The sequence below is a fragment of the Crocodylus siamensis genome, chromosome 3 (genome assembly GCF_052110815.1).
Source record: "Crocodylus siamensis isolate JL-2025a chromosome 3, ASM5211081v1, whole genome shotgun sequence".
In the NCBI taxonomy this organism is placed as follows: domain Eukaryota; kingdom Metazoa; phylum Chordata; order Crocodylia; family Crocodylidae; genus Crocodylus; species Crocodylus siamensis.
This window is the reverse complement of record NC_143397.1, coordinates 201,328,869-201,473,047: the sequence shown is the minus strand read 5'-3', so window position 1 is coordinate 201,473,047 and position 144,179 is coordinate 201,328,869. Positions and strand designations below refer to the sequence as shown.

General features: G+C 43.3%; 1 protein-coding gene and 1 pseudogene across 1 annotated transcript; both read left to right on the top strand.

Moving 5' to 3' along the window:
- Positions 1-56,896: 56,896 nt before the first annotated feature.
- On the top strand, positions 56,897-123,980 carry TRPA1 (transient receptor potential cation channel subfamily A member 1). The gene is made up of 27 exons (XM_090037339.1): positions 56,897-57,016; positions 63,008-63,170; positions 65,555-65,730; positions 66,768-66,875; positions 67,762-67,870; positions 68,194-68,339; positions 71,016-71,152; positions 71,706-71,754; positions 84,495-84,594; positions 85,711-85,811; positions 89,639-89,808; positions 89,898-90,062; positions 94,752-94,866; positions 97,161-97,327; positions 98,341-98,434; positions 99,439-99,498; positions 106,171-106,266; positions 107,560-107,630; positions 108,510-108,651; positions 110,716-110,805; positions 111,028-111,197; positions 112,649-112,778; positions 114,333-114,515; positions 115,649-115,717; positions 119,541-119,651; positions 120,281-120,378; positions 122,666-123,980. The coding sequence occupies exons 1-27, from the start codon at positions 56,897-56,899 to the stop codon at positions 122,862-122,864; spliced, it is 3,339 nt and encodes a 1,112-aa protein (XP_089893465.1). The 3' UTR covers positions 122,865-123,980.
- On the top strand, positions 92,456-92,581 carry LOC149869340 (U2 spliceosomal RNA; annotated as a pseudogene).
- Positions 123,981-144,179: the final 20,199 nt, after the last annotated feature.

The following is a 144,179-nucleotide window of genomic DNA, read 5'->3' as shown; positions in this document are numbered from 1 at the left end:
ACACTCTGGCTACCAGAGCATCTCTATGGTTGGCCCTTGCCCTGGTGCTGAAACATGGCCAGCCAGGCTGCATGTTTCAGCACCAGGGTTCTGGTGCTGGTGAGTAAGGGATCGGGGGGAATGAAGGAGGGGGAAAGGGACTGTGGGGGGGGGACCCCCGATGGCTCCGCCCACTCCCCCAGCCCCCACAAACCCTGCCAACCCCCCTTGAGGGCACCAACCCCTTCCCCTGCCAGCCCCCCAGAGGCCCCTTCCCCCTGCTGGGTCTTGTCCTTCCCCCCACCAGCCCCCTGAGTCTCCTTCCCCCTGCCCTGGCTGGCCCCTCCCGCCACCAGCTCCCCCGAGGCCCCCTCCCTCTGCAGGGTCTGGCCCCTCCTCTCACCAGCCCCCACAAAGCCCTTGACCTGCCATGGCCAGCTCCTCCCCCTGAGGCCCCTGCCCCCTGCCCCCTGTCCTGGTTGGCTCCTCCCCCCATCAGGCCTGCCGAGGCCCTGACCCATGCCCTGGCTGGCCCCATCCCTCCAAGCCCCCCATATCCCTACCCCCTCACCCCATAGTTTAAAAAAACCAAAAAAATAAAACCCTGGCACTTACCTGCTGTCTAGCTGCACCTGGCTGACTGGGGCCCCGCCCGCACAGTGCAGGGCAGGATGACAGCCCCAGCAGCCCCAGCCCAGGCCCTGCATCCCCCCCCCGCTGCCCTGTGCTGCCTGGGGGGTTCTGCCAAGAGGCCCTGGAGCAACCCCCCCCTTGCTTCTAAGGTAAGCAGAGGCTTTTTTTCCTCATTTTTTTCCTGTTTTCTTCTGTGTTTTTTTTTAATGCTGGTGCCTGGGGTTGTGGTGGTAGTCAGGAGGGCCTGGGGGTGCAAGTTTGGGGGAGTGAGGCTGGGTGAAACAGCCATTGCGGGTCTGCGGGGAGTGGGGGGTGAGGCAGCCATGGTGGGGCTGCAGAAACTGGTGGGGGATGGGGCCAGGTAGGGCAGCAATTAGGGGGCCGGGGTGGGGCATGTGGGCCTTGCAAGAGGGGTTGAGCACCCTGTTGGGGGGCCAAACCCACTGTTGGGGGGCCTACCCCTTGTGTTGGAGCTGAACCTCCTGTTGGGGACCCATACCCCTTGTGTGGTGGCTGATCCCCCTGTTGGGGGGCATACCCCTTTTTTCAGGGCCCATAACCCTTGTGTGGTGGCTGAATCCCCTGTTAGGGGGCTGAACCCCTTGTGTGGGGGTTGGTGCCCTGTGGGAGTGCAGCAAAACATGTATTCATGAATCCATGAAACACGTATTTAGAATTCACTTTATTATTATGATAAGAGACTTGCTTTAACACTGTAAGATACATCAATAAAACATTGTCCAACTGATCGCTGTCTCTGTCTTGCTCTCTGTCTTTATAGTGATCTTTTGTTTTATTTGTGGAGGAACATGGATTTGGGGGTATTTTACAGAGTGACTCTGGGATTTTTTTTATCAGGGATTTTTCAGTTTTCCAGTAGGGAACACTGGAATTCCTGCTAGGGAGGCCAGTCATAGGACACTGCTTGCTCAGAGCTGGCACCTTGGACCCATCTGGTTGTGGCTGACCTCCTGGACAAATGGGGCCAGGAGGACATGCTTTGACAGTTCAAAGCAGGCCACCACACCTGGAACATCTTCCGGGTGATAGCTGCTTAGATGGCCAGGCAGGGGACACAAATGGCAGTAGTGCTGCACAAAGGCCAACCCTGCACCTGCAGTCCACTGGCAGCTGGCCCAGAGGGGCACAAATGCCTCTACGGGCTCTGCAGTCCCCATCTAAGTCTGGGAGGTGCACAGCAGGTCACAGCCAGCCAACGGCCCTCACTGCCAGGCTGCTGCAGTGGGTAGGGAATTCTCAGGGCTGCTTCAGCAGTCCAGCTGGCATAAGGAGTAGTGTCCCCAGGTACCAGTTGGCTGTGCCCCAGAAGCTCCTGAGAGATAGCAGCCCTGAGCTACTTGCCAGGGTGGCTTTTGATACTGCTGGAGCCAGGACAGGGCAGCTTTTTATACTGCTGGGGATAGCACAGGTGCTGGCCCCAGGCTCTAACTGAAGATCTGGGAGGAGCCAGGCAGGATTATTTTGCCCCAGCTGGCACAATTTGCTCCACAACTGGCACAATTTGCACTGCTTCTATTTGAGCTGCTCCAAGCGCACATGCTTACATATGTGAATGCACCCAAAGATAGTTAAGGCACAGAATACTTTATCCATGTAGAAACAGTATAGGCTTCATTGAAATCAACAAGTTGTGCCACTTTTCAGATGCAGTTAACTTTACCTATTGGCACAACAATTTGCTAGGCATATAATATTTTTTGGTATGATATAGGGATCACTGAACATACAAACAAACAGGCCATATCTGGCAATCTTGTCCCTAATGTTATTTTGATTTTTTTTTCCAAATTAAAACCTATTTTAAGGAAAATCTAGTGAAGGGATAGCATACTTTCAACTGCTGAGTTATCTGGACTGAATTTAGATTCAGATCTAAGTAGTGAATGTAAATCATAACTTCATGGTATTCAGTAGAATGTGTGAAAAAGTTACTGCTCTTGTTTTTCTGTTCCTACTGGACAGATATCTGCATATAAAAACCACCAGTATTCACTGGCAACCTAGTTCACAGAGGAGCAAAATATTGAATGGAGACATTATGGATCAACATGAAGGCATGTTGACCGAGAAGTTTGTTACGGCTGATTTCACTTTGTCCAGTAGGCAGATAAATATGTCATTCTCCAAGGTAAAATATACTGATATTAAGAATATTTTTCAAATTCCAGGGTTAATATGAGTATTATTAACAAAAAAGTTGTCCAGTTAATATTTGACCTTGGTCTCCACTGATGTTGATAGCCAAACAACTATTTTCCAGCCCAGGAAAGGACATAATCATTAGAGAGCAAAATGATTTAAACATGTACTTAATAAGGCTTCTGTTAATTGTTCTTCAAAGTTTTATTAGCAGCATATATATTCTGCTGCTTATGAGAAATGATGAATTTCCTGTGGGAAATATTGACATTAATGAGGCAGAAAACATAGGAAAATATTTCAGAAGAGATTAAATGGATCCAGACACAGGGCATGATACAAAAACAGAGCTCCAGAATATCATTAATGTTTAGAAAAAGTGATAAGCATACTGCTAGGACTTGAGAAGGGCTGATGTGGTTTAAAGACATTAGGCTACTTGTAAGTATTGGAATGACAGAATCATTATGAGGTATTTTTCTGGACAAGCACCAACTGCTAACACTACTGAGCACAAAATAAGCACAAACCACTTACAAATCACTTACAAATATGAATATATTGAATGGCTTTGTCAATTCAAACTCATTCTACAACCACCTTATATATTGATCCCTTATTAATTAATGAATAATGCAGCACATCTAGAGAAAGACCTAGTTCTGGTTCACCTTGACTGAATGTTATGGTATCTATACTTACTGAGGAAAATTTTCAAAGGCACAGAAGAAGATGTTAGACCCCGACTCCATGCAGCACCCAATGATTAGGGAGACAACAATCCAATTGCCCATGGAACCAGTTGCTCAGGGAGCAATCAGGGAGCAAACACCAGCACACATTGCTCACAACAGCTTTATTCAAAATGAAGACCACTTTGGGCAAGCTCCCAAAAAAGATAAACCAGGGAGCAGCAGTGAACATGAGTTCTTTCTACATTTATACATCTTGATTTATGCTTATTAACATTTACTCCACATTGGCTCCTCCTTTGTTCCACCCATATTTCCTCCTGTCTCAAGCTCTGCCGCTGTTTACTCCATTAGTATGGACTTGCCTATGCATTTAATTCATTTACATGACTTTTTGCGAAGTGTGCATGCCCAAGGCCGTGAACCCAGCTTCTCCCAGTCAATTGTGGTTTCTTACTGATTTCAGCACCGTCTCCAAGGTCTTGCTTTTGCTTTAGCTCTTGACGATAGCTGGTGAGCCACATCTTGTTCTCCTTGCACAATTAATTATATATCTTTACAACACTACTCCATTGTTAGGAAAATGCTTGCTTAAGTGTCTTGCAATGTTATTTTAATATATCATTTTGCCTTGTGATCAGCAGCTTTGCTGAGACACAGAGTAAAGCCTTTATTCAGCTGCAAATTCAATGTTCCCTAAGATCCAAATACTGTCACCCTAGCTGTTTAGGTACCTAATCTTCTGCTAACTCCCACTGACATTCAATAGGGCTTAAGTCCCATTTATGTCTTGATGTTCATTCCCCATTTTAGGGTATTTCAGAAATTCCAGTATAAGCATGTTTCAACAGCACACTAAAGCATCAGGCATACTTATTTTCTTTATAATTTGAATGTTCTGAAGAATTTACAGGCCTAGAAACCACTTACGCCTTATAAAGAAGCAAAAACTCTATTCTGCTATTATGAGTTTAAATTAGAAGACAAGTATTTTGCCACATGAATATTATTGTTGCTTGTGGTAAGAGTTACATTTCTAAGTGGTCAGTAATGTTTCTTTGCTAAACTTGTAATATAAAAATTTCAGCCATTTTCAAAACTTTTCCTTTAAAACATGTTTTAAAGTGAAGCTAGGTTTTATAATATAGCTGGCATTCTGCTTTTTGAGTCTGCTAGCAATAAAGGCCTCAAAAAAGACATCTCGATCTCACCAGCTAACATGAACTGTTATCTCAAAGGACTGAGGTTTTGTTTAATGGCACTGTTCCAGGGCTTCAGCCGTAATTGGAAGTGTCTTTTGACTTCTATGACAATCAAAAACTACTTCAGGAAACAATTTGCTTTGAGTGGGATACAAAAAGTTGTTAGAGACAAACTCTATTTTATTGGTTCATACAGTATCAGTAGAACATAGTTGATCAGCAAAACTAAAAGAGATGTTACACAGGAAAGCAGATGTGGACAAGTGTGTCAAAATATACTTTTATCATAACTTACAAATTAGAGCCAGTCATTTTTTTTTCCCCAATGTCAGAATTATATTTTTGTCAACCTTTTTTAAATTTCAGTAAGAAAAAAACAATTTATTTCAAAATGTTTTGTATTCCCTCTCCAACGTTTTTCATATGTTAGTGAAATATATATATATAGTCATGTAAATAATTGGCTTAGTGCTCAGTAACTCTGAATATTTATTTCTCATTAGAGATAATGGGAATTGTTAGTGTTCAGTAGTTTTTTAAAATAGCCATTTGTTTAGATGCCTCACAATAGATTTCAGCTTTTATCTTTAAACATGCTTATTTGACCTGCTGGCTTACTGTGACTATGAAAACAGATGTGGGCTGCAGTGAGATGGAGGTCTCCTGTTATCTTGGACATCCTTACTACTGGGTTCAGGGCTTCTCCCTCCTGTCAAGCTCATGTGGTTGTTGCTTGTGCACCAGCTTCCCCATTTTAAAGATGTCATGCGCAGGCCTGATGTTAACATCTCCCACAAACTAAGATCTGTGGCAATGGATGAGTGGCAGTGGGGACAGGAACAATGATTACTGGGAGTCCCTAGTCACAAATCTGCACATAGGTGGTGGTCGTGTGATGGTTGTTCTGCACTTACCAAGGCAGAAGTACAATTCAGCAGCTGCAGCCATGACTAAGCAGTCCTCTTTAGGATCCCCTCCACTCATCCTGAATGGGAAGGGGCTAGAAAAGGTGCCCTAAACATAGGCTATTTCAAACCCCCATGACTGGATTGCTGCATCCAGTGGGATCACTCTACTTGTAGCCAAAACCAACAAAATAAAGTACTGAAGTTCACCATATGGAATGTCCGCACTCTCATGGATTCCCCAAACAGTGAGTGTTCTGAAAGAAAAACTGCCATACTAGCTCAAGAATTTGCAAGATCTGACAGTGATATTGCTGCCCTAAGTAAGACCCTCTGGGCAGATGAAGGCCAGCTAAAAGAAGAAGGTGGCTACACCTTTTTTTGGAAAGGAAAGTCTCTTGAGAGGTGCATTTACAGGGTTGAATTTGCCATCAAGAACAAGATTGTCAGCCAGCTTTCAGAAATCCATGTGGGCATTAATGATTGCCTGGTGATTCTCCTCTTCAAGCTCAGTAACAACCAGTATGCTACAGTCATCAGTGTGTATGCCCCCACACTTGGTGATGAAAAAGTCAACAAGGAACAGTTCTACTGTGCTCTTGACACAGTCCTGAGTGCCACTACCAAGGAAGACAAGCTTATCCTCATGGGTGACTTCAGTGGAAGATTTGGGCAACACTCTGAACTCTGGAGTGGCACCACTGGGAAAGAGGGGGTGGGGAAAGTCTAGGAAACATCTATGCTCCAATTACTGGCACCTTCTTGCCTATATTATTGTCAGAGTCTGTGATCATACTGATGTCCATATCACCTGAGTCCTGAGAGGTGTAGATGACTGCTGGATGGATTACCATTTGGTCAGATCAATCATGGACATGCAGCTTGTATCACAACACCATAAACAACTGAAAGGTATGTGGAAGAGATTTACCATCAAGGCACCCCAAGACCTGGATAGATGCGAGGCTCTTAAGCAATGCTTTACTGAGAGGCTCTTTGACTTACCTGATGGCATCAAGGACATCCAGGCACACTTGAAGGAGGTTAAGAATGCTATTCACAAGGCATGTGCTGAATCAATCGGATACTCTACTCACTGTTACCAAGACTGGTTTGATGAGAACAATGAGGAAATCCTAGAAGTTATCCACCAGAAGAGATCCCTGTTCTGTAGTTGGCAAAATGAACCCTCCAACAAGCAAAAATGAGAAGATTACCACCGACTCAAAGCTGTAGTTCAGAGGAGACTATAGGACCAATAGTGGCAAGTGAAGGCCATGGAGATCCCCAGAATTTCACTGACCAATATGACATGAGAAGCTTCTTTCAAACAACAAAAGCCATCCATGGGCCACATTCCAATTTTCTAACCCCTTGTGATCCCAGGATGGCTCCACTATTCTCACGGACAATGTATCCACCAAGCAATACTGGAAGGATCACTTCAAGACTCTACTCAATCATGGCCTTAGCTGCCACCATTGAGTCCATCCCTCAACACCCAGTAATAGAACCTCTTGCTGATCCTCCATCCTTAAAGGAAGTTTAGTGGACAATTACTCAGACAATAAGGTGCCAGGCCCAGATGGCATCCCTGAAGTCTTCAAAACTGGTGGAACAGCACTAGCACAAAAAAATCACTAACTTCTCATCAAAATTTGGGTTAATGAGGAAATTCCACCTGACTTAAAGAATGCTGACATTGTGGCCATCTTCAAGAAAGGGGACAAGTCAATGAGGTGTATATAACATTCACTGACCTAACCAAGGCCAATCATGTTGGTGGTAACCCAAGATAGTCTAAATCAGGGTGGCCAACTTGTGGAGAAACCCCGGAAAACATTGAGCATTTCCCATACTTAGGCAGTCATCACTCCCAGTCAGTCAGTCTTGATGTAGAAATTGAACATAGGATTCTTTGTGCCAGTGTATCCCTTGGAAAGCTGCTTCACTGTGGCTTTGCTGACTGAGATCTGCAGGTGAAACTAAGATCCTGGTCTACAATGCAGTGGTTATCCCCATGCTTCCCTATACGTGTGAGATGTGGGTGACACGGCGAAGCCGTCTTAAGCACTTGGAATGGTTCCAGAACCAATGCCAGCATCCTTTCTGCAGCTGACATAACCAGCATTGAGTCAAAGATCATGAAATATCAACTCTGGTGGGCTGGCCACTGTTTGTGAGTGGCTGATACTCATCTCCTGATGGATGCCGTCTTTTCTCAACTTAGTCATGATAAGAGGACTCACGGAGGATGGACAAAATGCTACAAGGACACCCTGAAAGTATACCTTAAGAGTTGCATCAACCCTACAAATGGGGAAGTACTGGCTGGTAACAAGTCTCAGAGGCGCTGCGCCATACATCAAACTACATCCCACTTCAAAGAGAACCATCTTGCTTAGGAATCCAAGAAATGGCAGAGGCAGAAGGAAAGTGCACAACATCTCAGCCAACAGTTGTGACCCCCACCCCAAGGCACCACTTCTTATATCTGTGGAAGAACTTGCAGAGCATGGATTGGACTCCTCAGACACCTTAAAACACACCAGTAATCCCCCCTGCAGACATCATCCTCATATTGAGAGATAGCCGATGACCACATTCTGTGGCTGTGGAGGTTGTTTTTTTTTAAAGCAACTGCAGCTGCAAGTGTTAGATTGTTGTTTTTTTTTGAGAGAGAGAGATTTGACCCTGTCAGTATGTGTTATGCATTCCTGGAACATATCAACTAGCTTCTTAGTGAGCTGCACCTAGTTTCTGGATCTCCGGTCAAGTTTAGACTGCATCTAGCTTTTCAGAGCAAGCCAGGGCAGTTGTGCTTGGACAGAAGCAGAGTGGCAGGTTACCAAAGAACTTTCAGACTAAACAGAGACAAATTTAAATTGTTAGGTAGCCATTAAGAGGAAGTTTTTTGAGTCTCATTTTAGACTTGGACACCTATGTCCACTTATGTACTTTCTTTGGTTTGGCCAATAATTTCCTCCTCAAGATGCCTGAAAATCTGTAGGTGCCCAAGTTTTCCCTGTAGTAGATTTCACTGGGCACTAAGTACTTGAGCTTTTCCACATGTGTTATCATCTTGCAAGATGCTCTAAATGGGGGTGCTCTAAGACACTTAAAATCACTGGAAAGGCTTTTATTGACTTTAGTGGGCGTTGTAATAATAGGGAATGAGTTCCAAATGTAGCATTGTTATTAATGATAAACAAATAGCCCAGCTTGTCTTTCTGAAGCCAATATACAGGGATAGCAGCTAGGAAAACAATTTAAAACTTTTAACAAAACAAATTTGAATGGAACACCACAGTATCATTTCTACAGCCTCCATAATGAGAGTAGTGCAATTTGACATGGGAAGTGGTATAATCCAAAAAAATCTTGCAAAGTAAAATTGGCCCATTGACACAGGTTCTTAATGCCAGCTCAAATAAAGTTTCAGCAGGACTGGAGTGTAGCATAGACCTTGTGCTGGTATTCAGCTAGACTTAAGTTTCATTGACTGGGCAGAACCCCCATTGACTTCAGGTAAACCTCTGAACTCAGAAGGTTTCCAAATCAGACACTATTGGTTATATCAAAAACAGTACTTAGACACAAAATTTCCACTTCGGGTGCCTAAGTCCAAAATTTTAGATTGTCAGTACTTGTTAACTCTAGGGGTGTCTAAAATTTCATAGGTACCTACATGCCCTTTAGTAAACCTTTTGTTTTTGACAATACTGAGCAGCTAAACTCCTATCACATGCAGAAGTCCTGTCAGGTTCCAAAGACAGACATTACCTAGTTTGTCTTGTCATCAGGGCTTAAGGCGGTAAGTGGATTGGGACCAACACAAAACACTGGAAGAGGTGCTTATAACACCCTTTCTTCCAAGGGCTCAATAGCTAGTCCATTTGACCACAATATGGGAGCCCCAAATTCAGTTTCCTCCTCTGCCTGGGGGGATTTGAATCCATTTCCCACAACAAGAAGCCCTAACCAGCAGGCTATAACTCACCCTCTACCATTGAAGTTGTTCCATTTTATATTCAAAAATAAATTGTATTCATTACATTAAGAACTGAGCCATGAATCTGCTTTTTTCTAGGTGAATGCTCCGACCACTAGGTTACAAAATCACATTCACTATTGGGCTCTCTCTGGACCAAAAACATTTTAATTATTTCCTGAAAAGTTCAACCACTTTAGCAGGATGGGTTAAGGGTCCACCCCAGAATGTCCTAAAGCCTGATGGGTAGGGCCCTTATCTGGGAAGTATGAGACAAAGGTTCAAATACCTCAAGGCATAAAAAGGAGATAAATCCTGGAGCTTCTATATTCTTGGAGAGTCGTCAGTGTCCCCTCAGCTACTGGGTAGAAGGGGGACACTGGTATTCACTTCTCCGAGTTAGATGCTTAACTCCAAGAAAGAGTTCATGGTTATGAATCATGGGTGCCTGTAGACATGTGGGGACTATAATTACAGTGCATTGGAGCAGACTTGATTAATCACTTCTAATTAACACATTCCAACAGCCTCTGTGTATCATGTATTCAGTGTCCTCACACTTCAAAATGATGGTGGAGGCACTTTAACTAAAACGCGTTGAACAAGCTTTAAAGTGCCCCTGCTGCCGTTTTGAAGTGAAGGATCCTGAATACACAAAATGCTGTAGGTGCTTTAATTAGAGAAGAACTTGAGGCTGCTTTAATTAAAGCACTCGCCTTACCCCTGGAGCACATGTGAGGGTGCGCCATGATGCAGTTCTCCCAAACCTGAAAGCATCTCCCTGCAACTCAGAGTGAGGCATCTAACCTTTTGAGAAGGGCAGATATTGAGATTATAATTGTGGCATCTCCTACTGGCTAACCTAGATAACTCTGTGCCTAAGTTTTCTTTTGAAATCCATTAGATCTCTAGATCTAGAGATCTCCATATAGTACACCGGGAGCATACGGTGTCTAACTCAGAACTGTGGATACCAGTAAGCAGCTAAGCTAAATACTTAAAAGTTAGGAATTTCAATCTTGAACCAACTCTCCCCTTGTGGGTGATTTCTTTCCTCTCATTTCCCCCATTGTTAATCAAAAGAAAACAACATTGAAGCAAACAGAGCTATAATCTAATGGAGAATCAGTCCCCATGGCCCCAAAAATTTAAATGATGCATACTTCTAAAGAGCTCAGCATGTCTTATGGATAAGTGTTGTAATGGGAGCTCTTAAGGCTGAGCGCTATCAAATTCTGGCCCCTCATTTCTAAAATGGCTCCGAAAGAGGATGAAATGCTCTCTGTAACTGTAAAAAAAATCTAAATGAACAAAGGCCAACTCTGAGGGCACAGATTAGGAGCCAAAAAAGAAAGGGTAGTAGGAAGGAATATTTTTTTTCATTCCCTTGGGAGGCACCTGAGTTACTCTGCTAATGTATTTTCATTTAAGTACTTCAGTTCATCTACTGGTTTTCAATTATGGTATCTGCTAACCCTTTCTTTGTACTTTTTAAACCATCCTGTTATAATTCAACGAGGGTAATTCATACATATAGAACTACAGATAATCATTTTATCTCAGCACTTTAGAAGTCATGAGTGTTTAAAGAGCCAAATTTCATAAATACATAGCAGAATTTTATTATCCACTTTTCTCAAACATTACAAAGCTAGAGAAGCTGAAAACTTCAGGAATCCTGCAATAATTTAAGGCGCATGTAAACTAAAATCATAGTTTAAAACACACTTAATTCCCAAACATCTTCTAAAATTAGATTGTGTGTCAGGTCAGATATATACAAATATATATAGTCTGACAGCTAGATACTTGTGATTTAACCTGGGTTTTGGAGGATTTGTCTTCTTTACTTCTCTAGAAGTAAAGAGGACAATATTAGGTGTATTCAGTTCTATAAATAGGAGAAAATGAAACAGATATAGCAGAATTTGGACTCTTTTTGTATCTGGGTAGTTTGTAACCTGCTTCATATACAGCAGATTTCTGAGTGAAATACAATCTACTTAGCTGTTTCCTGTGGCTTTTACTTAAAATGTTGTCACTTCTCTCCTTATGTGGACTTCATCAACGTCCTGCACAGCTGACTGGAAAAACAGTGTCCTTTAAAATAAAACCTGCAGTAAATAAGTGGAGCACCTCAGTGGTCCCATGCAACTGTTTGCTGCTGCTATATATACCTCTGACTAGTTTGCAAACCCTCACTTTTACATGCAATCTATGCTCTACTATAATGCATACAACTCAAGCATTTATACTTTCATATATTTGTTTTTATTTCTGCTTTTATGTTCTTTCTTAAGACTGTTTTCTGCTTTCTTTCCCTCCAGACTTTGGTAGCACATTAGTCCTGAATTCACTAATATCTGTCCTATGTTTTTTTTTCCTGTAACCTCTGCTTTCAGTGTGGAACTCACAGGTCAGACTGTTGCATATTAGGTTAAAATTATTTTTAAGAACACAGTGCCTGAAATTTTCCTTTAAGGTTATCAGCGTAAATCAAGGGTAAGTTATTTCTGCTGTCAACAAAATGTAACATGAGAGTAAATTCAGGTCTTATGCTGTACAGAGGCATGCCATTCCTAAACAAATGTAAAAACTTATATTGCATATACAGATGCAAGTTTTGTTGTGCTAAACATGCAACATACATATACAGGGTATTGAAGAGATGGAGAGAGACCCTAATTTATTTTTGCAGCTTGCTTTGTGTAAGATCTTTGTAGAAGGGACCCAGCCCTTCACTTACTGGGGCCATAACCACTGGGGTGCCCCACAGTCTGTGGGATCCTGGGCCATCCTGATGATAGGTGGTTGTCCTACAGACAAACAGCATGCCCCCCTCCCCCCCTGTATGCTCACCCCTTCAACAGGGCAGGCAAGTGGTGGGTGATGCATTTCCCATATGCCTGCCCTTTGGGAAAGCTGAGAGCCAGAAACTGGGTTCCATCAAGGCCCAGAGCCCTGTCATGGACAAGAGACCAGTGTGTCTGGTGCTGCCTAGAGCTTAGAGGCTGCAGCTTCAGGCAATGATGAGCTCCACAGGGGTTCTCAGCATCTGGTGGCAGCTGTAGGGCATATAGGAGCCTGCAGGGGTCCAGGTTGGCTCAGGTCAACCTGGAACTTCCCCTATAGGGCAGTGCTAGCCCTAGAGAAGGTGAGGCACTGGTGTAGGCACTAGACCATGCTGTCTTCCTTCACCAGTGTTAAGGATGTCTGACTGGAGACCAGCCTGACCCTGGCTCCCATGGCAGGAACCTGACCATCCTGTGGATGCTGGATGCCAGGTACCTGTAAGGACCTCAAAGGAATTCATAGTGCCCATGGACCCAAACTACCCACCGGGTTGGCCCAATTGAGGCTTGCCCTGTGAATTAGGCTTGTGACTGGGAAGGAAACCTGAAAAGCCTCAGCCACCTGAGATGCAAGTGGATGCACACTACAAGATGAAAGCTAGGCCCATGAGTAAATGAAAGACATGACTATTTGCATTATATTGTGTTATTGATTTCTATGCAGTATGGATGTCATTGGTGGTAGACCCTTACTAGATCCTTACTAAACAGTAATGATTACAATCTCATAAGGATAATGGAGACCTGGTGGGACTCCCTGTGTGACTGGACCACAGGTATAGATGTTCCTTGTACAGGAGAGATCATGTTGCAAGAAAGGACAGGGGTGTAGCTCTCTATGTAAAAGAACAATACACCTCCCTGCAGATGGAGACTGGCAAAAAGGAGGGTGACCTGAGACCCTCTAGGTAAGAATAAGGGAGTAATGTGGTAAAGGGGGGATATAATGGTAGGAGTCTACTACTTAAGTACCTGGACATCTCATGGGAAAATCACTTAGCCAAATCCGATCAGTCACAATGCTTCCTCACAAGCATTGACAAGCTTTATTTGTTTCAAGAAGTCTATGGACTGACAAGGGGCAAGATGCTGCTGGATCTGGTACTGGCCAAAGGGGATGATCTAGTCAGTGACCTGAGAATTGACGGGAAGCTGGGTGACACTGACCATGAGTTGATCACTTTCTCTATTCACTGCAAAGCTAGCAAGTCAGTGAGCAATGCAGAAGTCCTCGACTTTAGAAAGGCCGGCTTCCACAAGCTTAGGAGGCTAGTTGTTCAGGCCCTGAGAAACCACAATCTGGCAGGGAGGAATGTCCATGATTAATGGTTGCTCCTCAAGGAATCAATCCTTGAAGCACAAGGGAAGTCCATTCCAACCTGCAGAAAAAGTAGCAAAAGGACTGGATGCCCCCCTTGGCTCAATAGGGAACACAAGGACCTCTTGCACCTAAAGAAAGAAACATATAAAGGATGGAAGATGGGAAATGTCACTAAAGAGGAATACTCAGCACTAGCCTACACCTGTAGGGAGCAGAGAGTGATAGTAGATGGAACCAAGTCAACTTGATGCACTGTAAGCAGTACAGTCCCCCACGGCTCTTTCTTGGACCTTTACTCTTCGATGTGTTTATAAATGATCCAGAATTGGGTGTTACAAGTGGACTGGCTAAGTTTGCTGATGACACCAAATTATGGGCAAGTGCAGCCACCCCAGAGGACAGGCTGGCAATCCAGGCTGACCTCAGCTGGTTTACAAGGTAAACAGATCAAAACCCAATGGCATTCAGTGATGAGAAATGCAAGCCACTCCACCTTGGGAGAAAGAACCGACACCACACTTACAGGCTCAGCAGTGCTATGCTAGCTAGCACTGCATCCAAAAAAGACTCAGGGGTCATGGTTTGACCACATGATGAACATGAGCCACCAATGGAATGCTGCAGCTGGCAAAGCTAACAAAACTCTGGCCTGCATCTTCTGATGCATCTCAAACAAGACCTAGTAAGTCATCCTCCCACTTTACTTGGCCTTGCTGAGACCACAGTTGGAATACTGTGTCCAGTTCTGGGCTCTGCAATTCAGAAAGGATGTGGAGAAGCTTGAGAAAGTCCAGAGGAGAGCTACATGAATGATTAGAGGACAAGAGCCTTATGAAAAGAGGCTGAGAGACATGGGACTCTTCAGCCTGGAAAAGCGTAGGCTCAGGGGTGACTTGGTGGCAGCCTATAAGTATATAAGGGGTGTGCACTGGGAACTGGGAGAATGACTGTTCACCATAGCACCCCATTGGGAAGACTAACTTAAATAGTCACAAACTCTTGGAAGACCATTTTAGGTTTGACATAAGGAAAAACTTTTTTACTGTCTGAGTCCCCATGGTCTGGAATAAACTCCCTTCAGAGGTGATGCAGGCACCTACTCTGGATTCCGTTAAGAAACACATGGCTACCTATCTTCCTGCAATCACTTGACCCCTGCTGATGGCCTGCCCATTGGGCAGGGGTCTGGACCCAATGATCTTGCGAAGTCCCTTCCAGCCCTAATGTCTATGAAATCTATGAGTCACAGGGCTCGGCCAGCTCGCATGAGTCCCAGACTGCTTTGTTTTTCCTTTCATATCAGACCTTTTTTCCTGTCAAATGAACAAAGGCACCAGGGGGGACCAGGCACCTATCCCAATCATCACAGGAACCCCTGAGTGGAAAGGGGCGGGGTGTAGAGGAGGTGGAGCCCCATAAAAGATGCTCAGGTACTGAGACTTGTGCCCATCTCAACATACCCCATTACAGCCAGGTACCACCTCCTGATATCCTTTTCAATAACATCAAGTCACGCAAGCAGGATATAGAGATAAGGGGAAGAAACACTTGTTGAGAGTGCAGCATCTGGGCCCTATCCAGACTACAGTCTCCAATCCCTTTCTTAATACAAGGGCAAACTAGTACAAAAATTATTAATCCTCATGTCCCTCACTACTTTCTTCATGATGGATTCTTAGTTGCCTTTTCTCCTCTTCTCAGACCTTTTTGTCTTCCTGTTCACTCCTGTTTTGTCTTTTCCCCTGTTCTCTGCTTTGTATTTGAAAGAGGCAAGGATTTATTTGGGTTTTCTTGGGTTATCTGCATCATTGGGACAGAGTTAGACAGCTTTCTAATAGTGACATTTTTGCTGAGGGCTGCAACACATTTCATCTTTGAAATACTTTTTCATGCATATATCATGTAATCATCAGCTGGGCTCAAGTATCACTTTGTGAAGTCAGTCTCAGATCTTGGAAGGAGTTAGACCTATCCAAAGTAGCACCAAGGGCAAGTGTCTGGTAGTTTAAAACAGCAAAGTGTAAAACAAAATTTTCATGAGTGAAACAAAGCAAGACGAAAGGGCAAAATCAGCCATGTAATTGTATCTGCAGTTTTTCTGCTTGCTTTTTACATCATTCACTCTACTTATGCTTTCCACTTAAATGACTTAAATAACATTTTTCAAAAACATTTTGCCAGCAACCATAGACAAGTGAACTATGTCAAACAATACATAAAAGGAGGTTAGGAACATGTAATGCCTTTTTCCCTACTGTAATCCATTAGTGTACCACACCTGGTACTTATGTAAATATTTTAGTCTTGTAAATTAAACTGAGACTGTAAATATATATATTTGAAAGGACAGAATATGCACACCAAATACAAGTGGAAACAACTAGTTATTTTCACTTACTGGGGAGGACTCTTCAAAGGAAGTCTATCCAGTCATTTTTTTCCATAGTCATTTTTCAAAAGCAAAATTAATTTGACAAAAAGAATGTATGGTTATCTTAACACCACAGTGGGAGCTCCACAGTTCTAATATCTGATGTGAAACTATCCCTCCCTGTGGTCATGTGAAAGTCACTTAATCTTGTTCTGTCTCAGGTACACAATGGGCATGTTTACATATGCATTTATGCTGGTTTAAATTTACTGTGCAGTAAGCGGAAACAGGTCAGTGTCTACATGTGCAGGCATCAAAGTGCATTAACGTGTATGGACTGACTTGGGACTAAAGTTAGTCTCAAGTCAGTCCCCACACAGTGTTAATTTGCTTTAGTGCCTGCACACGTGGACTCCAGCCCACTTACTTCTACTTAAAGTTAATCCCAAGTCAGTGCACACACACAGCATTACTGTGCAGTAAGGTATCTATATGCGCAGTAATTAATTTGGGGTAAATGTGGTACCTGCATCTGACAGGTATCAAATTTACACTCAAGTCGGCATAAGTTACCTTATTTACTGTGCAGTATGGGAATGCCCCTGCAGATGTGTGTCCATACTGCAGAGCTAACGTGCACATGTAGATACACCCAGTCTGTAACACAGGGTTTACACTTACACTCCACACATCTGTATGAGGACTGCTGATTGCTTTGCAAAGCGCTTTGAAGTATGAGTTAAATATTATTATACCTTTTTGCAAAACATACTGAACAAATGCATTGGTAGAAGTTAAATTCCTTGTTCTGCTGTCAAGGTTCTTTGAGTAGATGTGATATATTTTATTAGACCAACTAGTAGTTGGAAAAAAGCTCTTAGCAAGTTTTTAGGTGCAGTCACCCTTCTTCAGGCATAGGAAGTATCTGCTATTATGAAACTCCAAGGAATGAGAGAAGCTAAGGTTACCATATTTCCAACTTCAAAAAAAAGGACACCTGTTGGGGGGAGGGGAGAAGGGGTATGTCATTGTCAGGGGGTGCAGTTATATGCCCTCTGTCCCCTCAGCCCTGCCAGTGCCCCTCACTCCCAACCTTAAGCCCCTTTCCCACCACCTAGTCCCGCTGCCTGCTGCTCCTCACTCCCAACCTACAGCTCCCTGCCCTCCAGCCCTGCCGGTGCCCCTCACTCCCATCCTGCAGCCCATTTCCCACCCTGCAGCCTTGCTGGTTGCTCCTCATTCCTGACCCATAGCTCCTTGCTTCCCTGGGTGCTACTCATCCTAAGTTGTAGCTCCCTGCCCGCACTCCCCCCCCCAGCACTGTCGGTGCCCTGCACTTCTGAACCACAGCTCCTGCTCCTTCTCAGACCTGCTGTCTAACCAGCTTGCTTGCACACACACATATACATATTCCAGCAGCTGTCTGGGCCCACATGGAGAGCACGTTGTCTCCCAACAGTCAGACAGCTTCTCCATTGCCCCCACCCCTGAGCAAAAGCAGAGGGAAAACAAAAACCTGGACATTTGCTTGTATTTTAAAAAACCTGCCCAGATGGAGGACAAGGAGCCAAAAAAGAGGACATGTCTGGGAAACCCTGGATGTATGGTAACCCTAAGAGATACTAAAAGTGTGACAGGATGTCAGTGAGACTGTAAATAGGTAGAAATTAGGAAAACAAAAGGCAAAGCAGGGAAGGGTGGGGGCAAAAAAGCAGAGGGAACAAAAGCCAAAGGTGTATGAGGGAGACTATAGTAGTTGAAATTCAAGGTAGAAAAGAGGCTGTTTGTGAAAAGGAAATAGCTGGAAATTAGGAAGAAAAAGGGCAGAAAAGTAGGGGAGAGGGGAGAAAGTGGGATTGAAAAGAAAAGTGTAAAAGGTCAGGTCTGGCAGGTACCTGGTGAATCACATCGGGCAGGTGGTAATGTGCCATAAATCCAATGACTATAGTAAGTCCATGAGTTTTTGTATTCAGTAGATTTACAAAGAGAAGTTGATAGGCTTATCTATGAAAGGCATTTTGTAAGTTTCCTTTGAGGATTAGAACTGAGAGAGCGGAGAGGGAGTGATTGTCTTGAGAGAAGTGTGCACCCACAGGTAGCTGGGTATTCTTGTCTTTGATGGATTTTTGGTGTGCGTTCATTCTGGTGCGCAGTTGTTTGGTTTCTCCTACATATTTTCCATCAGGATATTTGGTGCACTGGATGAGATATATAACAGTTCTGGAGGTGCAGGTGTAAGATCCAGGAATGGGGGTGGTTCTGTTGTGGGGTGCAGTTATTGTGGGGGCAGTAGAGATGTCTTGGTAGGTTTTGCATTTCTTGTCCTAGCATGGTCTGGATCCATTAGGTGTGCCTTGGATCATAGGCAGTTTGCTTCTGGTGATGACATTTGTGAAGTCTGGTGCTTGTTTAAAGGCTAGGATGGGTAGTTCTGGAAAGATCTCTTTAAGAACTGGATATTCTTCTAGTATGAGTTGCAATTGTTTGAGGATTTTCCATGTAGATTCCAGGGAAGGGTGATATGTCATAACTAATGGTGTGTGATTTGTGGGCATTTTCTTTTGTACTGCAGTAAATCTTCATGTGGTATCTGGGTGGCTCTTTCAAAAGCATTATCTATCTCTCTGGAGCAGTGTCCTTTTTGGCTGAAGCCCTTTTGAGATTTGTGAAGTGGCAATTGTGCATATTTTCCTTGGTGCAAATTTGGCGGTTTCTTATATATGGTCATTTTAATTTTACCATTTTGGTGGTGTCCATTGCTCGTGGTGTCCAAAAAGGAAATGCTGGTGTTAGAGTATTCAAGTGATAGTCTGATGGAGGGGTGATGACTGTTGAATTTTTTATAGAAATCAAAGACTGCAGGGTTTTGGTCCAAATGATGAAGATGTACCTCAGGTACAGTAAGAGCTTGATGGTGCAGTTCTTGAGGAATTCTTCTAGGTGGGCCATAAAAAGGTTGGCATATTGTGGGGCCATGTTGGTGCCCATAGCTGTGCCCATGGTCTAGAGGAAGTGTTGGTTGTTGAAACTGAAGTTGTTGTGTGTGAGGATGAGGTATATGAGTTCAGTGATATCCTGAGGTCTGTATTCTGAGTTGTAATCTCATTCTTTTAGATATGTGAAGCAGGCTTGGATGCCATCCTGGTGTGGGATGTTGGTGTATAAGCTAGTGAGCTAGTGAGCATAATGGCTAGGAGGGTATTGCTGGGAAGGTGGCCTATGTTTCTGAGTTTTTGCAGGAAGTCTGTTGTGTCTTGGATTAAACTTGGTCTATGGGTGACAAATAGTTTGAAGATGGCTTCGATGAAACCTAATATTTCTTCCATTAGGCTTCTGTGGTTTGAAATGATAGATCTGCCAAGGCTTCCCTGTTTGTGGATTTTAGGGAGCAGGTAAAAAGTCCCTGGATTGGGTAGTGGAGGGATCAGGGTCTGAAGTAATTCTGCTGTAATTCTTTCCTTCCACTATTTATAGCACTTTTCCATTAGTATTATGAATTCTGTATCTAATTTGTACTCTTTTCTGGGAATTGATTAACTCCTTCCTTATTTCAAGTAGCTGGCTTTTGGTCTCTTCAGTTTTTGCAGCTGTGGTGATTCCCTTCTTATATCTATCATGGTAATTATGTTAAAATCTGTCTGGAGGAGATACAGTTTTGCTGACCAGAAAGTGTTTAAGATTTCTAAAGTAATGTAAATTTCTATATTATTTTCTTATCCTGATTTGAGGCAAAAGCCCACATCTCTTTTCTTATTTTTGTGAACAGATTAAGGATATGGAGTAATTACTAAAATTACAAAGAAATCCCAAACCTGTAGTCAGTCAAATCAACAAAGCTTGACTCAGTCCTCACTCCAGTCTGCTACTTTATGAACCCTGGGACAAGGACAACAAGAGTCTCTCTGGTGGTCACCTATAGCTCCCATCTTGAACACCTAAGAAACATCATTAATGACCTCCAGCCCCTCCTGGAAAAGGCTGACTTAAGGTAGCCATGAGGGATGAGCCTGTCCTGATTTACAGACTAGGCCTATGTGAAGTGGTTAGTATTTGCTTTGGATTTGGCCGATTCGGAGGATAGTGATTTGATTTGGTGATTTGAATCACTGTTCCAAATTGATTCAGCCAAATCTCCAAATTGAACAGCCCCCATCCCGCACCCACTCTTCCAGCCCTATCAATGGCTGCCCTGCCTGGCCCCAGTGTCTAGGCACTTAACACAAACAAACAAACAATAAAAGCCCTGCACCCACCAGCTCATGCCACGTGGGAGGGTGATTCCTGCTGCCCCCCACTGCCCTGCACTGCATGGTGGGGCTCTTTCATGAGCCCCAGAGGCCCCAACAGCCACTACAGCAGCTGGTCAGTATGCTTTTTTTTTTTTTTTCAGCACCAGGATGCTGGGGCTGGGCAGGGCAGCCATTGACAGGGCTGGGAGAGAGAGCAAGGTTGGGGGGTGTTCAGGGGACTGGGGGAGCAGGCAGGGAATGGGGCCTGGTGGGGGTCCCCCCATGGTCTCCTCTCCCCTCCTCTAGCCCCCCACTGCCACCCCCTACTTACTGGCATGGGGTCTGGATCCAGCTCCTTGTAGCGGTGAGTGGGGACTGCCTGGATCTCCTCTGAATCTTTTCTGAATTGATTTGGAAGTTTCACATCAATATGGACCTTTTTATTGGTCTCCCAATTCAATTCAGATTTGAAGATTTGGCTGCCGAATTGGGCCGCATCTCCTCTGAATCAAATCAGCAACCGAAGCTTCACACAGCCGTAACCCAGCAGGGTGCAGCAGCAGCAGCATGTGGTGTTTGTTGGGGGAGAGGGGGCAATGGACACCCTCATGGACCAAAAAGCCCTGATAGAGAGCTCCTTGCAGGGTGCCAAGTCGTGCTTCTGCTCAGACACAAGGTGGCACTGCTTTGCTTTGTCTGTCTATCAACACTTGCATCCAGCCTCATTTCGGTGGAGGATCTTCAATCAAGTTCATGGTTTCTTATTTTTTTCATGGATAGTTCAATTTTTATGGACTTTATAGACAAGTGTTTTTAGCAGTTTTTATGACCGTTTTGTAGCCCTGTTGCTCAGACCTCTCCCTCCATTTCAACTGTCTGTGTGAGTATTTATCATTCTAGCATTAACCTATGTCTCTCCTGTCAGATTTGAGAGTACTGGATAAAGATATTCACTTCTATTTTACAGAACAGGTACAATGGGTGATAGCCATAGTGCCCTGACTAATATTTTCCCTTCCAGTAAAACAGGCTTTCAAAGAGACTCTTTAGCTATTGATGAAGGTATTATAAATGCTGCATTTCACTTCATAAATGCTACAGTACCAGCTTCTAAATGACTGAAATTGCTTAGAATAAATAATGTGAAAGACAGTATACCACAAGCCGAAATTATCTTCTAGTAAAGTTTTTGAAATAAGGCAACTATTTTGAAAAGCAGATTATGCACATGAAAAACCACTGATGAGTATGATTGAAATCTGCTCTCACACTGAGGGTTTTATTGGTTGGTAGCTAAAGTTCTGTGACTTTTATGTATTATGGATGTTTAATGAAACTGGGCATATCTAGAATGCCACCCTGTGCCCAGCAGACTTCTGGGAAGCAAACCCCACTCACTCATTCCCACTCCAGGTATATCAAACTCTAAAAATGAGACCGTAAATCAGCCCTGAACATATACCAATAAACATACCTGAGACAGGCTGGGGCATATCGAAGATACTGACAAGCAACAACATTGCCTCATTTCAAGGAGTTGGTGAGCATGGATGGGAGTGAGTAGCTTCATAGCAGCACTTCCAAGTGAGGGGCAGGGCAATGTAGACATATATGACCAGAATATTTAAGCTCAGTAATGTATTCTGAAATACTCTGAAAGTCTGACATATAAAGGCAACTTTGTTAGATGATACATGAATTGTATGTAGTTTAGATCATGTTTTAAATACTTTTTAGTGAGAGATCTACTTCAGTTACATCTTCATGCATGCTTACATCATTCAAAAACTATGTGACAGGAAGCTGCCAGATATGTCTGTCTCTTGAGCAGGAGTGGCTAACCTGCAGGTACATGTGCACAAGTGGCACTGACAGTCTCTCTGTGTAGCATGGAACAGATTTGGGAGAGGGGGGCAAGTAGTACAGTGGCAGATAAAGCAGGGAGCAGAGAGCAGAGCAAAAGATTGGACAGGAAGCACAAGGCAGGAAGCAGAGCAGCAGATATGGATCAGAGTAGAAATTGGGGGGAGGGCATGGTGCTTAATTGGTGGCACACCTGTTAAAAAAGTTGGCCCCCCACTGGTCTAAAATATGAACTGTTAGCAGCAAACCTGGAGGTCTTTCCCTTTCTAAAGAAAAAATGTCTATCCGGATAAAAGACTGGTAGAAGAAAGAAAAGTTTATGGATTACTATTAAGAACAAAGAGCAAAAATTTTAAGTGTTTCATTAATACGTTCAATGGTTCAAGAAAGGCTTTACTAAATTGCTAATACTGACAAAGAAATAAAGTGTTGCTGCTTAACATGTCCTGACCTGGAGCACTCAAGTTCAACCTATGATTGTACAGACTTATAAAATATAGCATGCAAAAAACTTTTGCAAATAACTTATTTGTTGCACTTCCCTTCTATGTATCTCCTATATACACAAACAGAAATCACACTTTACATTTCACTTCTTCAGTTTACAGCAGATCTAAACTGTTTATATAAGTGCTTGCTGTGGTGCACTTATGGACTGAGGCAAAATAGAGGAAAAGGGAAGGAAGGCTAAATATATCTGATCTTATCTTGCCATATAATGTATTTACATTAATATCATTTAGCTGATAACATAACTTTTCTCATATACTTGAGCTGAAATGCATTTGCTAAAATGCAATAAAATTACCTAGGCAGACAAGTTTCTTTGGGTAAATCTGATATCTTTTATTAGACCAACTCAAATAGTTACCTAATCTTTCATCTTCTTGGCTTTTATGCTCTTTAACAATTCAGGTCTCACACTTCTTGCTACAATGTGGCCTCATCTACACGAGCAGTGAACTGCGCAGTTGTTACTGCTCAGTAGGGCTGTGCAAAGATTTGCCAGCTGTTTTGTTTTGACGCTGTTTCAACTTGTTTCAAGCTCAAAACAGCAAAATTGAAATGAAACAAAGGGTTTTGAAACATCCTCAAAATGAAATGAGGGAAGCTGAAGCGTTTTGAATTTCAAAGCAGCCAGGTGGTGGGAGGCAAGTGAGAGCCAGGGCTGCACACCCAGCGGCTCTGCAACCCCATGTGGCTCAGCCTGGCGGGGAGCACAGCCCTGGCTCTCCCCGCCTCCCACTGCTGGGAGCTGAGCCTGGTGGAGCCTGGCAGAGCTGATCGGAGTGCAGTGCTGGCTCTGCCCGCCTCCCACTGCTGGGCTGCACTCCGATCGGCTCCGCCAGCTCCATGGGGCTCAGCCTGGTGGTGAAAGGTGGGCAGAGCTGGTGCTGTGCTCTGCCTTCTGCCACTGGGCTGAATTCTATGGGGCTGTGAGCTGCTGGGAGCTGAGCCCAGTGGAGGGAGGTGGAGCTGATTGGAGCTCAGCACTGCCTCCCACCACCAGGCTGCACTCTGATTGGCTCCACCAGCCTCATAGAGCTCAGCCTGGTGGTGGGAGGCAGTCAGAGCTGGCACTGTGCTCTGTCTCCTGCCACTGGGCTAAATTCCAGTGGAGCTCAGTTTACTCTGTCTCCTGCTGGGAGCTCAGCCCAGTGGAGACTGGTGGAGCCATCAGACTGCAGTGCCAGCTCTGCAGGCCTCCTGCCACCTGGCTATGCTCCAGTTGATTCCACCATCTCCATGGAGCTCACCCTGGTGGTGAGAGGTGGGCAGAGCCAGCACTGCGCTCTGCCTCCCACCACCTGGCTGAGTTCAATGGGGCTGTGAGCTGCTAGGAGCTGAGCCTGGTGGAAGGAGGTGGAGTGCAGCCTTGGTGCTGCACTCTAATTCCCCACACTGGGTTCAGTTCCTTGGGGCTGCGCTCTGCCTCCCTCCACTGGGCTCAGCTCCCAGTGCCCCACCTTCCTCCACTGGGCTCAGCTCCCAACAGCTCCCAGCTCCATAGAACTGAGCCCGGTGGGGGGAACTGGAGCACAGTGCTGGGGCAGTGCTCCGCCTCCCTGTACTGGGCGCAGCTCCCAGTGGCTCACAGCCCCATGGAACTGAGCCAGGTGGGGGGAATTGGAGAGCTGTGCTCTGCCTCCCTCCACTGGGCTCCGCTCCCAGTGTCTCCCAGCCCTGTGGAACTCAGCCCAGTGGGGGGAAGCGGAGCACAGCTCTCCAATTCCCCCCACCTGGCTCAGTTCCATGGTGTTCCACCTCCCTCCACTGGGCTCAGCTCAGTGGAGCTGTGCTGGGTGCGGGCAGGTCCCAGGCGGCAGCAGCAGTCTTGTGGCCACATCCCTGGGAAGACTGGTGCTGCTGCTGGCCCCACACAGCGGGAGCAGCCTCCTGTTATCTAGCAGGCAGCTTGGGGCAATCACCCATGGGAGAAGTCCAGCAGTGTCCCCACAGTCCTCCCGGCTGATGTTATGGCTCCTAGTGGAATGCAGATAGATCTTCCTGTCCTTACTTTTTCTGCCTTCCTTTAGGATAGTGACAGACCCATAAATTGTTTTGTGGTTCCATCTATGTTTTTGTGTTTTGTCTCACGATAGTGAGCTAGCCTCACTTGCATATTATAGAGGCTATCGTTCTATTCACTCAGTCCATCATAGGTCTGCAGGACTTCTGGACTACACAAGACTCTTAATTAATTCAAGTACTTGGATAAACAGACAAATAAATAAATGATCAAATAAATAGATAATCCACTAAGTGAAACAGTCGATTAAGTCATCAGACTTCTCATTAAATCAAAACAATTTCATCATCAATTCATTATGAGTGTTTGCCCCTCATCATTCCCAGAATCAATTTGGGGCTATTCCACCTTCCCAACTTCAATGAATTTTGTTGCTTAAATCCAGTATATAGAATCCTACTCTTGCTCCAGGTTAGGACTCCTTATCCTTATAGCTAAATTTTACATCATGTACATTACCCTTGACGGGTCTGTCTCATAGTATTGGACTCCCATATGAGAGGCTTCAATTTTCTGAGGGCCAGCGTGAGGCTCCACTGGTGCTACTCACTGGGGTTTTGTCTCCTGGTGCCAGGCTGTTGGAGTCCATAAGAAGTCCTCCTTTATGCTGGCCTGCAATTCCTGATAGCTCCTCTGCATCTCTAGATTGGAGAACCAGTGTGGCTGCTTACCATGATTCTGCCAAGATGCACACGTGCTTCTCTCCTTCCCCTTGCTAACTGACTTTACTTACCTTTTAATATCTGGCAACAGGTGCAGATTTGTGACATCACCATACATGTACCTCTGAAGCCTCAACGTGCATTTACTTATGAACTTTATACTAAAGCACTTTATTTATAACACATATACTAAATTTGCCTTTCTGAAATCTAGGACTTCTGCTCTGCTGACTGATTCCCCAGACTTACAGTGGGTGATGAACCTTATCAGGTCATGATTGTTGTCGCCCATAGTTCCACCAATTCTCAGGTTGCCTATGATATCCTCCCTCTTGGTCAGCACCAAATCCAGAGTGGCCTTACCTCTAGTAGGCCCCTCCACAACCTATGTCAGAAACAGATCATCTGTTGTTGCCAAGAAGTTGGCTGACCCACTGGAGGTGGCTGAGTGGTCCTCCCAACAAATGTTAGGGTAGTTGAAGTCACCCATGACAATCATGTCTCTAGTGTGCACTGCTTCACTCAGCTCTTTGGAGAATGCCTGATCGCACTTCTATTCTTGGGAGGGAGGCCTGTAGAAGACTCCAACCATCAGGTCTCCCTTTCCTGATCCCCCTTGTATCCTTACGCAGATGATCTCAAGGGACTCTTCCCTGCTGTCAAACATGACCTGCAGGGAAGGGTACTGCTCTTTCACATGGAGGGCCACACATCTTCCCTTCTTCCTAACCTGATCCTTCATGTAAAGGCTATAGACTTCAATATTGACTGCCCAATCATGTGTGTCATCCCACCAGTCTCCATCAACCCAATCAGATTGAGTTCCTTGTCAACCAGAAGGAGTGCCAGTTCCTCCTGTTTGTTTCCCAGGCTTCCGGCATTCCCATAAAGACACCTGAGTTCCCCCCCAGTCACTTCAGGTTTTCTGTCATGCTGCCTGTGTCTCAAGATGTTAGTGCTTATCTGAATGTCCATAGCTTGAATACCCTCCCATGTATCGTTACAGCTAGAGGATTCATGCACAGCAGCACAACCTTCTCCCTAGCCCTTCAACATGCCTGGTTTAAAGCCCTCCTCAACTTGTCAGTGACTCTCATAATGAAGAGCTTCTTTCCTCTGCCTGTGAGATGAATACCATCCCTTGCATGTAGACTGCTGTAGTTAAATTGCGTATCAAAGTTAAGGTATCCAAAGCCTACACATTAACACCATCTCTGAAGCCTTTGGTTGACATCCTAAATGCACTCCTCCTTCTGATGGCCGCGACCTCTGATTGGGAGGATTGAGGAGAAGATCACTTGTGCTTTAGGTCCTTGAGCTTCACCCCCATGGTTTCGTAGTCTGTCATGATCCTCCCAGGGCTACTTCTTGCCATGTCATTGGTGCCCATAACAGCAAGGAGCATGGGGTAGTGGTCAGAGGGCAGACCAGTTTAGAGATCCTTGCCATAACATCTCTGATCCTGGCTCCTGGAAGGCAGCAGACTTCCTGAGCAAAGGGGTCTGGATGACAAATGGCTCCTTCTGTGTTCTGCAGCAGAGAGTCTCCTACAACTACCACCCTACATTGTTTCTTTTCTGGGGTTAGTTGGTTCCGTACAGCTGCACCAACCATTGATGGTGTGAGGGCCTTGTAACTGCTGTGCAGGGTTATTGGTGGAACAACTGATGCACATTGTGCCTTTGGTCCTGACATCAACAATGTCCACCCGTTATTGGTTGGGGCTTCTTTTTTCAGGCCTGCACTCTTGCCTGATTTCTGTGGCCTGCTTCTCCAGGTGCAGGGCCTGGCAGTAGGCATCAATCTCTGCCTTGTGTTTTCTGATTGTCTGTAACCTGTCCACCTCCCCCTGTAGCTCCCTCATCCAGCCCTCCAGAGTCTTCATCAGCGAGCACATCCCACAAGTACGAGCACTTATGCCCCTGAACCCAGCATCCAGCAGATGTGCCAGGCAGCCATCACAGCCTGGAGTCAAGAACTCCATCTGTGTGGAGGCTGGATCAATCCAGACCAGGGAGCCTGGGGATACGGCATATACCCACCATATTGCAGGGCAAGGTCTGATCATGCGGCTCCCCAGGTGTTTGTATAAGCAGGAGACCAGGTGGGTGTTATTGCCCCTACATGGTCCTCACCAGCTGCTGCTGCTGAGGCTTGGTAGGCAGGTTTGAGCAACTGCTTATAGGGGGATTCCCTAGCTACCTGGCTTCCTGAGCAGCTGGGGGATTCCCTGGTTCCCCAGGTGATGAGGGAGGGTTGGTCCCTCATCCCCTTTCCCTGATGTCCAGTGCCAGAGGATTTTCCTTGGCATAGGGGGCCTCAGCTGCCTGGGGGCACAGCAGGCACAGGGTGTGCCATGCCATGTGTAGGGCAACCGGAGGGCAACTCAGGAGTGAGACTGCCCGCCAATAGCCCTTTCTTATGTCCTTCTGCATGAACTCCTGTGCTAAATTGTGCGTTGTGCCAAGAGCATGCCTGTTTGCACGCTGTGTCCGTGTGGCTCCCTGGGGCTGGGCTAAGTAGAATCTGGGGTGGGGTGTGACCCTTCTCAGCTCCACTCAGCTGTCCACTCTAACTAGTGTCCACCCAGCATGGGCCCAGCTTACCTCCTGGCTCCACGTTGGAGGTCAGGTCGGGGTCAGTCAGAGGGGTCCATCAGGGGTCTTCACTTTTAGGGGCACAATGGGCTTGCACCCATGTGTCTCGCACCAAGAACTTGTCCCAACTCTGGGTGTACATACTTTAGTATTAATGTTTACTTACCTGTGCCTGTCCCCCTCTCCTTAGTTTGTTGGCTTCTGACCCTTATCCTCCACTATATAAAAGTGGGAATTTCCATTGCCAGCCTCCTGTGCTACTTCCTGAGCCTCCAGGGTTTGATACAACATTTAGCTTTCAAGTTGTTTAGCTCCCAGGTCAGGATTCAATAGCTTACAAAACACTAGTGAAGCTGCAAACCATAAAATACTGAACCTTCTAAAATAAGCTGAAAAGGGTTTTAGGTGCCAACAACCTGTATTTAGGTGCTTATATAATCACTAATGCCATAGTATCTTATTGTTCCACAATCCTTTAAGAATTTAGAGAGGTATTAGTTTCCCCATTTTACAGATGGGGAATGGAGACCGATGAATTAATGGTTAGCTCTTCAAAGGAGTTCAGAACCCACTTTTAGGAATCTGAGGGCATGTCTATATTACCTCGGTGCTGTCTTGAGGAGCACTATACTAAGTATACATGCCCAGCTGTTTTAAGCTGACTATATTACTTTTGGGAGGAATTAAGGATGATGAAGAATGCCTCATTGTACCGCTCCCTGGTATGGTACTGTGGTAATGTATATGTGTCTGAATGTTTGAGTGTTGAGGTGGGATTGAAACTTTTCAGATAATCTATGCGACTCACTCAAAATCACACAGGAAGTCTCTGACAGCAGGAAATTTAACTAGTCATAGATTCCAGTCCTATAGAATGGACCATATTTAGTTTCTTAACCTTGTTGAAAAGAATTAGGATCAAATAAACCTGAATTCCCCTAGTATCTTTGTATGGTAAGTGGTAGGTAAGTGTGTGATTTGTATGCATCCATGCTCATTCATGTGAGTATTCATGTAGTGGTTCACTATTCTAGTAAAACCAGAAATTAGATCATTGGCCACTATGGAACATTCTTATTGTGGTTGCTAGTCAAGGAACAAAATGAGGCACTTGTAGAAAAGACAGATGATACAATAAGATGTCTTGCTTTACCATTGGTATCAATCTCAGTGCCATTCTCCATTGAGTGGGCAAAGCATCTTGAGTTATGCTTGTGGAGCTTTTAATTAATTCCTTTTAAAATCCTTTAAAGAATATTCCCAATATTGCTTGAAAATGGAAGTGTTTAATACTTCCTTCCCTTTTAACAGACTATATCGCCATGCAGCGTTCACAGCTAGTAATTTTTTGTATTACCCCTGTCTGCTATGCCACTTACTCCACCTTGCCTTGAATTAAATTGTAAACTTGTTTTCTGGAGTGTCTGTATGGTGAACGAATAAATGTCCTGTGATTGGCACTTCTGGATGCTTCTCTTGTACAAACAATGTATGACTGTCTAAAAAAAATAAAGAATGATAATTTGCCTTTTGTATTAGCATCATGACATTTTTTTAGTGCCGGTACAGGAACTTCATAATTACAGGGTAAGGTTCGCTCCCTACAAACTTTTTGTTTTTTAATGTGAACTTCTGTACTCATTTATTTGTAACCACTTTTTTGGCACTGATCAGCTTGAGCAGCTATGGCTATATCATTCTTTTAACTCGAGTATATGTTCCTGAAAATCATCTCTCTCAAGTAAATTAATCTCATGGCACTATTTCAGGAGTGGATTTTATTGCATCTATATCTGTTTTCTAGAACATGCTTTCCTTAAAGCATTTTTTACCGTGATTTTAAGTAGAGATCTTTCCACTTTCTCCTGTGAGGCTTCAACATACCATTTCACTTTTTCCTTTTACAATGAACCCCATTTTTCTTTCACTTTTTCTCTTTTATTATGTATTACCTTTTTAAATGGCTGTCATCATATTTGTTAAGTCAGGTTCTCAGTTCAAATCATCTTAGGTCAACTTGTCTTTGAGGTTGTAGCTGTGACTGCCATTATTTAAAAGCTGATCTTCTTGGCTAGAGACAGAAATTGCACTTAAACTGGTATAAGTGATCAGAAATTGGTTCAAATCTGTAATGGGGGATGGGTGTGTGGGGAGCGGGGAAGGTGCCTGCCGCACTGGGGGAGGTGGTGGGGTGCTGAGGCTGCAGCACAATGGGAGTGGGATGAGGTGAGGCACTGTGTATTGGGCACTGGTGGGGCCAGGGGGGTGTGGGTCAGGGGAAGCTATCAATCTTCGCAAATGGGTCCTGGTATGAAAAAGATTGAGAACCACTGGCTTAGACTAACCTGTAAAGATTGAATCAATTCAGTCTTGGGCTCTTGGACTATTTGTACTTAGCCTTGCTGTTCTCTTCTTAAAAACTGCATGAGCTTCTGCACTTCTTCTTGTGGTAATAGCTTAGTTGAATCTTGTTTTTTTAACCCTTCTTTTCATTTGCTGGGAAATTTCTTTTTTTTTTTGTTTCTGGAGAACGGTAGGTTTATTCTTCTGTGTTGTATGACTCTCGTCTAAATCTGCTTAATACTGTGTCTACTCAGCTGCACAACATATTGGTATGCTCCTACATTTTTTGCCTTTAAAAGAAAGCAGGATTTTCCTTGTAGCTTGTAAATCTAACTGATTACTGGGGTGACTAAATGACCTTAAGTTATTGCAGTCTTTTGTGTAAGGATGTTAGTTTCTATATTAAATACTTTACAATACAATGCACAGTCAATACACTGAACAGGCTCCTATAGCTGCAGACTCACTGCAGTAGACAAAGCTTTGCTCTCATCTGCTAGGTACTGAGTAACAGCTACAGGAAAATGTTATTGACAACTTGTTGTATGAGCAAAAAGAATCGAAAATGGATTTATAATGGAATTACAGACGCCACTGTACCCGTGCTACAGCAAATGGTGCTGTTATAATATTTATTAAGTACACTTTGCAGTTAGGCCACAGAGTCTCATTTTTAAGGAAGCACATTTTTTCAAGCCAGTAAATTTTATGAGGTAGTTTTCACACTGTGTTTTTTCACTCTTTTTAATATTTAGTGGACAATTGCAGAGGTTCCATTAATAACCCTAAATTATATTCCTGAAATAATTATGCAAGGAAAAATCTGTAACTCCCTTCTATTTCTTTTCTATGAATAATTGTCTTGCCCAATTCTCCTTTCTCCTTCAGAGCATTAATTCAAATCATAAAGGCCCAACAGACATTTACCATGGAAGTGTTTGCTTTTTATAGCTAATGAAAAAGTCTATTAAATTAATCTTCTCTTTGAAAAAAATCTGTTCTTTCAAAGCCACGTGTTCGCATGGACCACTGTCAATGCAAGTGGCAAGCACAATATTCACTGTCTGATACGTGCAATAACTTGCTGTTAGATAATTCTTTGCTTGCCACTAGAAGAACATAGAAACGAAGTACAAATATCCAATTCTGTAATCTAGTTGAGTTTTTCACATAATTGTGCTTCTGTCAATATTTCAACTGTGAACTGAATAAGAACGCAAACAGTCACAGCTGGCAATGCTTGCAAGGACACCCTTAGGCTAGGTAAAAACACTTAAAAGCCAGATGCGGAATCAGTGAAACCTATGTTGGTTTCTGTAAATGGCATAGGCTAGATCAGAAGCAAACAGAATATATGCTCACCCTTTGGTGGGGTGGTGGGGAGGGCGGGCTGAGGGGAGGCGTGCAAGCTGCCTGCACTGGCTGAAGCCATCAGGTTGGGGGCACTTCTGTGTGTCTCCCAGTGGGACTCACCCCTGGGCTGTCACAAAGCTGAACCAACACAGACTTTTTCCCCAGCCCTGCCTCCTGCCTCCAGCCAGCTGTCAACTGCATGCAGGTCAGGGGCAGGTTCTGTGTCCCTGCAAGAGCCCTGGAAGCAGTGGCAGCTGGCAGCACATACTAAGCAGCCTGGCAGGGCTGGATTAACCCTTTAGTGGGCCCTAGGAAAACAAACTCATGGACCTCTACTTAATACATTTACTAATATATTTATATTACTTTTTTCACTCAATAATTATAATATGTAAAATAAGCACAACTGGACCCATTCTTCACTTAGAGCCATAGGCATGTGCCTAGTTTGCCTATGTGTTAATCCAGCCCTGAAACCTAGGAGGCTTGTGTTGGGCAGTAAGGACAGGGAGGCTCCACCAAGGGAAGGAACAGGCCCCTTGGAGCTTGGCACCAGCCTCAGCCATCAGCAAGACACATTGGGCAGCCTGGGAGGCTTATGCTGGGCAGCGGGGAAAGGGGCACTCCCCAGCATCCTGCTGCTGCCTGCAGTACACTGGAGCTCCAAGGGACCTGATCCTTCCCTTGGCAGAGCCACCCTGCCTCTGCCGCCTTCGCAAGCTTCCCAGGCTACTGGACACATCCTGCTGCTGGCTGCCACAGGTGCTAAGTTCTGAGGAATCTGATTCTTCCCTTGGCAGAGCCCCCCTCTTCCTGCTGCCTGGCTTGAGCCTCCCAGGCTGCCAGATGCATCCTGCTTCCAGCTGCTGTTGGTGCTGTGAAGTGAGTGCTAGTGTGGCTCCCTGTGAGGGGAAGTTAGTGGGTGACATCAAAGGCATCTGGAATGCCAACAGACAGTGATCTGACATGAATCGATAGAGGATCTGGTACAGAAATTCAATGCCCTGGTCTAACCTAAATCAATTAAGTTGGAGTGCACATCAATTCAGGTTTATCTTAGACCAGGTTCTGGCATTTCTAGACCAGTCTATGTGCACCAAACTTCTGTTATGGGCGCATACTGGTTTTCGGTCACTGATACCAGTTTATGTGTAACGAATGCACCCGGCCTTAATATCCAAGCTAATATTTACAATCTTAACATAATCCATGAAATAATATTATTCCTAAGGCATAAACAAATAAAGGTACGTAAGGCAAATATTTGAGCACACAGATATTTACCTATTTTATATTCCACTACGCCCCTCAACCCTTCTTCAATTTTCTGAACTGTATGTGAAGACTCCTAGGCTAAGTACAGACAGTCAAAAAGCCTGAGGCCTGATCAATTCAATCTTTGCTGATTAGTCTAAGCTATGTAGATTGAACAGATAAGCAAGGGAACAGAAATTCACTTTTGATTTCAGAAATGCAGTCACATACCTGAGGTGGCTCAGGCCAGAAGCTGGGGCAGGGCAGTGGGGCGGCAGGGGCTAGCGCGTGCCTCCCTGATCAGCTGGAGCAGATGGTTGGGCCAAGGCTAGCCCACCCTCCCTGTGGTTTCCAGTCATTTATACTAGTTTATGTGTAATTTATGTCCCTAGCCCTATAGACATAAGAATTTTTTTACTTACCATACTTTGCTGTGAAATAGCTGCACTTTATTCTGAGATTTCATACCAAAAAGTAGGGTACAACCATTATGCACATCTCAGAACAAGACTAAGAAAGCATCAAAGCTAAACAAAAGTTGTAATTCTGTGTGTGTGTGTGTGTGTGTGAACACCTACCTGTACTTTTCTATCTTGCACAGTTCTACAGGTGAGCTATAAGTGTCACTCCACATTCAATCTCACATGACATGGGTTTATTATTTGAGTGCATTCCAGCCTACAACAAGGCACATTTTTAAAGAGGAATATCTTTTGAAATTTATAAATTTTGGGTATGGCCATTACTTGGATAAATTATTTTTTTAAATGTTATAATGATGTTCAGTGGTGCAGCCATTAAATGAGCTCAGAAATTGCAAGTAAATATGGTGTATGTGTTTCATACAGATACACACATTACCATTCATTCAGTTCTATTCAAAGCCTTTTCAGCCATTCAGAAGTGCTTTTGATTTATCATCAAAAGATTATTACATTTCAGATAGAGTTCCTGATGCTCTTAGTTCAATTTTAACAATTCTCTTAGGAACGCAATCATTCTTCAAATGATTAATCCCTCCCAGCAATTAGAATGAGTCACCTATTAACAGAACAGATTTTTAGCTTCTTTTTTTAGATTAAGAGCAGGTTAATCTTACCGAAAGCAGGTAACTTCCTATTGGAAACTCACCTGACAAGCAATACATCATGTTTGCCATGGCAGTTATTAATCTAACCAGAGTGGCCATTCAAAAGAGACGCTCACAATTTTCAGACAGTATGAAGCTGACAAATACAGTTGTATTTGTCAGACATATAACTTCAAAGGAGCTAAGAGTGGTAGGTGCCAGTTTTAATTGCATTTCAACTGCCTTCAGCTCCTTTAAAACACCAGTTTTCTGGAAGATAGTACTCTTGTTATACAGGATAATATCATGATCACATTTTGATTATTTATACAAAAGTTCCATGAACATATAGAAAATCAATTTGCCAAGTCGCAAGAATGAAAGAGAAAGTTGAATAGCAGCAGTGGTACTAAAAAGTAATTACTAGAAGTTTTACCTGTGCTTCTCACCATTTTTAGTGAGCCATAGAGAAATAGGGCTGGGATTTCCAGAAGTTATCTAGTCCAACCCCCTGCATGAGGCATGCTCTTCCCCATCCAAACCATCCCATGCAAACCATAATCTAAACTCTACTGCTGAATACTTGATCAAATTACTAATTACAGAATTGGTTTCAGTGGCTGATTCTTGGATTAAAATAGTGATGGTCCTGTGAGGCAATTTAGGAAATTATTAGGGTAGGCATTTGGTAAAGCAATTGTGGTAAAGCCTTTGGTCTCACTGGAGGTTCATCTTAAGAGTTTAAAGTTAAAAATCCTATTTGGTATAAGGTTAATGGATAATAAATCCTTCATCATTTGTGATTTACTAGCAAACCTAAGTTTATATGTAATTTGGGTACATATACACTATAAGGAGATGTGTGTTTAACTCCGGTTAAAATATAGCAATGAAGAGACAAAGTATCTTGTTAGCACCTCAGGTTCAAGCCAGTAATAAAGCCTAGGTTAATTCAACCTTTTCCAAGTTAAAACCCAAATTGCATTAAATTTCACTTGTATTTTCACCAAAGTAAGCTATGTTGTGTTAGCCAGTCCTAAGTAAAAATATCCCCTTTTTTTGGTATTGATATACATTATGATGTAACAGAAATCAGTGATCAGCTTCTCAAAATTCATTAGTAACAAATTTTACATAAAATGACTTTCTGAGTTTTTGCAAACCATGGTCAGTCTTTCAAAATTTTATGGTGAATCAGAAATTGATTTTAGTTAGAAAAATATGAAGAAAACCTAACAAAACATTTTGCATAGATGTTCAAGGAGTAGTGTCATCTGTATGTAAGAAAAAAATAGAATTTATGCTCTATATGGACACATCCAGAGGAGTGCGCACATGCATCTAGCAGCATCTCAAACCCCTTTGGGATGCTGCAAGAGGCACGTGTGGGAATGAAAAATGTTCCCCATACTGCAAGATTGCAGCTCAAGGGCAAAATTAGACCCCTGGATATCCAGGGGTAAAAAAAAAACTGCTCTGCAGAACAGTGGGGCAAGGCACAGTCCCAGACCACATCTGGAGGCAACACAGGAGTCGATCCTCCAGGAGAGATGCTCTGGTTTCTGACCGGAGTGTCTCTGTGGTACTCCTGCTGCCCCTGGCACTGTCAAAGGTAAGTTAGTGACATGGAGTGAGGGCGTTTATGTGTGTGGGTGGGCGTGAGTGGGTGTGAGGAGTGGTAGGGGATGTTGGCGGGGTGTTGGGAGTGAAGGGGGTTGTCAGGGACTATGGGGAGTGGTGGGGGATGTCACAGAGGTGTTGGGAGTGGATAGGGTTGTTGGGGGCTATGGGGAGTGGATGGGGATGTCGGGAGGTGTGGGGAGTAGTGGGGAGGATGTCCCAGTGGGTGGGTATGTGGAGGCACTTGAGTGGGAGCTGCCACATGCCTGCCCCCCACTCGGCCCCTGTGGTGCTGGTGGCAGAAGGCAGTGTGGCTGTGGCTCTGCTGCAGGCATAGCAGGCAGTGACATGGTGCTGTGTGATGTGGGCTTCTACATGCTGAATGGACCTGGCCTGGCCTGCCAGTGCACAACCTTGGATGGGCCAGGCCAGGTCCATTCAGCATGTAGGACTTCGGGTCACACTGCACCATGGCACTGCCTGCTATGCCTGCTACACAGCCACAGCCCTGCTGCCTGCTGCTGGGTGCACTGGGTGGGAGGAGGGTGTGGCATGTAGTCACAGAATGCCGTGCAGGGAGTGGGAAGGGGAGTGGGGTCATGGTGGCCTACCACTGCCACAACCACCAGAAGGACCAGGGGGACTGAAACTGATGCTGCACTCAGTTGATCCCAGTGGGGGGCAGGCTGTGCTCAGGCCAGGCTCAGCTGTGGGACCATGGGCCTCCAGGGCTGGGGGTGGATGGCTCCCACCACTGTGCATACCATGGGGGAGCTGGGGCAGGGAGCCCCTCTGGGCTCCCCAGCACTGCACCCCTGCATGACCCCCTGGGTTCTGATGTCCCCAAGACTGAGCCCAGCCAAGGCCCCAGGAACAGTGAATGCAGCCCCGGCCAGGACGGACTGTGGGACACTTGGAGCCCAGCAGCTCCTACAGAGGCAGTGCCAGGGAGCCCAGGGGGTTACATGGCCCCATGTCTGTGCACAAGGCAGTGGCAGCTCTAGCTGCAGCCTCTGTTCTACCTCTGCTCCCCGCTTCACTGCCCCTGCTTTGATAGCAGTGTAGTGCCATTTGAGTCCTGCCGCTAGGAAGGCTGGGTTGGGCAGTGAGGCATGTGTGTGTGCGCACGTGTGTGTGTGTGGCGTGTGGCTAGGTGGGTGGCTGAGTGTGTGTGGCATGTGGCTGGATGTGTGTGGTGTGTGGCTGGGTGGGTGTGTCTGGCTGCATGGCTGGGTGTGGCATGTGGCTGGGTGTGCTTGTGTGGTGTGTGGCTGGGTGGGTTGGTGCCATGTGGGTTGGTGTGTGGGTGTATATGGCTGGGTGGATGGCTGTGCCTGGGTGGCTGTGTGCCTGGGTGAGTGGGTGTGTGTGGCATGTGGGTGTATGCGTGTGAGGCGTATGGCTCTGTGTGTGTGTGTGTGTGTGTGTGGTGTGTGGGTGGATGTGTGTGTGTGTGTGTGAGGCATGTAGCTGGGCGTGTATGTGGCTGGGTGTGTGGGTGTGTGTTAGGTATTTGTGTCAGGCACACGGGGCTGGACATAGAGCATGGGGGGGAGTTGTGTGCAGTTGGGTATGGAGCAGCGGCAGTGCAAGGTAGTGTTTGTTGTATTTGCATCCCCACTGTCTGCCTGTCATTCTTGATGGGCACTGTGCTAGTCTATTATATTTGTTTAATAGTGAATACAGGATATCTGGAGACACACTTGCCAAGGACTAAAACAACTTTAGGGTTGACAGGGGTGGATTCATGATTTGGTAAATGTGGGTGAGAAAGCAGAACTGAACTGAAGGGTGGTTCCACTCCACTCTGCTCCATTCCACTCCAGCCTCCTTCCTCCCTCCCCCACCAGTGTGGGCAGACCACGCCACTGGAGCCTCTGGGGACTTTATTGTAAAGTCCCCAAAGCATATACAAATCTCTCCCTTCCCCGCCATGCTCAGAGGCACATCTCCTTTCCTTCCCACCCTCTCCTGCTATTACTGCTTTCCCCACTGTCCTGGGGTAGGTGAAGCTTCAAAGCCCCTCCAGCCAGGCTACAAGGGGGCTGGACTCAGCTGGGATAGTAAGTAGCAGTGGTAGCAGTAGCAGTGAAGATGGGCAGAAAGTGGGTGCTCTTACCCTGCCTGGCCCCCCCAGGAACCACCCCTACCCATAACTTCTGTTGCGGTCATTGTTCCCAGTTAAGCCAACTGGCTGCAGTGGGCAGAAATGTCTTGAAGCTTTCCTGGCCCCCCAGGACAGTCAGGAAAGTGATAGCAGCAAGTTAGGCAGGGAGGAGGAGGGAAGTAGAAAAAAGGGGAACTGCCTCTGAGCATAGTGGGGAAGGAGGAGAACCATTATTGCTTTGTAGACTTAAAAAAAGTTCTCAGAGGCTCCCATGGCACTGTCCAATCAGAAAGAAAGGTGAAGATGTGCCCCTACACCACTGCTAGATCTGCCCCTTAGAGTTGAGGAATTTTTACCTTTTGTACCTGTATTTTTTACTTTTTCACTTGTGAAAACATTAGGCAAAACTTTCCATTTACATCAAAGACCACCATAGGAGAGACATTAAGTTGTTACAAATAAACTTGTTCTTTTCTTTGATTGGCTAGGATGAAGAACCTCGTAGATAATGATTTGGTCTGCAATACATTGTCAGTAGATCTTAATTATCTAAGATAGTCAATACTATTTCTAACATTTCTATGTCAGGGAGGTCAGGGAAGCTAGGGCACTTTCTGTATGGTGAAGAAGGAAGGGTAGTGAGAAGAGTAATGAAGATGAAAGCCAAAGGGAACAGGAAAAGAGAAAGGCCAAGGTTGTGACATAAGGGTGTAGTTGGGGAAGATGAGAATAACCTGGAAATAAAAACAGAAGATGCTCCTGACTGGAACAAACAGAGAAGGAAGATTCAAATGACTGGCATTACAATTGATTGGAATCAAGGTGAAGGAGAGACAGATGACTTCAGATATTGACTGATGTCCCTCAAAGACTTCAATGGGATTGCTCAAGGTGAGGCATGACTCACTCTTTATACAGATGTGTTTAGGTAGTTCAGATAGAGCAGGATAGACATAGGCATCTTAGAAATTAACTGGTATAGAGGTATGAGCTTTCTACTCATACTAGAAAAATCTACTTGGTCAGATGCCAAGAACATCCATTCAGGAGGGATATGAACATCATCGAGAGGGTCCAGAGGAGGGCCACTCACATGATCGGGGTCAGCAAGGCAGGCCCTACGAGTGGAGGCTACGGGACCTGAACCTGTTCAGCCTCCACAAGAGAAGGCTGAGAGGGGATCTGGTGGCTGTCTACAAACTGGCCAAGGGGGACCACCAGGCTATGGGACAGTCCCTGTTCCCCCGAGCACTACCAGGAGTAACGAGGAATAATGGCCATAAGTTGATTGAGAGTAGATTCAGGCTAGATATCAGGAGGAACTACTTCACAGTCAGGATCTGGAACCAACTTCCAAGGGAAGTGGTGCTCGCTCTTACCCTGGGGATCTTCAAAAGGGAGCTATATAATCACTGAGCCAGGGTCGTTTGACCTCAGCATTCTTTCCTGCCCATGACAGAGGGTTGGTCTTGATGATCTGCTCAGGTCCCTTCTGACCCTACCAATTATGAAACTATGAACACTCATCAGAATTTGGATCTTTGTACAGGAATCAGAATTCAGCACTCTGTTTTTCCAAACTACTGAGTAAAAACATAGGTATGATTCTGGCCAAGAAATGTGTAATGAGAAATGTGTAACTTTTTCTTTGGCTGTCAGGAATCAGAATCTAAACATAACTCGCTTTCAACAAGGAAAATCTTTTACTGAATGAGTGGCAAGCCTTTATTCACTGTCATTGTCATTGTTAAGTAGACAAGCAGAATAAGAGAATGGAAGGAAGAAGCACTTAATTATTCAGTACTTAAGGATTGCAATAAGGTGTAACAGGGAACCCTATAATAGCCCTGTTACAGTGAGGAAGGGGGCAGGGAAGGAAAGGCAGTGGGGTCTCTTCAAGGCCCAAACTTTTGTAGCCAAGAGAAAGGGGTGATTATCTCCAGTAAGGAGGAACCCAGCCAGCACAGACAGGGCGGGGAAGATCCTGGTTATGAAGGTTCACCCCAGCTAGATAGAAAGGGGTAAGCAGCTTGCAGTATAGAGGGGGATCATGGACCCAGAGAAGGGATGAGGACAGGTGCTGGGCAGGAGCTCACACTTGCAAAGCTCAACCCTCAGTCAGTCAGCTGCAGGACCTAGCAGAGGGAGGAAAGCAAGAGATTGAGCACACCCACAGGCAACTGGTGCGGGAGGGGCACGTGCTCCCTCTGAGATTGGCTCCTGACTCAGGACTGCTCAGGACAGGGCAGTTTTTTTGCTGCACAGGCCAGCGGCATGTTGGGGTGAGGGGGAGTCACTAAGCCATGACAAAGAAGTACAAGAGTCACTATGGGGCTTTTGGCTTGCCCTTGGGCCCAGCCACATATTGTGCCCCCCAAGACTCAGGAGGCACCAGTCACCCCTGAGCATACCTACACCCAGAGAGCAGAAAGACCAGTCAACTGATGGGGGGTGGGGAGCATGACTGACTGAAATACAAATTCTCCCCAGGCCAGAGGAAGAAGACTGGCCATGGCAGTGGAGGGAGGCAGAGCTCCACAGGGAGGCAAGGGCAGGAACCCCTCCAGCCAGGAGAGCTGATGCCTGAAAGGAGAGATGTCCATCAACCCAGAATGAAGGAGCAAGTGCCTGGAAATACTCAGGACCACCTTTCTTTTCCTTTCTTTTATTTTCTTTTGTTTGTGACTTGGAAGATCCAGGGAAAGGGATACTAACTTGGAGGGCAGTTTTATATTCACCCTGGAGGAGACCCAGGGAGAGGTTGAGTATGCACAAATAGACTAAAAACTGTTCATTATAACACCACAGGGGCCCAGGGAGATGGGGTATCAGTACAAGCCTGCTTGCTGTTCTATTTTTTATTCTTCTTTCTTTTTGTTCTCATGACAAGAGTAACACCTGGTGGACTAGGGTGGCAAGGATGCTGCAAACCACAGTGCCCAGCAGTGCACTGAGATTTTTCCTGTGATTTTTTTTTGTGGGGGGACTTTGATGACTTTCCGGGGTGGGAGGGAGCGGATGAGAAATCTGGAGTGGAGCCAGAACTCAGACTGGCCAGATCCTGGGCAAAAGGAGGACTAAAACAGACTGGAGCCTAGCAGATCGAACATCCACCTGCTAGCAAAAAGTGCCAGGGACAAGAGAAAGAGAAAGGAGACAAAGCTCTGTATGTCCCTGGCAGATTAAGAGCTGAAGACACAATAGAGAGACAAGGAACCCATGGCCTAGTCTTATGTTCCTTAAAGACAGCCTCTCAGAATAACATCTCGGTTAACACCAAGACATGGCAGGAAAGAGACAGAGAGAAACGGGGCCAGCCTAGTAGACCAGAGTAGGTAGCCAGGTACGGTCCCACTACAAGGGGGACCCCACTTGTCTCTGGAGGAGCACCCTATCACATAATATTATGTCTACATTGCATCATATCTGTATGCTCATTTAATTTATCCACCTGGCCCACCATGTAAAACAAAATGCTTTTTTGAAAATGCCTTGGTAGAAGGTGAACTGGGAAACAGAATAGTTTAAGCATTTGTTTAAATGATTTCTTGTGAAAACATAAGCCAAAACTTTCCAGTTACACCATAGACTAAGATTTGTTCAATAGTTTAAAATAATTTAATCATAATGCCAGTAAATTAGAGGGTATGAGATACTACAAGATACTACAACTAGCTAAATTTACCCAGACTATACAAGTGCAAATACAGTTGTGCAGCCTGATGTATGGGTCAAGATAATTTGGTTGAAATAATCGTGGTAGGAAACTCTTCTGTATAAATATGCACACTAAATGTTCCCATTTCATGAAAGCATTTTAGAAAGTCATTATGTGTAGCATGACTCTGTGTAATGCAGATAGTGCTAAAGATGCATTAGAGAATTTGTTCAAATGAACTAAGCAATCTTGTGCTATTTTGAGAGAAACTGTGGAAAACCAAATATAATTTATTTTAAAAAGAAAGTACATGAGACTTCTGTTCTCTTCTGTTTCATATTGCATTAGGTATTGATCACATTTTGCTGTTTTATAAACTTTAATCTTTAAACATTTATTAGTACAGTGAATCTTTATTCTTGTACACTGTTTGGATTATCCATTAAAAGCAATTAGTTCTCTTCAAATAGATAAACAAATACCCTCCAGTGACTACCTAACAAAACTAATGCTGCTCTAAGAAATTGCTTTAGAAAAACTTCTGAAATGCTAGGTACATTTGGAGCTGATAAAAAAAGGTGGATTGGATTTGGTTAGCTGTAAAAAAATGTCTTCAAAGGTCACTTTTTGAATATTGATGCTCCTCCTCCAATGTTCATTGCATGGAAATTTATGTTAAATAAAAGACACCTTGCCTACAGCACAAACCATTCTCACAAAACTTCTGGCTGCCCACTCCACTGGAACTACATGATAAAAGTATCAGATAATGGTTTGAATAGTCTTATCTTCTTTTCTTTATGTATATGTTGCAGAAAGAAATCATCAACCTCTGCAAACTTCTTTGAATGGTAAGCATAACTTTATATTTTTATAGATCAAATAGAATCATAACTGCACATGTTCTTTTGCATTTTTAGAATACATTTTATGTACAAGATAGATTCTCTTGAAATGTATATTTTAGGTGTAAATTTTGCATAACTAATCTTTTAACATTAATATGTTAACATAATATTTTAGTATAATAATATAATATTTTAATATAACATAAATTATTGCGTAATTAAGGCAAGCACAACTGCAAAAGCAATTGGAAACAAGGAGTGGGAGATCGCTACAATTGTTCTTACTAGGTGCCACTGGTACCCAAGAATGTCAGAGAAACTGATAGCTACCCTTAGTATAAAATTAAAAAAAAATGTTAGTAGAAGCCAGGGAGAAGATAATTGCCTGGACAGTAGGTTCAAGGGAAGGCAGATATATGTAGGGAAGAAAGGAAGACAGTGATAAAGCAGCCTAGAATAGCTTAAAACAGAATGTCTGATTTACATTTTTCAAGAATAATAAACAGTGCAGTGGCAAGGAAATTTGGCACCTAGGGCAAAGCCCACAGCGGCAGCCCACCTTTGTCCCTTGAACAGATCTAGGGGGCACATACCCCTAATGCTTGCCTGGGAGTGCACGCAGTGGTGGGAGCTGCCCACCCCCACCCCCACCCCCGAACGAGCTGCTCGTGGCTTCATCCTGTGCCTCTCTCTGGCTGGGCAGCATCTGTTGGCACCCCTTTGCTTTAGCACCTAGGACATTACCCTGCTTGTCCCCCCCGCCCTTTGTTACAGCACTGATACTAAATATACTTGTAGAAAAGACTGTAATGAATGAATGACACATGCCAGTGGTTTCCTAATACTCCTTGTTCATGAAAGTGGTACCAAAAGGATGGGGCTATATAGTACATGAGACATTCCCTCTGGGCCGTTTTTGTGGATGGATAATTTTGAGACCTCTGTTTAAATAACAAAAGTGCTTTCAGAGCACAGGCACTATGCACTACATTAGCAGCATTAATGGTTTCTCCTCTGCAAAAGCATGTCATTATGCTCCCTTTTTAAGTCAAAATCTCCAGTTGTACAATTTGATACAATACTATGATATAGCACTCAGTTTTCAAATGAAATACCAAGTTGTAACTTTTCTATTTCTAGTTACTATTTCTTTTTGCTTCTCACTGTCTTACTACAAAAGCTGTTTTTATATGAACACTTGAAAATGAGTGGCTCTTACTGCAAGATTTGCACGCACCTGTCTAAATGTATTTCATGTGCATATCACTATTTTAATTCCTAAGTCCAAGTGCAATAACTTTTAGAAGACAGTTCCGTAATTTGTGTTTATAGGAAGTACACCAGATTGCCCACAAAGTAGAAAGATTCAAAGACAATTGTCTTAGAGTTGATGGTGTATTTTCAATAACTAACATTCAGCTTTAACTTTCAATTTGTGTGAACTTTCAACAGTTCAATTAATAGCAGAATAAATATCAGTGTGCTGAAGAATGAGTCTTAGTTACTCCAGCTTCTGACATTATATGCCATAATCTCATTTCTTCTCATAAAGAATATTTTGAATTATTGGGAGAGATCCTTAGCTAGTGATTGTTGATCCCCAGAGACATTCTGGGAACCAAGGCAGGCACCCAGAACAAAAAAGTGAAATGATGAAATCCCCAGTAGGAACCAGACATGCTTTTTCCGTGGAGAGGGCCTAACTCTCAGCATTTCTCCATCATTTTGCAGAACAGAGGGGCACTGGTACCATTTAAAATGACAAGGAAAACACTGTCCATTATATAAATAGGGTAAAATTCCCAAGAATGTGTTTAGTCCCCCAAAAGTATTCAGTCTTACAAGATCTGACTCTGCTACAGAAGGTCAAAAAGGTTCAGGATACAGCTAACAAAATCTCTGTTGTCATGTAAAAATGAAAGGAAACTGTTGTTTCAGTCCTACAAGACATAACAGATACCACTCATCACCACTGGTAAAAAAACACTGTTCGGTGAGTCACCCACTGCAACCCACATCCTCAATGTGGCCTTACACCCCCTTGCGGTGGTCTTGGCTCTGGGAATCCTAGTATCAGTTATCCATTGTGTGCCTATTTGCTGTATGCAAAAGCTCCTGGCCAGGTTGGAGGCTAGAATGAAAAAAAGAAGTTAAAGGCTTGGATGAGGGGCTTTGGCAATTCTTGGGGGTCTCTGGTATCCTGGGGCAACACCCACCAAAATAAATACTGAAGTAAATAAATTGAAATAGACTTCAATGGCAAATGTAATGATGAAATACAAACCCGATATGAATGTTGCAATAGTACTGATAAGGCATATCGAGAAATTGATTACAAATGATGAAATGCATACACACCTAAAGAAATAATAATTTTAACAATATTTGAAAGAAATTAATCTTACATTCTCTTATGTCTGGAGGTTTTAAAGCCTCTAATGGAAATCCAGCCTGTTAGGGACAAGCACTTTTTACTTAGGTTTAAAAACCAAGTGTTAAAGAGTACTTATAGTTTCATAGTTTCATAGTTTCTAGGGTCAGAAGTGACCTGAGCAGATCATCTAGTCTGACCCCCTGCAGGAAAGAATACTGGGGTCAAACGACCCCAGCAAGATGTTCTTCTAACCTCCTCTTAAACACCCCCAGGGTAGGAGCCTGCACCACCTCTCTTCGAAGCTGGTTCCAGACCCTAGCCACCCTGACCGTGAAGTAGTGCCTCCTGATATCTAACCTAAACCTACCCTCTGCCAGCTTGTGACCGTTATTCCTGGTCACTCCTGGCGGTGCTCGGGGGAACAGTGACTCCACCAATGCCTGCTGATCCCCCCTGACTAGTTTATAACAGGCCACAAGATCCCCCCTCAGCCTTCTCTTGTGGAGGATGAACAGGTTCAGGTCCCATAGCCTCTCCTCATAGGGCCTGCCCTGCTGTCCCCTGATCATACGAGTGACCCTCCTCTGGACCCTCTCCATGTTGTCGACATCCCTCTTGAAGTGTGGCACCCAGAACTGGACGCAGTACTCCAACTGCAGCCTGACCAGTGTCGCATAGAGGGGGAGAATCACCTCTTTGGACCTGCTCGAGATGCATCTGTGGATGCATGACAAGGTGCGGTTGGGCTTCCTAACTGCCTCCCCACACTGCCAGCCCATATTCATCTTGGAGTCAGTGATGACCCCAAGATCCTTCTCCGCCTCTGTGCTGACAAGAGGGGCGTTCCCTAACCTGTAGGTATGGTGCCGGTTGTTCCTCCCGAGGTGCATCACCTTGCACTTGTCTGTGTTGAAACCCATCCTATTCTCATCCGCCCACCCTTGTAACCTGTCTAGGTCTGATTGTAGCCTGTTGCATCCTTCCAGTGTGCCCACGTCCCCCCCCACATCTTAGTGTCATCAGCAAATTTGAACAGGGTGCTTTTTACCCCCTCGTCCAAATCACTGATGAAGATGTTGAACAGTGCGGGCCCGAGGACCGAGCCCTGCGGAACCCCACCGCCCATGTCCTTCCAGGTTGAGAAGGACCCATCCACTACCACCCTCTGGGTGCGGCCCTCCAGCCAGTTGGCGACCCATTTGACTGTGTGGGTGTCTACACCACAGCCCCCCAATTTCTTATCTCAGCAAGAACTGTAGTTCAAGGGTAAAGAGCAACGATTTCAAGGTGATGAGCACCTAGCTGGGGTCATCTGCCCCCAGTGCTCTTTCCTGCCCAGGGCAGGGGGTCGGACTCAGTGACCTACTGAGGTTTCTCCTAACATCTATGAATGTATGAAAGCTAAATTTTTTTACTCAATGATCTGGCTTGAGCTTCATCTCTTACCCAAACTCTGATGGGTCAGCAAATGCTATATTATATCATCATTAAGTAGCTTTAAGGTCCTACTATGACCTATATGATGGCTTAGCTCCACTATTTGTTCTTGACTTATGAAAGATTATTGTATCTAAACAAAATATAACTTAGTCTGCTATTAATAAATATGCTGAATTCTTCTACCTGTTTTATATATATACACTCTTGGAGGAAAAGGTTTCTTCTTGCTTAGAAACCTCTTTCAGCTAAACATAGTGGTAGACAGAGTAGGATCTGCTTAATAGATGATCTTTTGGGCCTGAGTAAACAGAATTCCTGATTAATGGAAAATTCCATTGCAGTAGTAAGGCTGTTATCTGTAAAATTTCAGTGGGCACTTAGACTATAGAAGAGATCTATGTAAAATTGGGATGAGATGCTATCTGTATGGACAGCAATAGTAGTCTAGAATGTGGAGCTGATGTGGAAAGATCAAGATAGTAACAGAAATAGGAAGTATACATTCAATATTGTTTAATACAGTTTCACAGACCATAGAAAACAAAAGTCTGCATGCACCCAAAGGAGTTGTGTAAAAAATGGGATTTACATGGAAAACTACATATTTATGTCCAAGAGCACAATCCTCAAAACCCTAGAAGCACTTACGTTTTCACCATTAATGTTTACTAACATGCCTAGAATTGTGCCTTTGCACATTCCCAGAACTGCTACAATCTTGTCAGCATTGCTTAACAGCTATCTCACAAGCCTGAGTGACAGGGATTCGCAAACAAAACATTCTGTACTGAGTTCTTGAGGGGCTTCTCCAATGTGTATGCTTAGAAAGCACATAACACACCCGGCAGGAGTGAGCTCTACACAAAACACAGTGGTCATGGATACTTTCTTTCAAAAATATGGAAAGAATAGAGCGATGAGACACACCTTTTATAAAAGAGTCAATTATATACAGCACTCACCTAGGAATTGGGTAAACCTGAACTCTAGACTCTCTTGGACCTAAGAAGCTTCAAACCCCTACATCTGACCTCCTAGAAGAATGTCCTTCCTATCACACCAAAGGCAAAGAATTCAGGATATCTGGGACAAAATAAGGGACAGCATGACTGTAGCTTAATTGTTAGCTACCTACTCAACTGAGAAGGTGAAGTCCTAATTTCTGGTCTTTACTAGTTTGCATTTTTTACCCAATGACAATTTAATATAAACTACAGAAAGCATCTTGGGAGCAAGGACCAAAACCTTGGTTTCTCCTTTCCCAGGTGTCTACTTTGGTGACTATGCTGGAGTCATAATCGCTCCTTCTTGCTCAATGACCCCCACATTCTTTTCTGTACAATGGCACAGACCCAACATCTATGAAGAGAGATACTAGAATAGACCAGTCCAGATGTAGGATTTTATAAAAGGGGAGTGCAGACAGCGTGGCACATCATCACATGTAACACAACACATTTTTCTCCTGTTAAAGAGAAACTAGGTGTTGTCCTAATATGCTAGTGGGCTAGCACTAAATTATTAGGTTTAAGATCAAAACAAAAACAAATATAACTATTAGAATGTGCAGTGATTTGCTATTTTATACATTAAGCTTGAAAAAATGTAACAAACTAGGCCAAAATTAGTCAAAATATATTGTCATGACTCCTATAGTCATTATAGTTAAATACACATCAGATCAGATTGATAAAACAAAATCTAGCCTTCTTGAGTATTTTAATATAATATCTCTCATACTTCACTGTGGCTGTGTCTACGCAAGACACTACTGGGCAGTAGCAATGAGCTACTGTACAGTAGTTTATTGCTAATGCACAGTAGTGTTGGGGCCACTAACCATGTTGTGATACTCAACATGATACAGTGTACAGTAACAATGATCTACTGCACAGGAGCTTCAGAAAAAATACCTGTGAGGATGCTACTGTGCAGTAGCACCAGCTTGTTTTGACAATGCATCCCATCCAGATTGACATGTAAACTATTGAAATGAAGGGAAATTCTTGGCCTGTCAGTCATCTATACATCTGAGTTAATATTACGACACACTTGAATTAAGGTTTTTAGCTACAGCTAAAAACAGTCTGCAGGGCTCTGAAATAGAAAGGGTATATTGCCAGGAGTGGCTAACAGAAAGCAAAATTGAAAAAGAAAGGATAGTTGGAATAGTGGAACATCAAGACCATTAGAAAGTATAGAGGGTTATTAGCACTTGTGGAGTGGAGAGAGATTAACAACAATCAGAGAGATGATCATGAGCCATGAAGTCAATTGACTGTATGATTGTTGCCTGCGTAGAAATGCCACTGGCTCTCCTACGCAGTTTCGTTTTAAAGTTTGGGTGGAACAAGAATCAAAGGAGAGGTGCAACTGCTCTACTTCACCACCCCCTGGATCCACCTCTGGAGCAGCCTATAAGGGGGATGTGTTCTTAGAGGCAAGAAATGGTGTGAATTCCCTCAGAGTGAGAAGGACATAAAACCCAAGAGGTCTCTGTCTCTGACATCATCCCAGATGATTGCTATATCTGCTAAACTACTGTATTTTCCCCTCTGCTATATTTTAGAATAAAAATGTGACCACCACCTCAGGTGACTTAGGAACCTAATTTCAAGCAAGATCTCCAAGCTATGAATCCTGATTTGATCTGACTAAGGGTACATCCCTGTGCGTTCTAGTTGTCACTGAAGAGCATGGTCCTACCCACCTACTCCCAACTGCATGTACCAGTCCTGGAAATGTGATGGTAAGGATACTCTGGGAATGCCCAACCCACACTGCTACCCCTTAGATCTATGTGTGCTCTAGAATGGCACCAACTAGCTACCCCACCAGGAGATTGGGGCAGGGGGCTGGGACCTAACTCATCCCTGCAGCTCTTTCCAAGCCCTGTGTCTCTGTCACTCGGGACAGGTGACCAGGACAATGCCAAAGAAATTTCCTAGCTCCTAACCAGGACAGCTTCCAGCCTCTGTCCTGCATGTGGGGTGGAGGCTGGGGGGCCTGTTCCCTACTCAGCTCTATGAGCATGAAGCTGGATGGGGAACAGGCTGGGGAACAAGCTGGGGAGATAAAAGTCGTGGATACGGTTGTGGAACCAGCACTGGGAGAGAAGGACATAGTCTTTACCTGGGCTCCAGTGGCAGAGCCTACTCTGGCAGCAGGGGCAGGGAGAAATCTCCCACCCTCTGGTGGATGGCAGACTGGGAGCAGATTTGATCCTGGTCAAGCATCTAAAGGAGCACTACTGCACCATTACTAATTGAAAGTAAATTTGTTACTTGCATTTGCAGGTAGCAAATTTATTTGTGATTAGCAAGGGTCACTGTGTAGTAAGCATGTGCACATGTAGGCACACATGCTTACTGTGCAGTAAACTGTGCTATTAAGCAGTTAAGTGTCTCATGTAGACGTGCCCATAGGTATCTGAGCTGCTGAAAGAGGCAGGATGCATTCCCTTTTTGCTAGCTGACGTGGTTCATAAAGCACACTGGTTACTGTGAATCCCATTCTCCGGCATTTAACTTCCCCTTTACCTGGTATAGGGATCTTAGGCACCTGATGCGGGGTTATGGATTCCATTCTAGTTGCTGTACACCTAAGGCATATAAACCCCCACTTAGTCCCTTTGTGGATCTATCTCTGAAAGCTTTTGCCAAAGGAATAAACATATGGGTTAAGCTTCTCTCCATTACAGAAAGGCATACCCATTAAGCAGAATACATGTTTTCCATGCTATTATTTGTCAGGCTTCAATTTGCTTCCTAATTAGGGATATTCTTATTATGTGGAGTCCTATATTCAATGTGAATACTCCTTAATTTAACATCACATTAAAGGAAACTGGATTATTGGCATACAAAGATAATGTTACTGTTCTTTATATTTCATAGATTTCATAGACTCATAGACACTAGGGCTGGAAGGGACCTCGGAAGATCATCAAGTCCAGCCCCCTGCCCCACGGGCAGGAAGTCAGCAGGGATCATAGGATCCCAGCAAGATAAACATCCAGATGTCTTTTGAAGGCATTCAGAGTAGGTGATTGACCCACCTCTGGCAATAACCTATTCCAAAGCTTGGGGGCTCCGATAGTAAAGAAGTTCTTCCTTATGTCCAGCTGAAACAGTCATGGAGGGGTTTGTAAACTTATAGGTGGCCATAGGTTATGAGTAGGGCTGTACAAAACTTCAGTTGCTGATTTGATTTGGAGGAGATTCAGCCTGATTCAGCAGCTGAATCTGAATTGAATTGGGAGACCAATAAAAAGGTCCTAATTGATCTGAAGGCTCTGAATCAATTCAGAAAAGATTTGGAAGGGATTTGGGCAGTCCCCGCTTGCCGCCTTAGGGAACTGAACCCAGACTCTGTGCCGGTAAATAGGAGGCAGGGGGGAAAGCTGGGGGGGAGAGGACCATGTGGGGACCCCCTCCAGGCTCCATCCCCTGCCTGCTCCCCCAGACCTCCTGAGCGCCCCTTGCCCAACTCCTACCTGCTCTCCCAGCCCCATCAATGGCTGCTCCACCCAGCCCCAGCATCCTGGTGCTTTAAAAAAAAAAAAAGCCCTGCACTCACCAGATCCTGCAGTGGCTTTTGGGGCCTCTGGGGGCTTGTGGCAGAGCCCCCCTGTGCAGCGCAGGAGTGGGGGATAGCAGGGATTGCCCCCCCACCTGGCAGGAGCCAGTGAGTGTGAGGCTTTTTTTTTAAGTACTGGGATGCTGAGGCCAGGCGGGGCAGACATTAATGGGGCTGGGATTGCAGGCAGGGGATGCGGCCTGTTTGATTCAGAGATTCAGTCGATTCAACAGTGGCCAAATCTCTGAATCAGATTCAGCTGAATCGATTCAGGACAGTGATTTGAATCACCCAATCGAATCACTGTACCCTGACTAGGTGGAATCCAAATCCGAAGCAAATACTAGCCACTTCACACAGGCCTAGTTATGAGTATTGTTATGAGAAGTGCTTATTATGAACTTCTGTATGACCACAGTTTTGTAACATGTTTAGATTGTTAGAGCAAATTCATCTCTGTTAACTGCATCAGTATCTTTAAAGTTACACCAGAGATTAATTTTGACTTACTGAAGTAAATCAATAATGCACAATTCTAAACAATGGTGTCCTACCTATCAGCGTTTTACACAATTCCTTTTTGACATTGCTTCTAATAGGGATCAACTTCTGAGTAATAGCTATAGTTTAACCTTTCCATTTATTGGGGCAAAGCTGCTTAGGGCAACTCCTATGCAGGTAAAACTTGACTTTATTTGGAGCCTGGAGCAAAACTGGGACCTTATGTATTTGCTCTATATGCAATCTAAGTATTAAACAGTCACATTTTCAATGAAAATATGCTCTAAGGTTACCTTCTGTGAGTTTTGCTTGTACTAATGGATCCATGTTTCTACCATTAGTAAGCGCATATTTGAAAGAAAGTGGTAAAAATGTGTTTTTAATTTACTCCAGGGAAAACAGTTATAAGAAGTATTACATTTTGACTGCTTATTTGAATGAGTTCCTTAAGGTCAAGTCATTATGTAGAAATGTGAAGCTGTGGTCAGTATATTTATGATTCCATTTGACTCCTCTTGGGATCTAAAAATGTTTATATTCATATTATTTTTCATATTTCACTGTTTCTTCTGCATATCACTGTAAGGCTCCAAAATGAGAGTAATGTAAACTGGAAGTATAATAAAAAAAATTGATTGAACCATTGGATTGGTAGTGGTGTTCCATTATGCTGAGTTCATAGTTTGACAGTGTTCCATTCTACTTGAAGTGAATGGTAACTGTATGTAAAAAGTAATGATAGATATGGTCTTAACAAGTATTAGTTAAATATAGACAATTTCATTGCTACATTCTTCCATCATAAAGTAAACATTTAATTTTGTATACTGTATTTACAAGGATAATTATTAAGTTAAAATTTCTCACAAAGAGTGAGAGTAATGTAAAGCACAAAGTCCCACTGCCAAAGCCAGATTAGGGATGGAAAGATGGCAGTCAGTGGAAAAATGAACTGGTCCAGCAGCAGTGACAGTTGTTAAAGGAAGAACTAGGAGGGGTACATTTTTTATGTCATCTTTTTTTAATGACACTTTCTGCTCCTTCAGTGGTCCTTTATAGAAAAATATACCCTGAACTTCCATCAGCTTAGCTTACCAGGTGAGAGCTGTGTGGGAACTATTTTTATGTACTGCAAATATTTTTGAGATTTCAAAAACAGACTTTATTTTTTGTGATGAATCAGTGAGAGATTGTGAGAGGTGAGCACTGTCAAAGTAGGTTCTTGAACCAGGGTCTCTCACATTCTAGCAAAATATCTGTAGATACTGTCTAGTGAATGTGGGTTCTCTCTTTCTTATTTAAAAAAGTCCAGTTACCATGCCCATTTTCCATAGCCTTTCTGTAAACATTTTTCTATGCTTTGCTTGTCAGTTTGGTGACACCATTACTGAACTATTTTTTGTCTTATCAGTTTACAGCTGTGCATCTGGGCAAATTATTAGATGACTATGGATGGTACACTGTCCTTGATTTGTACATAGTTTTCAGTGATATCAGTTGGAATACAATAAATGAACTGAATGCAGAATACAACATTATATTTCCTATTACTATTATAGTTTTATAATTATTTATACTCACTGAAATCTGAATGACCTATATATGTGTCTCCATAACTCATTTCATTTCTATTCTTGGCATGATTAAATCCAAACCCTTTAAAACACTTTACAGTACTAAAATTTTGTTCTGTCTTAACCATGTTTCATAGTTTCATAGTTTGTAGGGTCGGAAGGGACCTGAGCAGATCATCTAGTCCGACCCCCTGCCATGGTAAAACCATGGTAACTCAGTTTGCTTCCTTTAACTTCATACTTTTGTGAATAGCGTAAATAGCAGCATTATATGTATTGCAAATGTAATATTTTTGAGTGGATATTTTGAAACTTGGATGATTTCAATGATATGCGGTCAACATATCTGCAATTTTGATCACATTTGCACTCTAATCCCTGTTACTAGCCAATCAGTATTTTTTTCTAAAAAAATTTCTAAAAAAGATATTGTGAGTTTTTCTCTTTGGAAATTTAAATAAATTTGATTCAGCCATTTAAAGCCATGTAAAAATGAAAAAAAAACTACTTTTCTTACATACCCCATTAGAAATGTTGTACTCTTATGCCTTAAAATGCACTTCAGAAAAACATTTCTAAATGAACTGATTATCATGGAAATGTACACTATCTAATCTCCTTGAGCAAAAGAAACAGTTTCAGTCCTCATTCAGGAATACAAAACACTTCAAAACTGAGGAAGACCAGGGGTGTATTTTCGGTTCTAAGGTATTGTTTCAGAAAAACAGAGTAATGGGTGAAATTCTGTTTTCATTTTTGCACCAAAAAGGCCATTCTCTACTCAAGTAAGTAGTGGTGCATATACACAGGTTGTCATCTTCTTCTTGTGTCTCTACACGACATTTGACCATTTTGTTACACATGCCTGTTCTCATTTATTGTACTTTGCAAGATCTTTCATTTTACATGTGCCTTTGAGCAGCAGGCATAGCAGTAGGTGTTGCATAGTCTGAGGTTGAACAGTCACAGGTAGTTGAACCAATGGTATAGCCCCACTTGGTCATTAGTTTCTTGGAACATCTGAGTCCAGTACATACCCGGGGAGGGAAGTGGGGAGACATAGCACAAGTCTTCACATTGACACTGCAGATAATACGTGCACGTTCTGCTAACACTCCAAATCATAATTTTAACACAGGTTGTGAGATTGTATTATCCCTGCATTTGTGGCCATGTAAGCACATGCACATAGGCTGAGCGAGCATGCTCAACCAAGCCCATTTTGGAGGCATAAGTGTGTGTAAGTCATGAGAATGTAGCTGGCCAGAGCCCATGATTAATATGTGTTAGAAGGGCACGATGGGAGGAGGGGAAGGGGAAGACTGCTTTAACCCTAATAGCTGAGTGATTAGGGCACTTGCCCAGGGAACAAAAGCCCCCCAGTCTAGTTCCCCCTTTGCATGGAGAATGAACTTGTATCTCTCTGACTTTTCAGCACAACATTTGAACCATCATTCCATAGGTTTCGTTCTATCCAGGGCCCTCTCCATGCTCCTTCTTGAAGTTGGTCCCTAGTGTTAGCCATTAGAGTAAGGGATGTGGGGCCAGGAGAAAGACAGCTTGCCAGAGGGTGTGTGGTTCAGTGAGATAGCTGCTGCCACCCTGGGTTTTAGCCTGGGCCTTAGATATCAGTGGCTGCATCTACTTGAACAGTGGCCTGCGCAGTTGCACTTATGCAAGTACTAAATGACTGCAGTAACTGGCACTAATACTCAGTACCATTGCTGCATGGTACTTTTTTGATTCTATTGCACAGTAGTAACGAGCTACTGAGCAGTAGCTCGTTACTGCTGTTCAGTAGCATCATGTCACATCATGGTCAGTGCCCACACCACTTCTGCTACAATAATACATGAACAACTGGGGGGGCACCATGGCAATGAGCAGTGAGCGGGGACCGCCCGCAGATGCTGGCATTGGTGTCAGCGAGCAGAGACTGCCCACAGATATTGGTGGTGATGTCGGCGGTGAGCAGTGACTGCTCGCAGACTCTAGTGGCTGCATTAGCAGCAAGGGATGGGGGTAGGTGGCAAGTGGCAACTGCCCCCAGAAGCTGGTGACAGCTTCAGTGGCAGCCAATCTCAGGGGGGGCATGTACCACTCCATGCCTCCCCTATGCATCACCTATGGCATGGTAGCAACAAGATACAGCACAGTAGCTTGTTGCTGCTACACCATAGCATCTTGTGTAGACGTGTTGAGTAGAGCAGAGACTTCTACCGTTTTCCATCTAATGATTATTAAATGCAAGAGGAAGTGACTGAGCTTCAAAAAGAATGCCAGAGAAAGACCTGGATAATGGCTAATCTGTGGCAGGCTGGTTAAGGTACTGTGCTGGAAAGTCTCATTACCTTTGTTATTATTTTCTTAAACTGATTCTTATCTTCATGGCCAGTCCTCAGTTTCTGGTATAACCCACAGTAACTATGTGAAATCAAGAAGCCCAAAGGCTGGCATAACTTTTTAAGAACTGATGAGGTTGAGCCCAGTCCAGTAGTGCAGAAAGAGAGACAAAGATATATATGCTAGGTGCTGGTCCAGGTTTTGTGAAGACAGAATTGTTTCCCTTCTGGTATTATTATACTGGACTTAGCATCACAAGTTGAGTAGTTGTGCTCTATGACACGAACACATTGTAGCAGAATATCCTGATCTGGGAGCTTGATTTCTCAACATCAAGGTTGCAGTATTGCCTTCAGTCTTCCATTTGCTTATTTTTAATTTCAAATAACTGCACTCAAAATTTTTAATGTGCTATTGCCCTGAGCACATGATACAAAATCCTATGGATGTCTAGTAGTTAGTGATATGCTGGAAACTTTAAAGAACTCAAGGAATAGAATAGCACGCTATCAACTTAAAATCTTTTAGGTTATTTCATTTACAGCTGCGCAATCATAGTGAAATCAATGATTGTTAAAACTAATCCCTCACAAAATCAGTTAAAAATTTTGGGGGAAATGTTTGCATTTGTATTTTTTTGTGACTGCTAATACACATTTTTTCCCCAGTGGGTGGAATGTCATATTGGGTTGAGGGGGGAGGAGGGGACTTCCCACTCCTCTCAGTGAGAAAATTTCTCTTCACCTGTAGAAAATAGCAAGTTGCAAACTCTAAATTTGATGACATCTTTGCTGGGGCATGATCCTCTTTGAGGCACTACAAGCTGTTTTGGTTTTACCCAAAACAAATTTCTGAGAGAGAAAAAACCCCCTCAGAGACAACTACGAAGGGTTTTGCGAACTTCTAGAAGTGATTATCAACCCTTTGAAAAGCAAGGGGCACATCTACACATGTGCTTTAATATTACTGCGCATTAAATATTACTGTGTATTAAAGCATAACATTAAAAAGTGCAATTACACTAATGCACAATAAAATAGGCTACTACATATTTTATAGATGTTAGGGCTGGCAGGGACCTCGAAGATCAGCAAGTCCAGCCCCCTGCTCCATTTATTAACCATCACTTTAAAAATGTGCGCTTTCAGTACTGCACATTAGGGCATCCTTATGGGCATTTATTTAGTACCTCACAGTGGGGGTACTAAATTTAATGTGCATTGGGAAAAGCGCAGTAATGCACATATAAATGCAGCCAAGGTGCCTGGCTTGATAGCCTTGTGCCATCCCTCAGGATATGCCAGCTGCTAGCTTTCCTGCATTTTTTTTTTGACTAGAGAAATAACAGAGCAATTCTTCTGCCAAGGAGCTCAGGAAGATGAGAGCTGACAGTGGTCAGCATGGTTTTAAGGATGTGGCTCCCCACTGGACATCTCTGGGTCACGCATGGGGCAGCACTAACCTGGCGGCACCCTTGGGAGGGTCCCCGGTTGAGAATCGCAGCCCTGGCTCCTACGAAACGGGCCTGCCTCACAGATTTTAAATGATCGTTATGGCTTTCCCTGCCAGATTTCTTTTAGATTTCTCTGACTGGAGAGCAGCCCTCCCGGTTAGACCCGTCTCCCTGAGCCCAGCACCTTCCCTGCCTGCCCTTTGCCAGTAAGAGGCGTGTGGGCGGTCCGGCCCAGCCCGCAGGGGGTGTTTCCAGAGCCGGTGCCCGGCGGAGCGATCCTCCGCCTCCCGCGGCCGCCGCGGGCTCTTCCCGCCGGGCTCAGCGCCTGCTCTGATCGTCTCTCAGGTGCCTGGAGGCGGCGCGACGCGGGGCCGGGGCCGGAGCGGCGGGGACCATGAGGCGCTCCTTGCTGAAGCTCTTCCAGGGCGGGGACAAGGCGGCGGCTCGGGACACCTACCACGGCGTCGTGTGCGAAGCGGACGCCGCCTCGGTCGCCTCACAGGACGTCTTCAAGGTAAGCGCGGGCGCGGGGGGCACTCGGGGCTGCCCGCTGCGGGCGGGGGCACACCCGGCATCGGCGGGCACAGCCAGGACAGGTAGAGGCAGCGAGCCGGGTTAGGCTGAAGTCCACAAGACGGCAGCGGGGATTGGCACCTTCTAGACTAACTGCAGCAGCAGTAGTCCATCGGTTGAGCTAGCGACCTGTCTGTCTGCTTCGGATATGTGTCTGTCTGTCTGCTTTGGTTAGTCTAGAAGGTGCAAATCTAACAGCTGACATAGACAGCTATCCATCTGTCTGTCTGTCTGTCTGTCATCCATCTATTTATGTACTTTGGATAACTATCTATCACCTGTCTGTCCATCTACATACTTTGGATATCTACCTATCATCTGTCTGTCTGTCTGTCTATCTACTTACTTCGGTTAGTCTAGAAGGTACAAATCTAACAGGTAAAGATAGAGACTATATCTACTTTATCTAGTTAATACTTTACCTAGATTATCTACTTTGGTTAGTGGATAAGGTTCAAATCTAATAGCTAAAATAGATTATCTATCTATCTATCTATCTATCTACTTACCTACCTACCTACTTTGGTTACTCCATAAGGTGCAAATCTACCCTGCCTTCTGCTCAACTTCAGGCTATATACTTACCTATATAGCACAAGCATTCATGAACTGTAGCTCGCTTCTCAGAGGCTGATCCACAGGAATAGTTACCACTGCATGGGACTGCACAAGTGGGGCTCATGGTTGTACATGCTTGCAAGTGGGCTAGGGACCAGGAAGAGAATTGGAAACCTTAGGACCCTTTCCTCCTGGTGCCTCACTAGCATCCAGGTGTCATGACACACAGGAGCAGGGATGGTAAATGTCTTCTCATGTACTGTCAGGGGAGTTGGTGAGCATGGGGAAGGGGTGAGAAGGGTTTCCTTATGAAGCCAACAGCAAGCTGCCTTTAACCTCAGTGTGAGCATTTTGCAACTGTAGGTCTCAGACAAGTTTGGGACACATTATCAGCAAAGGAGCCAGACTTTATTTTTCAGTCCCAGAACTTTATTTTTTTATTACACTTTCTAAAAGTGACAGAAGTATAAGAGGCAGAAAGCACTCTTTCATATGGAGTGGAAGTGGTTAAGGGTGTGCAGTTTGTTACAGTTTAAGGTTTGGCAAAAATATGTCCAAAGGGTGCCTTTAGTAGGTTTTGCTCTGATTTGTTTTTTGTAATGGTAGTAACAGATCTAGTTCTTCATCACAGGACCCAGCAACTTCTGATGAATTGCTGATAAGAGGTACCCATCAAAGTGCTGCTACCAGAACATGTTTTATTGGTAGCCATATTTAATAAGGAAGCATAAAAAGTAAAAATCCTCATTGCTATGTTCAGCCAAAGCAATTAGTCCATGAATAGAGAAAAAGCATGAGAGCCCCAGGGTTGGAAATATTTCTCATACTCAGGACTGCACAACATTAGTTCTATGAGATCTCCCCTGAAGTCTTAGTGTTGCAGTACCTCCCATAGCTTTTGGGTCAACTGGAATGATTTAAGGAGCCGTACAATTGCATCACACTGTCTCCATACCATTCCAGGTTTGACCTATATTATGTCTGTTTACTGAGGCACAGGGATCTCTCATGGAGCACAACTCTGCAGTGCATAGGAAACAAGTTCAAGGTACTTTCCTCCCCTCGCATAATGCAAAGAAAATCCAGCTACCTTTTGTGGATGAAGGAGGGTTCACCTATGCTTGATCCTAAATAGAAGGCAAACATGCTTTACATTGAGAGACTTAGCTCTATCACAAAGAGTTTATCGCAAAGATGTGGAGGTGACTTGATCACAGTATACAGGTACATTCACAGGATGAAAATACCAAATGCTGATGGGCTCTTTAATCTAGGCATAAAAAGATCCATGGGTGGAAGCTGAGAAAGATAAATTCATGTGAAAAGTGAGGCACACATTTTTAGCTATTAGAACAAGTCATCAAAGAACATGATGATTTTTCTTTCTTTTGATGTTTTCAGGTCAAGACTTAGATGCTTTTTTGGAACATATCATTTAGCTGGATACTAACTATACTTTAGTCACATTAAAAGATTTGGGTTCCATTTTTGGTACCTGAGATATTTAATGGGCTCTGATGTACAGGTCAGATTACGATGATCTAACATAGTGTTTCTCAACCTGTGGGTCATGACCCAAAAGTGGGTTGCAAGGATATATGAAAGGGTCGTGAACAAACTTAAAAAATGGACTCTCCTTTAAAGGAGAAAAACATGAGAAACTATGACTTTTCTCTTGCAGACTGGCAGAGTTCCTGCCTGCCAGGACCTGCTTGGGGTTCCCCATGCCACCCCCCTCCCCCAGCCCACAGACCTAACCTCAGCCCCACACACTGTGTGGCTGGGGCTTGGGGACAGGGGAAACAGAGTCAAGAGTGAGAGGGTCACTAGGTAGGAACTGGCCATTAGTGTTTACAAATGGGTCCTGGTACAAAAAAGGTTGAGAACCACTAATCTAAGAGACTCTTCAGGTCTTAAATTCTAAACATTTGTGAAAGCTCAGCACAGTAAATAGTGCCTGGGGGGGGCAACAAGGGGACACACAAAACAGTTGGTGGGGGGACACAAAAATAGCCACTGTGCAGCAGTGGCTGACTGCACATTCCCTGGCTGAAGCCAGCACTGCCCTATGCTCAGCCACTGTTCCAGGAGTATATCTGTCTTGCTATGTCCCTCTACTGTCTCATCATGAATATGGGGAGGTGAAATCTAGAATATCTATCAAAAAAGCTTGACATTCCAGTTGTATGTAGCAGTGGTCCTCAACCTATTGAGATCCATGGGCTGGAGGAGTGGTGTAGGTGTTGGTCCATGGGCCCAATCTCACATGGTCCATCTTCACGCCTGATCCAGTGCAGGTGGTCCACAGGTGCAAGCTGGCATCCTGGCTTGGCTCTGTGCCCTGGATCCAGCCATGGAGTAGCCCCACATGCTGATGTGACTCAGCATGCAGGACTGTGTCATCTGCCCCCCCCAGCACTCTCCACAGGTCTGGAAATCTGGTGGTGGGGGAGCTGCATTAATTAATGCTGCCATTGCTTCTCTGCTGCCAAATTTCAGACCCCTGAGGAGCTCTGTGGGCTGGATGACATGGTCAGAGCCTGTATAGATTATAGGTTGAGCACCACTACTATATAGCATTCGTTATCCAAATCATTGTGGTAGAGTCAGTAAATCACTCATGCACAACAGGCAAGGAACTTTCCTGAAAGTGGTTAAATTTCTTTTCTCTTAATTGAAGTAAAGATATTGAGAACATAGCTGAAGTGATTTCTTCCTGCCCTATTTTTGCAAGACATGTTTGCAACTGTATAGGCCATCAAGATAAAACAAAAAAAAAGGTTTGATGCCTTTTACTGGTTTGAAAAACTATTAATACAGTTTAGGAACAAAAAGGATATATCTGAACAAGTGCTTTTTCCTGTAAGGTTCTTGAATAATTGCCTATTTCATCAAACATATTCATGATTATGTTTTTCATATAGAAAAACACTAACTATGTAAAGCTCTTGATGATTCTGAAAACAATAGCTTGTATTTACATATTGACTAGGGCTGAAAAGAATTTTATGTGCAGATATGAACTTAAGAATATTCCTGCTTGATGGTTAAAAATGATAGCCTTAGCTATAAACATGAACAGGAGAAAGCTAGAGATGTACTAATGGTCTGGCACTTTGTTTATAGAGAACATGCGAAGTATATGCATCTGTTCATGTGTGTTACAGTGGCTGTCTATAGCCTTGAAACTCAAAAAGTCAAACTATGTTGCTGTTTGGTTATAATCAAATCAAAGGCTGTTTGTTTGCATTTTGTTCTTAATACTTGCAAGCCAGGAAAGTCAGTTAGAAAAAGAAAGAAAAAGAAATCTGATAAATATAGCAGCCAAACAAAGCATTTTTTTCCGTAATAGTGCATCTGAATAGCTGTAACTGGCATTTTGAGTGTCAGATGCAATAGTGGTTACCAGGATTATAACCAAAGTGAAACAAGAAACTGTTGCAAACCAAAAAGAAAAGATCTAAGGTGAAATTGCAGTTTTTCCAAGGGGTTGTAATTTCAATCTTAATTCTTTTACAAGCAATCATAATGACATTCAGCTTAATAGGAAAGACAAAGAGGTGAAGGTGCAAAATATAGTCCTTCATTAAGACATATTACATATATGAATACCTGGGTGAACTAAAGTGTATGGTGCTAGAAACCACATGAACACTTAGAACAATGGGAGAAAGATGCTTGGAATGAAAATATTCAGATGATTCAGAACTGAAATATTGTCAGCTTTTCTTTGTACTTTTCACTGGCACATGTAATTTCCCTGAACCTAAAAACTCATGTACTTTAACATTACTTTAGTGGAATAAATGGAATTTCTTTAGAGTCACATCAGTATAAATAAGGGAAGAATCCAATTCAAATTGCTAAAAATCTATTCGTCCATTATAATGATTAAAATAGTACATAAAAACGTATACGAAATACCAATAGCAATAACAAGATGCTGTTTAGGTCTATATAAACTATTAATGTGGGTAAATTGTTATATTTTGTGTTATTTAAAAATAATATGGAATCAGAAGCTTCACTGTCATACATATACTCAGGAAAAATGATCTCAAACCTGTCAGATGTGGATGCAGTAGGCAGACTAATTAGGCCCCAGCTGGCCAACTGGGTTGGGCCTTGCTGTCCTAATGAGTCACTGTTACCTGCAGGGGTGTGACTGTCTGCTGATTAACAGCAGCCATTTCAGTACCCAGGAAGCTACTCATAAGGATAGATGCCTTTCTAGGTCTGAGTTCCTTGTTCCTACCTCCTGCTTCCTAGTTCCTGTGTACTGGCTCCTTGGTGACTTCTGATTGCAGGTCACATTCTTGCTTCCAGATCTGCTGGTTCCTGACTCCTTGCTCCAGATTACAGCCCAGATCCCAGCTTCCTAAACTGCTAGCTCCCAACTGTAAGGATGATGAATCAGGATATAAGCAGTCAGTCCAAGTGGATTGTACTAGGGCAGGAATTCATCAGTATGGTCAAACCTGGGTGTCAGTTATAGTCCAGGTTTGCAAGCCAAGGGTTCCACACAGTTGATTCAAAGCAGGAGGTCCAAGACAGGAACAGGTGTGTGTTCAAGCCAGAGGTTCAGAGCACAGTAAGCTTAAAAAATTCCAAACAGGCCAGAGGAAGAACAAGGCAATTTGCTGTTCAAATAGCTTGCTATCTGGTCTGACCTTATAAAGGCCCAAGGACTGTTTTCTGTAGCTCTGGGAGATGATTCATCCCAGTCCTTGATTCCTGACTGGGAAGCACGGACCACTGGATCCAGTTTAGACCCCAGCTTCTGGTTCCTGACCTTTTCTGCTCCCAATTCCTTTTGACTCTGTAGGGTCAAGTCTTACCTAGATTTTTAAATATGAAATTTGTGTGTGTGTGTGCACAGTCAGATTCCTTCTAGATGATATATTGACATCTGAGCTTCTATTTTCCTATTAAGTAATAGCTTTCCAGCCCTATTATCCTCTGTGTTATGTCAGCACTCCAGTAGCAGGTGGCAGAACTGAATTTAGTACCAGTCCTGTAAATGCTTAAGTATGTATGTAACTTTATTCACTTGAATAAGCTCATGAAAGCCAATGGAACTACTTATATGAATAAAGTGATACATATGCTTAAATATTTGCATTAGGTGATAATATGTTTTTGTTCAGTAGTTGTAAAAGAATTGTTAGTTTTGCAGAATTGCTTTTAAGGTAGGGAGAGGTGTTTGTGGGTTGCTTTTTGGGTTTGTTTTTCTTTACTTTCTTTACATTTTTCTTACTCTTGGCCTATTGCTTTTGATACTGATAGGATACAGGGGAAATATACTTTTAGCATATGAAGTTAATAAAACAGTCTACTAAAAATAGAACATTATAATATTTGTATCCAAAATAAGGTGATTTCAGATGGAAGTACTTGCAGATTACGGAGTTTCATTAAGAAGAATCGTTCTGGACTTAGCAAAGTGGATCAATTACATGCCACTCCATTGCATTATGCAGCAGAAAGAGGTCAAATTGAATTGATGCAGATGATAATAGATGATTCTTCATATGAAGGTAACTGTTGATGGAATTATTTTCTATAACTTTGAAATACTAGTTCCTGAAATAAGAAGTATTACTTAGAGTGGAGCTTGGAGTTGTTACTGCTATTTCTACCGTTAAAACATGATATTATTAACACTGTTTTGATAATTTTACTACATGTTAATGTCCCTGAAAATGAACTTTAATGATACAGGTCTAAAGCATATAAAATTGAAAATGCCTGTCACATCTCTTCCTGTATATCAGTTATGATTTGGATCATTGGTATTCTAACACCCCTTTTTATGAGGAAATGCCATTTTGGCCCTTCTAGTAAGTATGGAGACACCAAATCAGCACCTATTGAGAAATGCATGTTTTTTTATTAAGTTTACTGTGTTTGTGATTCATTTTTAATTCAGGTGTTCAAATGTGAGAGAGACTATACATCATGATTATGATGCAGATGGACAATGCAATAATCTATTTCCACACTTCTTGGTATTATTAGAATATTCATTTTCAGTACTAGACTCCTGAATAAATCATTTTAATGTTTCAGTGCTTAATTTTTACTATTCACTGATCTGGATCTTTCCACATGAAAACATTCCAAATATAGATTTGAAAAATTTCTCATTGTTAAAAATTACTTTAAGCAGATAAAATTATCAGGTGAGTTTCATGAACAGATCCATTTAATATGCTTGCTACTCTTTCAGCATACATCAAAACAAAAGACATATCTAATATCCAGGGGCAAAATATACTTGGCGCTATGCAAAACACAAATACACATACCTTGTCCATTCCAAATCACTTACATTGATGAATACAGACTTCATGAGCCAATAGCTAAGGCACATAATGGCAATTTAAGTTTGTAGGTTTTTTATTATTTATTTTGTCCAGTTTTTGGCCCTTCACTCAAACAAAACTGTGGACATATAAGAAAGTGTCCAGTGACAGCAATGAACATGATTAGAGGTCTAGGAAATATGGTTTATGAGGAAAGGCTGAAAGAAAAGGGATTATTTAGTCTGATGAACATAAGATCAAGGAAAGATTTGGTAACAGTCTTCAACTACCTGAAGGGTGATTGTAAGATTGAGAGAGACTTTTCTTTGTAGCTGCAACAGATGAGGTGCAGTTTGACTCGTGTACAGTCAGGGAATTTTAGGTTGGATATTAGAAAGAACTTTCTCATGGTAAGGAATGATCATGCCTGGAGCAGGGGAGTTAGACTATATGACTTCCTGAAGTCCCTTTTTACACACCTACTTTTTAATGCGTAATGATGTCATATTGCAGAGGAGTAAGCATTTGCCCAACATTGGGCTTTGGAGAACTTAGTCTGTAGGAGATCTTATTTATAGAAAAGATGTAGGCCTTAGGAAAAGAAAAAACATAGATAAAGGTATTATTAACTTTATTATTTGCTTTGTGGAAGCACCGAGGAACTCCAGTTGTAGATGTGGGGTTGACTGTACAAATGATAAGATGAAGTCAGTCCCTGACTTGCAAGTTTGATTATATCTTAAAACTTTTTGGTTTGTTAATACTTTCAGCATACCAGTCTGGTTATTGTTTCAATTCTGATAATTTGTGTTGAAGTTTGACTTTCATATTTTGAATTTCATATGCTACTACAAAGTTGCCAACACCCAATCCTCCTCCACCAGTCCAGGACCAGGGTCACTGATATGAATTAGTTCAGTAGTTCAGTGGGGTTGTGCTAATTTACACCAGCTGGAGATTTGTCCTTTGCTTTGCATATTAGTAAAGGATGGTATTTTATTTACCTCCTACAAGAATTTTTACCATGCATTTCCTTCCTCTGAACTGTTTATCAACAACACATTAACAAAGCATGGAAGAACAGAGTGGGGAAAGGATAGAAAGGGAGAAAAAGAATAGGACAGAAAGCAACTCATTTAATCTGTCTTCCTAATTCTGTTACCATTTCATATTAAGTATTGCAGAAAACAGGGCAGAGTGGTACCTTTTAGACCACCTCATTCAGAAAGGAAAAATGCTTTTATAGGTTACAGCCTTCATGTTCAGATGTCAATAATAAAAGGGTCATTGGTATATCCTAAACATATTGCGCTTGCTCTCTTCACAGCAGCATGTTGATATTTTTAATACGGTCCTTTCTTCCTTTCATCCTTCCTGGATTTAGCATAATAATCAAATGCACCAGTTTATTTTGTGGAGGGCAGCTTAGAGGCAGCAGCAGGAAGGAGTCTGTAACAACTGATGATGGAGTTAAACTAATCCAGTGTTGCAGAACTAAACTTCCAATGAAAATGTGACACTTCACACGAAAATCAGTTTTCAGTTAAATCCATCTGAACATTTACTAGCTCTATGATTATTGTAGTATTAACTTTTTTTTCTGTTCTTTAATTTAGTACTAAATGCAACAGACTCTGCTGGAAATACCCCACTGCACTGGGCTACAAAGAAAAACCAGATTGAGAGTGTTAAATTACTTCTTAGCAAAGGAGCTAACCCAAACATCCTGAACTCCAATATGATGGCTCCTCTACATATGTCTGTGCAGTCCCTTCAAAATGAAATAGTTAAGGTAAGATTACAGTCCAAGTAAATATATATGCATTCAAGGAAAGATTCCAAGTGGCTGCAGTGGTGTGGTCATACAGGAGCAGCAGCCAGGGACCATTTTTAAGTCCCTGAATCAGGTAAGAAACTCAGTGGCATGTCTTCTCTCCTCTAATCCTCCCCTCCCCACTTGCCTTCTCCTGTCTCCACTGCCCCTGGTTGACCCAGGGGCAGGGGCAGCTCAAGAGCCACTCATGCCCCTCTCCATCTGGGTTGCATCGGAAGCCTGGCTCAGCCAGGGACAGTGACAGTGGTGGCAGTGGATGGGTTTCTCCTTCCTACTGGGTCCCCCTAGGTGTCCTCTGTCAGCCCAGAAACAGGCTTAGGAAGGGGGACTTGCCACCCACCACCACCACTATCTTCAGCTGAGCCCAGCTCCCTGTGCAGCCTAGCTGAAGTGGGACAGGAGTGGCTCTGGAGCTTCTCCTGCTCCTGGTACAGAAAGGGATAGTGGCAATTGAGACAAGGGAAGAAGGGAATGGCAGTAGAGGGAACGTGCCACTGAGCAGAGAGAGGAGAAATGCAGCCACCCCTGCAGCTCTGGTTGCTGATCCTACAGTCCCCCTTCCCTTTACAAAATCCATGCATATATTTATTAACGGCTGAACAATTACTTGTGTGCACAATTTAACTAGCTTCATGCATAACTCTCAAGTGCATAAGTATGCATATACAGGTGACTTATCTCTGATAAAAACACAGACCTTGAAGTGTTTACACAATAGCTAAGATGGTCAGCCTCTGACTCCCCAAAAAGGATTAATCTACTTTCAGAAGCTGGGTTTATCCACAGAATTCTCCAGTGACATTTATGCTGAGAGTGTAATTTCTTTTTTGTGTTCCACTGAGTAAACTTAGTTGACATTTTTATGCAAAAGTTTTTTTATTTGGAAGCTAAATTTTATTAGCGGCATTTCATTAAAATTGTCAAGGACAGAAATGGCAGCAGCAACAATGCTCTAAATGCATGATAATCAACACTTTATTTTTTTAAATATCTAGATATTGGTTCAGCACAGCAGTACAGATGTTAATTTAGAAGGAGAAGCTGGGAATACACCTATAATTGTAGCGTGTTATAAAAATAATCCTGAAGCCCTGACACTTTTGGTATGTATAATTATCTAGTGTCTCCTAACTGCCTCTGCTTGTGTAAGTAAAATGTACTGTGTGGTTTTTTTTGTCGTCTTTATTTTCCTGTAAGAAGCACAAATGCCAATTAACATCTTGATCCTGAAAGTTCCTTCATGTCAGCATGAGAGGATTCCCACTGACTTTGCAGGGTTCTTAGATAAAAATGAGTGTGCACCTTATGTTGTCATACAGTCATTAAGTAAATGTGCACCCTTTGGCAAAAGTGGTGACTAAGCTGAAGAAGACATTTTTACCATCTCTCTGAAAAAAAAATATTTTTCATCTACCTCTTAAGTGTTTTACTTTCCTTTGGTATGCTTTTTACTTACTTGGATCTGCAGGAGTTCTAGGAAAACAACATGTAAACTAAATCCTTCAGTACATTATGAAAAAATGCCTCAGTTCTTAAAAAATATGGGATTCATTATATGTAGTTCTTTTGTGACGTATGTCAAAATAAATATGATCTTTCTGAATGCTGTAAAGTAAATGGGAAAAATCAAGCATGCTGTTTTAAGGGATTATGAGTGGACATCATGTCAGCGTTGAGCAGTTTTGTGTGCATGAAACTTTCTTACTTTGCTATGAGTTTATGTGAGGTACATAGTTTTAAGTGATTTCCCCCCCTCCCCAGGATTGCTATTAAAATTACATCTTTTAAGAACATATAAAAATATGCCTGTATAGCTGGCAGACAGAGAACACATATATACACATGTATACCTGCTTTCAAATTCAATTATCAGTATGTATATATGTAAGAATGGAGGAAGTCAAATGCAACAATTAGTCATGAACAAAATATTTATTGGTGGTCATAATTTCCTGCATATTATGATACTATTTATGAACACTTTTGCAGATTGAAAATGGGGGAAAGATATGTAAACCAAACAAAACTGGATGTATGTCTATCCATGCAGCTGCATTTTCAGGTGCAAAAACATGTATGGAAATACTTTTAAAGAAAGGTAAATATGCTCAAATCTCTTTCAGTTTTATAATACCATTCAGCACATACCTCTCAAAGCTGGCCTTGGTCCTGCAAACACTTATACAGTATGTATGATTAACTTTCTACAAGTTCACTGAGGCTGTTCCTATGGGCAAAGTAACTCCTGCGGGAATGGGTTGTAATTTGCCTCCTTCGGTGTATGCAGAGAGCTCCTTGAGAAGTTACACAGTGGTACCGAGGGAGTAAATATCACTATCCATTTGTAGGGGATGGGGGTGGGGGGGTTAATTTCTTGCTTATGTATTTATATTAAAAAGTGCATTTTGCCTGTTCTCTTAGGTGAAGAGTTAGGCTATTCTGCTAAAACTCACATCAATTTTACCAATAATGGAAAGTGCAGTCCCCTTCATCTGGCAGTTCAAAGTGGAGACTTGGAAATGATTAAAATGTGCATTGAAGTTGGAGCACAAATTGATCTAAAACAGGTACAATTTTAGTTGTAAGAAAATTTTTATATAGTGTTTTAATCTCATACAAACTGTATTTTGACAATAAAGGTTATTGCAGTAGTAGAAGAAGAGGCAACTTAGTGAACAGATTTTGTCAAATTAAATTGGCAGAAAATCCAAAGTAGGGAAATACAGAAAAGTTTTCCCAGAGGACAAGAGCTGCAAATGAGACTATTACATCAACAACAATTGGGTGGTATGGCTGCACAAGCAGAAAATTAAATACTATCCAGGGGCGTGGCTAAAGTTGCAGTTATGTTTTTCCTTGCACTGGTGTTGAATTTAAGCAGCTGGCAGGTGTATGGTGCAAATGAAATTACTATTTGCGATATGGTCCAGAGTTGCTCAACCTGTGGTCCATGGAGCCACCACATCTAAATTGTGAGGCTTCTGATAGGTTGGGAAATTTTGGAGCTGGGGGAGTGGTGGCCATTAGTATATCCATCCTCATGCCCTGCATGCTCAGTTGGAGCCAAGCTGAGCCCCTGTGAGGCTGGGCCACGTCCTCTTTTCCAGGTTGGGACTGGGCTACATTCATTTTCCCCCAACAGGGCCAGGCCATACCCCCTTTCCTCATCCACAGGGCTGAGTTGGCCCAGGCTGTGTCTCCTCTCCTTAGTTTGCTGTTTCTATAGCTAAATATGGGTCTGTATTATTGTCTTAAGCAGAGAGAAGCTCAGACTGTAGGCTTTTCATAGACATTAGGGCTGGAAGGGACCTCGGGAGATCGAGTCCAGCCCCCTGCCCAAAGGGCAGGAAGTCAGCTGGGGTCATAGGATCCCAGCAAGATAAGCATCTGAGTCTCGCTTTATTGATTTGTTTTTGTTTATGGATAGTTTTGGGATTGTTTTATATTATCAGGCTATAATCCCTGCTTCAGATCCTTAAGATGTGCATCTGAGTTGGTGGGATCTAAATAGATACAGTTGCAACGTAGCACTTGGCTATAGATGATGGATCTGGTAGTACGCTTAGGATGAAAGCAGCTGTGGCAGTTTGTCAGTTTCTGATACAATGTGGTGGTGATATGGCTACTCAAACCTTCTCAGTGGTGCCTAGGCAATTAATTTGCTGGGCAGAGTATTCCAGAATTAGTTTTATGGAGGGGTGGAAGTTGTTAAAGTTCTGGTGAAATTTCCCTAGAGATTCCTTCCCATGTGTCCATATGATGAGGATGCCATCAATGTACCTTAGGTATATGAGGAAGATGAGAGGGCAGCTGTGGAGGAATGGACTTTTAGGTCTGTCAGAAACATATTGGCATATTGAGGGACCATACATGTACCTGTGGCAGTGCCATTTTTGTAGGTATAGGTAATCTCCAAATATGAAATAGTTATGTATGAGGACAAAGCAGGAGTATGCAATAGAAACAAAAACAGCGCCTTCATCGGGGATAATGATTTTTATGGCTTATAATCTGTCCACATAGGGGTTGTTGGTGTACAAAGATGTGACATGCGCTAACATCCGCAACTGTTACCATCTTAATCAGGGGGGCACATGCCCTGCCAGTGACCAGGGGAGATTCCTTCCTGGCTAATATTGCCAACTGAGGTGGGGGAAGGTCCCCTCCACGGCCAATCACACTGACTGGGAGGCAGCTGTGGCACTCCTAGAAGTGGCCGTGGCACTTCATCTGGTGCCCCCACTCCCTGTCCGGTGCTCACAGGGGCGCACTGGCACTCCCGCTTGTTCCCCTGCCCATCACCTAAGCGGGGAGTGTGACTTGTCAGAGGATGCACCAGCACTTTCAGGAGGTGGATGTGCACCTGAGTGTCTTTCCAATAGCTGGCAGCTCCAGTGGTATATGGGAATAAGAAAGCATCAACAAGGCCAGAAACTTCCTCTGCTGAGACAATGCCAGTGCCAGAGACAATGAGGCATCCTAAGTTTGTGGGTCTTGGGTGGCTTGGGTCCCTGGGAGACAAGCATTAATTTTCTTCTGTGTTTCTAGGGGCAGAGTTATTAAGAGGTCACTTAATTCTTTCTGGTATAGTGCCATGGGGTCCTCTGTCAAGAGTTTGTAAAATTCTGTGTTGTATGTATGTGTGCTGTTTTGTCCATGACAACAATGGTGCCTTGATTCATCTTTCTAACAAATACATATTTCTGAATATAGATTGAAATGAGTAATATTACCTGAATGAGTAAAATGTATTCATGTCAGTAAACATTAATAGGATTTATTCCGTTGAAAGAATAAGATATTTTTTTCTTTTGACCATTCCTCTGTATCCTGAACACATTTGTTTTTTGGAATTGTATCTAAATTGCCATGATCTTGGGATGACATTAATATTACCCATGAACAATTGTTCTTTCCTAAGAAGGTAGGAAAGTGAACATTTTAAGCCTGGTTATAGAATTGTGAAAGACTTTCAGTTCAACTCAAAGAGACTTCCCAGGAATGTGTTGCTGAAGTGTAAAAAATAAAATAAAATAAATAAGAGTCCTTAGAGAACCCTCAGAAGTGGCTATAACTACCACGTCCTCCCCATTAAGAGAGAACACAGCCTTGAAAATCTGCTTCCAAAAACTTAATGCATGGATTAACATAGATATAAAGCCATAAGAATACACTACTTTTTTAGTAAATGATGGATTTGGGAAATTGTACCTATAAATTGTGCTTTATAATGCCATTTGCAGAATGAAAAATGCACAGCACTTCATTTTGCTGCCACTCAAGGAGCAACTGAGATTGTTAAATTAATGATGTCCTCGTATGCTGGTGATGAGTCTCTTATCGATGCTGTAGATGGGAATAAGGAAACATTGCTTCACAGGTAAGAAATCTTCTAGTATTGTATGTTATATTGGTGATCATATTCTTCCTGATCATATCACATAGAAGTCCTTGTGGAGCTTGAGGTTTATATACTGCAAAATAAATCTGTAGAATCTAATATTTTATAGTGACTTTTATTGTACTGCAAAAGCGACAATGAGTATAATGTTGGCTGTACTTACAGCAATAGGAATCTTGTAATTTACCCATTAGGACCAGCATGTCACACACTGAGTTGTAAAGATTAGCAGTGTATTACCCCGGGGTTAAAAAAAAAAACCAAGGTATGCAAAATAAATGTAACAATTACTTATTGTAAATTATTGCAAAGTAAGGTGTCTCTCTCTTCTGTATAAAGAAATTACATGATAGTGCTAAAGGCATGCAGTAGAACGAGAAAAGTATTGCCCGTTCTTTTAAACTTCAGTGACCATTTTCATATGATATATATTAGATAAGTGTATCCTACAGTAGTAGGATATCTAATATATTAGATATAATATTAGATAATTGTATCCTACTGTAATATATTTTTTCATTTTTCTCCATAGGACAGCATTGTTTGATCATTATGAACTGGCAGAATATTTGCTTTCCATGGTAAATATTTAATCAAGCAAATAGATATCTATATGTAAATGCTCTTGGCAGTTATTTCTCCATGGCTGCATAGAAACATCTTGTAATTTATTTATTTAAGAATAAATTAATTTCCTGCTTGACAAATGCAGGACATTTATGAAGTAAAATGTTCCTTTAGGTACAGGTCACTTTAAAAAATATATTCCATAATACACAGCTGCAACCTAGCGTAGGTATAGTTATGGCGTCACAGTAGTATTTGTATTTATGGAGCCTTGAAAATTATGTTCATCTATGCATTTTAATCATTCAGGCTTAGAAAAAATAGAATATGACACAATGACTCAGTCATCCTTGCCTTTAAGAATATTAACACTGCTTCAGATATGTCTGAGTGGGTTTGTTTGTGCTTCTGTATGAAATAGATATGAGGACCGGAGAGGAAGAATTCCAAAGTTTCCTGATGACTAGGATATGGGTACATATTAACACTGGCTTTATATTGCTATGGCTAGGGACAGATATTCAAAAAGCCTGGGCCTGAATTGGTTCAGTCTTTTCAGGTTAATCTAACTTGTCTAGGTTGAACTGATTTGCAAGTGTACAGACATTCCCTCTGGATGGAGGAAATGCAGACACATATCTGCAGTGGCTCAGGCTAGAAGCCGGGGGAGGGGGGCGGCGCGCTAGAGCAGCCCTCCCTTCCCTTCCACAGTGCTGAGCTTAGGGGGGAGGGAGGGTGCATGCTGAGCAACTGTCAGAAATCAGTAGACTTTGGGTTTGGTTATCGCTTGCATTTTTTAAAATCCATTCATCCTTTTAAACACATTAGCTTATAGATATTATGTAGTGTCTTCTGTTATGTGCTTCTTGTGTTTGGAAATAGACCTGACAACTACAGGCTCTATTCTTAACCACTTTAGTCTTTTACAGTGAACAGCTGATCATCCTACCTAAAGCAGAATTGTCTAGAGGCATCACCTGCATGCTGTGCTATGGCTACATTTTATACAATGTGCATAGTGTAAATGACTAACTGTGAGATACAAACCACTGCGGAACACAGTTCCACAGATACAAATTGGGTTGTTGCTCTCTTTTTGTGGTCATCGTTTTGGCCCTGATTCAGGACAACCCTCAATCACATGTTTGGACTTTTGTAAGATACGAGCCTGGCTCAAATACTTTTTTTGATCAGCTATTAACATGAATCAAGGACTTAAGAAAGGGAAAAGATGTGCTTGAAAAAGAAAAATGAAAGTATTAATTAAAATGTTACATATCTAATTGTTTTAGAGTGTATGCAAATAAATATGTTAGTAAGAAAAGAGGGGCCAAAGAAGCAGTGTGGGCCCTCTGTTAACCAGCCACAGGGAACTCCTAACTGAAGATGCAAAGAAAGTGGAGCTACTCAAGAGCAACTTTGTCTCAGTCTCCACAAAAAATTAAGCTGCAGCCAGACACCTAATAAGGATTATCTGGATAAAGAAGAGGGCAAACTGAGGGAGGAGATAACAAAAGGCATGGTGAGTGAGCTTTTGTTGGATCTGAATGAATTCAAGTAAGCAGGATCTGATGAACTTCATCCCATGGTCCTGAAGCAACTGGCAGAAGAGATTTTGGAGCCCTTGGCAATGATCTTCATGAAGTCTTGGAAAATGGGCCAGGTACCAGAGGACTGGAAAAGGGCCAATGTCGTGCCCCTCTTTTAAAAAGGCTAAAAAGAGGACCCGGGGAACTACAGACCGATTACCTTTCCTTTAGTACCTGGGAAATTACTGGAGCATATCCTAAGGAAGGCCATTTGCAAGCATCTGGAGGATGAATAGCTGTTCACAAGCAGCCAGTGTGAATTTATGAAAACAAATTATGTCAAACACTTGATCTCCTACTTTGACAGAATAATTACTGGGGTGGATGAAAGGAATGCTGTGGATATAGTGTATCTGGACTTCAGCAAGGTTTTTGACAATGACCTCCCAATAAACAAATCGGAGAAATGTGAGCTGGATAAAACTACTACAAGGTGGATAGATATCTGGCTCAATAGCCATAGGCAGAGGATAATTATTGATCTATCCAGGTCAGAATGGTAGGAGGCTTTATGTGAAGTCCCACAGGGGTCTGTTCTGGGCCCAGTGCTGTTCAACATGTTTCTCAACAATTTGGATGCTGGCATAGAAATCTAAGGGGGTAAGTTTGCAGATGACATGAAACTGGGAAGGATTTTGAACATGTTGGAGGATGTAAGCACAATTCAGTAGAATCTCAACGGATTGGAAAGTTGGGATACAGTTAAGTTCAGTGCAGACAAATGCAAGGTGCTACACCTCTGGAAGAACAGTTAAAACACAAATATAAAATGGATGACACTTGGCTGGATGGCAGGACTATGGGAAGGGACTTTAGAGGGTTGGTAGAATGCAGACACACTGTGAGTCTGCAGTGTGATGCAGCCACACGAAAGGTGAGTATGGCTTTGGAATGCATTGATAGAAGCATTAGGTTCAAGACATGGGAGGTGATAGTACCTCTTTGCTCAGCACTGGTTAGGCCTCATTTGAAATACTGTGTGCTGTTCTGGGCTCCACATTTTAAAAAGGACATGGAAAAGTTAGAGAGGGTCCAGAGGAATGCAATGAAGATGATCAAGGGCTTGGAAAGCAAGTCATATGAGGAGAGGCTGAAGGAGTGAAGTATGCTCAGTGTGGCAGGGCACTATGGGTGCCTGTCACTTTAAGGCCCTGGAGCTGGAAGCCTCCAGATGCCTAATGAGGGCAGCCATTTTAGGCTCAGGGCTGCTGGAAGCTAGGCAACAACATTGCCTGGCCTGAGGGCTGCTGAGTTCTATCACTGGAAGTAAAAGAGGAGCTGTAGGGGATGGTAGGAGGCTCCTGGTCCTGGATATAACTGGAAACTACACCCTGCCAGGAGTGGGTGGCCTGGTGGGGCTCCTAGTGGCATGGGAACCCCTAGGAAATGCCAGGCCAGTGATCAACCTGGTGAAAGGCGGGTCAGGGCACCTTAACCCCTAGCCCTCACCTTCGGGTGGGTCATGTACACTGGAGGTAGTTGTGGGGGTGCAAGCCCTGAGGAGGAGAGTTGGAGGCCAGGTGTGGCCAAGGCCACCTGAGCCCTGTGGGGGTTTGAGACCCCGAGGAGGAGAGTTGGGGCCAGGCATGGCTACGGCTACCTGAGCCCACTGGTGTAGGGAATCCCCAAAACTCCGAGTAAAGGGGGCATGTGGAGCCCCCATTGTGGGGGGGCAGTGTGTGGAGCCCCCAGTGTGAGGGGGGCAGCATGTGGAGACCTGTGAAGGGAGAGGGGGCTCAGCCAGAGAGAGAGAGCCCAGTAAGTCCTCCAATGTGGGGAGGCAGAGTTTAGGTCTAATATAACACCAGTAGTAGCACCATGACCTGCTGCCTGGGGAGGAGTGAGAGTCCCCTGTGAGACCCTGAGGCACCAGTCATGGTGTGAGGTAACCGCAGCTTCCCACATCTGTGGAGGAGGACCCAGAGAGGGGGACCCTGGGATAAGAGGATGGGTCATATATCAAGGCCTGCCAGAGCTTTCCCTGACTGGCCCAGGTGGGGGCCAGGACCAGGAAGGTCAGAAGGGCAAGGAGGCCCACCAAGAGGGATGCCCAAGAGCCAGGGCCCTGAGTCCCGACTGGCCTGGAGGTAGGCCAGGGCTAGTGTGAGCTGAAGTTCCCAGTGAGGGAACCACACCTGAAGGGGAACCGGTGGCAGGGAGATATATGGCCCGGTATGATGGTAGCAGAGTCCACCTGAAGGGAGGAACCCAGGTGGGGGTCCTACAGCAAGATTCTGGGGCTCATCATGGGGGATTGGTGCATCTGAGAACATCACGATGTAATCTGCAAGGCTTGGGCTGCAGTGTAGGGGAGGAATGGAGCCACAGATAATGCCCCCTAGCAGCGGTGCAGAAAATGGGCAGCCTCCCGCCTAATTACATCTATTTATTAATCAATTAAGACCAAGGCAAGGCGGATGAGAAAGCAGACGGTTAGCCCAAGAACAGGTGGGCAGGCCATGTGGAGATCAGCCCCGAGCTGGCCCCCTTTTGCACTCAGCTTGCAGAAAAGATACATAAGCTCAATAGCAATCTTCAAATACTTCATAATAGCAATCTTCAAATACTTGAAGGGCTGCCATAAAGAAGAGGGAAAACACTTTTTCTCTCTGGCTACAGAGAGGAGCATGCAGACCAATGGCTTGAAGCTGCAGCAAAGACAGTTTAGACTGGATATCTGGAAAACTTGTTCACTTTGAGAATAGAGAGGCAGTAGAACAGACTGCCTAGGGAAGTTGTGAACTCTACATCACTGGAGGTGTTCAAAAAAAGTCTGGACAACCACTGGCTGGGGATGCCTATGCTGTAACTAGTCCTATGTTCTACTATTTCTCATGCTTCTGGGCTTTGCTGATTGCTGCTGCCCTCTCTCCTCCCCACCTTCAACTACATGTCAGTGTGTTTTTAAGCCTTCCTCAGAGGCATTGGGTATTGGCTACAGCCAAGGCTGGGGACTTTGACTGGAGTGTGCCAATTCTTCTACTGGGACCAAAACTGGAGGTTCCTGGCTAGGAGATCTTGCCCCTCTGTTCAGGGTCAGGCCAATCACCATATATGGGCTCAGGAAGGATGTTTACCTCATGGTCAGTTTGGTACAGACCATGGGGGTTTTGCCTTTCTCTGTAGTGGGGGGAGGGGGTATGTAGCCCTCTACCCAGGATCTGTTGAGTTTATCTTGGTAACATTTCATAGGAACAGGACTTTGACACTCATGTTTTCCCTGCTTTTTGCTTTATGTGTGTTAGGTCTATGTTGTGTTAGGGTTGATAGTAGCCTTTTATATAGAGTTCAGAGTAGTGGCTCCCAACCATTTTTTGCTGCAACTCTAAATTGGCTGCCAACAGGGCCTCCCGACTCGGCACCATGGGGGCTGCTGGGAGTGGAGTGAAACAGCAGTGGCCTTGGGGCAGTGGAGCCACCATTGCCCCCTTTGTGTATGGCGCCCCTGCCTGCCACTCCCGGGCCGCACATGTGAATGTGTGTGTGGGGCCTTTGCAACCCTAGTGAGGACTACCCACAACCCTGATTTGGGTTGCATCCTGAGGTTGGGGACCAGTGGTTTAGGTTATGGTTTGTATGGGATGGTATGGATAGGGCTGATTCTGCCTCAGGCAGGGGGTTGGACTAGATAACTTCCAGAGGTCCGTTCCAGCCTTACTGCTCTATGTTCCCTGTTCAATTTATATATTTACTACCTGTGTAAACCAATATAACATGTATATTGAAATGGCTCACGCCTCTCTGTTCAACTGTTTTGTGCACACAAAGGATGTAATTGCATATGTAAATTAGGTTTACAGTTGTGTGTACATTTTAAAAAAAAATCTGGTCATCAAAGTCCAAAAGTTCACTGACGGTGTGGATAGAGATTATATTTGTTGTGTGATCGCCTCCTTGAAAGTACTATAAAACAATGGCGAAACAGAAGAGCAAGACTGCAGAGCACTCTGATTGCATGACAAATTATCCTCATTGTGTGAAGGTTCAAATGAAGAGAAAGTAGAGTGTCTTCATTAACTTCTGTCTGTTCCAGTGCTGGGCTGCTACAGCCTAGCCTAGCCCCTGGCACTGTCTCAGAATGGGAGGGGGGGAAAGGCCCAGGAGTTGGGGGGATGGATGAATTAGAGCCCCTCACCTTGGAGCTCCTTACCTGAGACATCACAGGAGCTAAAGGTGGGGTGGAGCTAGGGGAAGAGGCTTCAGAAAAGCAGCATTTCTCCCTGGATTGGCTCCCATTTGGAGTTCAGTCTCCCACCTGCCTGACCTAATAGCTAACATCTCTTGGGTCAGGAGGATCAGTCTAACTTATGATGCTTTATTTGAAGTGCTGTATTTTTAGATCCAGGAGCTGTACTTCTTTCTGTGTCCAAAGGGTATGGACAAACATATTTGACGTTTTTTAGAAGGGTGGGAGGAACTATTTCTGGGGGATCAACAGCAGCTTTTTCATAGATTTCATAGATTTCATAGACATTAGGGCTGGAAGGGACCTCGGGAGATCATCGAGTCCAGCCCCCTGCCCAAAGGGCAGGAAGTCAGCTGGGGTCATAGGATCCCAGCAAGATAAGCATCCAATTTACTCCTGAAGGTGTTCAATGTAGGTGCTTGAACCACCTCCGCTGGCAGACTGTTCCAGACCTTGGGGGCTCGGACAGTAAAGAAATTCTTCCTTATGTCCAGCCTAAAATGGTCTTGCAGGAGTTTGTGACCGTTCGACCTCGTCATCCCTTGGGGCACTCTGGTGAACAACGTTCCCCCAGATCCTGGTGGCCACCCTTGATAAACTTATAGGTGGCCATCAGATCACCCCTGAGCCTACGCTTTTCCAGGCTAAAGAGTCCCATGTCACTCAGCCTGTCATTGTAAGATCTGTTTTCCTGACCTCTGATCATGCGCGTGGCTCTCCTCTGGACTCTCTCAAGCTTCTCCACATCCTTTTTGAATTGTGGAGCCCAAAACTGGATGCAGTACTCCAGCTGCGGCCTCACCAAGGCCGAGTACAAGGGGAGAATGACGTAACTGTAACTGCTTGATTTTTTTGCATGAACAAATTTTGTAGTGGTACATGTGAACTAAATCACTTTATTTCAAAACATGAATTAAGCAGGGTTAAAGTTGAAGCGGTTTTGCTATACTTGTTTTGCTACAGAATTGTGTAGCTGCAAGAAGTGCAGGGAAAAAGCTTGCCTTGGTAGTTTTGCTAGTGAAAACATTGTTAAAGCCATGTGATATACTTGCCTTAGAATACTCTTAATCTCTTTCCATTAGGCACTTAGGCTATATGGATTTGGAATGCTGTTTGTCTAGTGGAGAATTTAGCTTAAAGATTTTCTTATGCATTTATGATTTTTAGAATTAACCTCTCAAGACTGAGCTTTCTCAAAGACAGAGTTAAGGCATCTCTTGAGATAAGGCCATTTCAGTTTCATAGTTTCATAGTTGGTAGGGTCAGAGGGACCTGAGCAGATCGTCAAGTCTGACCCCCGGCCATGGCAGGAAAAAGTACTGGGGTCAAATGACCTCAGCAAGGTATTTGTCTAGCCTCCTCTTAAAGACTCCCAGGGTAGGAGCCAGCACCACTTCCCTTGGAAGTTGGTTCCAGATCTTAACTGCCCTGACAGTGAAGTAGCGCCTCCTGATGTCTAGTCTGAATCTACCCTCTGCCAGCTCATGACCATTATTTCTAGTCACTCCAAGTAGTACTTGGGGGAACAGGGACTCCCCCAGTGCCTGCTGGTCCCCTCTGACTAGTTTGTAACAGGCCACTAGATCCCCCCTCAGCCTTCTCCTGTGGAGGCTGAACAGGTTCAGGTCCTGTAGCCTCTTCTCATAGGGCCTGCCCTGCTCCCCCCGATCATGCGAGTGGCCCTCCTCTGGACCTTCTCCATGATTGTTCACATCTCTCTTGAAGTACAGTGCCCAGAACTGGATGCAGTACTCCAACTGTGGCCTGACCAGTGTCACATAGAGGGGGTGTATCACCTTCTTGGACCTGCTCAAGATGCATATGTGGATGCAGGACAGGGTGTGGTTGGCCTTCCTGGCTGCATTCCCACACTGCCAGCCCATGTTCATCTTAGCATCGATGATGACTCCAAGATCCTTTTCTGCCTCTGCACTAACAAGAAGGGAGTTCCCCAGCCTGTAGGTATGCTGCTGGTTCTTCCTCCCCAGGTGCATCACCTTGCACTTGTCAGTGTTGAAACCCATCCTATTCTCCTCCGCCTACCCCTGTAACCAGTCTAGGTCCAATTGCAGCCTATTCCTCCCTTCTAGCATGCCCACTTCCCCCGACATCTAAGTGTCGTCAGCAAATTTGAACAGGGTGCTTTTTACCTCCTCGTCCAAGTCACTGAGGAAGTTGTTGAACAGTACGGGCCCGAGGACCGAGCCCTGCGGAACCCCACTGCCCACGTCCTTCCAGGTCGAAAATGACCCATCCACCACCACTCGCTGGGTGTGGCCCTCCAGCCAGTTAGTGACCCATTTGACTGTGTAGGTGTTGACACCACAGTCCCCTAGTTTTTTAATGAGAATGGGGTGAGAGACAGTGTCGAAGGCTTTCCTAAAGTCCAGAAATACTGTGTCAGTGAAAAGGACTCTTCTGAAGTGATTTCATTTGGCTAAGTATTTTATTGGCACTTCTTTTCTTTCTATTTCTTGGTGTTTTCTGATTTTTTTTTCTTTTGTTGTTTTTTCTTCTTTCACAGATTAGAACAGATCTATTATATATTTATTTATTATATAAATAAAATTATTGTGTGTGTAGACATGTCTATATATGTATGTGTGTCTATATATGTAGTAGGGCTGGGTGTTTCATTTTGGAGCTATTTCGAACTTGAAACAGTGAAATCAAAATGAAACAAAAGGCTTTGAAGCAGCTTCGAAATGAAATGAGGACTCTTGAAGCATTTTGAAATCTCAAAACATTTTGAGTTTCGAAGCTGGGACTACTTGGTTACAGGGCCAGTCCCAGGTGATGGCAGCAGCCTCCTTTTATCTGTCATGCAGATCTGGGTGCCCGCACTCCAGGAGGAGTCTGGCACAGCCCCTTAGCCATGGTTCCCCATTATAGCCTATGGGCAAAATGCCAAAACAGCGAAAATTCCATTATACAAATGGTTTGGAATTTAAGATTTTTAGACCACCAATAACTTAACCATATGTAAGTTGTTGGTGTATGTAGGGGTGTGTGTGTGTGTGTATGCATGTGTACTAGGAAAATCTCTTTCATTGGTTTACCATGGATGAACCGTTTATTTAGTGGAATTCTAACTTTAACAAAGATAAATGGTATGTTTAAGGAAGTCATGCACATAAGTGGTGACTTTCTGATGTTTCTGAAAATAGTCATTGTGTATAGAGTAAGGATTAGATTTATCCCGTGTTTCTATGGAGAAAAAAACATTAACCCATGCGTGAATATAGATCATGGCTTTGATTAATTCTCACTTAGTTTACACTATGTGAATAGTTTCCTGATCAGATTTGTTTTTTCAGCACATTTTCTAGGAAAAAAAGGTAGATACCCACATAACGAAAATCTCTTAAATGGCTTTTATTAGCTCACTTTTTCATTTTCTCTTTGTCACAATGGGGTTGTCGGGGCTTTAGTAGGATAGATCTGTATTAGGAGTGTTTTGCAAGTATAGTTGTAGTGCTGTACTTTATCGATGAAGCCCTCCAAATCATGGATGCATTTTATATTACCAAAACATAATTTTTTGCCTGTTTTGTATTTTTGCTATCAGTAGTTATTTTGGCCACTTTTATCCTACAGTTCTGCTAGTAAACTATATTCACAGAAGGAGCTTTTACTCTAACAACTATGCCAGTGACTCTTATATCACATTACATCCTTTACTATCACATTTTGTAGTAATAGATCTGGCCATAAAGATGTTAGTACACCGTTTACTCTACAACAAGGGTGTGGTGGTTGGGAAGCAGCTTGCGCTGGCACTGGATAGGTAGACAGCTGCAGATGAGTATCACTGCATCTACAGGAGACACTTTACTTGAGACTGGAGCAAATTACTGCACAGTAAGTGTCATCGTCTACATGTGTAGATGCTTCCTGCACAGTAGTTTAATCTAATTGCCAGTAAATTTGCTACCTGTAAATACAAGTAGCAAATATACTTGGGAGTAATGTGCATTACAGCACATGTAGATGGCTGACTGGGAGCAAATGTGCTTTTGATCACCTGGGTAATGGGGTGGGAGGGCAGGAGATTGCTGCCTGCCCCGGGTGCTGCCAAGAAGGGCTCTGCCACTGCCATCACAATGTCCTCCTGCCCTGCTAGCAGGAAGTTTCCAGCCTCTGCTCCACAATCATGGAGCAGCAGCTGGAAGGTTCTTATCTCTCAGCTCTAGCTCCGCAACCTTGAAGCTGGGGCTGGGAGTTTCTTATCTCCCAGCCTGGGATCCATGGTTGCAGAGCTGAGGCTAGGAGATAAGAATCTTGCATCCCCAGCTCTGTAGTTACAATTGCAGACCAGGGGCTAGGAGCTCGCAGCTGCCAGGGCAGGAGGACATTGTCCCCATTCAGGCTCCAGTGGTGGAGCCTGCCCTGGGGGCAGGGAGCAATGTCCTAGCCCCTGCCAGGAGATAGCTGTCTCCTGGCCCCATGCTCCCTGCAAGCCCCTGGGCTAGCACTTGAGTGGAGCCTAGCGCTCCCCCTGGCTGCTGTAGGGGGTTGGTGCAGGGTCAGCAGGGGTGGGAGCTGACTGCTTCCATGAGTAACAAATCTGTTCCTGCTTCCGAGGGTGGCCATCATAGAGGACATTCCAGTTTTCTGCTACTCTGTCTTCTATCCTCTGTTGATACAAACCCAATGCCTTTTATGTTCTCTATTTTTCTCTTGACGAGAACTAAAATTCAGTTCTAGAGAACTAGAACCCCGCTTTAGTGTCAACTAAAATTCTCTTCAAGAGAATAGAGGACATAAAGGCATAGGGTTTTGTATCAATATAGGACAACTGGATTGCCCTCTGTGATGGCCACCCTACCATTTCCCTGCACATGTAGATGCCTGACCAGGCTGGGTTTACTCCTAGAATGAATTACTTTAGCAGGTGTGGGCAAAATAAGATCCACAGGCCAGATCTGGCCTGCTAGGCAATTTCATTCAGCCTGCAAGTACCCACCAACTAATTGTACCCCACCCAGTGGAGGGAGAGGGAGCTGCAGCTTGGCAGGAGTGTGTGGCTGGGGCTGGTGGGAGCACGGAGTCCATGCCCAGAGGGGGGTGGGATTGTGGAGTTTAGGTGCATACAGTGTGGGTATGAGGGCGGGTGGGGGGTGTCACAACCATCCCACACTCTTTCTCTTCGCCTGCCCCATGACGCACAGCCCCTGTTGCCAGTGACAGCAACAACAGCAGGTAGTGGGCACTTGGAGCACTCATGGCTTGTGCAGGACTGCTGCCAGGCAGCATGCAGCTCCAGCCAGTGTTGCATGTGGTGGTGAGGAGTGTACCCAGGCCGGATTGCCTTTATCGTGTGTGGCTGTCCACAGTGCATGTGCAGCTCCTGGCACTTGTGCACTACCAGAGGAAGCCGCCCATGATGGAGCTGGCTGCTTTCCCTGCCCCCTGCCATGCAGGCCCCAGACTGCACCGGAAGTAGAGGGAAGCCCTTCCCCCTGCTTCCTGGTGGAGTCCCGGGATGTGCATGGCACGGGGCAGAGAAGGCGATGGCTCCACTGGGGCTTCCTCCAGTGACAGGCAAGTGCCAGGAGCTGCACATGTGCTGCAGGAAACCCACACAGTAGAAGCGGGCTGTCCTGGCTGAGCTCACTGCCACCACATCCTGCACTGACTGGAACTACGCATGGTGTGCCACCAGGTGGCTGCACCTGTATGGGCCACAAGTGCCCCAAATGCCTGCTGCCGATGCTGCCACTGGTAGCAGGAGCTGAGTGCCATGGAGGGGAGTGGTGTGGGGCACACCCTAACCCCACAAGCCCCACATATATGTACCACCCCAACATACCCTATGTCCCCCACACTCACAGCCAGACCCCCTCACAAACCCCAACCACACCCCACATCCTTCTCACGTACAATATACAAGAGTAAGACTTTATTTTTGAGTTATTATGCAATATTTTCTATATACACTGTGCAAACACAAATCATTACAAAAATATTTTTGGTAATAAAATTAAATATGTTATAGTAGGTATTTGACTTCTGGTAAATGTTTTGTTTTTTTTCTGGTTCCAAGATGGCAGCCCTCCCCTCCCAGAAGGAGTGCTTCTAGGGGCAAGGGGAGGGATTTCTAGCAGCAAAGGTCAGGTGTTAGGGTCAGGACTTCTGGTCCCAAGATGGTGAACGGGGGGGCAGGGCACCTGTCATGGGGGGTGGCTACCCTTGCGGCCCTTCACAGATCACCAAAACTCATTAAGCATCCCTCCAACTGAAATAAATTTCCACCACTGCTCTAAAGAAAACCCACCCCAGAGCATTGGCATGTGTAAACTTGCTCAGTGAAATAGCTCTTATTTAGCTGTCTAACCTTATGCACCCCAAGATTGAAAATTTTCACATACAGTTATTTAAATAAGGATGATTGTATTAATTTACATAGTCCTAAGTATATGAGGGCCACTCGTATGGTTGGGGGCCTCCGTGGCCAGCCCTATGAGGAGAGGCTGAGGGACCTGAATCTCTTCAGTCTCCGCAAGAGCAGAATGAGGGGGGGATCTTGTGGCTGCCTACAGCCTTATCAGGGGCCAGAAGCAGGGACTCGGGGAAAGTCTGTTTACCAGGGCCCCCCTTGGAGTCGCTAGGAACAATGGCCACAAGCTGAGGGAGGATAGGTTTAGGTTAGATATTAGGAAGAACTACTTCACTGTAAGGGTGGCCAGAGCCTGGAATAGGCTTCCCAGAGATGTGGTGCTCTCACCTTCCCTGGAAATCTTCAAGAGGAGACTAGATAGGCACCTGGCTGGGGTCTTATGACCCCTCCCACCCCCAGTGCTCATTCCTGCCCATGGCAGGGGGTCGGACTTGATGATCTGTCTAGGTCCCTTCTGAGTCATTGATTCTATGATCTGGCAGGTGACTAGTAGTGCCTATAATTCTGCCCTGTTTTTAAGAGGCAGCATTATTGCCATTTTTTAATGTTTATGAATAAACTTGGACCTTTTTATTGCAGGGTGCAAATATCAATAGTGTTGACACAGAGGGTCGGTCACCACTTCTGTTGGCTACTTCTTGTGCATCATGGAAAATTGTTAATTTACTACTCTCAAAAGGTACAAAAAAAGAAATAAATATTACATGTTTTATCCAAGGAAGGTTCTTACAGGTTAAGATTCTCTCAATGGACTCACCCTTGTCTACCCTTAACTTTGTCCCTTGACATCAGGCACAACTGAGTGCAAGAATTGCTCCATGCTCATACTTTCTGGAATGCTAAATCCTCTAAAGAGCCAGTGAGGAGCCAAGTCAAGGCCCAGCCTCTCCACATTAAGTACAGAGCTGGGGGGGCTGCAGAAGCGCACATTTCTCCACCCTCTTCAGTTGCTCACTTCTTTTGAGATGTGTGGCAGTTGTGTTCTGCCTGATCTCTCCAAGAACTCAGAGCTCTGCTCTACTGAATGCACAGAGAAGGGGCAGAACCGTTATACCAGAAAATGGCACTCTTTCACAGTCAGACCATATTGGATTTTAAACCTAAATTGTAGGCTTTGGTTTCAGTGTAGCAACATCTAAAACATTATTATGCCACTGTACCCTTAGCAAAAGTTGAAATTTAATTGTCTGTTACCATATTTTTAATAGAAGTTACTGCAAAAATTGTTGTTCTATTTCTATCATCAATATTTAAAGCTTATTTTTATCAACCTTTTAAAATAAAAGTTTTTAGAAAGGAAAATGACTTTCATTCACACCTTTACTTCTAGTAGACAAGAGACTGCATGTTTTCCAAACTTCTTGGTTGTACAGTTGTTATGATGATGATAGATTGTTACTCAAATAAAATTATGTGAGCACATTCTGTTAAAAGAGTGTAAGCACAATTGAAAGAATGAGACTTCAAAAGGAGTGTACAAAGTATGGGCTTGAAATTAGGGGTGGTGACCATCTATATTTCCCATTCATAGTTGGATATATGGATGCTCATTATCTGTGAATAGGTCTTTGTAAGTGATACTATCTCAATGTTACTATGAAACAAATGTTATTACAAGTTGAAAGCTTTGTATCAATAGAAACTTTTGTTTGAGGAGAAGTGCTGATTTATTTTGTGATGGTGGCTTGGTTTAGTTGTTTTTCATTTAACTTTTAATATGCATGTTTTAAACTTAATCTTGATTACTGTAAGAACCAGTGGTTTTAAAATGACTAGTATTTCTCAATTCATTAAGGAGCAAATGTATCATTAAAAGATCAACTTGGTCGGAATTTCTTGCATTTGACTGTCCTGCAACCTGGAGGACTACAACATTTGAATGAGACCTTTCTGCAGGTACAGTGAGCATCAATTTGTACCTGCGCATATGGAATGCATTAAGCATTTGAGAATATGTAGTTCTTTGTCTTGCAATGAAAAAGCTATATTAAGGACTTGGTAATGTTCTCATAGTATATGTGAAAATATTTAAACTATTTCTGGATACTGGGGCAACTTTATAAGTAAAATGAACTATAAATCTCTGGGGAAAGGAGGGGGAGAAAGAGAGAGAATATCACTTTTCTTCATCAATAATGTCAGAAACTAATTGGCTGTGGGGTGTAAAGGAGTGAAAAGCTCAAGAGATTAGCAGTATAATATAGAACTTTTTGTTAGACCCCGACTCCATGTGATGCCCAATGACTAGGGAGACAACAATTCAAATGCTCATAGGTCCTGTTACTCATTAGCCAGAGCAAGCAGGGAGCAAACACCAGCACACATTGCTCGCAACAGCTTTATTCAGAATGGAGACAGCTTTGGATCAGGTCCCAAAAAACCAACAAACTGGGGACCTACCCCGAACAATAGTTCTTACTCATTAGCATTCACTCTGCCTATGATCCTCCTTCAGTTCCACCCATCTTGAGCTCCGCCTCTTTTTACTGTTTGCTTCATTAGCATGGTATTGCCTATGCATTTTATTCATGTACATGCCTCTTTGCTAAGAGCGCGTACCTAAGACTTTGACCTCCGGTTTTCTCCGGTCACTTGCTGGTTCTTTCTGCTTTCTTGCTGACTTCAGCACCATCTCCAAGTTCTTGCTTCTGCTTTATTTCCTGACAATAGCTGGTGGGCTGCATCTTGTTCTTATACAACACATCATGTACTTTGCACCCTATCCTTTTGTTAGGAAACCGCTTACTTAAGCATTTGCAAGTTAGTTACTTTTAATATATCATCCTGCCTTGTGACTAGCAGCTTTTGCTGAGACACAGGAAAAAGGCTTTATTCAGCTACACACCCAGAGCTCCCCAAGATCCAAATATCGTCACCCTAACACTTCACCATTATTTTGCCCATTCTTATGAAGTCTATAATTTGAATGGGCTGTATGAAGTCCCAGCCATATTTTAAACTTCATCAATTTGAGATTATGAATATTTATAGTGGGCAATATAAATTTTCTCCAGAATGTAATTTTTCTTCTGTTCTTAAGGTTTTAGCCAATAGAGCTACAGATTTGTGATATAGCTTCAAAAGGAAATGGGAGATGCTGTAGCTGTTACAATGTAACTGTTACATGAGCATAAGCAGCTAGCAATAAGAACTGCCTCAGTTTTAACTTTACTTCATTAGGCAGTTTATCCTGCTTGTATTGCTCAAAACCATGCAAGTTAGTTAAGAGTGTAACAGCCACTACATACTCCTAAGCAGCAGCTTCCTCTGTCCTTTTGAAGCCACTCCAAACATATATGTGTCTGTGCCCTGAACCTTGCAAATCTGAATACAGTGTAGCCAATTCAGTGACATCAGCTTCAACCTGCAAAAACTTTAAACCAATGATTTCTCAGATTTTATATTACAAATCTCTTTTTAATGTAGTTGGAGAATCAACTTTAAACTACAACCAAGGCAGTCTAGTGTCCACATTTAACTATTTAATCACTGATCATTTTAGTAATTGGAACAATATAGTAGGAGTAGAACGGAAGTAAGGGGCACTGACATAAGTGACATTTTGTTGCATGACTGGCCCCTGAAAGCGCTCTATGGCCATGACCTAACACAAGTGCATGGCTGCAGAGTGCTTTAAAAAGGTATTATCCTTAACCCTTGTTACATGAAGGTTCATGTGAAAGTGCCCCAAAGTGGGGTGCCTTCATTAATTTGTGTCTGTGCATGCTGGGAGCTCTTGGCGCTGTATTCAAAATAGGAAGGGGGAAAGGAGTGGAGGGAGCTCATTTTGCGGGTTGCCCAGCTGCTGCTGGAGGGTGGGGCATCTGGATCCAGTCCACCTACCTCACCCTCCAGTGCCAGCTGGGCAACCCCCAGAACAAGCTCTCTCCACTCCCTTTCCCCCTCCCATTCTGAAGATAGCACTGGGGCTAGGAGTGGGGAGGGGCAGGATCAGGGGAGAGGGACTTCAGACTCACCACCTCTCTAAACTGCAGCTCAATCCTCCAACCCCTGGGACCCAACAGCGAATGTCTGTTGGGTCTGTGGGTTTGCTGTAACTCAGGGCACTTTGTGAGAAGCACGATGAATTACCACAGAGAGCTATACTTCTACGTGCACCCAAACTGTTCTGAGTTTGTGACTAGGAGTTAATATTGAGAAAGGTGCAGAGAAAATGCAGAATAATCATAAAGATAGAGGAGGGTGAGAAAAAAGGAGAAATGAAGTTAAGGAAAAAGGGAAAAGTAAGGTACAACTAGTGACAGCTAAAATACTGTGTATTTTTTCTTTGAGTAGTGATGCTGTTCTCTTACTACCAGAACACTACTATAGTCTACCTTTGCTCTCTGTACAGACTTTCCACTGACATCAGTAACCAGTTTGTTATGGTTGAAACATTTTGGCAGAACAGTGGTAGAATATCTTGCATTGTCTGTATTACCCCTCTTCTGTTACTAATGCAGAGTTTGATTGCTCTATACCACAAGTTAGGGCTGAATGAATGGACTGTAAGGTGGATAGAAAACTGGCTGGAGCATTGAGCTTCAAGAGTAGTAATCAAAGACTCCCTGTCTAGTTGGCAGCCAGTATCAAGCGGTGTCTCTCAGAGGTTGGTCTGGGGGCTGGTTTTGTTCAATGCCTTCATCAGTGACCTGGAAGATGGCATAGAGTGTACCCTCAGCAAGTTTGCAGATGACACCAAGGTTGATGTAATAGATATGCTGGAGAATAGTGCTAGTTCATGATCTAGACAAATTGAAGGATTGGGCCAAAAGGAATTTCATGAGGTTCAACAAGGACAAGTGCAAAGTCCTGCACTTAGGATGAAACAATCCCATGCACCAGTAGAGCTTGGGAGCTGACTGGCTGGGCAGCAGCTCTGCAGAAAAGAACCTGTGGGTTACAGTGGACAGTAAGCTGAATATGAGCCAGCAGTGTGCCCTTGTTGCTAAGAAGGCTAATGACGGACTGGGCTGCATTGCTAGTGTTGGCAGTAGGTTTATTCCTCTCTTTTCAGCACTGGTGAGGCTACATCTGGAGTAGGATGTGGAGATATTGGAGAGAATCCAGTGAAGGGTAACAAAATGTTAAGGGGGTTGGGAGACATGACTTTTGAGGGAAGACTGAGGTAACTGGGCTTATTTAGTTTAGAAAAAAGGAAACTGAGAGGGGATTTAATAGCGGCCTTTGACTACCTGAAGTGGAGTTCAAAAGAGGATGGAGCTAGACTGTTCTTAGTGGAGACAGATGACAAAACAAAAAGCAAAGGTCTCAAGTTATGGCAAGGGAAGTTTAGGTTAGTTATTAGGAAGAATTTTTTTCACTAGGAGGGTAGTAAAACACTGGAACACGTTAGTCAGAGAGGTGGTGGAATCTCCATCTTTGGAGATTTTCAAGACCCAGCTGGGGAAAACTTTGGCTGGGATGATCTAGTTGGGGATAGTCCTGCTTTGAGCAGGGGGTTGAACTAAATGACCTCCTGAGGTCCCTTCCAACCCTAAGTTTCTGTGATTCTAAGTTGCTGAGTTGTTCTTGTGAGGTATAGTCCACTGAAAGCTTGCAATTATTATGCCTAGGTTGCTAATGGCTCTTCCTCTTTGTTATTTTTGCCATTCTGAAAGCTACATACAGATCTTTAAAAAAGTGCTTTAAAATTATGAGTAACTAGTTAGGACCTGTAGGAGTATGGATAATGCATATGGAACGATTTCTTTTTGTGACAGATGAAACATATTAAAGAACTTGTGGTAGATGAAGACAATGAAGGGTGTACTCCCCTACATTATGCATGTAGACAAGGGGTTGCCCTGTCTGTAAACAAATTGCTGAACTTGAATGTTTCCATCTATTCTAAAAGTAGAGACAAGAAGTCCCCCTTGCATTTTGCAGCTAGGTAAGTGATGTCTTCTACATAGTACATTAGTACCATTGTCTCATTCTGGATTTTCTAAGTATTAATTTTTGTTCATTAATCTTTTAAAGTTATGGGCGAATTAACACCTGTCAGAGACTTCTAAGAGACATGAAAGACACAAGGCTTTTGAATGAAGGTGATAGGAAGGGAATGACTCCCCTTCACTTGGCATCCCAAAATGGTCATGAGAAGGTTGTACAGCTCCTTCTGAAGAAAGGTGCCCTGTTTCTCTGGTAAGTGTATAAGGGTATGGACAAATATGTTTCCAGTGGCTTCAAAACGGGAGGGGGAGGTGCTGCTCAAGAGCATATAGAAGGCATTACATTGTAATTGCTATGTGATCATGAACCAGTAGCAATATGAATAAGCTCAGTGCCCCAACTTTGACTCTTGATGAAGCAGGATTCAAATTAAAGTGTTTTTGATATACTGAGGGTCCCTTTACATGTTCAAGTAAAGGTGCAATGGGATCTAATGTGTGATCCATACAAGCATGCCTTCTGCCGTGCCCAGATGTACTGTGGGGCTCATAACAGAGGCAGTTTGGGAAATGCTGTGAGCCACACACTTCATGAGGCTCGTAGCAGTGCCAGCCAGGGCCAGACTAATGCATAGGGAAATAAGGCACATGTTTAGGGCCCTAAGTAAAGAAGGGTCCCAGTTGTGCTTGTTTTACATATTATAATTATTGAGTGAAAAAAGTAGGGGCCCATGAGTTTGTTTGCCTAGGGCCTACTAAATGGATAATCTGGCCCTGTTGGGAGTCCCACAGCTGAAGATGCTTCTACGATTGCGGGTCTTGTCAACTGCTTGGCTGGCAATGGGTGGTGCACCCCTGTGCCTGGGAGCCCCTCAGTAGATGGGGCTCCCAGCCAGGGGGGGCACTTGGCTACACATTATTAATAACATGATTAGAACAAACTGCAAAGTTATTACAGATTTTTATGGAATAACTTTGTAGCTTATTGTTTTATCACACCATCAATTGGTTGAACGTGTAACTGGGTCATAACTTAAGGGATAATTTCCTGGTTAATCACACTTTAAGTATAATGTGTAGAGAGGGCGTTGCTAGTGGTATTGCTGCATGCTCATGCACACAACAGTTACAGCGTAACAGCTGCTCAGCACTGCTAAGCAACAGCTGCCTCCTCTCCTCCCCCATGCGCCACATCCAACATCTTTGGAAGTTGCAACAAACATACATGTATCCATGCTCTCAGATATTTTAAAATCTAAATTATAAATTCTTTACAATAAAAAAATTGTATGACTTAAATTTTGTACCATCCTCTATCTTAGAAATGGACTATCAGGGCAGGTTTGCATTAAAGTTAATGTATGTGGTCTTGCCATATTTATTTGAATATAAGATAACTTTCCAATAATTAGATTTTATATATGAAAAATTTATAAATTTGTTAGAATTTTCCAAGTTTAGAATCTTGGAGAATTATTGAGGTTTGCCTTGAATGTATCCATCCCCCTTCCCACTGCTACAGCAGGGAAAATAAATCTGGGTGGTTAGGTAGCCCCCTTTCCCTTTGCCTGTCTCCAACTTCTTCCTTCTGCAGCCTCTTTCCCTACCTGTCTTTGCTGTCAGACTCTGCTCTCCCTGAGCACATGGAAGTGAGGAGCAAATTTGAAAACACTGAACTTACAATAACCGTAGACTTACTTCATCCAAAACTAATGAATTTTACCTTTTTAAAAACTATTGTAAGTTTTAGCACAGGTACTCCATAAACACAATTTTAAGCAGAACTTCTGTACCTACTTGAGCATAGTGCAAACTATGCATGAAGCCAAAAAGCTTGATTATATGATTTACCATATAATTCATTGGGCTGGCCCCAGCAAAGTCGACAGCATTTCAAGCCATTGTGACCCCATAGCTCATTGCGTGTGTGTACTCAGATACCCACCACAAAGGATTAATGTGCTAATTAGCCCTCCACTTAGGACTCAAACCAGCTGTCCTTGTCACAAGTCCTGGGATCCTACAAAAATTTATATGCAGATGAGGCACAGGGCAACCTGGTCTGGCTCCCCTTCACAGAGTGTGGGGCCACATTAATCATGTGTGACAGGCTGAGAGCAGGGGACAACAGAGGGATTCTGGGTGAACTGTTTGGGGCCCTGTTTGGTGATGTTTGCCAGACCTTTAAGTCTGGTGAAGAGACAGGAGTCCTTGGAAATGGAAAAAAAAAGGCATAGCTCAGCTGTGGGAGTAAAGATGAAGTTGAAATGGATTCAAAATAGTGGCTCACCATGACTTGAAAAGTATTGGTGCTGAGGAGGATTGAAAACAATGGGCCGTATTGTATATTTTATTCAAATGCACCAAACTAATCTGTCTTTGTGGTAAGCAGCGTGACCACGTAGGCGCGCTCCCCAGGATAATTGTCTCTGATATGTCCTCCATAGGAGGTCTATATTGAGCAGATCCTTTTTGGTATTGGGTGGTGGAACCGGAGCGTGCTCCATCCACTCTATGCACTGACCTGGTATTGCAGTGCTTCCAGGACCGGTGCAAAAAAACAAAAAAAAAGGAAAAAAAAAAAGGTCTCCAGGGGAAGCACTGTGACCATGTAGGTGGGCTCCCCAGGGCAGGTGGTTGTCCCTAATATGTTCTCCATAGGAGGTCTATGTTGAGTAGATTTTTGGTGTTGGGAGGTGGAACTGGAGCTTGCTCCATCCCCTCCATGCATCGGCCTGGTATTCCAGTGGTTCCAGGAGCGGTGCAATAAACAAAAAAAAAAGGTCTCCATCAGCATTTCATTCCTTTTGCTAAGATCAAGCATTTTTGGCTTCAGTGGGAGGGTGTTAGGTTGGCTTTGGTCCTCCCAGTGCTGCCCTGGTAATGTGGTACCTCTAGGCCTGGTGCCAGTTCCCTGTCAGGAACACCCACTACTCTTTTTAAGGACCAGAAAAAAAAGGTTCCCATTAGCATGTTTGCCCCCTATAGGCAAAAATGCTCAGTGTTGGCTGTATTTAATCAACTTCACAGTTGGTTTCCATTACTAAGCATGTGCTGCTTTTAGCAGCAGTTTAATGATACACAGGGTGCATCTGCATGAGATGTTTCTTGCCAAGTAAAATACAAGTACTATCTTGTTGCAAAGTTTTTTTTCATGTGCAGCAGTGCACATGTAGACACTGACTTGGCTGGCTGAGGCATGATAGTGCTTCAGTGTAGGGGCTACCTGCTGGCTAGCCTCACACTGGAGCACCCTCATGCCTCAGCCAGCCCCTCTGCAACATGTTGAGCAGCCCTAGGCTAGGCATGCTGAGCCCTGAACCCCCTCCTGCCTGGGGCTGCTCTGACTTGGTTCAACATGTTGCCATCTCATGTGCATGTTCAAACATTAGGTCCAGAAGCAATAAACTCTGGTGCAATATATGATATGTACCAGAGTTTATTACTGCATGCTAATAGCATGCATGGATGCACCCAGAGTGTATTTAATTAGGTTTCCTTGTATGCAAGTGTAAGATGAGGGGCTTTTTTCCCCATACTGATTGCATTGGTGGGGAAGAAGAAGTGGGGGAGAATTTACTTGTATTCAAGTGAATATATTATCGTGTAGAAAAAAAAACAAACCTCAATTTCACCAAACAGCTGGGAAAAGGGGCAGGTAGATCCCAGGATCTGTGGTGCCCAGACAGTCTGAGTCTTAGTTCCTCAACAAGGAGCCTGGACACTCTGAAAATCTTAGCTGCAGTTAGAGGTTTTAGGATTTGCAGGCTCCCAGTGGAGTTAGGAGCTAAGCTCCTGTTATAGCTAGGGCTTCCGGGCTTCTGGTACCATCACAGAAAACCTGGGTGTTTTAGCATGACTGTCCCTACAGAGCCACAAACCTTAGAATTTATGTAGTTCCAGCCCTGGGTCATTTATCTAGGGTCTAGAAACAAAGCTAGGTTCCCAGTACTTTCAGGGTCCCAGATGATATAGACCAGTGGAAGCCAACCATTTTGGCAGGTATGCCACAAATTAGGTACACACCCTTCCTCGGTGCCATTCCCTGCCCTATACAATCAACTGTTCTGCTTTCTGTTCCCTGCCCTGTGCTCCCTGCTTGCGGCTCTCCTTTCTTCTCCCTGCCCTGTCTGCCATTATACTGCCTGTCCCCGCACCAGTCTGCTACATGCCACAATCAGAGATCCCAGTGAAACTCTTGGTACCTATGCTGCAGGCTGATCACCCCTGTTTTAGATTATCTGGAAAACAAACTACTGCACTGGGGGCCTGGGGGTTTTCAGGGTCTGCTGCAGTCCCATCAGGTAGAGTGCCCTAGAGAAAGACTCCTCATACTTCTAAGCTCCCAACTCAAGGCCCCACCTGCCAAGGGATAGCCCCAGCATGGGGACTAGTCCCTAGGTTCTTCCCAGTTTTCTGGTCCTGGGATATTCAGGTTACTAGATCTGGCTCTGAAGCAGAAGTACTGGATCTCCAAAAAAACTGTGACCAAGTCTATAAAAGGTGTCATAATCAAATAATGCTAGTAGACTAAAATTGTGCATTTACGATGTTTTACATGACAGTTGTCTTAAACACAGAATTCAACAGCCCTACAGTGTCTGATACTGCCTCAGCTTTTAGGTACTAGTTCTTGGATCTTGTAACTTGTTTTGAAGGGACATTTGATGAAGCCAATAGCACACCAGAAGAACACACTCATGTCTTTTATGGGCCTCAGTTATTTTTTGCACAATTAAACCCTTTCATTAAGTGTTGCACTAGTAGAAGACAAATTAAAACAAAACAGACATTGAAATCAATGGAGTAATAATACTGGATAAGTTAGTTCAAATGAGAGACTCATTTGGCCCATGAGTTTAAAGATGCAGTTAAATTACTATACATTTTACAATAGGTCATTCACATTCTTATTATAATTTTACACTTGCTGTTTCAAAAGTGATTATAAAGGCTGGACAGCCCTGCACCATGCTGCCTTTGGAGGATTCACACGCACAATGCAGATAATTTTAGATACTAATGCAAAATGTACAGACAAAGTGGATGAAGAAGGGGTATGTAGCAATACAACATTATTTGTTTCAGTCTGTTGTTTAAAAACATAAATGCCATACTGAGTCAGACCACAGGTCTATCTAGCCCAGTATCCTGTATCTCACAGTGGCAAAGAGTAGATGCTAAGGGGAGGAGTATTTAGGGGTATTATGTCCTATCCAGATTGATTTTTCTCCTGCCCTGTTTCCCCTATGGCTTTCAGCAATAGAAAGTGCTAATCCAGGCTGCCACTAACATTTAATACCCACTGATAGACCTGCATGAATTTGTCTAAACCTCTTTTAAACCTGGTTCATCATCAGACTCAATAACCTCTTGTGGCAGTTTCACAAGTTAGTAACATGCTGTATGAAAAAACTATTTTTTTGTTTCCTTTAAACCTACTTCCTAGTAATTTCATTGTATATCCCCTATTGTGAGAGATGGGTAAATCCTTATTTACTTTGTCGATGCCACTGATGAGTTGTAGATCTCTCTGTATTCCCCCCGCCTCAGGCATCTTTTATCTAAACTGAAATATCCTAGCTTGCTTAGGCGCTGCTTATATGGAAGTCTCTCCATGCCCGTGATTATCCTTGTGTTGTCCTGTGGGGCCAGGCCAACTCTCAGGATCTCAAAATTGCGCTATTAGATAGGAGGATGTGACACAATTGCACATATACACACCCAAAAATCAATTAGGTGCATACACAAAAATCAATTAGGTGCATACATCCCCACCAACTCAGGCGCACACATCCAAAATTACCAGCCTAGACGCATGCACACCTATCACCAATTCAAGCACATACACAACCTAATGATAATGACACGAAATCATACACAATACATACATGTATACACACAGGATGAACACTGACTCAGGTGACAGTGTGTGTGTGTTGGTGCCTGTGGTACCTATGCTTGGGGTGCTTGGTAACTAAAGAGCAAGTGGCAGGAAAAAGGCAGTGGGGATGAGGCAATAGCAGTGGCAGAGATCGGGGGGGAAGGCAGCGGGGCTAGGAAATAGGAAAGAAACAGGGCTTTGCAGGCAGAGAGGAGCTCAGGATGGCTGGAGCCACAGGAGCATGGGACAGGTGTTGGAGGTGGTAGTGAGCCAGAAGCAGGAGAGGGAGAAATGAGACAGAACTTAGAGGGGTGAGGAGCAGAGAGTGAAGCAGGACCGGAGCCGTAGTAAAGCAAAACCCAACTCTGGGATCCAAATAACAGTATTATTAAATGAACACTGTAATGTACAGCTTGGTTGCCCCACACACTCACACAATGGTAGCAGGAGAAAGAGACTCAGTGGAAGGGTTGGAACCCAGGTAGGGAAGAGAAACAGAGTCCAAGTCCTTGGTTGAAGAGAGGGTGGGGGTGATAGCTACCTATCCTGGGCTGTGAGTTGATCTTTGATGGCCAGTCAGGGTCTTCTCCAGCAGGGTGTTGTCCAGAGTGGGATTGCCAGAAGGGCCTCTAGGTGGATAGGTGGTGTGGCATGGTGCTGGTCCAGATGGAGACGGTGTCCCAAGGAGTCCGTCTTCACTACTCCTTTTTATGGCACACACTACCTAAGATCGGTCAATTGACTGCATAGTTTTTGACCAGTCAAGGATTATAGCAATTTTACATAAAAACCTACTTTTTGTAGTTTTCTTGTCAGAAATATGAATTTTTTTTACTGTTTTTAGCACATTTCTTGATAGAAAATGTGTGCTTTTTCTGTGTATTATTTGGACCTATCGGCAACATTTTTTTACAGTTTACAATTTTTGACCAATATTTGACAAGTCAATTGACTGAACTTTGTTTGACCATTCAAATACCCAACCCTACAAATACATTGTGTTTACCAACCGTGGACTTTTTAATCCAAGTGAGTATGGTACCCTGTTAATAGACTGGTTTCAGTGCTACAGATTATAATAGATGGAATTTAAGATAATATTTCACAGGAGTTAGTTTTAATATTTTCCTTATTGATAATACCTGTTGTTTAAATTTATTTATAATTAGGTGAATACCCAACCTCTAGGAGGTGTAAAAAAACCTGTAAGTGTGAGATTTTTCTCCCTTTATATGCTTTATACTTTCAGATTTTAGTGGTATTTTGGTTGCAGGCATATGGAATTAAGGCCATGGAATCATATACTTTTTTTTATGCAGCACCAACTAATTTATTCAGGAGTCGCACACTGCAACAGAGAGCAAATGCTGACCCTTTGGTAGGGATAGAGAAAACTAACTTATACGCTTAACGCTTATCACAAATGGGGTTTCTAATAATGTTTAGATATGTTGTCTTTCTGAAAAGAACACAGCTCTGCACCTTGCTGCAAGAGAAGGACATCCAAAAGCAGTGAAGCTACTTCTTGACCATGGTGCCAAGATACTTTTGAACAAAGCAGTAGCTTCTTTTTTTCATGAAGCAATACACAGTAGGCAAAAAGATGTTGTATCTATGATCATTCTGAATAAAAGGTAAGGTTCATAAAAGCAGTTTAAAACTTTCAAGTACTTATTGTATATTGCTGTCTTTTTTTTCCGCTTTTAGTTAAAATACATAGTATTTTAATAAGATTGACCTATTTTTCATATTCTAAAGATGTATGCTATCACAATCAAATGTAAATCAAAAAGTAGTAGTAAAATCGTAATAAACATCAGCCATAGGGAACAAATTCCTTCCACGTCAGGATGATTATTCAGGGCCTACAAGAAACCAAGATAATTGGCCTCTGCTGAGGAAGCTAAGAGGAAAAGGATAAGAAAAAATGTTTTACGTATATAATAAGAGTCTTAACCAAAGTTAAAGCACAAATCAAACAATTTAAGTTATTTAATTTTATATTGCTATTTTAAACTGTTGCAAAAATTGCAGTATCTGGGAGTTAGGTTGTAGTTTGGTTGGGATACATTCATATATGACATCATTTTGCTAAATGTGTTAGGTTAATTTTACAAATAGAGTAGGACCATTTCCTACTCATCATCTCTTATGCTAAATAGAAAAGTAATGACCAATATTTAATTTTACCTGTATGATCTTGTAGCCAAAGATACATGTTTCCACCATCAGTTCTGGGTTCATAATGAGTTCAGGGTTATATTGCTCTTAAGAAGGACTCATGTCTTGCAAAAATCTAATGAAAAAATGCTAATGAAGATTTTTTGCATGTGCCAAAAATAGATAACAGGCCTAAATTATTCTTTCTTCTTAAAGTATAGGCACATGCTTTCATAAACAAGAGGCTTACCTCATTCTTAGGAAAGCAACTGGGGATGATACTCAGCTATTCTTATAGACCTTTTTTGTCCATTTTGTGACATGAATCTATTATGATTTGTAAATTGTAGAATAATTTCTGAAGTAATAGTTCCTACCATTTAAAGATAATCATTTTTTCTTCCATTAGAAAGTTGGCATCTGGTTTGTTTATCCATTTGAGATGAGTATAGAATTCATTTTCCATTATTTCAAATTATTCTTGCAGATGGGAAGAAGCTGTGACAACATTTTCGCACTCTTGTAGTGCCAATAAGTGTCCTTTGTTAGAGATGGTCGAGTACCTTCCTGAATCATTTAAGGTAAGAGTTTTTACTCCATACGCTAAGAATTTACCTCATTTCCTAAATTCAGTTAAGTGGCAGCATCATTACAGGTTTTCCAGCACTGCCTTAAACAATGCAATTAATTACTGTTAAATAAAAATTACATCAGTACACAGAATTGTTATATTGTCCTTTTTATTGTATGAAAAAGTATTATTGTTCTTTTTATTGTATGAAAAAGTATTATTGTATTTCAGGTAGCTTAGCTCAGTGTATGCAATATTAGCAACTTCTCTTTATTTCCTTTTACTTATGCAATTTGACATCAATGGAGATAAGCAAGCAGAAAAGTTAAGTATGTAAGAGGAGACTCGGGCCTAAAATCTTTTATAGGGCTATTCACACACACAGGTAAATTTTGACAAATCTACATAAATGTGCCCTAAATCTTGTGAGTGAATATGCCTATGTTTTTGTATGCTTGCATATATTTATAAAATATTTTCATCTGCACATGCAAATTGTCACATGACTATTGAAATCACATAAACCTCTCATTAATTAACTTGTATGTACAAATACAAGAGTTCTCTATGCATCACTGCATGCTGTAAAGGGTGATTAGAATAATTGTTTCCCTTTGGATGGCTGCTATAGGGTATAGACCAATACAACATTTATATTTAAATATTAAAGTATATGAGTATAAGCTGGGTTATGTAACTGGTATATCTGTATGATTTTATAGCAATGCAGGCATAGCAGATCACTCCAGCTTTAACTCTGCTTCATTCAGAGTCAGGGTTGGAGTAATTTAGCTAACTTTTTTGCTACAGAATCATGCAAATATAACAGTTACAGTATGAAAGCTGATGGATGTGTGCAGCTGAGCAGCAGCACTCCTTTTTTAAAATGGCTAAAGTATAGGTGTATCTGTACCCAAGGAAACTCTCTCTCTTGTCTTCTGAGAGTTTCTTCATTTTGCTTTTCTTAAATTATATCCTAATTATCAATAGTTCATATTTTTTTTACCTTCCAAGTTGGTTTTGGACAATTGCATGTCTGAGTCTTCAGAAGAAAAGACAAACCGGGACTTCTATGTAAGTAGAGGAAATATACTATTTCATTAAAGCGATCACATTTTAGTTCCTGATGTTTTTCTTATTGTGAGACATTTTATAATGTATCTGGCAATATTTTAGTAGTAACACTTTAGTGATGGATTATTTAGTTAAAATCTGGATAGTATGAAAATGATTTAGCATCTACTTGAACTTGATTAATTTTTAGTTTTAATACCATTTTAAAATGTTTTACATAATTGTTTAATGATTCTGGTAAAAAATGAAATTCACCAAAGGTTGAATTTTAGTCTCATTCTGTGATTGTCAAGAATCTTTCAGTATCAGAATAAATATTACATATCACTCCATCAGTTGTTAGAATAAGTTTATCTTTTTATGAAGAATAATAGTACCAAAATCCTGTAATTATCAGTTCCTTCCTAATTGTATCCAGTAATAATGTTCTTTTTACTATCCTTCATCCAGTTTGGGGTACTATACTTCAAGATAGACTTGGACAAACTAGAAAGAGTCTGGGTGAGAGCAACGAATGGTTAGAGGCCTAAGGATCATTTACAAAAAAAGGTTTGAAGAAATGGGATTATTTAGTCTTTAGAGGAGAAGCCCAAGGGGAATTTGGTAAGAGTCTTCAAATAGCTAAAGGCTGGTTATAAAGAACTTGGAGATAGACTACACTCTGGCTTCAGGTGATGGCAGAAGAAGTAATGGACTTAAATTGCAGCAAGGGAAATTTAGATTGGGTATTTAAAAGAACTTTCTAAGATGGTGGTTAAGCATTGGAAAAGTTTACTTAGAACAGGGGTGGCCAATCTGTGCCATGGGTGCCACAAGTGGCATAGGCAGCTTCTGTTGTATGGCATGTAGCAGACTGGGGAGGAGACACAGACAGAAGTGCAGCACCTTGATGTAACTCATGACACTTCATAGGAACTTCAACAAGTTAGACCATCCCTCCCAAATCAACAGATGTTTGTTGTTGGGTCAGGTGGGTGGGTGGTTGAGCTCCACTTTGGAGCTGATCTGGGGGGAGAGGCTGTGTCTGCAACATCTGTCCTCTAGCCCCTCTCCTGGCTCCTGTGCTCTGTCAGGACAGTGGGGAAGGAGGGCAGTGGAGGGAGGTCTGTTCTAGGGCTTCTCCAGCCATGCTGAGGTGGGGAGTTGAGTGGATTGGAGCCCCCCACCTCCATCCATCGCACCCTCCAGCATTGGCTGGGCAACCCCCAGAAGAAACTCCCTCTGCTCCCTCCTCCCACACCCCATTCTGAAAACAGTGCTAGGCTGTGCCAGCTGAGCCTTGCTCCTGGTAAGTGCAGACAGAACTTATTGAGGGCACTTCAATTTGGAGTGCCTTCATCTGAACCCTCATGTAATGCACTTTTGTTTGGTCATGGCTGCAGAGTGGTTTTAGGGGCCAGATTGGGCAAAAATTGTCACTTCTGTCTGTGCCTGTAGTCATAGGCGATGCGTGCCTCCTGAGGCTGGTAGGGCATGGTGACCGCTCTCAGGCAGCAATGCAGGTGCTAATGCAGGTGTCAGCAGCGAGGGCAGGCCTAGCGGGGACTGTCTGCAGGCAATGGCAGTGTTGGCAGTGAGGGGGGTCCCCCTCAGCCAGATGCCTGCTATAGGTCCCCTGCCCATCACCAAAGCCAAGAGCGCTCGCTCTCAGGCACCAGTACTCTCTGGGGGTGCATGTGCAGCCCCAGGCACTCCCTATGCCTATAGTGGCAAATAAGGCAGGGAGCGGAAGCGGAGCATCAAAGCAGGCAGTAAGCACACGACAGAAAGCAGAGTGGCAGCTTGGTCAGTGAACACCAGGGAGAAAGCACAAAGCTGAGCAATAGGTTAGGTAATGGAAAGGAGTTGGAGTGGTACTCAGGGAGGGTGGGGGCTAATTTGTGGCACACCTGCTGGAAAAGTTGACCCCCACTTCCCCAGAGAGGTTGTAGAATCTCCACCTAAAGTTTTTTTTAAGAGCAAGTTAGGCAAACACTTACCTGGAATGGCTTTTAGACATGGATGAACCTGCCTTGAGAAAAGGACTACGTGACCTGAGTTATCTTCCAGTCCTACTTTCCCCCCATGATTCTGTGAATACATTTTCTTACATACCTGATGGAATAGGTTTAACAGAAGCACTTCAATCCAATTGGGATTCAAAGTAATTGGTATTTCAACACACCTTTCCTATATAACTCAACTCAAATTTCATGTTAAGGCAGCAGTGTAAATGATCTATTGCTTTATCATATTCTTCATGTACTTTCAATGACTGATTCAGACTTCTTGAGGATGTAGATCATTACAATCTCCAATTTCCTCCCTAGTACCAGAGTGTTCAAGGCACAGTCACCTGGCTGTTAAGCAGTCTGGTGGATACCAGTTATTACTTGGCCCCGCTTCTGTCAGTCTGTGGTGCATATCAGATAGTAAAAGCAGCTACTGGTACTCCCTATTGGAACTGTTCTGCCCTCTTGAACTGAATAGCTAAGTTTTCACTGATGTCAGATGCTGCAGGATCAGGCCATAGCAGGTTTTAGGGGTAAAATATTGTTGTCTCTTGTCCAAGTGTGTTAACACTCTTTGGAACTGTTGTCATAGACTATCGTAATGTTCTTTAATGTAGTGTATCAGAAAGCCTGTGCCTGTTACATTACATTAAAGGGAGGCTTTGTTTAGGTAAGAAACCAGGGGTCAGGCAGCTAGTGAAGCAACTAAGTACATCTGACCCTAGGGGAAAGGGGCAGAAGGGCCAATTAAGTGGGCTGGGGAATATAAGATCAGTGGACAGAGGGTTGCCTCTGCTTACAGGAGGGAAAGGAGCCTGAGAGAAAGGAGCTGCTGGGGGTAAAAATAAGTCCTCAAAAGCTGCCCTGGGGAGCTGCAGGTAAGAGGGCTCCTATGGAACATAGGGCCTATGGGAAACACTTTATTCTGACTGAGAGAGATTGTTGTGAAGTAGTTGGCTTGTGTTTTTTCATTTTGGACTTGTAACCAGAGAACCAGATTGTGGATATAGGGGTGGAGGAGGCCATGGACAGGGGTGCCTGAGTGTGCTTACCTGCTATAGGTACCAGAAGACAGCCCCAAGGCAGAGGGCAGAGACTACCAAGGTGAAAGTGGACCACCAGGAAAGGGGGGGCTGGGTAAGGACCAACAAGCAGTGTGGACCTAAGGAGGATCAGGTGCCAGGGCAGCTATCCTTCTTGCCCCCCCAGATCCTATACATAGTCAACAATTTTGCCTGTAGGAGCTTTAATACAGTCACAGTCTTATAAATGTGCTGGCACGTGTTAATGAAATACCATGGCTCTGGTTTGGGGTAAAAAGCAAACGATAAGATTCAGGAAGTCAGAATTCTCATTAGAAAGAAGTGTGTGCTCAAAATCCATAGTCTATCTGAGGGGAGAAACTTCTGTGCAATGCAGCCTTTTAGAGACAGGAGCTTATAAAGCAGTTCTACATAATCAGGTGTACACTGAGTTAATCGGGGTACACTACATCATGTAACTTGCTGAGGTCCCTTTCAAATGCAATGACACTGTCATCTATTCAGCATACAGACAAACTGTTGAAAAGATTCGACCTTTCATACTTATACAGGAAGAAACATCTGCAGCAGCACAGTTTGTATCAGCTTGCATGTAGCACAGACTTGATTACTAGAGTCAGCTCCAAAGCAGTGGATCCCCGCATGTGTTACGTAATAGCTCAAATTAAGAGTGAGACCTTAAAAGGAGGATAAGGCAAAATGCCGTGTTTATTGGTTACATGAAGCAGATTCATAAGCTTGAACACACCAGTCATACAAAGGCATACACGAGCATACATACAAACAGACATACAGATGAAACCACTCCAGTAAGATGTTATAGTTACCAGCAGATGTTACAATATTAGCACTGGATGGCTGGGTCCAGACTTATTGATGTTGATAGGAACTGGGGGAGAACAGGCATGCATGTCTGTACTCCATGAGGTTGCAAAGAGTAGACTCCCCGTCTTCGCTGGTCTGCATCTCACTTTTATAGGGATTTCAAATCTTTGTTCAGCACTGGGGTTTTTCCATGCTCAGTCTTTACTCAAGTTGAGATGACAAGAAGAAACAACCTCTAATTAAAGTTGGTATCTCTGTTGGTATCTTAATCTTGATCTTTGCCTTGAAGCATTACGTTCTTGAAGCACTGTGTAGTTCAAATGGCAGGATATGCAAAATCCCTTCTTTGCACATGATTACAGATGAGTTGTTTAGCCATCTGTTAATTAGCTTAATTAGTTTACTGTCTGGTAACTTATACATCAGTGCCTTGTTGCTTACATAGTCAGTTAAATCTTCTGTTTTCATGCAAATAGTTACCGCTCGTTCACCATTCACCTTCTCACACAGACACTCACATACACAGGGCATAAGAAGTTCATCTACTCATGTCAAGCAAGCACAACATGGAGTTTCAGTTGTTCATAAAATTACAGAGGTTTATCAATTCAATGCTATTATCATTTAAGCATAATAACTAATATGCAAAAATTCATACTACATGTGTTGTGGGACAAAAAAGTAAGTGCATAAGTGCCCTAAAGTATCTTTCCTGAGTTGTAACAGCTAGTTCAAACCACAGCATTGCATATGTGAAGTTGAGGTTATTTTTCCTCTTGTTCATTACCTTGCACTTCTTGACATTTGAACCTCATCTGTCTGTCTTTTTTTTGCCTACTCACTTAGTTTTGTGAGATTTTTCTAATGCTCTTCTCTGTCTGCTTGGGATTCAACTACCTGGAATAGTTTAGTACCATTTACAAACTCAGAAATTTCCCTGTGCACTCCCATTTCTAGGTAATTGAAGATGCTGAACACAATACAGGACAAATGGTCCCATGCTGGTGTAATTTACTAGAATCCAATGTAGAATTATCCTAAGAAAATCAGTGGTAAAACTACACTAGTGTGAATTACAGCTTAATCTTGAGAAGCTGTTAGCTCAAGATAAGTGTTACTGTCATGCCAGGATCTGGGTGGCCAGGCCTGGGGCTACCTGAGGATCAAGGGACTAGGGCTTGGATAGATAAGTGGAATGGGAAGTCAACTTGGGTTAGAAAGCCAGGCAGGCAGTCAATCCAGGAGCGAAATCCAGGGATGGACTGAATCAAGAACACAAGAGATCAGAAACAAAGATAAGCTAAGGAACAGGAAGCACTAAAGCGATCTTGGGTCAATTACCCAGACACTTCGTGTTCCAAATCAGAGATTTATATGTGGAAAGTGGCGGGTCAACTGACTCCAGCCAGCCACTTTGCGGACAAGGAGTGGGCAGAGGATTAGGCCCTACTAGAGACTTCACACTGGCGTTGAGCAGCCTGGCTGGATAGTCACAGGGTGCAGGCTGAAATTACTGCCTGTCTTGTAGGCCAAGACCCAAGGTTCAAGGCTGTGGCATGACTGAGTTGCAAGGTATTGTAATATGACAGTGATTTGCAGTTGGGACCTAACAGCACCTTGGGGTGCCACCAGATCCCTTTATGGGTGCCATGCTGCTGAGTCCCTGGGTGAGGAGGCAAATAATCTTGCTTCATCTGGCACCTTGCCCCACTTCAGAGGCACCTATAGGTATTCTTCTAAGAACTGCCACCACTGCTGCCATCCCTGCCCTCTTATGCTTTCTGGAAGTTGGTACTGGGCTGCCCCAGCATTCCCAGCAGCTCATTAGGCTGTGGATGGGCAGGGAGATGGAGGGACATGGGGCTAGAGCTACACTTTCCCTCTGCTCCTCCCACACTCCCAGGGCCTGTTGGAGGAGGGTACTGTAGTAGCAATTACTTGCATGTGAGTGCTCACAGGAGCAGACTCCATGCTTATGACCACCCAAGTACACGATGGGGGATAGGGAGAGGGTGGATTAGTGAAAAAAAGCAGGGTTAGGTTCTGTTTATGCTACCCTTTCTTGCCCAGGGCAAAGGGTCAGACTTGATAACCTACTGAGGTCCCTTCTGCCCCTAACATTTATGAACCTATGAATCTTGTCAAGCTAGATCAGTGATTCTCAACTTTTTTAGCCTCAGGAGCCCATCCATATCTTGTCTGAATTTAGATTCTAGCTCAGTGATTCTCAGCTGGGGTGTTGCAAAATTCAGAAAAGTTATAGAGGGGTGCCTTGAAACTAAAAAGATTGAGTATCACTATACTAGTGCCTACTGAGATAACTACCCCAGATACCTGCCTGTCTGCTCTTGCTTCCACAGTAATTTACAGCAATGTACATAACCAATGTACGTTGGTTAGGGAATCATAATATATTTCAGATCATACCATATTCTTCCAATTGTACTAATTTTGAATTAGATTAAAATTATAAAGATTCACAATTGTGTCAAAAGCAGTCAAGGATGATTTGGAAAATGACTGCTTTATTGTGCTTTTTTTTTTACTAGAGTGCCAAAAATATATAACTCCTTAACTTTTATAATCAGCACTAAAATAAATTAAAACCAATAATCATAGATGGTCATGTCAAATGCTTAATTTTGGTGGATTATCTGAGTATTACCATGTGTCCGTTTGCATAAATACACAAGTTATTCTGCTACAGTAGTCATTTTTCTCTTGATTTCTTTTTTTAATTGAAAGTAATAAATCAATATTAGTATATCAATATAGTCATAAAAAAAACACTCTTGTATGTGTTTTCTGTACAGATTGAATATAACTTCAGGTATCTTCAGTGTCCTCTAACTCTTAAGAAACCAAAGGGAGATGAAGAAATTGAATACGAACCACTTGCCATTCTAAATGTAGGTTCTTCTATTTAATAATTAAAGTATTGTATATTAATATTGTTGGAAGTTGTTTCATAGTAAATGCTTTATTTCCAGTTCAGCAAGTTTGAAGCATGTTGTGTTGAAACTTGGTCATTAATTTATTAGCCAAAGTTCTAATAATTTATCTAATACCATATAGACTTGGCTGTTTAGATATAAATTTTGAGCTTATTTATACATCTGAATTGTTTATATAGCTGATTTATGAGTTATGGAAAATTCAAGAGGGAGAAACAAATTAAATGTATGGATAGCACTTCTAAGCAAACCAGTCCTTTGTAATTTGTGAACACATCCTGGATTGCAAAGAGCATTTCTAAATATTTTCAGAGATGGTATAGCAAGGACACAAGTTATTATTATGAATAAAAGAAGGTATGAGCACATATGTAATAATAAAAACATTTAACACAAATGTTACCATTCTCATTCAACATTAGCCTTAAACAATATTCTGTTCTTCCCAGTTCAGTAATGATAAAATTAGGTTATTAAGCTTATTACCTACTTATGACCTGGCTTTTTTAAAATAAAGTAAGCTAATAATTGGTAATTGGACAGCTCATACAGTTGAATAATTAAATAGCAACTGGAATAAATGAATTCTCATCTCTTCTCCATACAATGTATTACATTCATCAGTGTTTGTTCTTGCAACATAATATAATTATCGTACTTATTTTATGCCAATATATGCTGTCTTTTGAAGTTAAAATTGTGTTTTTTGAGTAAGTTTAAGATTTTTACATTTAAATTTGACAGAGACAAGAGAAGGTTGTATTTCTAATGACATTTATACAGAGTAGTAATTTTGATTTTACGGAATGAATAAAACAAACGGAACAAACAACACCCATAAGTTTTGAGATTTCTCCAATGTATTTTATTTTGCAGTAGGCTAGAATTTTTATCAAATACTGAAGTAAATAGTCTAAGCCAAGGCTGTCCTCCTGTGAGGGGTTAGCCTATGGGCTCTTGCCTTGCCACCTCTCCTCCCAGTGCTCCTACTGCTACGGTGGCTGGGGGCTCTTGGCTCCCCTCTCTCTTCCAGCTTCTGCTTCCTGCCCTGCTCCTGGGGGTTGGATACTGCAGTGGGAGGTGGGGCAGAGAGGAGTATATACAGCCTGCGCTATGCACACAAAGTTGTGGGGGGGAGGTGCTACCCAAAAGTTTCACAGCCCTGGTCTATACTGTTGGTTTGTAAGTGGCTCACTCAGCTGAAGGAGATGTACCACACATTTGACACGCTTGTTTTATATGTTATAGGCTATGGTACGCCATAACTGTATGGAGCTTCTCAGTCATCCTGTATGTAAAGAGTATTTGCTCATGAAGTGGTATGTATTGTTAATTGGACCTTAGTGTTTGCTTGTATAATTTAGGTAGAGCTAATTGTTATTTTGAAGTTCTTATAGAATCAGGTTTTCAATAAAATAGAATACAGAAAGAAAGGCAATACTAAAAAGAACCATTTTGTATACAACTTATGGATAAGTTTTGTGGCAGAGAAAGGGCTCTTTAAATTTAGAATATTAGTCAATGCCACTTCCATCCAGTCATACTGATAAGAGGATTTAAAATATATCAACCATCAGGATATAAAGTGTTGTTTTAATGTTAGCACTTGCAAAATGAAACCTACCACAATCTTCATTAGCACCTAAACTAAAACCTATTACAAAAAATGTAGGTTAACTTCAGAAACTTCAAAGGAAATGAAAATTGGTTCCTTAAAGAGGGCTATTAAGCCTTTATGCACTGTGAACTCCATGGCCTTGTCTGTAAGGCTAGGGACAGAAGTTGCATGTAAACTGGTTTAAGTGATCTGAAACTAGTTTAACCCTGTAACGGAATAGAAGTTCAGTGCACATAAATCAGTTTGAAAATGGCTGAAACTGGTTAAAGACAAACCTAGTTCAATGTGGTAGCAAATCTAACTGATTTAGGTCAAACTGGTTTATGAAATTTCTGTCCCAGACCCTGGCTCAAGTTAAATCAATGTCTCCTAGTATCCCAGCATTTTGCAGCCCTGGGCAAGGCTGTGCTGTCTGTTCTAGAGAGCAGGGCTGGCCCTGTCTCTGTGCTCCCTACCTGGAGTTGAGAGGGCTGGCTCACTGGCCTTACTAGCTGGCTCACTGCCTCCTACTCCAGGCAATCCCTACTCTTCTACTAAAATTGTATTTCCATGTTTTTATAAAAAAATTTTCATTTTCCAGGATGGCATATGGGTTTCGTGCACATCTTATGAACTTGGGCATATATTCTCTTGGTCTCATTCCACTCACTCTTCTGGTCACCAACATAAAGCCAAGAAAGAATTTAAATGGAACCGAGACCTATAATTCAGGACCATTTGAGGTACTGTTTTTAATTGTTTTCAACATATCTATTTTTTAAAGTGGGTTGTGATGGTTGAAATATAATTTATAGAATTATTGATCATTTTGCAATTTTAATTATTTGAATATAAAACTTATTACACCCAGTAATATTACTTCCTATTCCTATGTTTCTGCAACTGAAGTATTTATGGGACTACTATTTTTTTTTTTATGGGACTACTATATTTATCAGTTGCTTGGTTTCTGAAAGATTCTTTTTTGGGACAAAAAATGTTAATTTCTATCTGTGGCCTAAGGTAAATTTGTCATTAGTTTGAACAAAAAATATTTAGCTCTACTTAACAATAAAGAGACAAAGTAATATGCTTTTTTCCATAATAAGAAAAAACATTGTAAACCTTTTAATATATATATTGTTAATTGATAGTCAAAATAGCTGGACGCTGAAGTTTTGAAATTTGACATGGAAATACCCGTCACTAAGAAGTGCATTTGTTGATTTAGGCTAAGTACAAACAGTCAAAAAGCCTGAGGCTGAATCAATTTAGTTTTCATAGGCTGGTCTAAGCTGCCTAGATAGAACTGATAAGCAAGTGAACAGACATTCACTTTTGATTCTAGAAACACAGCCACATGCCTGCAGTGGTTCAGACCAGAAGCTGGAGGGCACTTGATCAGTGTTTCTCAACCTGTGGGTTATGACCCAAAAGTGAGTGACAAGAATATGTGAAAGGGTTATGAACAAACTTTTAAAAATGATTCTCCTTTAAAGGAGAAAAATGTTGGAAACATTCCAGCCTGCAAGGGACTTCTTGCACCCCTTCCGCTCCCCCCCCTCCCCACTGCCCCACACACTGGGGGGCTGAGGCCTGAGGTTAGCAGGTTGGGAGTAAGGGGCACTGGGTTGGGACTGGCCATTGATGTTTACAAATGCATCCTAATACAAAAAAGGTTGAGAACCACTGCACTAGAGCACACTTCCTTGCTCAGCTAGAGCACACAGCTTGGGCCAACACTAGCCTACCTACCCTGTGAGGCAGGGTTTGTGAGAGAGGTGCAGAGCATCCTGGGATGCTGGGAGACTGAGTTAATTTGAATCTGGAGGGGATCTGGGACAGAAGTTTGATTAAACCAATTTCAGACTAAAGTCTGATACTGTGTCCATCAAGGTTTATCTTAAGCCAGTTTTGGCCATCCTGGGTGCATACAGAAGTGCAGCTCCTGGGTCTAGCTCATGGCAATTCATAGACTAACCCTCCTGACCCAACAGACATTAGTTGTTGGACTGGGAAGGTGGAAGATTGTCTCCAATTTGCATCTTCCCCTGTGCCTCTTCTTCCCCTGTGTCTCTTTCCCTGGCTCCACCCACACTCTTGTAGCACCATTGCTGTTTCTGGATGGAAGGTGGGAGAAGGCTGGAGGTCCCTTTTGGAGTTTTTGCCATCCTGCTGAAGTGTGGGACTGGATATATTGGAGCCCCACAAGGTGAAGGGTTCCAATCCACCTGCTCCCCCCCCCCACTCCAGTGGGACTGAGAACCCCAGAAGGGACCTCCCTCCCCTGTACTTTCCCTCCCATCCAGAAACAGCAGCTTGCCTGGGCTGCTCTTGCAGCTGGAGCAGACAGAAATCAGAGGGCTCTGCTGTTTAGGCACAGCTTTAGAGCACTTTCAAGGGGCTGATCACATGAAAAATGTCATTTCTGTCTGCACCCTTTGAAAGTGATTTACATGAACTTCTTTTGTGTTACAGATTTGAGTCGCTTTCTAGTAACATATACCAGTATATGTGCAATTTATCTCCCTTTCTGTAGAGGAACATGCTTTCATGGTTCAGTTGTTAGAGAACCTGCTGTTTTGCATTTTTTCTTACTGTAATCTTCAGAGTTGTTTGCAAGGTGATACAGGACTTGGAACCCATGATACATATGAACCAAGTCAGGGAAAATGTTCTGTGTCTTGTTAGCAAGCAAGCATAGCTTATCTATGTAATGTGACTGTGCTAAGTAGAACTTAAGTCAAGATTCTCTTACATTTATTATTTTCAAATTATTTGTTTTCTTTTGTGTTTTTCTATTGCAGGAATCATACTTTATAAGAGTATGTATGTGCTTAGTATTAATCATGAGTTTATTGGGAATATGCAAAGAAATATTTCAGCTCATTCAACAAGTAAGTGTGTTGAAGTGTGTGTGTACTTTGTGTGTCAATTATTAATCATGGTAAATTATTTGATATTAAAATATAGCTTCATTATTCTCTTATTAAAATATAATCCTAACTCTTATATCCAAGAGATTTAAACTTGAAACAATGAGAAAAACATTACCTAATTTACTATTATAATAATTTAATACTGGTCATTGTGCTAATTTGCTGTCTCTCAAATCCCAGAAACTGAAGTATTTACTGGACTATTCCAACCTGCTGGACTGGACAATTTATACTACGAGCATTATTTTTGTTTCATCACTATTTGCTACCATCCCTGTTCACTTGCAGTGGGAATGTGGAGCAATTGCTGTATACTTATCTTGGATGAACTTCTTGCTTTATCTTCAAAGGTAACATTTAATTTCTGATCCTAGACACACTACAAATGGAGCCATTTAATTCAATAGTTTTCATGCATAGAGTTAAACACACACATGTTTGAACTTTAAGCTCTTTGTTGCTATTTCAGAAACTTTAAAGTAGGGTTCAGGTTTTTTTTATAACCAAAATTTCATAGTATATTATACCAAGTGAAAAATCAATAGATGTATCACATACCAATCTCCAAATGATATTTCTTAAGTTTTTCAGTGGCTAGCAAATAATAGCAAAAGTGTTTGTTATTGTCTAGCCTCTCACTTAAAAAAATTAAATAAAAAGGTACTTTTTGCATATGAACACTTTAAAAAGACCTGCTGAAGTAAAGTTACACCTAACAAAAGGAAAGCTTTGTAGTTATAGGTAGGAGAAAGCAGCCTTGTCTACCATTTTTCTATTAAATGCAGTACTGTAACTAGACTCCTGACAGCCCTGGGCGAACTTTTAGTATTGGTCTGCCCTTCGCCAAAGATAATAATCAGACAATGGGAAAAAAATTATCATTACCATTTTCAGGCCCACTTTCTGTCTGGGCCCTGGGTGGCCACCCAGTTCACCCGTGCCTGTGTCTAGCCCTGATTAAATGGCAAACTAAAATTGTTTCTGCCCTGTTTTCCTAACAAGTTGTTATGGAAGGGAAGGTTTTTCCTTGGCTGATTGTCTAGCTGTCAGTATTCCTTTCACATTACAGACACAAAGCACTCTATGAAAAAAATGTTATGAGATGGGAATTGGAATGGACTATGCTCAGAAAATTTTAGGAAGTAGACTGTACCCCACTCTATGGAGACAGGGAAAAAAAGTCTTTGTTAATATGACCTTGTGATGTCAAAAAGTGATCAGTTTGATGCTGAGCATATGAGCAGTCCTTACCAGCAAGCTACCTGTGATGTTTAAGTGTCATTAGAAGCACATGTGTATTCAAGTCCAACTCCCACCACTAACTGTGGTCAGTGGCCACTGCTTCAAAGAAGTGTGAAAAAACAAACCAAACAAACAAACAAACAAAGAAAAAGCAACCTGGAAGCCAAATCATAAATTCAGTTGCAGGAGGGGTGGAGGGATGGAGAGGGAGGAATTTTCTTTTGGCAGCAGCATGCAACCAGCAATAGCTCAGAAGCATAGGATTACCAGGCATCTGTTTCAGTGTGGGAGGTTTTTGTGATTGTGGGTGGGAAAGAAGTGTCTATTAAACCTTCAATTAAAGTATGGTACATCATGTTCTAAACTGATAAACTGGACTTTTTCCATTTTCATGCACCTGAATTAGGTACTGTTCTGACCATTTAAGAAGCTGTCATAGAAGCAAAATGTCTGCTACAATGCACAAAATTTAATACTGCATGCTGTTTTACACATCGGGAAAGTAGCCTTTTGCAGTGTTTTATAATGGTTATCTTTTTTTTTTCAAATGCTTACTTAGATTTGAAAACTACGGAATCTACGTGGTGATGTTCTGGGAGATACTGAGGACTTTGATTCGGATTGTTGTTGTATTCTTTTTCCTGATATTGGCCTTTGGACTCAGCTTTTTTGTTCTTTTGGGTTCACAGGTAAAATTAATGCCTGTTGTTTTTTGTGACTGGAAATTATAAAACCTTGTACTTTTTCTGTTTTACACTATTTGGTAGATAGAACTGATGAAGCAATTTAATTGAGTAAAATTAGGATATTTTATAATGTAAGTAGGGAAAAATTTATGCTTGAAAATATGCCTTTATAATTATTCAGTAACCATATTAAAGCCTGCTGTTCATTTTTCAAATGAAAGAATCTGGAGTTCCCCATCTACAGAAGCATAATTGCCCCTAAAGTATCCCCACATAGTGGGGAACCTTCTTGCACAAATCTTCCTCAAGAGTTTTAAAGGAATTTAGATCTGGAGGGGTTCGCCAGGGTGTCTTCTGGGTCTGGTATTGTTTAACATCATTAATGATTTGGATAATGGGATCAAATGTATGTTTAGCAAATTTGCAAATGACACTGAGTGGGGTAGAGTTGCAGACAGTATGGAGTGCAAGGCTAGGATTCAGAATGACCTGGATAGCCTGGAAAAAATAGCCCACAATCAGTCAGATGAGATTCAACAAGGATAAACATAAAGTCCTGCACATTGAATGGAATATGGAATGGAATAATTGCATTCACAAATGCAGACTAGGAAATGACTGGCTAGGCTGGAGTACTGCAGAGAATGATCTGGAGGTTACAGTAGATCATAAGCTGAATATGAGCCAACTGTGTGCTCTTGTTGCAAAAAAGAGCAACAGCATACTTTTCTTCCCATCTCCATTCTCTGTCTCTCTCTCCCAGCTACACTATAGGCACATCTACACATGCACATTTACTGTGCAGTAACCAAAATTACTGTGTAGTACAGGCAAATGTCTCCATGTGCGCGCCTGTTTTGCACAGTAAATATGTCAAGTTATACCAACTTGAACGTAAATTTGATACTTGTATCATGCAGGTATCAAATTTACGCTGGATTAGTTACTGCACAGTAATGCGTGTGTAGATGCCTTACTATGCAGTAACACTGGTGGATTGACTTGGGACTTACCTTAGTCCCAAGTCAGTCCACATACAGCATTAATGCACTTTAATGCCTGCATGTGTCAATGCTCGCCTATTCCCTCTTACTGCACAGTAACTTAGTCCACAGTAAATTCAAGATGGCTTAAATACATGTGTAGACACACCCTGGGAATGGCACCCCATCTGACCAGTTCCCTGGCTGTGAGCTCCCCTGCAGCACAATATCATATGGGAACTCTGGCTCATTGACTGCCCTGGCATTTGGGCTGTGCCACTCTACCCTGCTTCCTGCCCATGTGGGCATGCAGCAGAAGCTGGAGTTGGTGGGAAGGGGGAAGCCCTGAGACCTCAACTATTGCTGCAGCAGGAGTGATAGCAGCTGGTGAGAGCCTGTGGGCCACACAGCCCCTTCTGGGCCACATGAAGCCTGCAGACCACTGATGGGACAACCTTGAATTCAAAAGCAAGTGGCAAATAATCCCAAAGGAGCAGAATTAGAATTGAGCAGTTACATTCTATATTTTAACATGCTGCCTCTTGTTCACTGCTTTTCTTGTTTCTTTTTGTAGAAAACATATAGCAGTCCACTCCTTTCTGTAATGAAGACATTTGCTATGATGCTAGGAGACATTAATTATCATGATGCTTTCCTTGGTCCATTGCTAAGTAATGACTTGCCTTATCCCTTCCTGAGTTATGCAGTTCTTATTATCTTTACCCTGCTTATTCCAATTCTACTTATGAACTTGCTGGTAAGTATTTTAGTCATAAAAATCAGGAGACTGGGAGAATAGATGTGTATATGCAAAATTATCACACAAGATTTATTTTTTGGCTGACTTGCAACAGTTGTGACTTTTCAAATGAGATATTGGGATATTGTTTTTCCACTTCTCTGTCTCTTATCTTATTATTTCCTTTATTTTACTACCCAAACCCAGTGTTTTTGGCATTGTTATTACAGCAGAGTCCATGCTGAGTATATTTTTAGGGCCAGATTATCATTGCTTTTATGTAACTTCAGGGTATCTGGTGTGGGGATGCAGGAAGCCAAACCTTCTGCACCTAGCCCTTAATGCTAGTATCTGTACTCAGTGGAGTGCAGAGTACCTGTTCTTCTTCTTCCCCTGTGGCATACCAGGAAGGGAGAACTTGAACCAGCCTAATGGATGGAGCATATTATATTACCTACCTATTTGCACAGAGAAAACACTGTACATGAGCACCTTCTGTTCATGGCCTCCTCCTATTCCTTCTGGACTGATGAGGCTCTATACCGATTCCAGTGCAGGGCCAAAAAGCCTTCATCTTCCTGTAGTGTTTTACAACAAGATGTTGTTAGAGGGATAGGCAACTAAACCCGTTTTTCAAAAAAATTAAATTGTGTAAGCAGATCAGAAGGAGTTGTACCATTTACATCCACTGGCAATTGACTAAATGGTAGGACTTATGTAAACATAAGGGATTGACTAAAACAACTAAGTTTGTAGGAAATACCGTTCCTTTATGATCATGGTCAGTATCAAAGTGAATTTTCTAAAGATTTTTAAGTTCCATAGTGCTGGTCTGGTCCTGCAATAATTGAAGTAAATATAAGTTTTACTACTGATATTAATAGAAATAGCACCGTATAATTTTAAAAGGGTGTACATTTATAACTGTTGCCAAAAGTAGTTATTAATGAAAGCCAAATAGTTTGCTAAGAAAAATGAAAACAAAGTACACAAAAACATGTGTGTTTACTGTTTTAGAGTTTAGTTATCACAATATAATTTAGTTAGTGGTTTTGGGGTGATTAAATATCACTGAGGAATATAATTTAAACCACCAAATATGAATAATTAGGTAACTAAAAAAGTTCTTTGCTTCTGTGTTGTATTTTTAGATTGGCTTGGCTGTTGGAGACATTGCTGAGGTGCAGAAATATGCTGCACTCAAAAGGATCGCAATGCAGGTTAGCAGTGTATCTTAGTGGTTTCATTCACTATAGGGTATGAGAACCAAATAATAAAGGTTTAAACATAGCCTTGAAATTACTGAGTTTTTGTAGAACTAATATCCAAGCCCTCTAAATGTGTCTTTACTTTTTGGTTCAAGCTATATAATTTAAGTTCAAGTTATATATATACTTAATCGTTAAGGTAACCCTATCTTATGTTTCTCTATAAACTAGTTTGGATGACATTGGCATTCCATCCTAAATCCTAGCTGGCAGTCATTTATATCACTATAAAAATCCTTATAGGATCAAAGGTAAAAAATGAATACTTTTAAGAAACTGTGACTAGCCAGTAGCCAAACAAAAAAACCCTTATATTTGAAATACATTATCTTGCTTTTTAAGGGCAAAATCTATTCACCTGACAGACAGCACAAGAAGATCTGAGAGATGGTAGATGCAATACAGAGAGATCATATATTTTGAGGCTCACTGGCAGGCTCTGTCTTGAGACACATTATATAACAGCCAGTGTTAAATAGGGATATAGGGATTCAGTGCAAAAAAACTGAATTGCGACATAGGCAGAATATAAATGTCTAAGTCTATGCAAGTGATCCACATAACCACTTCTGACTGTTTTCTCTGGAAAACTCACATAGATGCCTAAAACTTTTCTACAGTGAATGCCCAGAGGCTCTGCCATCTTGGCATTGCAGAGCATATTGGCACCCCTTTCACCCTAAACATTAGTGGAACTTGGAGAGTTGAGGGAAGCATCAAGCTTTGGTGCCAGTTTAGAGCCATAACGTCAGTCCACAGGGAACCCACACACCTGCCACCACCACAGCAGCAGTTTGTGGAATTTGTGCTGAGAAAGGAGTAGCCCCCACCACTGCCACAACTGCAGCAGTTAAGTGATGCAGTAAACACTCACTTCTCCCTCTGTACCGCTCAGAGGTACCTGCCAAAACTCAACACCACGTGGGATTCACCAATTAGACACATGTGCATCTAAGTTCCCTTAGGGGGCTGATCTGGAAGGCATGTGGCTGGCCTTAGGTTTGGTACAATGCATAGCAGTAGCATTCATTCAGACTTTAGAGTATCTGCTCTGGAAGTGGAAGACCTAAGTTCTAGACTTTCCTCAGCACCTATAGCTCAAACCCATATCTCCCATTTTCAGTTTTTTCTAGCTGTCAGGCTAGGACAGAAGAAGGGTCTTGGAGTAAGGGGAAGCATACCTCTGTACTCCAGTAAAAGAGTGCTTACCTTGGGGGCAGAGGTCTGGGTGCTGGTTCCTGTGCTAGGGGTTCCTTATGTTTTGAATTAAAGTGATTGGATAAAATACATAAACAGGAGCAGGACTAGAGCCTCAGTCCCTGGTTAGATTCTCATTCTCAGGTTAGAGTGAGGCTACCGTTATGCTCTAGCTTGACTGTCTTTCTACAAATCTTGCATTCCTTTCTACAGAATAAACAAACTTAAAAAAGAATATTGGAGAGTGCCTGTCACAGCCTTGCTTCTTTGGCTAGCAGTTCAGGCTGGGAAGTAGGAGATGTGGGTTAAAGTGACCTGGAGTGCACACCAAAGGGCATGTCCAAAGCAGACAGCCTGAGAGGAATTCTAGGTGTGCATTCAGTGCCACACTAAAGAAGCTGCATTGCCTAATTTTCTGGTCTTTGATATGTGCAGAATGGGAGCCATTGCATGGGGTATACTCCTTAGCAGATAGGACAGGTCCCCCAGGCTTTCAATCTCTGGGATCAACGATCAGCTGATTGTCAGCCACAGGTCCATTTGAAGGCAACCAGGGACTTTCACGTCACCAGGTGCAGGGTTTAAAGTCACCGATGGGGAAAGCACTTCAGCTCCCCTTGCTGAGAGCTTCTGATTCCCCCATGCCTGGCAGCCCCACTGGAGCTTCAGGGCACTGGGTTTAAAGTCCCCAGTGCAGGAAGTCCTTCAGCTCCTGCCTCAGAGCTTCATCCCCTATACAACCCCACTGAACCTGCTTAGCTCAGGGGTTTAAAGTCTTTGGTGGAGAAGTCCACAAGGCAGCCCCATTCTCAGTTGGAGGACTGTGCCCACTTGATTTCCACAGTGGAAATGTACACAATATATGGTTGTCAGATATGAAATAAAGGTTGGCGATTTGCATCCTCACCCTGTCTTGACTTTCTGCTTCACTAAGGCTGTAGAATTGGTAGAAGGAACTGAGGTGGTTGAAAGTGTGTTACACTTTTTCAGTCTCTGTTCTGGATATTCAGGAAATCAGTGCTATGAGGAGGAAGGTGCTTGTGGCCTCTGTTAACACCACATTTGGGAAGATTCCAAAAGCTTTGCTGAGCTGAAGTCGATATCCCAAAAATGGGACTGTACAGTGACAATACTTGAATAACTCAAATTTAGGATGAGTAATTTTATGCTCTTTTTATGCTCGTGTTACAGAAAATTATGTACTAAACTGACTTATTTGAAACTTAAGTCTTCACTTTGAGCTTAACACCTTAAGGAATGAGACGTGTAATTTATTTTGCTAGAGATACAAATGACTAAAAGCAGAAGTTTAAGATGAAATGCACAGGCAGTTTTGGAAGAAGGCACATATACTTTGCACTTGTTTAGCAATCAGAAAATTAAAAACGGACTGTATTTTGAGGTCTAACAATGTATAAAATTCTTACTGGACAATACAATCTTTGCCAAGTTTTACAAAACCATGACATAACAATGCTGTTACTGAGAAAATGAATTTATACTGTATAATTTCTTTTTAAAGAACTAGGTGTGCATGTCTGATATTTCTTTAGAAGTTTAAAAATAAATTAAAGGAATTCATTGCCCTATTTGGCTTTTGTGCATTGCCACTGCAGAGTAAACAGATAGTAAAGCCAAAGGAGAATTCTTCCTGGGTTAGACCTTCTGCAAGGTATATTCAGCTACTCTGCAGGGGACTTCTCACAAACCAGTGTTGGGCACATGTTGGGGCCAAAGCCATCTACACGTGAATTTAACTGGGGAGTAGACTAATTAGCTGTGGAGTAAAGCAGTACTGTCTACACGTGTTGGTATTAGGCCGCTGTATACTAAATAATGCCACAGGAAGATACTACTGCCAAGGACAATATTATCTTATGCGGGGTAATTTATTGTTATCAAACACGTGTAGACATTGACCGCAGCTATAATTGTACCCAGTCAGCCAGGGCCAGACTCCTGTATGCTGCCTAGCCACACAACTCTGCAGCACCTTTTGTTCCCCAGCACTGTCACTCCCCCCATCCTCTGCCAGCCCAGGTCTGTTCTGCCCCAGCTCAAATTGCTGTTGTCCAAGGCACACATGTAGATGCTGGGCCAGGAGTAATTTACTCCAGCTCAAACTGCTGCAGACTTGATTGTTTCACATTAATTGCATGTGTAGATGCACCCAATAATTACTGTTTATCTGCTTACTGGTCTCATTTCCCACAACAGTGACGAGTGTCAGCCTCCAACCAACTCCACATTGCAGACTGCAGTGTGTGATACCCAACCTAGCTTTAAATGAGCTGGGTCAGATGAAGTAATTAAGTGTTTTGTCCTCCTGAAAAGTGAGGTGAATTGGCCTGTGTGGAGGGCCAACCTGTTTCTAGATAGCTCACTCATTTAAATCTAGCCTGGTTATCTTGACATTACACTACAGTTTGCATTGTGGAGATCCCAGTAATAATAAAGGGGGCATAATGAGAAAGTAATTTGTGTAATCAGAATAATGTTTTTTTATGTACATAGATTATTGTATTATACTGTACTTGATTTTTTTATGAACTAGTACCCTATATGCTTATGTGTTTAGGTTAATCTTCACACAAACTTAGAGAAGAAGCTGCCATATTGGTTCCTAAGTCGGGTAGACCAGGAATCAATCACTGTGTATCCAAATAAGCCAAGATACTGTGGGTTTATGGTAAGTTTTAATGTAGTGCAGAGTATAATTTTTTTACAGGTTGCAAAAAACCAAATACTAGTGCTGACATGCATTTAGGTCTCTATTGTACACTTCTTGAGGTCAATAGGAGTTTTTTGATTGATTTTTCTGGGTGCACAATTATCTGCTAAAGCAGATTAATTATTTCCCCTCACTGAAGTACAAAACAAAAATCTTTCACAGACATAAGTGGGAGCTCGTGCTTTCCATAACAAAAAATAAAATAGTAGACAACTGATAATTGCAACCTATGTTTTTTCAAATATAGTTAGCTCATGACTTGTTATAGCTATGTTGAAACTATATGGGAAAACTAGGAAGACTAGCAAAGAAGCCACAGGAAAAATAGAAAAATAGAAAAACAGCACATTTTGTTATAACCAGTAACAAAGAATATATTTTTAAACATTGAAGAAATGAATTATTTCCCTGGTAGAATAAAATTGACCATGTGTTGGGTCAAACACATTTTTCAAGCCAAAGCTATAAAGGTAGTAGATTATAGCCTTATAAGAAGAGCTCATTGCAACCTTAAGTATGAGACAGAAAATTGCAGCTTCTCTAAAATGTCTGCAAACTGCAGTCTGATACATTTTCCCCATGTTTAGAGTGTGTTCCAGTATTGCTTTGGCTGTGAAGACAATACCATAGATACACACAGCACTGACTCCACTTTAGAACTGGAAGTTCTAAAGCAGAAATACAGGTATTTTTATTGTGTTGCTTTATTTCTGTGCTATGATGTAGAACTACCTCTTCAAAATTGTTCTTGGTTAATTCCAGTATCATAACATGGCATGTTGTATTCAGAAAGCGGATTAAACTAGGTAGTAAGGAGGAACTCATATTCCAGAATAATTCTATCTACACATGGAGTTATACAGTAAGAGGTATTGCACTTGAAATTCATACCCTACCTTAAATCCTAGTTAATTTTCAACTACAGAAAAGCCCTGCTTGACTCTTCTTGGTTCATGGGGCTGCACTGCTTAGGGTGGCCCGGTGGGGGAGGGAAGATTGTCGCTCCCTGCAGCTGGGTTGGGTGCTGCTCTCCTGCTGCAGTGGCTGCCTGTACCCTCTTGGGGGCCATTTGCCTTTGCTGCAGGGAAGCAAGGAGGAGCAAAGTGGCCTATGTTCCCCCGCGGCCTTCTTCCACCAGGAGTTGCCCTGGGCAGACCAGGACCGAGACCCTGCTAGGCTGGGAACCAGCTTTGCTCCCACAGTTCCACTGTCCCCTGTCTCGCATGTTGGCTGGGCCTCAGCCATGTCTGCCCGAGCGCTGCCAAGACTTTTGGTAATGGTGTTGCTGGTGTGGGCAAGGCCTGGGAAAGCAGTGACATAGGTGGCCCCTTGGCCTGCATGAGAGTACCAGCTACATCGGTTTGGTCACATATTTTAACACGGCTGTCAAATATCTTCTGGGGCTGCCTTCAAACGGTGGTCGTAGTAGGCAGAAGGGGGACCCCAGCTGTTGGGATGGCTGGTCCAGGACATCATTTGGTATAGTTTGTCCTAGCTGAGCACAAGTAGGGGTTTATGCCAGCTTTGCCTTATTTCAGGCTTGTCCAACATACAGCCCACGGGGTGATAAAATATGAATATGGCTTGCCAGCCCACTGGGTGATTAAAAAGTTCATGATCTGGCCCCATGTTCAAAAAGGTTGGACACCACTGGTCTACAGGAATGCATTGTCTTTTACCTCGTAAAGTGGGATTTTTGCCTGCAGAGTTGGAATGAGGAATACTGCAAAGATCTCATATTAAAATTAGACAGTTGTAAAAACTGGATGATTTTACCCCCTGCTATGGCTGGCTCTAAATGAAGTTGGTAGGGTAGTTCTCTAGCTTTTCACCCCTTCTAAAAGACTAATTTGCTTGCAGTATATGTGATATTATTTATTAAGTTAAAAAAAAATACATCATGAAAACCAGTCCAACTATTAAGAGAGAGGATTCTGCATGGAAATCAATTTAGTGTTCCCTCTGGTATAAACAATCTCAAAAGTATATTTTGTGAACCTTTCTTCGCTTTCTGGAAATGGACCCCATTTCGCTAATGGGTTCCTAAAAAAATTGCCAATGGTAATGCACACAACAAATTGCATTATGTAGGCTTGTATTATGTTGGCGTGGTACTAATTGATACTACTGTTGGTAGTCCCTTTAGGCCAAATACGGATTGTTATTTAGGTGTCTAGTGGGATTTGGGTTTCTAGGCACTCTTAAAAATCCCACTAGGCATTTTTGGTACATCTGAACACCCAGAGTACTTGTTTGGCTCTGAACACCCAGAGCACCCTCAGCACCTCAGTTCCAGGGGCAGAGTGTGTGGGCTCGGGCTTAGTTCTTGGCAAAGGACTTAAGACATGCCCTATATGTCTCTGTGGATACATAAATAGCTTTACAATTTTTTATCTTGGTGGGACTACTTGGGTGAGCAAGAAATAGTTGTAATTCTGTTTCAGGATAGGGCTGATCACTATTCTTACATTGAAATGTATGGCATGGCTTTGTATGGACACCACAGCGAGAAGTTTGGGGGGTTAATTCAGGTTAAAAATGTGCCCCCCCAATCTAAGCTGGTAGTTAGATACAACCTGGGAACCTGATTTAAGGTAAGCTGGGGTAGGTGGAGGAGTGGGCGGGATGGAGGGTCAGAGGGCTAGTGGGGTCAGGGGGGTTAGGTGTCGGGGGCTAATGGAGTCTGTGAGGGGATGGGGGGGCTAGTGATGCTCACAAGGGAATTTGGGGAATTAGGGGACTAGTGGGATCCACAGGAAAGAGGTTGAGGCAATAAGGGGGGTCGGCAGGACCAGAGGGGCTCTCCAATCCTTGCATACCCCTGCCCCCAGGCACCTCTGCTGCTGAACTGCCTCCCATCCTGAAAACTGCTTCTGAGACTGGTTTTACCATGTTCACTGGTCCCAGTTTTGGCCATAGTGGAGGGAGGTCTCATATGTGTGTGTACATATTTTCTTTCCTTCTTTTTTTAGGCTTAAAGATATATCAATACTCTTGGAAAGGCAGCATGACCTTATTAAGTTGATCCTACAAAAAATGGAAATAGTATCAGAAGCTGAGGATGAAGACAGTAATGATTTATTTCAACAAAATTTTAGGAAACAGCAGTTAGAAAACAGGAACAGTAAATGGGATACTGTTTTAAAAGTTGTAAAATCAAAAGGAGCCTAACTCTAACACAAGTGAGAAAAACAGCATCGTCTTAACAAGGATATTGCATGATGTATGTATGTAAAATGGTTTCTCTTCAGGTTGTTTCTCTTCTTAATGCCTCATGTAAAATCTTAATGAGATTTATCATATAATCAATATAGAACATTTACCTAATTAGGGCTTACATAGAATACAGGCAACCTCTTAGCTCTGTATTTAATTACAGGTTTTGCTGTTATGAATATATTTGATTATGAATCTAAGTAGTGGTAATTCTTCCAATAGTCTTTTGGCAGAAAAGGAATCATTTTTTGTAGTTTAGTAAGTAGGAAACTAACTTTTAATGATTTCTCTGTGGCGTCTGCTGAGTAAGGACTGCAGGATCAGGCCCTGAAAAGTAAGAAGTAAATGTAAGATTGTGAATATACTATGCAAACATAGGGTCAGATATGCCATCACATACATGTATGCTAATCTCAAATGCTAGGAACTCCAAAAGCAGTTAGTAAAACTAACATAGGGAGAAATGAGCAGTAAATGTTAGTCATTTACACATTATACTGCTTCTGTTTTCATACTTCCCTGAATAGTTAGCATTGATCTTGTAAGTTTAATCCAGGGCTTCTTAGTAGCTGGGGCCTGTATGCTGCAGGGGCCATACCAGCAGGGACTATAACCACCTTCACCTACCTGGCTGCAGACTCTCCTACCACCACATGGCTGGGCTGCTCTACCCCAGTAACTGCTTGGCACAGGGCTCCCCTGTCACACTGTGCCATAGGCTCCCCTGAGACTTCAGGCTGCACTGAGCCTTGCAGCCCTGCTCTGTCTCACTTCCTGGGGAAGGGGCAGGAACTGAAAACCAGAGAAGGGAAAGGGAACCTGGAGACCCCAGCTGCAGCAGCAGCCACAGCTGTGAGGGGAACAGCAGCCAGGAGGAGCCCAGGGACCACAGATGAATCCCTTGCAGGCCACTAGTTGGATAGCCCTGGTTTAATCCAAGCTGCCTCTATTATTTATTTACAGATTTAATGCATTATATAGTGTACAGCAGTATACAAACATGTATACCATAAACATGAATTAAACAGTTGTATTTTAATTTTTCAGAAATCATGCTAATAAACTGCTTATGAGTGGATATGTTTGTATCACGTTTTTCTTTTTGTATGTTGTTTTTCTTTGTTTTTACTTTTTTCCCCCCTTCAATTCAATATATTACTTTTAGTCCCTGACCAAAACTTTATTCATTCATTAAAGAACAACATATGGTATCATTCAATTAGGTATTGGAATTATATAAGACAACATAGAGCCCGTTCATCCATTGAAAAGGCAGAAAGCCATAATATAAGTTAGTGGGCATGTCTACACATGCATGAAGGTGCTGTAATTATGGTACGTTAATTTTAGTACCTGTACTAATAGGTACTAACTTAATGCAATGTAATTGGTGCTACTGCTCAGTAGCACTGGTGCACATCTTTTGTGATGCTGATGCACAGTAGACTAATTCTACTGCATATTAGCACATCATCATGGCTTTTACCATGATGTGCTAATGCATAGTAGAATTGCTCTACTGCCTTTTAGTGTCTCGTGCTGATGCGCCCAGTGAGGTTTTTTTAGAAAATGCCAGGAGTAAGGTAGGATTACACAGAGTATAGTTTCACTGGGGGAATGTTGCCTCAGTTAGCTTCATCACAACAGAGACCAGGTGAAAAAAGGACTCGTAGCTCTAGGAGTGGAATTCACAAACCTAAGTGAGCCATCTAAATTTTCCAGTGCACTGTACTGAGAATTTAGAAGTCTCATAATGTGATTCACAATAGCTATAACACATTGAGTGGGGGATACACAAGTCATCTGACAAGAAATGCTGATAAAAGTGTTCTGCATTAAATCCTTCTCTCCTGGATGTAGGTGACCATCTGCAGCCAAGAGCTAGATACTTATGTGAGACTGAGATTAATAACCTGAAAACAAATTGAGACTGGAGCACTAAAATGATCTATAACTTCCTGTGCCTTTCTCCCAAGTGTCACATGTTTGGGCTCTTTAAGAACCTCACCATGGCTCCATGGGCTGTATGGCCAGGCTATTGGGAGTGGCCTCGGGTTAGATCCCCAGGGGTCTTGCCTGCCACATCTAAGGAGTTTCCAACTGGGATGTCTGGTCCTGCCCCCCTGGTCCTTTCCCTAGGCCGTCCTCACAACTTCCTCTTCTTGGGGCTCCACCTCCCCTATACCCCGCCTAACGCCAACTGTGATGTTGTCTGTCAGGGCTGAGGTTTGGGCTCTCTCAGGTGCTCAGTTCATTGGGGATGCAGTTGTTGGCCACTGGTGAAGCTATTGCTGAGCACTCTCTGCAGCCCCTCTTTGCTCTTTGGCTTACGCAGAGCTGGGTTCTCCCCGGACTTCTGCCTCCCTTGATGTGTCATTGACCCCCCCAAGTTCGGTACCTGCCGCTGGTTGTTTGGGTCAAGGTCCTCTCCTTGTTGCATTTGCCGATGTCCCAGTCGCTGTGGTTACTGGCTCTGGTCCACACCAGGTCCTCCAGCGATTCCTTGGGCCCTCACTGGCCCAGCTTTCCCTTCATGCTCCCTTCCCGAGGGAGCCACCAATCCTCCTCCTCCTCCGGATTGTCCAGCTGTTCTGACCCCTTTGGGCAAGCCAAGGATGCTCTTTTTGGTCCCCCCAGCTTCCTTCTGGCTGGGTCTTTTCTGCCGGCTTTGGTTGCCCGTCTAGCCAATTGCCCTTGGCACGCTTTTATAAATCATGCCCAGGTGGATGCAGGAGCTGTTCCTTACTCCTCCCGTCTCCGCCTTGGGTTTTTCCTTTGATCTTCAACCGCAGAGTGGGGGTTCACTAGCCCTTAAAAAGCCTACATCTGTTGCTTCATCTTTGCGGGTGGATATCTCCTTATTATATCTATTTTATTGGCTAAAGGGCGTATTTTTACCTTGCCCTACTCTGAACCCCAAATAATTCATCTCTTGCACCCCAAAGGTACATTTTTGGGTGTTCACTGTCATGCCCATCCAGGCGTATTTCTTGTAGCACCACCCCTATGTGGTGTAAGTGCTGCTCCCATGTTTGTGAGTAAATTACTACATCATCTGATATACACGGCTGCATACATTGTGTGTGGGGCCAGGATGTGGTTCATTAACAGTTGGAAGGTTCCTGCGGCCCTGTGCAGTCCAAAAGGCATTCTCATAAACTCTAACAATTCCCAGGGGGTGCTGAAGGCCATTTTCGGCTGATCTTTCTCTGCTACGGGATCTGCCAGTATCCCTTTGCCAAGTTGATGGTTGAGATATACCAAGCCTGTCCTATCTGTTCTAGCAACTCTTCCACTTGTGGCATGGGAAAGGCATCAAATCTGGCGACTTCATTGACTTTCTGAAAATTGATGCATATTCTGAGAGTACTGTCATTATTCAGTTGGGCTTCACCAAGGACTGCAAGAAGGCATGATGATCCCTTGAGATAACATCTTCCACAGTTCACCTCAGACCTTCTCACGCCACTGATGGGAGATAGGCCTCCACCTCTCTTGCACAACAGTCCCTCAGTGTGTGGATCTCATGTTGTACCCCTTGGGCCCGGCTGGGTTTTTCGTCAAGCACCTCTCCGAACTTTGCCACCAACCTCCTCAACTGGTCATGCTGCTGGGCATTAAACTTGGGCCCGTATGCTGGTTGACCTCCCAGTTCTTGCCCTTCTGGAGGTTCCCCTGCCTCAGGTCCTAATTCCTCCTGAGGGTCTTCTGGACTCAACAGCCAACCCTCCGGTTCTTGCCACACCTTCAACAAGTTGACATGATAGATTTGTCACTCCTTTCTATGCTCAGGGTGATGTACTTCATAATCGACTGGCCCTGCTTGCTGCACTATCTCAAATGGGCCTTGCCATCGTGTCAACAGGTTATTAGCTGTAGTGGAGGGTAGCACGAGGACCTTTTCCCCGACACGGAAATTTCAAGTGCAGGCCCCTTTATCATACTCTTGTCGTTGCTCTTGCTGGGCCTCGGCCAAATGCTCCTGAGCAAGTTGTCTGGCTTTTGTCAGCTGTTCTATCATTTCCTGCTGGTAGCGTTGCACCCCAACTCCGGGTTGTCCTGCACTTTTCCATTCCTCTCTTATCCCTTGTAACAGCCCTTGTGGCTTATGGCCATATATCAGTTCAAATGGGGACAGCCTCAGGGACACCTGCAGGGTGTTTCTCAGCACAAAGAGGAGAGGTATCAGGATCAAGTCCCACCTCCTCCGTTCATCCTGGGCACATTGGCGCAATAGTTGTTTAATTGTACCATTCAGGCATTCTACCAGCCCATTAGTTTGTGGGTGGTCCACTGAGGTGTGGAGTTGCCATATCCTCAACAGCTGACACATAGCCTGGATGACCCCACACATAAAATTCATCCCGAATGATCTGTAATTATTTCTCTTGGAACTCCCACCTGGGACACCCATTTCAAGAACTCTTCCACAATTTATGCAGGGCCGTGCTGCCAATCTCAATGGTATTGCATCTGGGTAGCACATAGCATAGTCCATGATCACCAATATATAGTGGTGCCCGATACTACTTTTTGTCAGGATCCCATTACATCTAATGCTATTCTGTCAAAGGGGACCTTGATGAGTGGCATCGGTTGTAGTGGTGCCCATGGGGGCCATCTCTCTTGGACCCTTTGGACATTCTGTGATGTCCTCCCTCATCCCCGGCCAGAAAAACCACTGTCCTATCCGGGATGCTGTCTTGTCTGCCCTGAGGTGGCTGCCCATCAGGTTAGCATGCGCCCAACCTCCACACCCTCTTGTGAAACCTTCTAGGGACTACTAGCTGCTGGGTCCACTCCCCTCAGACCAGGCACTTCCTTACTCGGTATAACAGATCCCGTATGTATCCAAAAATATGCTTCACTTGCATCCATTCCAGGTCGTATGGTTTCTTCCCCTACCCAAGCAACCTCTGTGTCCCGGATCTTCTGGAGCTGTCTCATCTTCTTGGGCAGTTCGAAAGTATCCGCCCTCAGCTCCTGTCCCAAGGCTAACCCACCTGTCCTCATCAGACGACGCTGAATCCTCCTCTGCTATCCAGCCTTCCCCACGGGGTCTACCCTCCCTGCGGGGCCTTATCTCCTCTGCACATACTTCCTCTAATACCTTGTAGAGAGGTGGCCAATCCCTCCCCATGATCATCTGCCCATCTAATTGTGGGGCCAGTCTGATGTGCAGTTTACCCTTGTGACTGGCGATTCTTCATGTCCACGTAGCCCCCTTTTGTTTTGCTCTGTCTCGCCATGTATACACCGCATCCTCACCAGAGGGCACCATTCAATAACACTCTCAGGGATTGTCCCTGCCCATATTAGTGTCTGAGAACTGAACCAGTGTCCAGGGTAGCCTGGAGGGGCTGGCCCACCACCCACACTGTTACCATGGGGCGGTTCCACCCCTTTACTACCTTGCTGCATCCAAAACTATTCCATTTCCTCAATGGGCTCATGGGTGTCGTATTGTCCCTTCAGCTCCGTGACCTTCCCTGCGGGCTTCCACCCCTCTGTGGCCCCTTCGGTACGTTCTCAGGAAATGTGTCCCATCTTGCCACACTGATAGCAAACAGTTTCTCGCCTCACATGGTGCACGGGCCTCCTCCTTAGGGGCAGGCCCCATACTTCTATAGTTCTTCTCTCTGAGACTGCCCTTCAGAGGTGGCGAAGGCCTCCACTATCCTTAAGGCTTCAGTGGTTGTTTGGGAAAGGTGCCGATACACCCATAGCTGAGTATCCTCATCCAAATCTTTTATGAACTGCTCAAGCAGAATCTGATCTGCCAGATGGGGTCCCCTGGAGGGTGAGAGGGGAGGGAGGAGAAATAAACCCCCTCCCTGCCCCTTTCACATTAGGGGGCCATGCTGGGCCAGTGTCTGGCCACATCCCATGCCCTTGCTCCATCTAGAGAGCAGAGAGGTGAGACCAGCCCTGCTGTCTGGAACAGACAGCATAGCCCAGCCCAGGGCTGCAAAGCATGCTGGGATGCTGGAGGATTCTGATATAACTTAAAGCAGGAAGAGGTCTATGACAGAAGTTCCATTTACCAATTTGACCTCAGTCAGTTGAGTCTGATACTACCTTCAACCAGGTTTATCTTAAACCAGTTCTGACCACTTTGAAATTGGTTTATGTGCACTGAACTTTTGTTCTGTTACAGGTTTAAACCAGTTTCTGATCACTTAAACAAGTTTCTGGGTAACTTCTATCCCTAGTCCAAGGGGGTTAGGTATGGGCACTTCTAGTTTGTAATTCCTCAATGGGTCACAAAGATAGGCCAAGCCAAAGCTTTCAAGCATGAGTTGCCAATGCTGGACAACTAATCACAATTGCATATCTTAAAGTGGTCTGATCTTTTGCCTTCCTGAACATCTACCATGCCACTGATTTCCCTGGATATTGAAGATGGTCAATACTTTTGAAAATATGGCTGCTTATGTTGTTCACTGCCTAGTTTTAAGCATCCAAATTTGAAAATACTGGTCTTAGCCTATGAAAGCAGTAGGTGGTCATCTTCAGGTTTTGACAATCTCTCAGATTAACGCTAGATGGCAGTGAAAGATAATATTTCTGGAGTAAGAATATCCAACCCTTTAGCAATTTTAAGTGAAGTGTGGGGAAGTATCACAAGTACTACAGAAGCAGTCTTCATTGCTCACAGTTTTAATACTTGATTCTGTAAGCTTTCCTTAGGAGTTGAGGAGTTTGCACACAGGGATTTCAGTGCTAGGCTCCTCAGTTCCTATGTTTTAACTTTTAGTTTGTCATGTTTCATTTTTATTCTCCTTATGTTTGCCTTTCATTCACTTAGTCATTATGGTTGAAGGTATAGATAACCATACCCATGTCTCCCACATACACATCCAAAGCTAACTCCAATTCAGTCCTTGAATTGTTTGGCAGAGAAAACCATTTGATTTGCATTGTTAGCAACTACCCACATCCACAAGTGTTTTTTTTTTTTTATTTTATTTGCTGTGACCTAGACATAGCAGGGGCACAGCCAGTTAAAATGTGAAGCAATTGCTCTTCTGCAAATAGGGTGACCACTAGGGCTGTGTGAAGCTTCAGGTGGTGATTTGATTTGAAGGAGATTCAGCCCAGTTCAGTGGCCAAATCTCCAAATCCAAATTGAATCAGGGGACCAATAAAAAGGTCTGAATCAATTCAAAGCTCTCCGAAACTTTGGAAAAGATCCAGAGAACTTTGATAATTCAGGTAGTCCCCACCTGCTGCAGCAGGGAGTTGGAGCGGACTTGGAGCTGGTAAGTAAGGGGCAGGAGGGAAGGAGGAAGGGAGAGGGGACCATGGGGGGACCTGTGCCAGGCCCCAACCCATGCCTGCTCCACCAGCCCCCCTCCCATGGCTGTCCTACCTGCCTCAGCTCCTGGTGCTTTAAAAAACGCCCTGACTCACCAGGTGCTTTCTGGCACAGGGGTGATGCCCACTGCCCTGCACTGCCCTATGCTGTATGAGGGGTTCTGCATGAGTCCCCCAATCCCCCCCCACAATAGCTGCCCCACCCACTCCAGCTCCTAGCCCTTTAAGAAAAAAAACCCGAACCTCCCCCGAACTCACCAGCTCCTGCAGTGGCTTTGGGGGGACTTGTGGAAGAGCCCCCCACATGGCATGGGACAGCGGGGCTTGCCCCCTGCAGGGCAAGAACTGATGAATTTAGGGGGGTTTTGGAGGGGGGGAGTTCCAGAAAGGGCTGGAGTTGGGGTGGGCAGGGTAGAATGGGAGGGGGTTGGGCCTGCATGATTCGGAGATTCAGCATCAGCTGAATCTCCAAATCAGATTCAGCTGAATCAATTCAGAACAGTGATTCGAATAACCAAATCAAATCACTGTCCCCTGAATTGGAAGAATCCAAATCAGAAGCGAACACTAGCCGCTTTACACAGGCCGAGTGACAACACAGTTTGGAAATCCAGAGCAATCCCAAATCACAACATTGGCTCCAGAATAAAACACAAATATGCAAAGGAATAGTTTGAGGAATTAAAACTTTTCTGAGATTTTAAGACGGAGTTTAAAAACAAAAAGAAGGCAAGCCTGCCACTGTATACGCAATTATCTAAAGTTAAGTATGTTTTTAGTTCTTTATATGGTTCTCTCCTGTAATACTTTTGGAAAGTAACTTTAGTGAAAGTTCTCAAATATACTTTGTTTACTTGCATATGGATGTGTATATGAACAGGCATTTGGGGCTGATGATGCTAGTGGCTTCATTCCATTTATCCTAACAGGTTAATTCCTTGGCAGATGTCTTCATTTCTGGTACTTTCTAGGGCCCCATGATGCCCTGGCACCAATGTGGCAAGTTCAGTTAAAATATAAGTAGGCTGCTAGCCATCAACACCAGGGGAAGATTAATACATGGGACCCAGGACCAGGGGCCCCTGACAATCAGGGGCCACCTGGGGCACTAGGGGCCACATGTCCCAGGCAGGCATCCTGGCCACAGGCATCCAGGACGAGCAGTGTGCGCCTCTTCCCCTCGATCCAGTCTAGGACCAGGGATTAGGGGCAGGTGTGTAGCACAGTGAGGGTGGTGGTGGCTCCCTGGGGCTGTCTGCTGCCAGGAGCCCCTGTGAGCAGCCCCATTGCCACTCTTGCTCTTTGCCATCTGTGGGTGGCTGCTGGCACCAGCCCTGCTGGGACAGGAAGGGACAGTGCAGCCCTGCCCCACTGGTGCTGGCAGAGGAGTGAGCGAGCAGTTGGGGGTAGCGCAGAGCCCATCCCCTGCCCCCTCTCCCAGGCCAGCCTTGGCCCAGTCCCTGGCCGCAGCCTGTCCTGTGGCACTGGGGGACTGCAGCCCCAGCTGCATGACACCCACCAGGTGGAGGAGTTGAGTCAGGTTGGGGCCAGGGCTGCCTTCACCTCAGCTCATGGTCCTGGCTCAGCCCAGACATGCTGAGGAGGCCAGGTGCACCCAGCTGCAGCCCCCTGGCAGGTGTAGAGGGAATCTGCCCTCACCTGATTGGTGGCCTCCAATTTTCTGTTTGCCCAGGACCCCAGTAAATCTTAATTTGCCACTGATCAACACTGGCAGGAAAATGAAGTAGCTAAGACACCCAGGAAGCCTGATCAAGCTCCTGCTTCTGAAATAACCATGGAACCCAGACAAGAATAAAAACCGTTCACAGCTGGTGTAAAACTCATGGGCATTTCTTGTCCTTTACCTGGCAGTAAGGTGCTCTTCTGCCAGAGGGAGATACAAACTACCAAAAGGTATTCTATGTCTGGTGCTGTACCTCTGCTGGGTTAAATATTCCACCTCATTTCTCTTGTGCTGAGGAAGGATGACCATGGCTAAGGTTGCTAAAGTTGGTAAAGCAGACAGAGACAGGGCATGGCATCATCTTCAGCCACAAAGACCATGGAAGGGAATATATAATAAATCTTCTTTGTTGGTAACAAACTTCCTGGTAAGCATAGTTATCCTAAAGTTCTCGCTGCAGTGGTACATTTCAAAATGTCTCTACATGTTCTGTAGTTGTAGGGCATAATTTACCTTAAGAAATTGGCCTAAATTGTGAGAAATGTTTATGATGATTGGTTGATCCTAAGAATTGGCTTATGGCATTTTAAAACATGAGCAGAAAATTAACTGATTTTGCCTCTTTTATAAGGCAGGTGGCATAGTATAACCAGAGAGTCTGCATCAGTCAGGGCTTCTTCACTCTGTAGGAAATTCTGAAAGAACTGCACTCTAAATATAATGCTTTGGGGCAACTAGACTGAAGTGTGCAGCAGTGGAGTTGCCAAAATCAGAGCTCAGAGGTCTGGCTTTCTAGGTAGGGCACGTGCCAGAAAGAATCAGGAGGTGAAGGCTACTGGGAAGCAGGACATTAACTATGTGAATTAAAATAAGCTGGAGCAATAAATTGTTTTCTTTCAAGAAAAACTGAAATGCTATAAATTAGCAGTGGAATGGACGAAGACCATTTTAGGACTGGGAAAAAAAAAGTAAACAGGGAATTTGCTGCTTCAAACACCATACCCTGCTTGATAATGTTCTTTGTCAAACACTAACTTATATTAGAGAACAAATAACCAATGCTATACAATAAGCAACACTATGGAGCGGGTTGCCTTCCTGATTCTTGGAAAAAAAGCATTCCATGTCATATTCTCTCTAATCTATTGTATAAGGACAGTTATTTAGGTATTGCATTAGGAGAGGACATAAGAAATGAAAAGGCATGGCATCACAAGATGTTCCATCAGAAAATATAGAATGGAAAGTGAAGGCGGAGTTCAGAGTGCTGGGGAAACAGCCTGGAGAATGGGAAGCAGGGAAAAGCTGAAATATATAAACAGGTGAGAATATAAAGACTTGTTTTTTAAGGCTACTTGCAGTAGGAGAAAATGGATGATATCTAACCAAGAAGTCAACTGTAATATGGGGTTTTGGGGTGAAAGTAGTGAGGTAATAGGGGGTTTTAGGGTGAAAGCCTCCAAGAGAAGAATGGGGTTATACAGAGAAGAACAAATCAAAAAGGTGAAAGCATGCTTTTGTTCCCACCCAGTAGTAGTCTCCAGGAGTAGATAAGAGAAGAGGTGTTAGCTCCCTTTCTAAGATAATGTCCCTTCACAGAACTCTGCTAATATAAAGAAACATTTAAGATTTTAAGGCCCCTTATTCTGTCCGTGGTTTACAGCCTTAATGTAACTGGGGATCAGGCCTGAGGTTCACAATAATGGATGGAGGTAGCAGGGGTGTAACTGGGTAGTGATAAAGCCAGAGAGACACAGAAAAGTCAGTCCACAGAAAGTTTCCAGAAGCAAGACAGCAATTTTGCATGTAATTCTATAATGGATAAGAGGCCAAGGATGTTGATAAAGAAGGAAAGGGTCTTGACTCCTAAAATGGAGAGACTTGTAGCATTCAAGCCTTCTCTTCCTTGATATTCCCTGCCCCTCCTAACCTGGGAGAGGGAAGTGGGAAAACAGTGAGGCTGTGAGAAATGCATGTGCACTGGAGGCAGAAAAAGGAGAGCAGAGACGCAAAATTCCTAAAATGAGCCTAGGATATGGGAAAGAGCTGTATGTACCTGTCTGCTCTTAACAGAGCTTTAACCTTACTTCAAAATTAACATTCATTCTCTCTGGCTAAAGGAAAGGAAGCTCAGAGAAGTGCATCACTCATCTCTGTGAAATTTTTTTCACCTGAATGAAACCTATACCAATAGCTCTCGAGAGATGGGAATTGCTGCACTGATTTCAGTGGATATTCTCATCCCTATCTGACTTGCAAAACTGTGCCATTTACAAAGCATGTCTCTTCTCAGCTCTCTGCTTCAGTTCAGCTCTAGGTGTCTGTGCTGTGCACTTTCCCAGCTCCCAGTCCTAGCCAGTAAACACATCAATCTGTAGCCTTGCTGAGTGTGGACATTGAACAGTTGTTTTTTCTGTGTAAAACAGGTGATAGTTCTGTAACTCATACGACAATGATGACAACATATCATTCTTTCCTTCGAAAAAGTTGCATACAAATGTAAGGGGTGCAGGGGAGATGAGGAATTCTGCAGTATTTGAGTCTCTAATTTAAAAAAGAGAAAAGAACCTTAGTTACTTGATAGAACCTGATTTCTTTCTTTTTTATTACACTCTGTTTTGTGGCTAATTATTCAATATAAGCATGTTTCTTTCTGAATAATGAAAACAGCTCTGCTATTTTATGGGGGTTTTATTAATACATTAAAGTAGCTAATAGTACATTTCACTGATCTTTTTATGCTCTTATCAGAGGCATATGACCTGGCAAATGTATCTTGCTTTTAAGCAAGATACATTTTAAAGTTTCTCTTTTAGGTTGTAACATGACTAAATAAACAGTCTTTGGGAGGAAAAGGTCACACTGAAATGATGTCAGATGAAGAGAAAAATAATCACAATCAGAAGCATGGGCCATTAACCAAGCAGAGGAAAACAGAGTTGGTACTGTAGAAAGAGTACCCTGTAGAAAGAGGAAAACAGAGTTGGTACCCTGAAAGCCAGGGTGAAAACAGTCTCAAAGGCCAAGTACACACATTTAAGAAACCCACAGTAGAAGCAAACTAAGTATCATGCTTTACTCAAAGCGCCCTAGAGGGAGAGCAGGAGAGCTCTGTTCCTCCACCTTCCCACTCAAGCCTCCTGACGACTGCCACCAAGAGCTGCAGCACAGGGCTACCCAGCTCAACTTTTCACCAAGCTGGGAGCTCAGGAAAGTGGGGGAATTGGAGCCATCCTGTTGTGTAGGCACTCCCTCACCCCCAACTTGCTGGGTCAGGTCTTGGGGGGGTGGGGGAAGAGCAGGTCGGCCAGGTCCATGTGGCTGGGGACTCCATTTGTCCTCTGCCCCCAGTTCCCAGCACAGTGAAAAGCAGCATAACCCCAATGTGGGAGGGGCCTTTACAGCAGTGAGGCTCTGTTTCCCCACCCAGCCATGCAGGGAGGACAGCGAGGCTTTTAAGTCTCCTCTCTGAGACAGCCCAGGGGCAGGACTGGACTGGTGCTCGCCCAGAGCTGAGAAGCACCAGGTGAGGCTAACACATCACCCCGTGAGTGGCCCCTGGGATGCCAGCAGAATGTGACCTACCCTGACTTGCAATGGGGTGTGGTACAGGTGTTCCATAAAGCGCTCCAACCTAAAGCACTTTAGGCTGATACCCACATCCATTCAGGCTAACTTAGAGCAGGGTCCACCGTTTTTAAAGCTCTCTTTGTGCTGTGAATGTCTGTTTGGTTATGTCTGTAGAGTGCTTTCTGCATGCTTAATGCATGATAAACATAACATCTGTACCTAACCAAAGCAAATGCTGCTGCAACCAAGGGATGCAACCAGAGGGGAGAGAAAGCACCTTCTCCAAAACCTTGCTGTAGAGAGAGAAGGAAGATATGTTGATAAGCAATCAAAAAAGATCAAGCACAGATGGTTTTTCAGAAGACGGGGTGAGAAGAAGAAAGAAAGATCCAGTTAAGATAATAAAATAGAGACAATAGATGGTAACTGAGGGGGGTTCATTAGACAGGTTTTTTTTTAATATATCTGCCTCAGTTCAGCCAATGTGATTGAATTTAAATTTAATCTGAAATGGGGCCATGAACAAGTAGGTCATTTCTTGGGAATGGTATAATAGAGGAGAGAGATGATAAACTGCAGTTGGATTAGAAGAGTATGCAGCTTGGAGACTGCAATGGGGCTATGCATCTGATCTTCAAAAGGAAGATGACCACAAACCCCTCCTAATGGTCACTGAAGAAATATAAAGGGAGGAGGGGAGATTTTGAGGGAGTTAAGAATGGAGCCAATAGTCCAGAACAAGAGCTGTGAGTCACCATTTAGCTCTGTTTGTTCTCCAGCAGAATCATAAAAGCATCATGCACTTATCTTAAGAAATTCAACAATACGCAAATTTTTCCTAAGAAACTCATAAAACATGTATTAATGATTACTAATATAAACAATAGAGATCTAACCCTAGTGTATTCTGTTTTAAAAGAGTGTTTTTTTAATTATCTGTCTGCAAACCTACTTCACATCGCAGCAAAAAGGGCCCTCAGATAAAGCCAAAATACTTGGTAATGGACTGAGTCTTGGATTGCTACACTGAACAGCAATACATTTTTAATCACAGATTTCTCACCTCCCATATTTCATAAATAGTCATAAAAACATGTGTTGGTATGATTTGCCAGGGTTAATGAAAAGCTGAAGAAAATAAAAACAAATATTGCTTAAGTGTCCTTGAATATTTGTTTTATTTTATAATATATCTGAATAGAAGATATATGGAAGATGCCATGAAAGGCAAAATGCTTTCATGAACTTAAAACAAAAACAAAGTAAAATTGCCAAATCTCCTACTCAGTAAGTATAAATCTTTTGTTGAGACCTGTACTGGGAGCTTACCAAGCATGTCCCAGTATTATATATTGTTGCATAGCAGTGGAATAGACAGTTGCATGTAAGATATGTGGTTTAGTAGGAATAGCAAGGAGATCAAAACTAGGGATAATGTACATGCTCTAATGCAGTCAGTGGAAAAAAATCTCCTTGACTTTCACTGCACTCTGACTTTACCCTAGTATATTTCTAGATTGTTCCTGCAATAGAGCAAGTGTTTTGCTGGATGCAGTTATTGAGCACTTCTCTGTCAACTTACTTCAGATGCTGTGTTATTAGCTCAATATATCCCTTGAAATTCTGAGGGATTCATGTGAACCCTTTGATATATGGTACCATGTCTTAGAATTCGAAATATTTTCAATGTGTTTTGTATCTTGTTGAACTCTTCTAGAGACAAGTCATCAACAGCATCCTGACCAATGTTACATGATCTCTCATTGCCCACATTTCCACTAGTAGCATTTTTCTACTGAAGTGTGAATAGAATGGAGTAACTCACATTCCTACAGTGTTCAGTTTGTATATTTTTCTGGTTTTCTACCAACAGGATCTCTGGGATTTTGCTTTCTCAAGGAAACAAGGTACTTTTCTTGGATATGGTAATATTACCATTGTCATTATAAATATTACTTTCCCTTAGACAGGCAATACCATTGTCCAGCTCTTAATTGAAACAGGCCTTCTGGGCATGTCCACACATTCAGGCACGTATGCTTGCAGCAGCTCAAATAGGAGCAACACAACTTTGAGCTGGGGATTTTTGCCTTGGCACACGTGCCCAGACATACACTTTGGTGTGGGGCAAGTTGTGCCAGTTGGGGCAAAATAACTCTGCCCAGCTTCTCCTGGATCTGCAGCCAGGGGGAGCTGGAAGCCGGGGCCAGCACCTGGCCTTGGCAGTATAAAAACCTGCCCTGGTGAACAGCTCAGGGTTACTTGCCCTCAGGAGCTTCTGAGGCCCAGTCAGTTGGTATCTGGGGACACTACCCTTTGTGCTAGCTGGACTGCTGAAGCAGCCCTGACCTGGAGTGACCCCTGCTCCCTCTATGTACTACAGCAGTCTGGCAGTGGGGGCTGTGGCCTGCTGCCACCTGCGACAGCATCCACCCCCTTGGACCTGCAACCCCATGGCTACATGCCTGCCAGACCTGGATGGGGTGCCCCTGCCCTGCCATTTGGGCAGCTATCGCCCAGAAGATGTGCTTCTTGTGATGGCCCCCTCTGAACAGTCCAAGTGTGTCCTCTTGGACCCAAATGGCCAACAGTTCAGCCACCTTGTCTGCCCTCAAGGTGGGTCTCCAGTGCTGGCCCTGGACAGGCTCCTTTGCCTGAATCTTGCCACTTGTCTCACCAGCAGGGATCCTGGTGTTTCCTCTTTAAAAATTTCAAATTATCTGATAAGAAACCCAAATTATCTCATTGAAATACCCAAAATAGTGTTCTTTCACTATTAAAATGAAATGCCACTATATATAGAGAGATCAGTTGGGCAATGTTTTATTGCTATATTTACGAGTTTAAAGCAATTTGGAAGCCCATCAGTGTCTCTATCATCATAGTAAAATAAATTCTAGCTATCTATATACTTAGGCATATACTTTCTGCCTTTTTGTCATAGAAAAATCAGAGTTGCCCAGACCTTCTTCAATCACCAGGATGTGCAGCATTGAGCAGCACCAATATGCCAGTGCCCTGCCCCTGTCCTTGCCCTTCACTCTCAACCCACAGCCCCCCTGCCCTAGTCCATGCACTCCTGACCCACAGGGCCAGGTATGTGGGTGAGGGATTTGTGGGGGTGGCTTAGGGGTGTGGGGTTTCTGGTGGGACTGGAGAGGGCTGTATGAGAGGGGCTTCTCAGGAGGGGTAGCTTCCTGCCCCCTGCAGGGTGCAGCCCCCATAATAGCTCATGGACTGCTCCCCCCCCACACAGAGGCCACAGCTCCTTCCTACAGGGCCCCAGCTCCCCTCACAGGGGCCACATGGCCAACCCTGCAGCTGCTGAGGCCTCCCTGCAGGGCTCAGAACACCGCCCCCTACATGGCCCACAGCTCATCCACAGAAGCAGTGGCCATCAAGGTGGCCATCAAAGTACTCAGGGCCTCCTGGCACAGCCCCCCCTTACGGCAAGAGGCAGCATGGCTTGGCTCTACCTCTGCCACATCACATGGGTGCAGCCCACCTTGGCATGGTACTGTGCAGTGCTGTGCTCCTTTGCCACTTGGGTGGGCACCTTGGGTGGACACCTATGGCCCTGCACCACTCATAGGGACCAGCTGTCATGCTAGGCCAGGTCCTGCATGCATGGAACTGGCCCAACCCAATGGTGCATGGGGACCATGCACACAGGACTTAGCCCAGCATGACAGGCAGTCCCCATGAGTGGCACAGGACCTTGGATGACAGCCCTAGTGGCCTGGAGCTGCCTGAAGGTGCACGGCACTGCACCACACTGGGACGGACCCACACAATTTGCTACAAACAGTGCCAGGTGCTAGAAAGCCATGGTGATCTGCGCTGCCCTGCACCATGGTGGGCCTTTGCCAGGAAGGGCCGGAGCACCTCGATGGGTTGCTGCTGTGGTGGTGGTGGGGGGGGGGCTGTGAGCCATGAGGTGGGGGGGGACCCACCCCTTCCAAGCAGCTCCCCCTGTACCCAGTCCCTTACTTACCTGGGATGGAGGTGGGGGTCCATGCAGGCTGCAGCACTCTAGGCTGCCCTGCACATAGAGGCAGTGTGCTTCAGCACCAGGGTGAGGGGCAGTCATAGAGACACACTGGCTGGCTACTAAAGCATCTCTTTGGGGGACTCAAGACCCAAAGCATCTCTTTGGAACTGGCCCCATGTGGCATTGGGCTGGGCCAGTTCCTGCCCTGCTTTTTCTCCCTCATGTTTTATTTTGATACCTAGATATCCAGGTATTAAATTTAGAGCCTGTGCTGCAAATATGCAGCATGGGGCACATTTTTTTGTTCCCACTGTGCCTCTTGCCGTGTCTCAAACTGCTTTGTGGTAGGCTTGTCTGGATGCACCCTCTCTGTCTAATCAGAGGAGCTGCTGAATTTTTTATCACCATTGATACATTCAGTGCTTAGCCATGATATGTTCTTTGCTGAGCCCCCACAAAGGGCAAAAACATTCCTCAGAGAGAAGACCCGCAAAAGAAACAAATCCGTTTCTTTAAAGTATGGAAACACAAACAATGAACCATGGTACAGAATAGGGCATCAGCTGCCCCATGTTAATTACCCACATGTATACTCTGCTCCATAATAAATGGAAGTTAACCTGTAGTAGTTTAGTCCTCAGTGAAAGCGTATTAGGTTACCACAATTTAGCCTGCATTTGCATCAGGGTAAGAATATGCACATGGCCAGTTACTCCAAAGCAGGTGATGCTCAGTAAAACCCCCACTTACCCCACAGAAAATCAATCCTATCTTTATTAATCAAGCAAGTATACAGCAAGTACAACAAGTATACTAATTAATCATCAATATAACTGTATTTACAGCAGCAATAAACATCTACTACAGCATAGAAAACACTGCCATGAGTGGTGGGGGAGTGCACAGCTAATGCATGGAGGCAGTCCTATGAGTTATGTTTCTTGAGTCATGGGAGGTTGACTCAATGGAGCAGTAAGTGGGAGGACAAAACAACAGGTGCTTCAACATGTGTTGTTTGTTTTAAAAAGGGTACAAGAAAAACAACCCTCCAAAACACTGTTGGCCCAAATGGATGCTGTTATTAACAGGAAATCTTTGACTTGGTATAGCAGACACCTTTATAAACTGCTTTTACTTTTCCTGACTAACTATCTGTATCTGCAATATGCACTAGCTGTACGTATGTAGCAGAGGAAATACACAGTACTGCTCTCTCCTTGTAAAATATGAGGTAATTTTTAAGAACAACACACTACCAGCACCATCCTGCCACAGCAGAGAAATAACTGGCAAGAAACATGCAACAGGTGGCATAGCTACTGTAATGTGTGTGGTCTTTCACAGACTGAAGCTATATGACCCTCGCCAAAGGCTTTCTGAGTCACAGACCCTTGCGGCTGCCCTTACTGTAATATCTCCTGCTGGTACTTTATACCAATTTGCAACACAACACAGCAGAAACTGTAATAAAAGAACAGTAAAATTCTGGCAAAGCAGGTCCCTACTATTAGACTACTGGTTAGGGATTGTTATTAATTAGGCTAGTTATAGTTTCCTAGAAGCTACCAATACCTGCACTAGAACAAGGACATCCAAAAAGCACCCACTGATCCAGCAGTTTCAGATATCAATGGAAAGATTCCCCTTGATTTCAGATCAGGTCCTAGGTTTGGATGGAGCCTGGGTGATATTCTGAGGTAGGCAGTGACTTGTCAAAGATGGACTAAGGAGGCCTAGGGAATCAATGCTGGTGTACAGATAAAAAACCCAGATTATTCTTTCTCCTCGAAGATTTTTAGAAGCTAGAGTGGCACCAGGTACAGGCTAAGAAAGAGGTGAGCAAAATGCGACCCGGGGGCCAGATGCAGCCCACCAGGCCATTCTATCTGTCCCGCAGGGCCCCTAAACATGTAGAAAATTAATATTTATCTGCTCCTGGCTACCTATCATGCAGCCCTCAATGGCTCGCCAAAACTCAGTAAGCGGCCCTCAGCCTAAAATAATTGCCCACCCCTGGGCTAAGACAGTTCTAAGAAGTACCTGCATTTTTGCCCTGTTTCAATGGCCCCAGTTGCCCTCTACAAGGACACAGAAGTGCCGTAAGTCAACATGGCCATGTCTTCTCCTGCATATAATTTTCTCACTACCTCTTCTGGCCTGTCCCTGATGTATCACCCTCCCCTCATACAACATAAAATTGCTACAGCACAGGGATGAATTCCCCCAGCAAGAACTGAAGCAGGCCCCTTGTGAGGAAGATGTGGGGGGATGTGGGTGCACTAGAAGGGTGCAATAGGCTACAAGCTGACCTTGACAGGTTGCAACGGTGGGCGGATGAGAATAGGATGGGGTTTAACACTGATAAGTGTAAGGTGTTGCACATGGGGAGGAAGAACCGGCACCACACTTACAGGTTGGGGAACTCCCCTCTTGCCAGCACGGAGACGGAAAAGGATCTTGGAGTCGTCATTGACTCCACGATGAACATGGGCCGGCAGTGTGGGGAGGCAGTCAAGAAGGCCAACCGTACCCTGTCATGCATCCACAGATGCGTCTCGAGCAGGTCCAGGGAGGTGATCCTCCCCCTCTATGCGGCACTGGTCAGGCCGCAGCTGGAGTACTGCGTCCAGTTCTGGGCGCCACACTTCAAGAGGGACGTGGACGATATGGAAAGAGTCCAGAGGAGGGCCACTCGTATGATCAGGGGTCAGCAGGGCAGGCCTTATGAGGAGACGCTACGGGACCTGAACCTGTTTAGCCTCCACAAGAGAAGGTTAAGGGGGGACCTTGTGGCCTGCTACAAACTGGTCAGGGGGGATCAGCAGGTATTGGGGGAGTCCCTGTTCCCCCGTGCGCTGCCAGGAGTGACCAGGAATAACGGTCACAAGCTGGCGGAGGGTAAGTTTAGATTAGATATTAGGAGGCGCTACTTCACAGTCAGGGTGGCTAGGGCCTGGAACCGGCTTCCAGGGGAAGTGGTGCAGGCTCCTAGCCTGGGGATTTTTAAAAGGAAGTTAGATGAGCACCTTGCCGGGGTCATCTGACCCCGGTGCTCTTTCCTGCCAAGGCAGGGGGTCGGACTAGATGATCTACCTAGGTCCCTTCCGACTCTAGCTACTATGAAACTATGAAACTATGAAGAAAATGCAATGCTGCAAAAGGAGAAGGAAAAGAAATGTCCTTAGTGAAACTCTCCTGACTTCAGCTGAGCTGTTTCTGAATGATGCAACTGTGATTTGTTCAAAATTGATCTCAATGACTCCAGGTTTTAGGGGGGTTGAAATCTCATGTATTGCATCTTACTTTATGCCCCTGAAGAAAGACAAAGCTAGAGTAGGCAACTGTTAAAACAAGTCAGTCAAACCAAACACATTTGTCCACCCTTAGCACTAAATATAAAATATAAAACCAGAATTGACATACTCTGTGATTATATATATTAATATTTGTCTAATATTTTGAATTAACAACCTTTAAATCAGTTGAACTAATCTTGTCAGAAAGGCAACAAGGTTACATATTTGATGCTGCTCAAATTAAGTCCCTTTCTCACAGTTTCTTGATGTTAACCAAGGGTTAAAAACCCACAACAGGCTTGAGAGAGAAAGCCCCTTATTACCTGGTGAGGCTGGCTGGTGATGAAGACTAGCTAAAGGCTGTATAGAAGACTCCTAAAAGGGCAACACCTGAAGGTCTTGAACACAATTTATACGAACAATGAGGCTGGGGTTTTTTCCCCTTTTTTTTTGCTGTTAGGGAAGGTCAGAGTAGGAGTGTTAGAGGGCTTGTTCTCTCAGGATTAAGAGGGTTGACTAGCTTTTTAGATGCCTAAGTATATTTCCTTATTTTATGAATTATTAGGTATTTAGGTCTGCTGGTTTTTTTAGAATCTAGCTCTAATATGTACTGATCATGAATTTAATTTGTGAATTTATTATCTAGGGTTTTTTTCCTATGGTTTTACTGGGTATAGAAGCTTAATGCACAAAATCTAAGGTTTTCACACACAACTTCAAACCTCTGTTATGATAACTTATTTGAAGTACTTAAAATCACATTGAATATTGGTGCTTGATATTGTGATAAGGAAAAGTAAATGCTTACACAAGGAAATTCTTTAATTGCTTTTTACTTTTCTAGGACCTAGATCTTCATTATCATCACTGTTTTTCCCCAGAACAGAATTAAATGGATTTTAGTAGAAAGGTGCATACTACAGATAGTAGAAGGCAAGGATTCTGGAATGCTTCTCTTCCTGCTCTCAAGGGAGACTAAATTAGGCACTTGCAAAATTATCTTCTCTTTTTACTCGGACAAATTCTGCAGTGTATGAAATAGCAACATCTCATTAATTTTGCATACTAAGTACTAATTCTATGGTAACAATCAAGTGAATGGCTTTTAGGGAGAGTTTTAGATAATGAAATGAAGAGGAGTAAAAACTGTCTTAAAAACAAAACAAAACAAACACAAAACCCTCTAACAACAAAAGTTTCACATTTTCTTATGTTCAGCATCCAAGCAACTTAAGGTACTGTACAAATAGTACTGCATCACTGTATGTCTGAAAGCACCCTTGTGAGGTGCGTAGCCTGAGCCTCAGTTTGTATCATGGTAGGGGCGTAGAGCTGGTCAGGAATTTTTTGATAAAATGTTTTTCTCTGGAAAATCAGAGCTGCGGGAATTGTTTGGGGCCATATACCACTTT

Coding starts and splice junctions, on each gene's coding strand:
- TRPA1 (XM_090037339.1), top strand. CDS start 56,897: ATGAGGCGCTCCTTGCTGAAGCTCTTCCAGGGCGGGGACAAGGCGGCG. Junction 97,328..98,340: donor ATGATCATTCTGAATAAAAG/GTAAGGTTCATA, acceptor TTATTCTTGCAG/ATGGGAAGAAGCTGTGACAA. Junction 115,718..119,540: donor TCAAAAGGATCGCAATGCAG/GTTAGCAGTGTA, acceptor TTATGTGTTTAG/GTTAATCTTCACACAAACTT.